Genomic DNA, 144,179 nt, shown 5'->3' with positions numbered 1-144,179 from the left:
ATATGTTTCATTGATAGTTAAAATATTTTAATAAGAAAAAAAAATTTTTTTTTTCAATAAAATATTTACAAATTTTGTTGTTTGATTTTGTGATTTTTGTGATAGGTCCCATTTCAATAAAATATTCAATTGACTTTATGAATTTTGTAATTGGATTTGAATTTTTGTTTTTTCTGTGCAATGATATGGTGATAAGTTTACAGTTCTTGTGAAACTTATTTGGGCAGAATTTAAAATACCTACTCAGAAAAAAATAAATTTCGTAGTGAATCACAAAATGTATAAAATTAAATATATTTTAAACTAAAATAGGATTTATCATAAAAATTGTTAAATCAAACATTGAAGACGCAAATTTTTTATTGAGATAAAAAATATATATTTTTTTATTGAAATTTCAAACTATGTTATAAATAGAAACAGTCAAAAAATAGCTGGGTTTCAAAAGAAATTTAAACAATTTATTATTTGAGTCAATTCAAAGGTTATATTCGGCTGTGCCGAATCTTGTATTCCCACCAGAAATATGTGACAATCAAATAGTTTTCAGATATAGAAGTTTTATATATGAATAGAGTCAATTATGGACCGATCCTCACAAAAGTTGGTAAAAAGATTTAGCTTTATATATATGTCCAATTTCATCCCGATATTAATTACACTGTCCAACAAATTGAGACTTTTTGATTGGAACAGAATATCGACCCTGTAATACTGAAAAGGCATGTTATGTAGAACATTTTTGTAGAATAAAGTTATAGTCCAGCTGGTCTGAATTTTTTTTTTACAGTGGTTCAAAGTTTTAATTTTTTTTTCGAAAGGAGCATTATACTGATTGACAAACATTTTTTAAGTTAATGTCTGAGAGACTTCTTATTGTCAGAGTTATATTATGGAATTTTATGGGGGGTTACCAAAGATACCAAAGTGGTAAATAAAACTCTTTACATTTCTTCACATTTTTTAAAATCATCACCAAAAATACAAGTACACGCAGAGAAGAAATATAGTTGTCCATGGTTACTGTAACCATTTAAATAGTGTTTTAAGTTTTTTAACAATATTATAGTCACAGTAACTATTTACATGGTTGTGGTAACCATAATATGGTTAATTTGCAATTCACATGATTGTGTCAACCATATATATGGTTACAGTAAACAAGTATATGTTTGTGACAACCACACTGAGGGAAAAATTACGTTGCAAAATCGACAACTGTTGGTTTCATTTTGACACCATACGGTGTCACTTTTTTTTGACACCGTACGTTTACAATTTGTAAACAAACGGGTACGAATCGACAACGCAATGTTGTTAAATTATTCGCCGACGCATCTCAACATGAGTTGCCGACAAGTCATTGTCAAATTGCGGCGAAACTCTTTGCTCTCCTTTGTTTTTATAAGTGAGTTTTAATTTTATTTACATTAAAAAAATGAAAATATTTAAAAACGAAAATATAAAAGAAAGTATAATTTTGTTTAATAGTGAATTTGTGTTGATGCAGATAAAGATCCAGGCAGTGTAAGAAATGAGAAGATCACGGAATCCTGTGACGGCATACAACTCCAAAAATTCCTGGAAACAATAAACATGCCTTCAGATTTTGTACATATAAAAGGAAAGTTGAGCTATGTATATATGTAATTATCAGCAATGTAGAATACAATACATAAGTATTTGTTTTATTTTTTAATATTTATATGTATTTTATATTTAAGTATTTATTCGTATTGTATTTAAAAATAAATGTAAAACATAAAGGAATTATTATTTATTTCAATTGCCAAATCGTACACGAACGGTATCAAATCGACAACATATGGTTTCAAATTGACAACGGTGCGGTATCAAATTGACAACGGTCTGGTGTAAAATCGTACACGAACGGTGACAAATTGTCAACGGTCTGTTAAAAAATCGTACACGAACGGTGTCAAATCGACAACGGATGGTGTCAATTCGGCAACGGAATGGTGAAATATTTTCGTTGTCAAATTGACACCGTTCGTGTACAATTTGTGCACATATAGGGTTGATACACTATTGACACCGAATGGTGTCAATTCGTACACGGATGTGTTAATTTTTTCTCTGGGTGCATTTATATGATGAATAATTTTATCATAATATGTTGTTCTCAGATTATGAGCCAAGAGCAACATAATATGATAAGTCCTTCATCATATGAATGGTTGTCACAACCATATACTTGTTTACTGTAACCATATATATGGTTGACACAATCATGTGAATTGCAAATTAACCATATTATGGTTACCACAACCGTGTAAATAGTTACTGTGACTATAATATTGTTAAAAAACTTAAAACACTATTTAAATGGTTACAGTAACCATGGACAACTATATTTTTTCTCTGCGTGTATGTTGATCTACTCAACAGCCCTTTCAGAATTATAGTGTCGCTATTCTGTTCCACAAATGTTGTTGGACAGTGTTATTATAAGGCAATGTATTGGGACTATATGAAAATATTGCCCGATTTTCTCTATACTTTACAAAATTTTATCAGGATTTCCGCATAATCAATATATTTATAACTGCGCAAACAGTATTCCAGGAGTACACTTGTTTGGGGCTAGGTGAAATCATAGACCGATATTGCTCATTTTCAATATAAAACAAACCTTATCAACGCAGAGTATTTGTGGAAAATTTCAGCCAGATTTCTTTTGAGCCCTATCGTGTTTTCAACAGACGGACGGCATAGCTAGATCGTCTTAGAATTTCATAAAAACCCATAATATATATTTATCTGCGATAAATAATCCAATGTGTTACAAACGGTATTACAAAATCAATATACCCCTATCTTTCTTTTATGGTGGGTATAAAAACATAGTTGTAGAAAATACATTTCCTTGAGTGATTACCTGAGTTCATTTAATGATAGTTGATAGCTTTGAAATCTGGCAGTTGCAAATTTTATTTCTGCCTCTTTAGGTGTTTTTTTTAGGAACGGATCTACGTTTTTGATATAAATAGATGATAATTAATGATTATTTTCAAAATTATCCAACTTTTCCTTCCTAGATAAAATTAAAAGAATAAACTTATAATAAAAAAAATAATAAAACAAGTTTGGCGCTGTTATGTGTAGTTATACTCATTTCCATTCATTTTCTTAATTGCAATTTTGTCAACAAAAAAGCAACTAAGCAACATTGTCATTATTCTTAAGAATTTTGTTTTGCGAGATAGTGAACCGATTACATTAAATTTTGATAGGATTCGTCTTTATTGAAAAATAATGACAAGTAAACAAGTTTTTTTTAAATTAGCTTTGAATATACAATTACAAGATTTACATGTACAGCCAGTCCGATGAGCAGACAATTGGATTGTTGACAATTAGTTTTGTGCATTACAAAAATCAGCACAGACATACATATAAACCCCCTCACTATAGGCTATAGACTTTATTTTTTCATAAATTAAAATTTTAGTTGGGTGTAAAATATCTATTTAATCACAATTCTAACAACCTCTTAGAATGGTCCGCCTTTCAGCTGTGAGCTAAATTTTACTGGACTGTCTTATAATATCATTACTAATCATAACTTACAAAAAAGTTATAAAAATTTTATAATAGAGAGGATAAAACACTAACCCCTAGTAACACAAAGTCTGGTTATGTATTAACTAATAGTTATACTGACAGTTTTCATACAAACATAATTTTAACCGACAGTTTAACTGTTAGTTAACGCATAACCAGGTTTCGTGTTAATGGGGGTAAGTTGATTAGAATTTTAATTTGCCAGCCAGTTTTGACAGACATCTTCAAATGTTTTAAATTTATTGTATTTTTTAATTAAATATTTTTTTAGAAATTTAAAACTTCACAATTAACCAGAAGTGTACTACATTAAATATTTTGACCAAGCAGTATTCATGATGAAATAATAAAGCAAAACAATCAAACATAAATTGATTATATTCCCAGGAATTCTATAATCTGCAAAAAATCATTTCATTTTATTTATTCTTCCAGTTCGCAATACCAACACAAATATTTATTACCAGCATAAAATGAAACAAAAACAATAATAGTAGATATTTTCTGTTATACATTTATGAAATACTGCAATTTACTCGAACTGTTTGGAACCGGAGTCGTTGTTTCTATAAACGAAGACAACGTTACAATTGTGTTCTGAAATAATTGAATAAAAAAGAAATAAAACAAATAGAAATAAAATAAAAAAGGGATAAATGAACCAAAAAATCATTGTAGCGAAATCTTACAAAAACGAAAATTGGCACGAACATTAACACAGTCATTTGTACCACTTCTTTTACAAAAAGCAAACAAAAAATCAACTAAAAATAAGACGAACTTATTCTTTGATACACATACATACATACACTCCAACTTACACAAATAAAGAAAAAAAAAAAACAATTTACAATTCCCGAAATGAAATTCCCATTGAATTGGTTGTGAATATTTTTTACAACTTGAAACATTAACAACTGAATTCATTTTAAATTACATTTTCACATTTTTTCGACAACAAAGACGCAGTATACAGTAATAACCAAATAATGACACAAATAACAACTGGAAAGGAAATCAAATAAATTTCGAAAATTGTCTCAGATCAAATTAAAGGAAAGAGATGTTGTAATGTGTGTGAATTTCTCAATGGAACAGCTAAGTCCGTTTTTATTAAATTTACAGAAGGGGCTTAAAGTATATAAGAACTTTTGTTTACTATATTTTAAATATGAGTCAGAGTGTTATATTCAGCTGTGCTGAATATTATATACGGGTACGGATTTTTGTGCATTTTTTATAAAAACAAGATTTTGTTACTAAAAAAATTATCAGTGGTATCGGGATCAAGTAAGTCCGAACAAAGTTTTCATATATTTTTAATCAAATCCCTTTAGCGCATCACTTTTCCGAATCAGATGTTTTAAAACAAAACTTTTTTGTCTTAGTATACAATTTGAAGAGAAAATAAATTTGTGTATACCCAGGAAAAAGGTATTAGTTCCGAAACTAATTCTAGAATGCGTTTATATACATACAGTCAGAGTCAAAATTTAGTATACAGCAAGCATTTTTATCTATGAAGCTAAATATTTTAATTATAGCAAGAAATATATAAGTTTGATTAAACTTAAAATTAAATCTTGAGTTTAATCTTTTATTATTTTAAAAAACTTTGTAAATAAAAATTGATTTCGTGGAAAATTTATGAGAAAAAGAGGAAATAGCTAATAACAACATTCAAAATTTAGTATACAGTTGATGGGTGGCTCTCTATTTTTCCAATATTCCGGTATACAATTTCCGACAGGAACTCTATTGAGTTAAGGCCTGGAGATTGCGCAGGTGAATATAACTGTTTAGGCACTTTAGCAATTATTGCAGTGCGCTTTGGATCATTGTTTTTCCGAACGACCCATGGTGTTACAGGATCTTATTTTTCAGCACTTACTTTCAGATTGTCCTTCAAAATTTGTAAGTAGTCTCAGCTGTTCATTGTAATTGCAATTACTGACATACAGCCCACACCACTCCCACATCATCAAAGACCCACTGTCATGTTTTGCGGTAGTACTAAAATTTTATAAATGTAAAGACTTTCCGTAAACCTACTTATATTCTCCACAGTATTTCTGGAATAAAGTATTGTAATATTTAGTGATGAGCGTATATTTGAGATTTTTGGGTCAAAATCGAGAGGTAAACATGACGGTGGGTCTTTGATGGTGTGGGTGTGGTGTGGTGTGGGCTGTATGTCAGCTGCAGGACCTGGCAAACTTGTATTCATTGCAATTCTATCTTTTTATAGCAGGGCTTTTTGTAAAAAGTTCATCAATATTTAATGAACTGATTTTAAAGTTAAATTTAAAAATAAATAACTAGTTCCAGAAGTCACGTATATAGCTATTACACGGGTCAACAGCAAAATAAGGCTTGAATAATCACTATATAGATTTGATGCATAATGGTTATCTAAATACAAAATAGATACAATTTTTCAAAATTATAAATTTTGTTACACGATAACTCAAAAATGGTTAATCCGATGTTATTAAAATAAACTTCCCCTATATATAATTTGTAGTTTGTGTGTTGAAGGTACCTCGGACACTATTGCTAGTTTGCCCATTTTTGGCCTAAATAAGTAATTCATACAAAGTTTCAATGCTTTACATATCACAATTATACAGATATATATGAACTTTAGTATTTAGTTTGTATGGGAGGTGCCACGCCCACTATTGATAGTATGCTCATTCTTGTCCTAAATATTAATATTGATGGTACTAAATGTTAGAATCCACACATCAATATTAATATTCTTATAGTATCCCATACATTTGAAGTTTTTAATTATCATCATGTGGGAGGTGCCACGCCCTCTGTGGCTACTACTCCCATTTTTGCCTCAAATATTTTTACAAATGGTGGAATTGCTCATGTAAAATTTGAGGACTATTATGGAAGGTAACACGCACACTTGAAATTTCGAAACAAATAGTGTCATTTTGTTCCTTCCAGATGTGGAGAAACATGCAGTAATAATTTCAAGAGGATCGGTCCAGTGGTTTAGGCTCATATAAGTCACAGACATACAAACAAATAAACAGACGTACATACATTCATTTTTATATATATACATTAGAGTTCACCAGTCGATTCTGCACCAAAAATTAATACAATTGATGTTTTTCGAATCCTTAAAAATAGTTCCAAAAACCAAAAACAAGTGCGCAAATCTCATAAAATTTTTTTTTCTGTGTATATAAGTATATATGAAATGTGCCATATCAATGCATTGTTTTTCTTTTATTGTGCAAACAAATTCTCAGATTTAAAAGTTAAGCACTTACATACATATGTACATACAGATAAATTCGAATCCACTATAATATTTAAACAATTGTATCGACAGATAAATTATAGTACTGACACATTAAAGTACATAATGTGACAGTTACTAGTAAGTATGTATGGATTTGAAATGTATGTAAGTATATAAATACTTTAAAACTTATGTAACTGTCTAAATTTAATTTACAAGGGACTAAACCTTTTGTAGTCTAGTACATAGTACATGTTGCTTGTGCGAGCACAAAGCGTACTGGGAAAACTTAAAAAAGCAAATCATTTTAAATAAATAACAAAAACAGTAATTTAAAGGTCATATAGAATGAACAAGAATATTTATTTCTTTTGAATGGCAGGTTAAGAACACATTTCCGTTTCCTATTATTAGAAACATACAAACACAAAAGCAGAAAGAATACGAATACCTTACTTAATCATGGCCCTTCTATTACATCTCACTTAAATACTTTATACACACAAACAGACAACCTGTATCCGATCACACACAAACCCCCAAAAACTCCAAATAATGAAGGTAAAGCATGCTAAACTTTAAGAATAAAAACCAACAACTACTACTAAATAATAGAGGTAGGTACAAACAACAACATTCAACTGCAAAGATACTGAAATGAAATAAAATTAAATGAAATGAAATGTAAGGCAATGGGATGAAGATGTAGAGAAACAGGAAATCCATTGAACATAACGCACTTTTATCGCATGTGATTTCAAACGTAAAAGAAAAACAAAACACACACAAACATTCACTAGCAAGTTCTATTTGTTTAGGAAAATCTCATGAGTATAAAATAGATAATTTCCGTTCCATTGAATTAAAATGTATAAAAACTAAGAAAAACCCAAAGAAGATGAATAGAGAGTGTACCAGAAATAAAACATTGTGTTTTATAAAATTCTATTTGTACGTACTACTTAATAGTTATAAACTAAATAGATAAATATGTATGTGCACTATATGGTTCATTTATACTATAAATATGTACAATACATTAGGGGATCCCGAGAAATTGCTTTATGAAGGATCCATCGATATCTTATATGATTATTTTTTTTTCGTCTTGCACTTATTAAAGAAAAATAGATACATTTTTTAAAATTATAGAGTCCATAGCTTATACTCGACTATATGATGGTTTGTTTTAAATTATTATTAATATTTTATGTTAAATATTTGCTAATTAAAAAATGAAACATTTGGCAATACTTTGCTCAACATGAAATTATTTGATTTATACTGTTGATGATTTAAAAAAAAATCGGAATATTATTATTCATACTGGTTAGGTTAGGTTCCATGGGTAGCCACTCGTCAAGCAGCTCAATTAGGTCCATTCAAAACTGATCCCATTGTGATATCCAAGGAGTAAACAACAGCGTATTTATAGTACTTCCCTTGTTTGCGAGTTAAACCAACCAGATTCCCCGATGAAGGAGTTGGTTTACGTGGTAGTTCATTACGTGCGAACAATCAAGTAGTGTCGAAGGGACCCCGTTTTGATGAGACCACATCACTCGTCAGATGTATTGTCGTTTACATCGCAATGTAACTAAAAAAAGTGCTAGCTAGACCCAACCTGTAGCTGTGAGATATCTTAGTAGGTCATTGAGTTTAGACCCGGCTACCTCAAAAAGGTTGGTCAATGTATAGTTGCCCATGAATTTATGTCTCTTGACACTCAGAGCTGGGCATTCGCAGAGAAGGTGGAAAGTCGTTTCCTCCTTTTCCCTATCCTTACAACTGCGGCAATGGTCGTTAAAGGGGAGTCCCAGGCGATTTGCGTGCTTGCTAACGCCCAGTGTCCCGTTAATACTGCCATCAACCTAGATATATCCCTTCTATTCCGGGTTATCAGTTGCATAGTGCGTTTTTCGTTAAAAGATGGCCACATCAACTTGGCTACCCTACATGTGTCTAAATTACGCCATCTATTCTCAGCCTTTGTAAGAAAATGTCTGAAGATGATACCTTTAATAGTCCCCAGTGGAATTGCTACTGAGACCGCATTGGAGATATCTAAGGCAGATCCTATTCTGGCTAGTTCGTCTGCCTGTTCATTACCGTAGTGGTCCCTGTGCGCAGGTACCCAAACCAAAGTAATATCAGATAGACGACCTAGCCTTGACAGAGAGTTCTTACATTGCCTAACTAGTGAAGATGAATTTGTGTAGGCATTCAGCGAGAGAAGTGCCGCCTGACTGTCGACAAAAATACCTATATTGCCGCGGGTGTTATGATCATGTAGTGTATTGCAAGCTGCCATGATTGCAAAAATTTCCGCCTGGAAAACACTACACTCATTCGGAAGACGATACGAAATACCTATCTCGGGTTCGTCACAGAAGACGCCAGAACCAACACCACAGCTCATTTTCGAGCCGTCTGTATATATCCTAGTGTCATATTTGTACACGAGATTACCCATACCCCACTCACTCCTGGAGGGGATTAAGACCTATTAAAATCTGTATATGGAGTAATATAGTCAGATGGTTGGAGAACGATCGAAGGCAACTGGCTCAAAATCCCCGCGTGCCCATATGTTCTCGATCTCCAACAGCCAGATGCTCGAAGCCTCGCTGCGCTACAGGCAGAGGTGGCCATTATGTGAAGGACTAGTTCTTAGTGCGCCGGTTATACCAATGCATGCTGATCTCTGGACTTTGTATAGTTGGTCTACGACATACTTCCTTTTAGTTGCAGTCCACCATACAAGAGATCCGTAAGTAAGAATTGGACGTACTATAGCCGTATACATCCATTTAACTATGCTGGGACTAAGTCCCCATTTTCTACCAAACATCTTACGACAGGTATAATAGGCCACCGTAGCCTTTTTTACCCTATGTTGAGTATTTAGCTTCCATGACAATTTAGAGTCCAGTATAATACCTAGATATTTTGCATTATTTGAAAGGGGGATTTCGCAGTTTTTCAACCGTGGAAGTTTGAAGCTTGGAATCTTGGTCTTTGTTGTGAAAAGTACGTGTTCCGTTTTGCTTGGATTCACCCCAAGACCACTTGCCGTGGCCCAGTTGTCGAGCAACCCTAAAGCAGTGGACATAATATCACTGATCACGTCCGGAAACAGACCTGATACGAGTATCACCACATCGTCCGCATAAGCGACAACTTTTATCCCTTTTCTGTCTAGATCAATGAGAATCGAGTTAATAACGATAAGCCTCAGTAGTGGAGAGATCACCCCACCCTGTGGTGTGCCTCTGCCAACTTGCTTAGACTTGACTATTCTTGATTTCAGCATGTTTACTAACCAGTTATTGATATATTCTTCAACGTCTAGGTCAGTAAGAGCTTGCTGAATTGCAAGAGTGGTAACATTATTGAAAGCACCCTCTATATCCAGAAAGGCTGCCATTGTATATTGTTTAAATTCGAGAGATCTCTCTACAACTCTTACGACCTCGTGCAGAGCTGTCTCTGTAGAGCGGCCCTTAAGGTAGGCATGCTGACTATTAGAGAGCCGTGTCGTACCCTCTAGGCGATGCCTAATGTGAGCGTCAATGAGTCTTTCCAACGTTTTAAGCTGGAAAGATGAAAGACTAATTGGACGAAAGTCCATCGCCTTCTCATGACTTCTTTTTCCAATTTTGGGAATAAAAACGAAGGAGTAGATTCGTCTAAGATTCATCATTGATAGCTAATCCAAGCATGATAGTAATGGGGTTCCTAGGATGCGTTCTCTCAGATTTGTCAGAATCTCGCAATGTCTCTGCTGTACAGCCATCTTGCATTTAACGGGGTCGATCGCCTCCTCATTCATCATACCAGAATGAAGATATTCAAAGAGCTTTTAGCCAATATTCAAATCTAATTTACCTGCGGCTTTAGCATAGTAGAGCTTATATCCCTTCAAATATAGCCCACAAATCCGATCCTGATGGATCCACGATGCCTTGAGCATGACTAGCTCCTCCCCTTTCTGAGCAACTCGGAGGAGTAGTGCAGCGGATGCTGCTTTAGAGTGGTGAAGGTTAATTTTTGTCACCCTCACCATGCTCCACTTAAACAACGGTGACGTCGGCGTTCCTATGAGCGTCAAAACTAGAAGTATTTTTTGAGCAGCCTTTATTTTATTATAACAAGTTGGTTTTACGAATGAGGCTAGTTCGGCGAGTAGTTCTAATTGTTGCCAGAAAGCCAACATAGCATCGCCTAGTAACCTTGTTCTACATGATCATAACAAAGTCCATTTTTGGCTTCCCAGTGTCGAAACAATAGAAACAGGATTTTTCCTAGCAACCTATTAGATATACCGAATATAGCTTCTGGTCCAAGGATACCCGTTAGATCCCTGAATGATAGTTTGTATTATGATGTGCCTCCCAAGTTTTTCAGCGATCTAATACAGTCCTTGACAATTCCCGACTTTATTTCATAGGTGATAAGCTATGTTCGAGATTGGAACTACTGTACTATGGTATAAATACCAACCAGGAGATTTGAAGGTTATAAATTTAGAGAGCACCCATAAAAACAATCTTCACCGAATATCCTGCCGGTCAGGATCTTGATCTCTTTAGGTCATCAAAGGTAACCATTAAGAGAATGGAACTGCATATATTATAATGATATTTGATCATATGCAAATTGCATATATTCCTGAACCAGTCTAATATATATGTGCATATGTATTGTATATAAAATAATAATAATAATACACACATGTATGAATACTTACACTAACAAGTGTGAAAGAAAAAAGAAACTAAAAGAAGTAGAAAGTTTAACAAATAAAATGGCAACAGCAGCAATCACCATAAACATTCACAAAGTTTTTTTTTGTTGTTGGTTATAAAGCGTTTGATTACTAAAACCAGATAAATTGTATATTGGTCTAGTGAGACTCATCATCACCCCTCATTCTACGATGTACATTTTACAAACACTACAAATGCCTCAACAGTTGCATGCAAAGAGCAAGAGGGAAGAGAGTGAAGTATAAATTTATACATAAAATAACTATAATATTGATGTATAAAATTTCTTTGTTACAAAAATAAAAATAACAAAATAATAATGATAAAAAAGAAACCAAGTGGCACATAAAATGCAATATATAAAATCCTTCATAAAACTATATGTTAGTATGTTTATATGTAATGTATGTATGTAGTTTTTAGTCGTAGTTATGTGTGTGTAAATAAATTGTGCAGAGATAAATTACGATTTTCACAACTGATGTATCTATCGTGTTGTTAGATTCATTTAGAAAACCCTACAGACCTGCACCATTATTCAAAGTCAATACCTTTTCCTTTTTTCAACGTTCATTAATTACATACATATACTCGTATGTAAGTAAAAGAGTATTTTTTTGTAGAAAATTCCACAAAACTAGGTAATGTTTTGTTACTCAATGTAATAAATTTTATATTCTTTAAGATATTTAAACATTTCTCTAGCTACATTAAACATTTTTGAGAATCGTTGAAACTGAAATCAAATGGTTTGTGTTTATTTTGGGATTCGAAATGATATTTACAATTATTTTTTCATTAATTTGATATCTGTACTCACAGTTTCTCACTTACAGATTAAATCCAACACAAATTAGATTCACTAGACCTTGGATATTTGTATAGCCTATAAAAAATTACCGATTATTAAAATGTTTCAGTTTTTCAATAGGTCGTGTGCGCACATTAGCCAAGCATAATTTTGACAATATATTAAAAGATATCTTTGAACTTGGCTATTATATTGCGTAAAATTAATCCATATAAATATATAAATGTCTTTGTAAGTTTGTTGGTTTGTTTGAGCATCACGCCTAAACGGCTGAACCGATTTTATGAAATTTGGAACGTACATGGAAGCGTCAATAGGCTAACTCATTTTTAATTACTTGGATCGGAAAGGAATAAACAAGGGGAAGACCGGTAAAATTTGTACCTTTAGTTCATATACATTAAACTAAATGGCTGAACTGATTTTATTGAAAATTCGAACATAGGATATACCTTTTTCACAACTTGGACCATAAGGGATAAAAAATGATAAAAACGATAGTTTTTAAACATTGAATATTTGTTTAAAAGGTAAACATTTTTAATTTAGCTCACTATAGACGAAAAAATATGTATTTAGAAAGTACCTTGTTGGTAGCCTAATAACTTAAGCCCCTCTCCTTTACTATTACTTTACTCAGAAGCATATTAGAAAAAGAGTATTGTTATCCCTGTTCCCTCTTGAACATCCATCAAGTTTAAAACTTCCAAGTTCTATGTCATATTGTAGGTGACATCATAATATTAACATTAATTTATAAATGTTTTAAAAAAAGATCATTGAACATTTTAGTAAAAGTTTAACAATTTTATTTAATTACTTAATAACCGTTTGCTATTTTTTTCTGTGTAATAGCTCTCAAATTAATTTTAGTATTATAAAATATCAATTTACATAATTTTTTTTCAATTCATAGTAAAGCTCATGTTCAAAGTTTCCTTTGAAGGGATTTTCTCATAGCAGTAGTTATTATAAAAAAGGCAAACGTTTATTTTTGAATAGTTTCATATTTTATGTTTCATATTTGTATGTGAAACCCATTGTCAATGCAAAAAGTTTATTTATTTTTTTTATTGATGTGTTGTCTACAAATGCTGATGAATACGTTCATCATAAATAAATGCTGTTCAACTGAAAGTGTCATTTAAAACCATTATTACCCTCAACAATTGTTTCGAGTGCGCATTTGTTAGTCTCGTTGTATTTTATTTCATTTTATTCTCCAGCATTCTTATAACAATTGAAAAATCATAAAATTTAATCGCACTTGAGCAGATATACATACATTCGTTATATATCCATATGTTCAGAAGTGTATGAGAGGTAGGTATATAACAAACATACATATGTATAAAACTATAAAAAATCACACAAAATGGGTAACAGCAAATATGACTTACTACATTTGTACTCGTATACATAAATATGTTGGTTGTATTTTGAATACGAGCAAATAAAAATCTACATATTAATTCAAGTACTGTTAAGTATACAAAAAAGGTTCGAAAGAATTGATTCATAATTCAATTTTGAACTATTAACCACAAATAGCATTCATTTCGAATTGAATTATGAACACGAACAAATACAAATCTACATATTAATACAAATACTTGTAAGAACAAAACAAATGTTCGAATGAACTGATTCTTAATTCGAACTCTCTACCACAAATACCATACATTACGAATAAATTTAAATACATTCATACATAACCCTTAGTACTTTAAACTTTCTTAATTCATTGCTTTAAAAATGCATTCTTAATAGAATACATTCCAGAATTTAAATCGTTTACTTATAGGCTGAATTCAGATTGGATAAGATTTGAATTAGCAACAAAAACTAATAATTCAAATATTGAATTAATTAATTTAAAGCTCTGATATATACACATTTACATTCATCATCACACATCTACAATCATACATTTACAGCATATAGTTAGAACATATCACACATTTTCCACCATATTGTATGAGAATGAAAGAGGACATCTATGATAACTGTTTGCGTGCAGTGCCCATTTCCGGTCTACAATAAAAAGGCACAAACAATGCAAAATAATACTTGTGGTCTCGTTATATGGGTTTACTCACTATGATTTTTTCTCATATTTCGATATTTACTTGTTTTTTGGTTTCTCATATTTTATATGAAATTTAAATATGTGCATTAGGATGGACCCGTTGTATGAAGCTAAAAATGTCATTAACAAAAATGAAAGGTAGTATTAGTATTTTGTGATAGTATATGCGAAAAGTTGGTCTTTTGATTTTGTAAAAAATTTAACTTTTTATGTTTACCGCCATTACATGGATAAAATTGTATGGTGGATAGATATGTGCGAATTCACACAATAGGGTTCGTCCATGTATAACAGGAATAACGTGTGCAAAATTTCGTGTCATTATTTGAAATGTATAAAATTTTTTTTTGAGAATTTGACTAAAGGACGAAAGCTGTTAAAACTGGTAAAAATAGATCCATTAATTCACCTAGCCCCCATACAAATATCCTCCCGAAACAAATAAATCACATCTAAAAATTTTGTGCGGATCGGCCCATTTCCGATGTAATATAGCAATGCTTGACATTACGAAACATATGACACTGAACTAACCGGCAGTATATATCAAAGTTCATTACCTCAACATTTCTTCCATTGATATTTTATGTTGTGACCGCAAATATAGTGTATCATCTAATTGTTTTAATGTTAGTGCTTTTGCTTAGACAATTTTGTCTTGACAACAAATGTCATTTATTGTTATGATGAATATTTGTCAAGTATAAACTGGGGGTAAAGAAAACCCAAGCAAATCTTGACAAAAAATAATTTTTTTTTAACGAACATTTTAATAAAAAAACAAACAATAGGTCTGTTCATTTACCTTCCCACTAAATACTTGCAACGAGAGAATAAAATCAAAATTTACAAATTTACTCACTTAAATTCTCAAAAATAGTAAAAAGTAAATGAACGCTTTTCCAGTAACAATTATTTTATAGTATAAAATTTATACACACAATTTTCTTATTTTATTCCATTTAAAATGCATAAATACTCACATTTTCTTCAATGTTATTGAAAATTCTTTCTTTTGACATTATTTCACCACAACAATAAAATTGTAAATAAATAAACAATAACACAAAAGATATGAAATATAAGCTGCTAACTATTATGAGTTCAAAATAGAACTTGTAATAGTTTGCAACGAGAGAACACTCTCTAAAATGTATCTCTTGATTTTTTATCTACTTGCAAGTTTTTTGAGTTAATGAACGGTTTTTTGGTAACAACTTTTAGTTATTGAACAGAGCTAATAAAATAAATAAAGTGATTTTAAAAGAGTTTTCGAAATCTCTTCCTTAAAACATAATAGAAAATTATATTTACCTGATCATTATACGACCTAATATTAAGTTTAATTGCCACGGCTTTTTGATGTGTCATTTCAAAAGTTTAAATTCTACTAACAGTGTAATTGAAATACACTGAAAAGATTACACATACTATTAGAGCAAGGTATATTTGTTAGCCCAGTTGATCAACTGTTTACTGTCAAAATTTCTGTTTTTGTAAAATAACATTGGAAAGTGACAAAATTAAAAATGTGTAAAAGTGATTAAAAAGTAAAAAATAATGCAAAATTTTAAACATACGTTAACAAATTTGACGAAATACACATTTTGTACGAGTATTTGTTATTTTTGAATTCTTTTGTCAAAATTTTTTGACAGTGTATTTGATGTAGGGACAAGTACACCTTATATGAATACGCCTTGTATTAGATGTAATTTGCAAAACTTTGCACATAAAATTAAATTAAAATTAAAAAAAGATCAGTATAGAATATAATAAACAATCATTCAAAATAATAATAATAATTGTCCTTATTTTCATTTTTGTTCAATATTATTTTTACTCAGGAGGCGGTATTCAATAATTTCAAATTCGAAATATGATAATAAAATTATAAGTACATGAAATATTTTAACTACCGCAGTTCTATATGGAAGCTTACATTTGACATCAAGTGATATGTTTCCAAATAAATTATGAAAAAAGAGAAATCTTCTTTTTTCATTATCACAACAATTTTTTACGTGACTCGATTCTAAGGTGTTATTTACAAAGAAATTGTGGCAATATAATAGACAAGTTTGAAAAAATATGAATGCTAATCGAAAAAAACGTATATCTTAGAAAGAATATTCGCGTTTTCATTCTTGTGCCTGAAATCAACGTATTTATACAATACAAGTTTTCAGAAATAAAATGCTTTTGAATTCAGTTCGAAAATTTTTGAATTTTCTCATATACTACTTTGATGGGTCTAAGACGAATATTTCCAGCGCTGCTTCTAATTATTTATTTTACAATTTATTCATACAGAAACATGATTATAGTAAAATTAAAATACTTCAGCACGAGGATGTAATTGTAATTTTTAAGTGCATATACATATGTAAATGTGCTGATTTGAGGTCAACAAATAAAATTACTTTTCAGAATTAAATAGGTAGGTTAATATCGTATTTTATTTACGTAACATTAAAGCTACTAATATTTATATACTACTTACGTGGACATTTAGAGTTATCATTAAAATGTATTTTTGATGAAGCCTTGACACAGACAGCTATAATATCGAAACGAATGGAAAATTGTAATGAAATTTGATTTTTAATTATATTGAAAACGATAGGCCGCATTAGTTGAACAAAAACATAAACAAGTAAAATGCAGTGTTTAAAAAGCTACGATAACTAACAACTACTAACTACTGCTTCAAAAAAGTGCATGTAGCGGTTGCAGTAGCATTTGTCTTTTTTCGTTTTCTTGTTTTTTTAAAACTACTGCTACCTTCAAAATATAAAACTCTTAACAGAGCAGTAGTAATAAAACATGAATTGTAAATGGAGTAGTAGCATAAAAATACAAATCATTGCTACTGCTCTATATCGAGTTTTAATTTTTAAGGTAGCAGTAAAGTAGCAGTTGATGCAGCAGTTAAGGTAGCAATAAAAGTAGTCAAAAAAGAAAATCTTCAGTCATAACACCAAAATTGACAGAATTAAACACTGTGTGTTGTTTTTGTTTTGAGAGAGTTTGAAAGAATTATTCGTTTTTATTCGTCTCAGATGTTAGTGTTGCTAACAGAAAGATCGTGTTTTATGTGTGTATAACAAAACTTTTGTTTACAACACGACCAACTTACACAAATATAATTTTTATTTTTGACTTATTTTATTGCTACCTCAACTGTTACTTAGCTGCTACTTCATCTGCTACTTAACTGCTACTTCTTCTACTAAATCAACTGCTACTTATATTACTACTAAATTTTAAAAGTAGCAGAATTAGTAAAAAACTAATGACTGCTACATCAAAACTTTTTCTTTTTTAAGGTAGCAATAGAAAATAAATTACTCTGCTACTTTTAATTTTTGCTTTTATTAGTACTACTACAACTACTACTACCAAAATGTGAAGGTAGCAGTAGTAGTAGTAATTATTGACTCCGAGTTTTTATTATTTTTTTAAGTAGTCTACTTGTGTTTTTTCGTTGCTACTGCTACTTGTAGTCTAGTTTTTTAAACACTGGTAAAATGTATAATGAACCAAAAATTATACAAAAATTATTTAACAATTATCTGTTCACTATTATTATAAAATAAAATAAATTAAGAGCCGTTTTATACAATCACATTTTAGGACTCATGTTTTAGAGAGAACAAAAAAAATTCGATAATATAGTTTTTGGATTTGTATTATACAATAGATGCACTTTATTTCTCTGCTATATTCTGATCAGCTTTTTCTTGTGATTTTTATTTATTTTCTAAGATTATTATAAATTTCGTGTTGTTTACAGGCACATATGAGGTATTTCAAATAAGTGCTAAGATAGCGATATAGAAAACCAAGAAAAAATATTACATTGCTACTATTCCATTTCCATAGCCGCTATTGGTAACATGCAAACAAATATTTAGAACAAATTAATTTATTTATTGTGGTTTATAACATTCCTAAAAAGCAGTATCTCTACTATTATGTTCTCAATTAATGGTTAGGTGTTGTTTCTAAATTTTTGCCATAAATACCACTTTCGCACCTGAAATATGAGAAAGTTGTTAATGTAACTAAAACTAATAAATAACAATTAAATATAGTTTAGTTTCAATACTAAATATTTATAAATTTAGGTGTGTATGTATGGATATGCATAAAAAGGTGTAGAGTATGGCAAATTATGAAAATGCTGTTAGCAAAAACATTTAAAACAACATTAAATCTAACAATTTAATGGTTTCTGTACATTTTATTTTTGTGAAACAAAAACTAAAAAGTCAATACTTTAGTGTTGACTGCTCGTAACTGGAACCATTAAGTTGTTTTTTTTATTTTATTTTTGAAACTTCATAAAATTTCAGCTAAAATCATATTTAACCTCCCCCAGAATTTTGTTTTATGATAAATGACATTTGTAAAAAATTTTACCTGAAAACTTTTTATTTTCGTTTGTTTCGTTTATTTATTTATTCATTTATTTTTTTTTCTTTCAGTTTTTACTGTTTTATCATGACATGCTACTTTTAGCTGGAAAAACATTGAAATAAAGCATTTGTTTTCGTATTTATTTATTAATGTGAAATAAAAACTTTAGTAGTTCAACTCTTTAACTCAATTTCAAAATTGGCTTATTATCATGCAAAATAAATATACAAAATTTACGAAATGTGAAATAAACTTTTTGTACATACCAGTTTTGTATGTCGAATGCGTGTGTGCTATTATTTGTAATGAAACAATAAATTGTATTTCTAGAATCACCTAGAGTTTTCCACATCATGTCAAAATATTACTACCAAGCTCTGCAGAGTTGGGTAATTTGTATGCAATTACGCTTTTGATGTCCAAAGAATATAGAAAAAAAATGTCCTATGATTTTTTTTGCTATTCGATAGCATTTTGGTAGCTCTATGTTTAGTGCAAAATATGGATTTCATCGACTTTAAGTTTTCATAATGATAGTTATAAACATGTGGTAACGAACGTAAGCAAAATAGAAGTCAACTTTGGCTGACTGTAGTGAATTGTAATAATCTGCGAAAAGGAGCGGAATATTTAAAAGCGATTAATTTATTTTAAAAGTGTATTAATGTTGGTCCAGATCCAGTATTTATACAATAAAATATCTCTATTGGATCTTGTTTAATTGGCTTAAGTACCGGTCGCGAACGTACGATTTTTCCATATGTTTTTTTATTATTATCACCATGCATTTTCCCATAAATATCTTCAAATTTCCTTAATAAACCAGTAAGAAAGTATGGTCGGTCAAGTCCTATATTTTTCTTTTAAAATTTCAATGAGTGATTTTCGGAAGTTATCAATTATTGACCGATCACCATGAAATTAGGTCGTGTGATTTATGTCTTTATGAATGTTATTTATATTGAATTTTATGTGTGTACCAATGTTTTTAGGAGATTTATGCACGTAAAAGTGCAACGGGTCTTATATGGGACCGATCATAATAAAATTTGGTGACATGAATTCGGTGTACATAAAACTTATTTGGAACGATATTTGTGTATAGACCTATATAAGTTAAACATTTATGACGGATAAAGTCCAATTTCGTACGGACATTTGTATGGAGGCTATGTGAAATAATGGACTGATTTCAGCCACTTTCAATAGGCTTCGTTCTTGGGTCGAAAAAATTATATGTACCAAATGTTATCGAAATATCTTCAAAACTGCGACCTGTACTTTGCGGACAAGGCTTGCATGGACAGCCAGCCAGCCAGACGGACATCGTTTCAGATCGACTCAGAAAGTTATTCTGAGTCACAGAAAATCATAGAAGATCGAATGCATCACTCTGATATTTGTTAAGAAAATAAATGCATTCTTTATGAAAAAAATTTACTTATGGTCGCGAACGTACGAAATTTTGCAAATAAAAAAAACTTTATTTAATTGTAACCCAGAGGTTTTTTTTATTTACAAATTAGTGACAACGAACTTAATTAAAATGTGTTCTGTATGGCTCCAGTTGACGTTTCATGCAAAGCAATTACAATAAAATTATGTTTTCGGTCGCGAACGTACGATTAAAACATTGATAAGAAACAAAGTAAAAATTAACCGTTAATCGAACTTTTTTTTGTTCTCCTTACACTTTTCTCTTCTTAATTGATTGTAATAGAGTGACTTTGACTAGCTTAAAAAGATAATATAAAATTTTCCAGTTTCCAGCCCAAACTTCTCAATTAAAACAGCAATATATTTTATGAAACCATTCTATTATAAAAACATAGACTGTTTTTTATAATTATAAAAAATTAAACACGATGATTATCAACATTTTATTTTTCGATCCTGGTAGACCATTCAGGGGAAATGCCCATATATAGTTAGTTTAGCTGTAAGTATTCAACTGGAGTTTTTAGGAAATTCAGTATTCTTTAATTTAAGACCGTAACCACCACTATACGCCATAAATTAATTACATATACATTGCTTATGGTGCCTTAATATGATTTTTATTTTTAAGGGGCTGTATATTTATCCGCTTTATAGGGAAATTTATACACAGTCACATGTATGAGTATATGTGTAGATATAGGGGGATTCATTTAGAATATTTTTTTTTTTAATTTTTTTAAAGAACAATTCCTGACTTTTATTTTCAAAGATAGTTTTATTAAAATAATGGTCGTTACTACGCTGTTGATGGTCCGTCCGGAAAGTTAATTTTTTTTAATTAATCTGATCAGCATTGCTACCACTATCTCGAGAATTACTACTCATTCCGGGAATACTACTGGTAGCTCGGGAATAATGACTTCTGACTTATCATATATCCAAAAAAAAATCCAGAGGTGTAATATTAAACGATCTAGGAGGCCACGATAAAGTATAGCTCAGGAAATTGATTTCACAGCAAAGCCATTGTTGTTCGAAGTGCAAAAAAAAAACATTTCTCACAGAACGCTGATTTTCAGATGAATGTTTTGGAGCCACCATTGCGGTATGATTCCTTCCTTGATGAATTGTCCAAAAATACTGAATAAGATGACAGTCACGCTAGATCTGTGAATAAAAGTAAAACAAAGAAAAAATCTCCAAGTGAATCACCCTATATTTTAGTTGTAGAGTAAGTGGTTGGTGCTTTTATTATTACACTTTATTATTGTTATTATAAACTTGGCCTTCGGCAATAAAATGCCACTTAAATATATATACATACCAAGAACAACAAAAATCTGAAAAATAATTAATATGATGTGCAATAATAAAAATTGTTTTTCCCTTTTTAACATAGTATATTTTTCGATGTAGTTTGCAAATGGTTTAGAAAGAAAAAATATACATACTGATTACAGTGAGCCTCAAAAGTGAGTAAACACCAACAAATATTTGATTTTTTAAGATAATGAAAATCCAAAAGTCTATCCACGATTAAAATTTAAAAGTTTCGGTTTGATGGAGATTGAGTTCAATAATAGATTCGGTTCTGAAAAAAGAAGATTTAAGTCGAAATATAATGATTTTTATGATCTTAAACAAATTTAAAAATTCACTGGTGTATACTCATTTCTGAGGCTGTGTGTACATATATCAGTATATTACATATATGGTTAAATCCCAGAAAATGTTCACATCAATGAAACTGACTTATATTAGCAAATAATTTCAAAACTAGGGAATCTTAAGAAATTATATTTAAATTTTTACAAATATTTGGCCAGGAAACTGACATCCAAATTACATTTTCATAATCATAACTGAATTACATAACTGAAAAACATTGATAGATAAGACGTGAATGCTTTAAAAATACCACTTTTTAGCAGGGCATATTCATAATATTGTAGTTACCGATCTATAATATCGAGTGATCGTAATATTTTTACAAATTTTAAAATAAAATCGGTGCCAAATATTAATTCTTATTTTTGATATTTTTTAATATTTCACGATTTAAGGAATGCAAATCAAAATAGTCTTCTATAAATATTTTTAGTGACTCCTGTTATGATTTCCATTTCAAATATTGGTTCTTTAGTTACTCATATGCCTATATCGCCGAATTATTTGTTCCAAAAACATGAATTGTATAAACCGTGTTTCAAATGGTTCTTGGAATCCATATTTAGTCCGGTAAGGCAGAATAATCACTTTATGTAATATTAAAAATAACACAGAAAAAGATTCACTGTTCATACAAATTACATTAAATTTTGTTATGAAATGTACACTTTGAACTAAATTAACTTATAAACTGTTTAAGATTATAAAAATATTAAGCAATTTATTTTTTAAAATTTGTTTTAATAAACTTTGAAGTGCTTCTGTGAATGACTTTCACGAGAACGATTTCCATATGGTTGAGAGTATATCCTTGTGACTATGAACGGACAACGATGTGCCATTAACAAAATGAGAAATATTTAAAAATTCTGGGACTTAACCATATGTATATACAAAAATAAATCTGGGTATTGAAGTTTAATGATTATAAATGTATACACTATGTATATGTATTGAACATTGTAAATATATATATATCAGCTGGACAAAAGATAAAAAAAATATTTTTTATGGTTGTTATCATTTTTTTCATAATTATCGCAAAAGGAAACATATAAAATATTAATATGATGTGATGTGAAAGGTATTTGAAAGGAGACATAACTGAATTCTGGTCCAAATCTAAAAAATGCAAGTTTTTAAAATTTTGAAATGGAATTATTTAAAGTGGTTAGTTTGTATTACTACTTTGTTTCGTGTTTCAAAATACCATATAGTTCAAATTCTATTTGAACTTTTCGAACCCAATTTTCTTCCCAAATAGCTACTTGTTCAATACGATCACAATATGAACATAAAAATAAGAGTAATTTCTTAAGCTTTCCATTGGTATATAATAATTTGTAATATCCAACATTTTACTTTAACTAAAACACTGTCTCAGAAAGAGTGCACTTTTTAAATTTAGTGTATTTTTTTTGTGCAAGTGGCAGCTGTCACATTTGTTTATTTCGATTATTAAAAATGGATCGCTTTATGAAAGAACAAAAAAATTGGAAAGTTATGCTCATAGAGAATATAGAGCGGAAACTCGAAAAAAAACTCAAACAAAAAAATTACTCAAAAAGTTACACATACGAGTGCTGTTTTTGTTTTCACGTAGTTTTTTTACTAATACATTCTCACCACCTAGGTTTTTGACAACTGAGTTAGGTCTTTGACAGGAGAGTGTGTTTTCTCTATGGTTATGCTCACAAATTTCGAAAAATTATAAAAATTTAATGTGTCAACCATTCGAAGAAGAGTCTTTCAAAAATTTTATGAAACTGGGTTGGTTGTGGACAGTAAGACTTCTGTGCATTTATATACCATTGGTGATGTAAACGAGAGTGTCGCCGAAAACCCGAAAACATAAATTTGGCATTGTTCTCAACAATTTAAAATTTTACGAAGCTTTATGTAGCGAATTTTGACAAAAGACCTAAACCTTCATACGTACAAAATCTATCTTACTCAGAAGCTCAAACCAGCTGACCAAGGAAAGCGCCGGGAATTCGTTCAAAGGGTAATGGACCAAAGTCAATTGCAATTTTTCGAAAAAAGTAATCTTCTCCGATGAAGCTCATTTCCATCCCAATGACTTCGTGAATACACAAAATTGTCGTATTTGGGGCTCAGAAAAACCTCATGCCAACCATGAGAATCAAATGCACCCACAGCGAGCAACTGTCTGGTGCGGATTTTGGTCAGGCCTTACATTTTTGAAGATGAGGCCGAAATTGAAGTGACTGCGAATGGCATTCGTTACAAGAGCATCATAACGGAGTTATTGTAGCCTCAACTGGATGGCATGTATCTGGATGACATGTGGTTTCAGCAAGACGGCGCCACCTGCCACATCGCGCATGCAACAATCGATATATTGCAGCAACGATTTCCAGAACAAATTATTTCAAGATTTTCTAATGTAAACAAATACTGCACGCAGAGAAAAAATATAGTTGTACATGTTTACCATTTCAACATTTTTAAATGTTTTTTTTACCATATTAACTATTTACAGTAACCATTTACATGATTGTGGTAATTATAATATGGTTGTCACAAACATATACATGTTTGCTGTAACTATATATAGGATTGATACAATCATGTGAAATAGTTACTTTTTTTTTTTCTCTGCGTGTGAACATAGAAGAAATATTTTGAGAAATGGCATCATAGAATGAATTAAACTTTCATTTTAGATTTGGCCACCCTAATGTATATAATTATATAATATGCGTAGTATATGCGTTTTCGAAAGGAGTACGTCCAAATGCGTAGAAGTGTGTATTTGGTGGAGTAAATGGGGTTTGTTTAGATTAAATGTTTTCAGCTGGTTAAATGTTTTTCGGTTGATTGTTTGTTTAGTTTATTTAACAGATTATTGTGCCTCGCAGGTAGAATAAATTATTATTTATTACCGTCATTAGCTTTAATGGATTCGATGATGTCGGTAATGGTGATTTCCGGTCACACAGTTTTATCGAACTGTTTACTTTAGCTTGTTATAATTCTTCGATTACATAAGCACACAAATCCAAACAAACACATACATACTGATGTATGTATGTGTGTTTGTATGAATCTATGTTAATGTACATATTTATTAAAATTTTATTAAATTGAGTGACGTTAGAAACAACAACAAGTTTGCCCTATTTAGTTTAGTTATTTGAAAGTCAATGAAGTAACAAATTAATTTCAATACCCTTGGCTGACTACTACCTCCCCAAACCTCAACACAACCATTGACAATGTCGTTTATTATTCAGCAGAAATTTAAATGTTACAAACCTAAAAGTTATAATTAAATACAAATTTAACTTTATATTATCCAGTAAAATGTACATATTTAATAATTTCAAGTGATTATATTTTTGTATTTTTTTTTGTCACAAAAATGCTGACCCATACATTTGCAAATATTTAAGACTAGAGATAGAGAGATATTAAAAGAAATGTTAAAATGTGTGTAAAAAAAACCAATCCAATATGGGAAAAATTGCACACAAAGCCATCATAATTTTACATTTTGGCAAAGTACTATCAGTTTTATTTTTTGTACAACATAGTACATCTGAAGTTAACATTTTTTTTTAAATTTTTTACACATCTAAATATGTATATTTATTAGGGTGGGTCAATTTTTTCTCGAAAAATTGTATAGCAGAAATGAATTCTACGGAAAATTGTAAGAAATTTTCCCCAAGAAACCATAGGTCTAAAATCAAATCCTATCTTGCGCATTTAGTCCATACAAATCGACCCAGTCTAATATTTATACGTACAATCTAACATATGAATATGTATATTAGTGTGGCCCTTACACTAGACGTTTTTCTATTTCATTGCTCCCAAGGTCTAATTATCATTATCCGTTATCTAACAAACAAATGCTTAACGTTTTAATCAGATTATCGTTTTGTCCAATTAAATTTATAACATGTTATCGTATCATAAAGAAATAATTATAAAATTTTAAAATAAAATATAAAAATTGGTATTAAAGATATGGTTAACGAGTCCACACATTTTTTATATTTAAATTAAATGGGTCAGAACATTTTTATATAGTTGAATACCTCTGGACAAAGGAAATATAAAAACTATTTTTCCGATCCTTCCAATTTCTGATTAAACTTCATACCGTGATATGAAATTGATTCAGATAAAGTTTGAAGACATTCACAATTATAGTACTCCAGATATTCGAAAATAACTTTTTACCTTGTATGATAGGTACCACATCCACTAATATAATACCGCACATTTTCAACCAAACTATGTAGAATAATAAAAGTTATATTCGGGCAAACTTTGCATACTACCACAATTATAGTTCTCCAGATATTCGAAAATAACTATTTACTTTGTATGGGTGGTGCAACGCCCATTTATCCAGTCATGTCAAGCCAATCATGTCAACGCAATGATACCGAAGTAAATCCCTCAAAGTTTTGCGGCTCTCGCAATTATAGTTCACCAGATATTCCATAATAACTAACAGACATGCATTCATTTTTACATATATAGAAAATGACGAATGTTTTCCATATTTTCAGATATTTTCTGTTACGTAACTTTATAAAAAATGGTTCATTGGGTTCTTTACAAATAAATAAATCCATATTTAGGTAGTCGTTAGCTCTAAAAATGTATGTATGTATTTCCATTAGGCCACAAACGCATTAAACCAAATCTATGAAATACTTTATCTTATTTTATGTGCAAGGATGTATGTACTCGTCTGTTTGTGTATTGTTAAATGTATTTGTATTAAACCCACATATTCACAATCTATGTAGGTAAATAGTACGAATACATATGGGCAAAACACTATTCTTTCAAAATCTATGAAAACGACATTGCTTGATCATTAATTCTTAAGTGTTTATGATTATAATAATATTCTGAATCCAAGATCTATATCTTTATTAGTTAGTATTTTACCGCCCGGCTTTGCCCGGTTGCATTTACTAATGTTAGACCCCTTTCACACTAGGCAATTTAGCTGCGCAAGTCTCTTGTGTTTGTTGATACCAGAGGTAATGTCGGGTTGAGGAGAAGAAAATTTTGCATGCTGTTTTGTTGTTGGGCAAGAGACTTGCGCAACTAAATTGCCTAGTGTGAAAGGGGTCTTAGTTCTTCAAGTTTCTTATGTATTTGCAAATAAAATATCTAAATTTGTACTGTATACTTTAGGGAGCTTTTTTATTACAGTTGACTGAATTTTTGAATTTTTCTTTACATTTTTTAATTTTTCGAATCGAATAAAAAAAAATCAGCCAAATCGCTCCAGCCGTTCTCACGTGATGCCATTACATACATGGACCATTTAATTTTTATATATGTATATAGATTTCATTTTCAACGAAATTAGAATCAAAGGCCACTGTTAATAACTGAAATAATTATTCTTCGTTTAGTACATTTATACATAACTGATGTGACCAGTTTTTCACGAGGCACATCCACAAAATAGACTGGTTTATTGCGATAATTGAGTGGCCCATGGAAATTTTGAAAATTTTACAAGATTTTCATATTTTGTTTCACCAATTTTCATTAACTTAATTGGTTTAAAATAAACTCAAAATACTGTGGAAAAGTTGTGACAACTTACTAAAGTGATAAAGTTAAAAAATTATTTAGGCCCTAATTTTGTAAATCACGTTCAAAGTGATATTTATATGGAAAGCAAAAACAAAATTTCAAAAACTTTAAAAATTCGTTTTTGTTTTATATACAAACAGAACAAACGCACCAGAATTCAAGCGTTGATTTGCCTTTCAAATTTCAAAATTTTGTATATAAAACAAAAACAAATATTTAAAATTTTTTAAATTTTGTTTTTGCTTTCTATATAAATATCACTTTGGTGACGTGATTTACAAAATTAAGGTCTTAAATAAAGTTTTATAGGCGGAAAACGATATACTTCTATCCGACTTATTTTACTGAGGCACATCCAAGATTCTTCTTAAAATTATTAAAAACTGAATGCAAAATAGTAAGCTTTTAACAAAATTTATCCTAAAATCTGTTAAAACACATTAAGGTCTTCTAAAACTTATGTAAGTATATTGAAAACTAGATACATACATATTTTGATTTTAATTCTTATTGTAATATAATTGAGAAATATTATTTTACGACGATAAGGTTAATTAATAACATAAATTATCCTAAAATATTAAATTAAAAACTATTTTAAACCGCTATAATTTTTTGAGACCCCTCATCAAATTTGTGTTTTTGCCCATATACACACATTCATATATGTTCATATAACCTTCTCATAAACATACGTATTTATGTAATAGACAAATCCTAAACGCAACCACAGTATAGATAAGCAACCCACCAGTTCTGGTGAATGTCGCTGCATACGTAAATTCACCTGTCACTTAATAACCAATGATTACCGATTTAATTATTTCATATAAATGGCATATAATAATGAGGAAGTCAATTAACCCTATAGAGATATCAAGGACACTAAGTGGTAATTGACTCTGCAATAGATTACTTCTGGTGAGTAAAATAACTACTTCTTAAGGTAAAATGTAAAAAAAATATATATTTAAACAGACTACACTATAAATTACTTAGGATCACTAAAGTGATAATTTAATACAAGTATTCATTGTATTAAATAAATATAAATTAGTGAAACATACTGTCACTTTAAAAACTGCAGGAATGTAATAGATACTGACTATGTGTAATAGATACTGACACTTTCAGAAGTGTAAACCAGTATGCATTTGTAACTAACTGTCAATGTAAAAAATGCTTCTGGCAGCATTTTCTTATTTTTACGTGCACATACAATTTCTAAAGTAATATTCAACCTTTGGATGGGTTTCCACATAATTTTCTTACAAATATGGATATCGAAATAAAATGTTGGTAAAATAGGTTCTTGCGAATCCTTGAAATTTTCTTCACAGTTCCCATATTAGACTATCTATCTACCGAAAACAACAAATTTGTTCATCAAGTTTTATAATTCTCCCTAGATTGCCTTAAGTGCTTAGGTTTTAATTTGCTATTGTAGAGTATCACATGCTACTTTATTACATGATTTTTGTCTGTTTTTAATTCTACTATTAAAAATCACTATTGAATGAAATCAATATCACCAGTTGCTAAATAATACCCACCACATACACTTTCAAAACTGACTCTCGCACAAACAGAAACTTTGAAACAAACTCATTTTAATCTCGAACGTTACATTTATTGAAATCAATGTACTAGTAGACACATTAAGCGATGTAAAAAAAACAAAAAAAATACAATGCTACCAGCCAGCAGCATGAAAGATTCTGCTTGCGGGTTCGGAGCAGAGCGGCATCTAACTTTTATGAAAGCAGGTCATCAAAATTGTTTTTGTGCATTCAGGCTTAAAACATTTTACATTGGTATCCAATTTTTATGTGGTCCTTTTTGAATTTAACATACACTCACTCATCCGCACTCGCATTGAGATGTATTTGTTTGTGTTTTTACTTTTTTGTATGCTTTATTTTTTTCTTTGTTGTTTCATGTACCAGCAGCTTCCGAACAATAGCCAGTGATGCAAAATAAAAGAACTACAAAAAGGCACTAAATAAAATGACAATTTACTCATGATCGCGCATTGCCTGTTCGCCAAAGTTACAAACTAAGTATAAGGACTGTGACGGTTAAAACTATTGGACAATTTATTTGTTATTAATTTCAAATGACAATGCAAAACAACTTATCTGAGCGTAGCCAAGGGGTTACTTCGCAATTCGATTCGAAATTAAATCGTTTCGAATTACAATGTATTAGCACACAATTTCGAACATTTCCGTTTTCGGATTGAGTTACGCAGTAACCGCCCAGTTTTTGATACTCCCCAGTGCAAAAAATGTTTGTTGAGCGAAGAATAATTCCACTTTTGTAGTTCTTTATTTAATTGGTAATTAGATTACATAAATAAATTCCTTCGGATTGGGAATTATTTTATTTCTATTGGGATTTATTTCATTGGAAGTTATTTTGTTTTTTTGGGACTAATATTTTTAAAATTATGATACCGCCGATTATTGGGAGTAATTTCATTTCACCCTTTGGTAGTTATTTCATTTTTCAAGTTTGGGTATTATTTCATTTTTGATATAAGTTTTTTCATTTGGAGTTATTTCACGGTACCATTCCAAATTGAACAGAGGAAAACATATGCACATATGTATATTAGGTATATAACTAATTTTGGCGAAATTTTTGGCATACCACCACGTGATGGCCAATGTTGTATTAGTAATGAAAATAATTTTTTTTAGGTCATTTGGAATCAAAAACATCACGCACCAACACCTTTTTCTAAAATAAACCAAATTTTTTTTCTCTGAAAAATTATATAAATAATTTCATATTTTTTTTTTGCAAGTGTGAGGGATACTTTCCTTATTTAAAAATTATCTTTTGAAGTATGTCCGCAGTTATTATTAAAATAAAATATATTGTTTTTCAAAATAATTGAAAAAATTTAATGAAAAACTTTATTGCGTTTGGTGCGTGAACTTTTTTAACAACCGCGAAAAGATAATACCGCGGTTTTTCATATTTTTTAATGCTCTATTCGACTATGCTATGCCAATTTGCATATTTGCAAAAAATGTCAATAGTTATCTCCCTAATGTATATGTGAAGTCGTATTACCCTGGGGACAAGTGTACTCATGTCACCAGTTTTGTCGACTAATTTAATGAATTTTTGGAGACATTGTCAACGAAGCGTCTACATTTATATATTTGTGATTGAAAAACATGAATTTGAAGACGACTCTTCCAACTGTTATGAATTCGAACCTTTTTGTTTTTTATTTAATATAACGTCAAATCTACTTCAGCGTGTAGACTAGAATTACTGGTTCGAATGTCTACATATGGTCCCAAGTGAAGTATCTTGTCAATTGTACTATCGTCAGTAGTAGACTTTCAACGACACGCACATATTAAATGTCTATAGTAAATTTAGCATTGTCTGGGGTATAATAAGTCACTAGTACTGGTTACTGTATCAGCAGTAAGTCAGAACAGTTTCACTATTGACAGTTCCTGCAGGGTAACTATAGGATATATTTTATGGATTTATGGTAATACAAATATTGTTTGATCACCAGAATTTTTGTAATTGAAATTCTTAATGTGTCTTTGAGAAGTACGCATATAGTCTGAATGGCCTATCTATTAATATGACGTAGAACATAATATGAAGGAACTATTTGGATCACGTCCAAAACCAGATTTCATCAGGATAGTTTTTTGTTTGTGAATATAGTGTGTAGTGTAGTTGAAACAAGTGAAGCTAGTTTTTAATGCGAACATTTGTATGAATGTTGTGTATGTACAATGTTTTACCAACGAAAATGTTGTCAACCGCAGGACATTGGAATTGAAAATTGATTTTGCCCTCTGACTGGCCATTGCTTATTCTTCAATTCATTCAATGAATGAATGAATGCACCCAAAACAATTTTGAATATTTATTTTCACATAAATATGAAAGTATGCTGCATATGTACATATTTGGGTATGTGGGTGTATGTATGTAGAAAGCATTTAATGTCTGAATGACATTTTATGTATGACTCGTACAAGAGAAACAACAACAATGAATAAAAGAAAGAAACAAACAAAAAAAAAGCACAAAACACATTCATATTAATCGATAAAAATACACAAACAAACAAACAACACCCGACATCATACACAATACATTTTGTGTTGTAACAACAAAAGTGCCAACTCAATAATGGTCGAATGGTTTTCGATAAAAATCTCTTAATAACACCACTAGACTGAATGACTGACTGACTATTTAATATTATGGGACAACATTTACTTTTTTCATCCTTTTTTACTTTTTTTTTTGCTTATTTGTGGATGATAAATATGTATGTGTTATTGTTGTCGATGCTGCTGTTGTTTTCGTCATTGTTGTTTGTTTTGTTGTTGACAATAGAATTGAAATTGGAATTTACATACAATTACATACACACCAACGTATACATGCATACAAATCATAAAGACCCGCATACTTGTGGCACAGTCGAATTAGTGGTCAGTATAATTCATCGTCATTTTATTGTTCCCAATTTGTTTTCATCGCCATTGTTCTAATTGCAATGACTAAATTGAAATTTTCAATATAAAGTTTCAAATTGTGTTTAAGAAGTTTATTTTAAAAAATTCAACAGTAACAACTCATTCTGATGCATAAGCGAAACTTGATCCATAAACACAAGTAACCATTTTCATTATTATTTATTTTCCGTTTAAATTTACAACACATAATAACTTCATCGTTTTAATTAATCTTTATTAAATTTGGTAGGCCATACACAGCCACATTAGACACTACAGTTGTGTCGTTGTTGAAAGAAATAGTTTATTTTAACGATTAAGACAAGGTGGTATTGATATAGAAGCTATATTGGCTTCAAAAAAAGGCCAGAAAAAGCTAAACCGCTTTAGAAAAAAATCCAAAAAAAAGCTAAAATATTATAAATTAAGAATTTTGGTTTATATTTATTTTTAAATAAAAAATTAGAAAATATGTTCATAAAATTCATCAGCTTTACTTAAAGGAAGTACTAAAAAGTTAAATACTAGATTAACCATGTCAGAAAATGGACATTGTTGGTTCTATATTTGTCCATTTGTAGTTTAATATATTCTGCCCCTGAGCCTTAAGCTTCGTAATTTTATTAGCACTTTAATTTTTCACTATCAATATGACATAATATATTTTTTTTGGTTTTTTGGAAAAAAATTGATTTTGCGTAGAGTTTTCATATGGTAATCTTTGTCGCAATTGCTCATTTAGTTTAATTTGTCGTATTATTTTTGTCATAATCTTCACTAATTAAAACGTTCTTTATTTTATCTCTCATTCATCAAACTAGTATGAAAAATGTGTCAAAAACATTAAACAATTTTCAATTGGCGACGATAATGGATCAAATTCCTTGAATTTTAAATCAGAAAACAGCAAATGATTTATTTACTTTTCGTACTTTGTGCAATACTGGTTTTAAAAAAAGATGGTACGCCAAATTATAATCAGTGTATTAATTACTTAAAAGTTTGGCTTTTTAGAATTGCTGGTTTGACGAAATTAAAACAAAATGGGTTTTAACTCGAAGCATAGATCCACAAGACGTTTAACGGCTATTGATCGCCATCGAGTATCACAAGCCTTCAAGAGTTTGTGGGGCTCTTGTCCATTATATAATGATGAATATAATGTGTAATAACAATTTTGTCTTGAAAGAGAATTTGCTAGACATTTAAGCTTTCAGATATAAAATACTCTATTTCATTTTGAACCACTTGATATTGGCAATTCTTATTTGTTCTTTTAATACTGCACAATTCTTGAGTATGTTGAAAAGCTAAATGAAAATCAGTAATGAATTAAAATGAAAATGGTTCACAAATATAAATTTAGCCTTTTTATTTACTCTTTAGTCTCGAAATTTTTAGCCTTTTTTAATTTCAAAAAAGGCTATTTTGAAATTAAGAAAAAGCTAGAAAAAAGCCACGAAGCTAAAACCAAAATTTCGAGGCTAAAGAGTAAATAAAAAGGCTAAATTTAGCCTCAAAAAGGCTAAACTGGCAACACTGCTTGTCATAATGCCCACCGATAAAAACTTAAAAGTTTCGGTTTTTTAGATATTTGGCTGAATAATAAATTCTGTTCTGAAACATTTGTCAAACAAATTTTTACAATTGAAATAATTTCGCCAAAACAATTACTATTAAATTTCCTACTCCGAGGGACTAATATACGTTCCTGAAATTATCTCATTTGTTATCAATAGTATGAACGATTCACTCCGCAGGAAATAATAAATAACATTTATTTAAAATCGTATATAAAATTTATATAAAAAAGTTCAGGAGAAGTGTAAATTTGACTACGAAGTATTGACACCGTATAGGTGTCTACTTGAGGTTTTTAATTTGGAATCGCATAACGGATTTTAATTTTTAATCTACACTAATGGTTATTGAGATTGAGTTATCTTTATCCCTAAAATGACCTTTCAGCTGAACTTCCGTTCCCACAAAACTAATGTTATCGAAATAACTGCAAATACCATTACCGATATAATCGCAAATACTGTTACCATTAAATACAGTTAATTTTTATACCCTTCAGCTTCGTGAGAAGGGTATATATAAGTTTGTCATTCCGTTTGTAATTTCTACATTTTTCATTTCCGACCCTATAAAGTATATATATTCTGGATCCTTATAGATAGCGGAGTCGATTAAGCCATGTCCGTCTGTCTGTCTGTCTGTCCGTCGGTCTGTCTGTCTGTTGAAATCAATTTTCTGAAGGCCCCAGATATCTCCGGGATCCAAATCTTCAACAATTCTGTCAGACATACTTTCGAGAATTTTGCTATTTAAAATCAGCAAAATCCGTCCATAAATAACGGAGATATGAGCAAAAATCCGAGATAACCTCTGAAAATTTCATCAAAAAACACAATGTATTGCATGCTTTGACAAAAAAACAACAAAACGTATGCTTGGATGTGCAAGCTTTGTGTATTTTGTTTCTTTTGGCGTTGTTGTTGTTTTTTATACAACTAAAGTTTAGTTTGGTTGTGTGTTGGTTTTTTTGACAAAAAAACAACAAATCGTATGTTTGGATGTGCATGCTTTGCGTATTTTGTTTTTTTTGTGTTTTGTTTCTTTTGGCGTTGTTGTTGTTTTTTATACAACTAAACTTTTGTTTGGTTGTGTGTTGGTTTTGTTGACAAAAAATCAACAAATCGTATATTTGAATGTGCATGCTTTGCGTATTTTGTTTTTGTTTTTTCTTTTGGTGTTTTGTTTCGTTTGGCGTTGTTGTTGTTTTTTGTGTTCTTGATAAATTTAGGATGCTTTACGCTGAATGTGGGCAATGTACATACATATATACTAATTATAAAAAATAATAATGCATCCACAACAAAGGTGAAGGGTATATAAGATTCGGCATAGCCGAATATAGCACTCTTACTTGTTATAAATAGAATACCAACATTGTCAACTTATCTTAAATTGTTGAAAATTTTATTAATAATTTTAATCATTGCCGTTACCTAAATAACAGGAAATACCGTTACCACTAAAATATCCTTAATTCATCGAAATTAGCATCAGCGTTAACTTTTTACCATTTTAAACAAATCTATTCTATATATATAACAAGTAAGAAAGTATAGTCGGTCAAGCCTGACCATATGATGCCCTACACCAATCGCTATAAAATTAGGTGACATGGATTCAGTATATACAATAAAACCTATTTGTGTTGAATTTTATTTGAATACCAACATTTTTAAGAAATCTATACTCATTAAAATGATTTTCGGAAGTGGGCATTACATGGGAGCTATGACTAATTATGGACCGATCGTTATAAAATTTAGTGACATGACTTTTGTATATATATAAATTTTATTTGAATACCATAATTTTTAAGAGATTTATGTTAAAGTAATTTTCGGAAATGGTCGTATATGGCAGCTATGACTAATTGTGGATCAATCAACATAAAATTTGGTGAGGCGAGTTCGACTTATTTACAACTTATTTCTGCTGAATTTGGTTTGGATATCTATATAAATTGGAGATTTATGATATCTTAACTATTTTCAGATAGGGCAATCGTATGGGGGCTAGGAGAAATAATGGACCGATTCTCTTCGTACCTGGGGCAAGAGAAGAGCTTGTACGGAATTTTGTTCAATTATCTTTGAAATTGCGATCTGTAGTTTGATTACAATGTTTACATCGACTCAGAAAGTGATCCTGAGCAGATTACTTTAAGGTCGGTATTGGGACAATATTTTTGCACGTTACAAACATCAGCACTAACCCAATATACTCTCACCACTATGGTGGTGTCGGGTATAAAAATGAAATGTCCATGTATGTAATCACATCACATGAGAACGGCTGGAGCAATAATTGATACTTTGATAATTTATTTTTCGATTCGAGAGATGGTTTCTAAAGAAAAAAAAATCAAAAATGATTTTAAAAATCGAAAATTTTAAGTTTTTAATATATTGTACCTATTTCATTTTTAATTTTTCTTAAAAAGAGATTTTTTTGGGAAATTTGAAGAACGCTTCACTTTCTAAGTATGAGAAAATTTTAGGAAAACTCAAAGAACTAAATTTTACTGCCTCATTTTCACTTCTCATTTTTCTTAATAAGATAAATTTTTTAGAGAAACTTGAAGAGCTAATAACAGTGCCTCAATAGAAGAACAAAAACATTGCATTAAAATGATTTTTTTGTTTGCGTTTTAATTAATAACACTCTGCTACAAAATAACACTTTTTGACAGAACTTGAAAAATGAACTAATGGGGGTTGTAGACCTAGGTGAGATCATACTAAAACCGTTTTCAAAGATTTTGAAACACCCTCAAATTTTTTAGTTATTTTAAAAAAAACTGTTTTAGGGTAGTACGACCTACTTTAGTATCTCTAACTCACACATTTTTATACATTTCAAACTTTTAAACTATTATAGATAGGCAAAGAATTAAGCTTTCATAAAATGTATATTCCTTAAAATTGTGTAAGTTTTTATAAAAAGTTTCGATTTATTATTTATTTTTATACCCAACACCACCATGGTGGGGAGGGTATAATGCGTTTGTGCAGATATTTGTAACGCCCAAAAATATTAGTCTAACACCTACCTTAAAGTATACCGATCGACTTAGAATTTCTGATTCGATTAAACGATGCCAGTCCGTTCGTCTGGCTGTCTGGCTTGTGCGCAAAGTACAGGTCGCAATTTTTAAGATATTTCGATCCAATTTGGTACACATAATTTTTTCGGCCCAAGATCCAAGTCTATTGAAACTGGCTGAAATATGTCTATTATTTCACATAGCCCCCATACAAATGTCCTCCCGAAATTGGACTTTATCGGTCATAAATGTTTAATTTATATATGTATCGCCACAAATTTCGCTCCAAATAAGTTTTATATATACGAAATTCATGTCACCAAATTTTGTTACGATCGTTCCATAATTAGTCATAGCATATAAGACCCGCTTCTAAAAATCACTTTAATGTACATCTCTTAAAAAATTTGGTATGCACATAAAATTCCACATAAATAACTATCATATAGACATAAATCACACGTAAATCACACGTAAATAGCTACCGAGCGAAGCCGGGCGGTCAGCTAGTTTATAATAATTTTAATCCATTAGCGAATGAGTAGAAAAATTCTTGCAAGAAAAAACCTTTTGGTCTCAATTCCGTAGTTTCTAGTCCGATCGATTTCGTTTAAGGTTCTTCAGATTCCGTGTAATTTAATAATTCAAGAAATATTTAGTAATTCTGTATTTCTGATTTTAATTTGACAACATTATTAATATTAAAACAAAATTAATATTTTTGGTACAGAAATTGATTAAAATTTTTAGAAAAACAAATAAATACAAATATGAAAACTAAAAGTGTTTTCATTTGGAAAGAAATATTTGTTTTGCTTTTTCTGAAGAAGCAAAATGCGGGATTAATTCCACTTTCGATCGGAATGGAATTCTGTGACTGGCCTGATAGACTCATTTCTGAACAAAAATTACTGTTTTGAAATCAATCCCTTATAGACCCAGATGCCCTTTATTTATAAAAATATGATAATGTGAACTTTAATGACGTGGGTATTTAAATCAGTGATGCGCGTTCATATTATTCAGATTACGAAGATTTTCGTCAATTTACACGTACACAACCCGAATGTAAACAATAGAGCGTAAAAATACAAATATTTCATTCAGTTGCATGATGTTGTTGCAGATATTTTATTTTTTACACAAACATGCACACAAATTAAGTGCCTCTATTTGCTTACTACTGATTTCAATATCCACTTTGTCGTTTGAGTGTTTCAAATTATATGAAACTTAATATTAGTTCTTTTCTTTTTTTTGGAGAATTTTGGGAAATATCAACCATATTTGTAATAAATTAACCGGAATTCGCTAACAAAGACAATATAAAATAGGTGGACATTTTGCAGTTTTTGTATTAAAAAAGTTTTCAAATTATTTTCTTGTTTAAAATAATTTTACATAAAACAACACAAAGTGTTAAACATTTAAAACACCAACAAAAAAATTAATGTATAAAAAGAAACTGAGTCGTTTTTTAACGTACGAATCACTTTGTATTCTGTTGTTTTTTAACTCGTATCCTTTTGACTCTCAAAAGGACTTAAAAGCTGCAAAGTACTAAAGTATTGTCTCATGACACACCGTGGCTAAAAGTGTTACACTTTGTAGTTGGACAAAAATAAATTAAATTAAAATTTATAATGAATGCGTGCAGAGATAACATCAGAGGAAAGTGAAATGGAAACAGAAATGCTGACTTAATATAAACTTAAAAAATTAAAAAAAAAATATATATTTAAATAATTTAGAGTATTAGAAAATAAAAATTTTTAACATTTACTAGCTTGAAATAAAATTATATCAAGATTAGTAACTTAAGTCATCTAAATGACCTCATTTGGAGAGAAGACCATAGTTCAGAGGGTATATTGCGTTAGTGTTGTCGTTTTTGATGTTCAAAAATCTAGTCAGAAAGTGATTCTTTTAACGATGTACTTGTACACTTTGCATGCCTAATACAACTATACTATGTTCTTTTTAACAATATATTGTCGTACACACATAATTGTTATTTTAATTTAATTTCAATATTTTAAATATTTGTATGTTCATCTTAATTAAAACATTTTGTATTCCCAAAATAAAAATAACTTTTAATGAAAATATGATTTCATTAGATGATTATGACAACAAATTCGGTTGCTACTATGAATCTGTTTTCTCGGTATACATATTAAACATGTAAAATCAAAATTTTTGCTAGTTTAGTTCGTGGGCTAACATCTTAAAATATTTTTAGGAGCAGTGAAGCCACATTCTACAGCCACTTCTACAGACACCATAATGAGAAAAATAAAATGTATGCTTGACGATATTGAAAACCCATTCTGGCCAATCGTTCATAATCATGCTATGATATGCCTAATGAATGTCTCAGGTTTAGTTTCATGTTAAGATAGTCAATAGAGGTAATTATCTAACTATGTATATTGTATCCTTGAAATATAAAATCCTTGAAATATAAAAATTATAATTATTTTAATTTAAAAAATTATAAAATTTATTTCAAATGGTCCTAGCAGTATCACCGAATTATTTGGGGTATTCAAACGGTCTCCTATTAAGTCATAATGTCCTAATATATTTTTTTAGTTTAAACAAATTTTTATTATGTTTCAATTTGTTTAAACTAAAAAAATATATTAAGACATTATGACATAATAGGAAACCGTTTGAATACCCCAATTATTTTAATATAATTGCATATACCATACATTCCGTATTTCCAAATGAATTCAATCGACAGTACATGCAACCAACAAAATTCGATTGGCGTCAAATTCGGTTACGACAACGAATATATTTTCTATGTGTTGGAAATAATAAAAAAACTTTTCATTGTTTTATTTTGCCTTTAAACTTTTATCTTTTTTATGAGGTATATATTAGTAATCTTGAAAAAAGATTTTTGTTGAATGATTTCCTACGTTTAAATTGCATATTGATGGCATATTTTGTCTCGTTAAGGTTTTTTGAATAATTCATAATCTTCATGGTAAAAAAATGAGATACAAAAGAATACTTATGATTGGAAACATCCCAAGTTGATGAAGACATCATTGAAGAAACCACTAAATTTTGATAATTGACAAAAAATGTAAAAAACTCTCTGAAATTAAATTTTTTCCACCAACCAAAATATAATATATTGAAGATAAATAGTCATTTGATTAAAGTCTGCTAAAAGAATTGGAATTATACAAAAAGTATTTGGAACCACAACAACATGCAAATTATTATTATTATATTTTCTCTTACTTTGCAACAATGTTTTTTGTGCTTTGTTCTCGTAATATTATACTTACTAATTTTGTAATATTTTTCTTCATAATCATCAGAGTTTGTTATATTTTCTTTTTTGTTTTTCTTTTTCAGTTTTATTTTTTAAATTTTTTTCATTGCATATAAACCGGCGCTAAGAAGGATATTCGCACTTGGTTTAATGACCTCTGTGCTTTGTTTCAACTATTACGAATGGTTGGTTATTAAACAACTCTAGAGTATAAAACAGTCTGCAAACTACACTTTTTCTAACTTTATCAAACCCTCTACACACAGTCATTCACTCAAACACACAATCGCACAGATATTAACATTTATATAACGAAAGCAGATCTCACTACGGATGAATTCTTTGGATTGATAATGTACATCGTTATAGCGAAAATCATAACACAACATAACACCGAAACCTCGATTTCAAAATATTGAAAACCGATCGGTTTAAATATTAAGCAGTTGATAATACAAAAAATGCTATGAAATAGACACAGTAAAAACTCTATTATATTTATCATTCGATGCAACTTTTATAAATTTTTATTAAATAAAATAAATGTAGCCTACGAAAGGCTAGCATGCCGCCTTCATCATCTCAAGTAATTATTGTAATACAATTTAAAAAATATTTAGAAATCCAATGAATTGTTTTGCATCGTTTTGATTTTAGTGAATTTGGTTGAATCATCAGGATTGTTGGGTATGCTTTTTACATACAAGTAAGTGTAATGTTTTAAGAAATTAACTTACAATACAGTAAAAAATAAAAATTTGTTATGACGATATACTATGAATGGGGAGGTTTTTTTTTATTATATTGTAAAGTTTGTACAATAAATTTAATTCAATGATTTTAAAGTTACAAGATTCTAGAACATCTCCAAAAAGTTTTTTATATATTATTATTTTAACAAAAAATTAATAATAATTCAAAGTTTGTCAATTTGCTGGCGGTGTTAAGCAATATTTACAAGATCAAATTACACTTTATGTTATTCAAAAGTTTTGCACTATACATAAGAGTTCGAACAACGAAAATAAATTGTATTGGGACCTAGGCGGCTGTATTCAATACCTTCAAAATCGAAATATAATGTGAAATATTTAAGAATATTTTTTGAGGTTATATTAGGTCTGTTCATTTACTTTCCCAGTAAATACTTGCAACGAGAGAATAAAATCAAAATTTACAAAATTACTCTCTTAAATTCTCAAAAATAGTAAAAAGTAAATGAACGCTTTTCCAGTAACAATTGTTTTATACACACAATTTCCTTATTTTATTCCTTTTAAAATGTATAAATACTCACATTTTCTTCAATTTTATTGAAAATTCTTTTTTTTATATTTTTTCACGACAAAAATAAAATTGTAAATAAATAAACAAAACATATGAAATATAAGCTGCTAACTATTACGAGTTCAAAATAGAACTTGTAATAGTTTGCAACGAGAGAAAACTCTCTAAAATTTATACGCTCTTGATTTTTTCTCTACTTGCAAGTTTTTGAGTTAATGAACGCTTTTCAAGTAACAATTGTTACTAACTAGTAACTACTTTTAGTTATTGAACATAACTATTGTAAGAGTATATTTTGGTTGATAAAATTGTTAGTTCTTAAATTATTATTTTGATATCAAGCTAAATGAAAGCTGTCATTTGATACTAATTTTAATTTTATTCACACATCGCTGTACTTGTTGGAAAGCATAATGTGTTTGAAGATAAATGCTGCTGTACTATATCTAATCTATTACGACGATCTTTTACAAGTATTCTACGATGTTATCATATGATGAGCTTTATTAATAAAGTGGGGAAAATTTTTTTAAAATTTCGCCAAAATTTTGAAAAGTGAATTTTTTAATGCCCATCCGACTCGAAAGTGTTCTTTATAAATATATTATGTTTCCTCGATATGATAGTCAAGTTCAAAGATATCTACGAATGGCACTAGCGAAACACATACGTTTTCTAAAAATTTATGGAAATTTTTAATCAAGTATCAAATTAATGAAAAAACTCTTGTAAGTTTCAAAGAATATTTCTTAATTTTAAACATTTAAATGAACATAACTTTAAGAGATGAAAGATAAGTAACCTAAGATTTCGAATTCACAAGTTTGAAACCCAGAAGAAATACAAGCCATCTAAATTATGTTTCAGCTATTCTTCGAAATATTTGATTTCCCTCATATAAAGAAAATTGTTTAAAGTATATGATTAAAATATGATATTGTCCAAAAAACATGTTTGTTTGCAACCTGGTGTGATTACGCCCCACGATACATCGCGATGGTATGAATTGATTTAGGCTAAAGTTTCCATTTCATTTTTAAATTTGAAACAATTGCCAAACAATACGTTATTAAACATCAGTCGAAACTACTTACCGGATTTCTGACATGATATCATTCACACACCACGATTCGAACAAATTTTCTTTTTTTTTAAATTTTCAAAAAATTAGAAAACAAAACATAAAAAGCAAACGATTCAGTTCGTTTCCTTGGAATTCAATAATTGATTTTTTAGATTGTGATTGAAAACATATTTTATTTAAAATGAATTAATTCATTTAAGTTTTATTGACATCTTAGCTAAATATACTTGCTTATTATGTGAATGGAGTTTGGCAAGTCATCGTATTTTCCTTGTTGTAAGTTATAGTTTATTTTTCATACCACTCACTTGGTGTTTTGATGCTTGTTTAGCTTCTGAGCCCTACATCATGCCTTTGAGAAAATTGTTCGTTAGACCTAAAGCTTAAAATGTTGCACTATGTATATACTGGGCCTAATTACATACTTGTATGAACTCAATATTAATTACTAAACTTATTTATAGACCATTCCATCTTCCGGGAAAGTATGTAATTTGATGTATGTATTAACTTAAAATAAATTTTAAATTAGTAATTTAAAAATTTCGGGAAAATCAACTAGAAATGAAATATAAAAGGAGAAATAGAAACCGGAAATTACGAAATATATATATAAAACATGTGTATACTTTGATACAAAACATTATAGCCAGTATTAATCAAACACTTCGGGTTCAATATAAATCTGTGGAAAATTGTCTTAATGAGGGTCACACATGACAAATATTTGACGAAGAATGCCAACTAAAATATACATATTTGAATTATTTTATTTATTTCAAAAACTTTGGATTCGAAACAAATATTTGGATTTATTTAATTTAATGCTGTTGGATCTGTATTTGCAAGTGTGAACCTACCTCTGGTTTTATTGATAGTAAATCTTTCCGAATTTAATCTAATTGGATAACATAACAATATATATTTACATAAAACAGATTTGCAAACACTCGTAGGGTATTAAATGTTCGAATTAGATTTGATATTTTTTAGTTTGATGAGATCGCTATTTGTTCTGTTTCTTGCTTACTTGCTGCCTGTATTACCTTAGAGATTTTGAAAATTTTTTCTGCTGGTTTTAATGAGCTTTTGCCTCATGAATAATTAAGTTTTTGCTTAGTTTAGATAAACAGTTTTTCTTTGTTTTTCTCATTTTATATTGTTCTGTGTCTTTTATTGAAGTATTTGTTGAATATTTATTTGGAACAAAGAGTTATTTAAAAAAGTTAGTGAAAATTCTTTACTTCAGTTATACCTATAACCGATTGTAAAGTTCTTGTAGTACTTGGATTCAATGAAGAACAATGTAATTTAAATTAATCAAGAATAACTTGTAGTAATGTTCTTGCTTACAAACTACTAGTCATTCTGAAACGCAGTGAAGATAAACAATGTCGGTACAAACACACAAAAATTTCTTCTATACTATTTCTATAACAAATGTGTATGTTACACACAGAAAAATATCTATTGGAAATAGTTCCCCATTACTAATTTTGAATTAGATTAAATGACATTTAATAGTTTTTATTAATATACTATAAACTTGCCAGATTTTCAATACGTATTTGTAATTTTTCTAAGTGTTTCTTAACCTCAGTTTTTACAATATGCAAATTCTTTGTGTAAATTCAAATTTGTATACCCTTCACCATGAGTGGCAAGGATATACATATGGGCAATTCCATATCATCGTACGTGACATTTGTACGCCTATAGAGTGGAATAGTTTTTGCAAAACTAAAAGTATCTGAAAAATAATTTGGTCTTTATGTTCCTACTATATTTTAAAAAAAGAATTTCGAATCATTGTTGTCCGAAATATCGAGCGAAATAAGGGTATATCGTACGTGACATAAAACGGAACTTATTTTGAGGTACATGTAGAAATATGTGAAAATTTTCGAATTGTGAGAGGCGTTATGTTTGTTCCTTTACTATCCGTCATATTTAAATAAAAACAATATTTGGATGATTTTATAATAAATAAAATTTAATATCGTACGTGACAGATTTTTCTCTTATAATAGAACAATATATATTCTGTAAATATATAGATTTTTGGCCTATTTTTGATCTATATCTGCTTTACTAAGTCATTAGCAGGGAAAACAAAATATGCAAATGCATATTTTTTCTGGTGAGTCTAATGAGCACATGGATAAGATATTTACACGTTTCAGAACTATTTAAGAATTTTGGCATCGATTTGTTAGTGCATATTTTTGCATATTGTACCCTTAAATGCATTTTTGCATATATTTGTTTTAAGAGCATGTTTATGTCATATTTTGCGTTTTTAGGTTTTAATAGCATATTTTGACTTTATAAAAAACAAATTTTGTCTTACTTATTTTTCGCTGTTGCGTTACAGGTTTTTACTTCCTTTGTTTAAAATTCAAAATTGAAAAATAGATTGCTTTTTTTAATATAAAATAAGCACTTTTTTAATAATAGCGCCATCTAAATATAAAATTTTAGTTCTAATTCAAACTTAACAGTTCTAAGTGTTAATGAAATATTGTCTTTTAAATTTGCTCCTATAACATCAGTTGATGTCGAAAGAACATTTTCTATGTATACAAATGTTTTCAGATCCAATAGACAACGAGTTTTATTTGAAAATTTAAGTCAATATTTTGTAATTTATTGCAATAATAACCTTAATTGAAATATCATCAAAAAACACCTCTCGAGGCCTTTTCATAGCTTATTGTTTTTATGTTGTATTTATTCTTTGTTATACTTGTATTAGTTTATGTTATTTTTGTTTATTTTATGTTAATTTAGTATTTACTATTTAGAAATGAATTGTATTTTTTTTTGTTTTAATAAAAGTATATTTTTTGGTTAAAAATTATGTAAAAGTTTGTTTTTTTAAGAGCATATTTTTTAAATTTTAAGAGCATATTTTAAAGTTTTTACTGCATATTTAAAGCGCTTAAAACGATTTTTTTAGAGCATATTTCCGGTTTCCCTGGTCATTAGTATAGACAATATGGATACCTAATTATAGATATTTCAAATTCCTTCCGATGTATATAAGGCTATAGTAATTTGGACCTACAATGGGTCAAAAGCGGAAAAAATATTTTTTAACCCGAATTTTTTATATGAAAAAAAAAATTTTTTAAAAAATTGGAAAACACTTTTTTAAAAAAATTTTAAAAATAATTTTGAAAAAAAATTTTGAAAAAGAAAAAAAATTGAATTTTGTTTACACAAAAATATTTAAAAAAAAATATTTTTAAGTATAATTTGGTGAAAGGTATATAAGATTCGGCACAGTCGAATATAGCTCTCTTATTTGTTTTAACTAAAATAGAAGTAAGAAAATTAATATAACAAGCGATAAAACATATTAAAGAAAACTGACAAAAACGGTTAAAATTTTCAGAAAAAAATTTTATCAAGCTATAACTTAGGCATCTATTCGAATAACAACAATATAGAAGATGTACGGCAGTTTTGATGAATTTGCGGTTATGCAATAAAATATTAGTATGTGTTATATAATACAATATGTTTTTTATCCTTTTTACTCCTTGCTAAATTTTTTAATAATAATTTTTACTTTCTTTGTAATTGGAAAAAATGTATTAACATGAATTTTGTTTAATATGTTTTGACAGATACTGCACATATTCAATTAGAAAATACCACTTATCTGGATCGTAGTATTTTAAAATACATAAGCTGATTGTTATAAAAGTATAAGATAAGCGCAATGAAGAAGACCGCATATGTTCCATATCACAATTCGATTGAAAACTTTTATTCAAATATTAAAAAGTGAGTTTGCGAACATAAAAAGCTGAGAGAGTTAAAATTTTAACATATAAATTCCTAAAGTTGTTAAATTCTGTAATAAATTTTTCCTATAAAGAGAATACAGACAAATATTTATTTTAATTCTACCATATTAAGTAATAATAGTAAAAGTAAATATAATATTAAGTTCATAAATGTTTGTTTAAAATTTATATTTGTTTAAAACACAAACATTATTAAAAAAATCGAATAAGTGGTTAACTTTAACAAAAAAATTTAGTTTTAGAAACTTTTTTTTATTGCCTTTTATTCAACAATACAATATAAAATACTGCATACTAATCTAATATTAAGAATTTAATTTAAAAATATTTAAACAATTGCCAAATAAATATTTTTATAATTAAATTCTTCTTGATTAATATTTAATAATTTCATAAAGAATAATTTTTAATTTAAATCGCATTTTTACACATTTTTTTTCGCTTATTTCTTATTACATAGTTTTTATGCCGAATATTAAGGTTAAAAATTTCAACAATTTAATTTCAATAATTTTAAATGTTTCATTTTATTAAAATATTTTATGTACACAATGACTAACCACAAAAAAGCAATAATATTTTAGTAAATAATATAAAATGAAATTAATTTATGACCCACTTGAGTGCAATTTATTTAAATTGATAAAATTTTTTTACTTTGCAACAACAATGAAAAAAACTTCGTTACAATAGAGTTAAAAACACAAAAATAGAAACAAAAAGTAGTTCGCCCCTTAAAATTATAAGTAAACTACCAGATTCCGCCCACCGGAGCACCATTCACATCACATCCCAGCAGTTAAGCAAGTACCCAATGTATCCCTTATAGATAGTAATTGTCACTAATGTCTGATTACTTGGCTAATTCCAATTGATATATTTTGAATTATTTGACACATATGTGCTCTTTGTAGTGCAGAGATAAATCAATTGCTTACTTTATAAATCCCAGATAATCTAGCGTGAAGTCAATTATCATTTAAGTGTCTCTAAGTAATGTTGAATGTAAATATTTTAAACGTTGTGAAGTCACTTTTTTGTGATTTATTCGAATATAATTCTCATTTAGTTTATTTTATTTTTGCTGAAGTACACTGACATCCCATATAACCTAGCGTGAATTCAATTGTCTCTTTACCGTATTTAAGTAATAAGTATATTAAACATTTATTTTGTACTGCACTTAAGAAAGTAGTTATTTATTGCACTGTGTAGGAGATATCTTTTTAACTAAATATGTGAATGCAATGCGTTGAATATTTTAGACCAGTTAACAGACATTCTCATTGTAATCGAAAAGGTCAATTGACCCTATGCTTATGACATGTAAATGATAGGTAAAATCACTTGTTTGGAACAGTCTCCTAGAACTGCTGGGATGTTACAACTCACTTACACAGATGCAAACGAACACAAACACGAACATATATACATACGTACGTACATGACCGTCAACAAAAAAATAGAATGAATGGATTTCTATGGAAAGATTGAGGTACGAGAGGAAATGAAAATGAAATTTCTATGCACAACAATTCTAATATGCAGACACGTACGTTTCAACATTATTATTATCTTGACACAATAGTAACTGGGAAATAAATGCAAGAGGACCATAAAACTACAAATAACAAACAATATGGATTCCGAATATGTATTTGTGAGAAGAAACAAACGAAAAAAAGCTTAACTGCAAATGCAAAAATGTTGCATGTTTTGTATTTATGTACAAGAGTCTGTTTTATTGTATTTGTGCAATAATACTTTATGTGTCCTTTAGCAAATGGATGTCAAACAAGTAAGTAATGCATTAAACACATTGAAGACAGCAGGCTACACGACTACATGACAACAAACAGCTGTAGTCGTGTGGCAACTACTGAATTATTTTAAAAACGACAGGTACCAAGTTAGCAGTTTATTTATAATTCAGTGGTGCCACTTTAATTTGTATACCCTACACCACCATAGTGGGGAGGGTATAATGCGTTTGTGCAGATGTTTGTAACGCCCAAAAATATTAGTCTAACACCCACATTAAAGTATACCAATCGACTTAGAATCACTTTCTGAGTCGATTAAACGATGTCCGTCCGTCTGGCTGGCTGGTCGGCTGGCTGTCCATGTAAACCTTGTGCGCAGAGTACAGGTCGTAAAGATATTTCGATCAAATTTGGTATATATTATTTTTTCGGCCCAAGGACGAAGCCTATTGAAACTGGCTGAAATCGGTCCATTATTTCACCTAGCCCCCATACAAATGTCCTTCCGTAATTGGTTTTAATCGGTCATAAATGTTTAACTTATATATGTATCTATTTAAATGGTTGTCAGAAACTTCTCTCAATTAAGTAAAAAAATATATATTTTAAGTACTAATTTGATTTAATTTTTTTATTACATTAGCAACAATATTTTTTTTAGCTGACAAAAATAGAAATTAACCTAAATCGGCTAATGCGGCAAGAGTAGTCGTGTGACCGTGTAGCTGGGCTGTTGTAAAAATAAAAGTCTGTATTTTATTTTTGACAAATTGTAGTCGGTAGCCTACTGTCCTCAATGTGTTTAATGATTAAGAGAGACGGATAGAGTGAGAACGAGTAGGAGATTATATGGGTTGAATACAAAAACTGTACAAGTGCAAGTAAATACCAGTACAGACCTACATACATACAGTAGCGGTATTCACTGTTAAGTGCGAATGGTATTGCATCATTGCAAATGCAAAATTCTAAAGGTTTTTGTGTGTATTTTTTTATTGGATTACGGTAAAATTTTGCATTTGTAATGATGCTAGACCATGCGCACAGTGAATACCGCTAGTATATCTATCATAAAAATAATTTACCTTTACATTTTATGAAAAATAGCTTTTTCAATTAAATTAAATTTAATTTTGTTATATACAAATATTTAAAATCTGAAATTTAAATTTTAATTTCCATTTATGAAAACTAAAATCACTTTATTACTTTAATGGATTTGGAATTTTGTAGGTCACAAATATTTATTGCTATCTTAAACGTTTCCAACAATTTTTTCAAATAGTCAAAATTGTTCACAAGCTACGCTTCTCAATCGTTATATTCTATGTTTCTTATAGGTTTTGATTTATGTAGCCTTTGATGATGATTGATGTTCCTGGCTTATATTAATAATTTTCAATTGGATTAATAGATCTGTATAGAATTTCCTACACAGAGAAAACAGATTCGTAGCTGAAACCGAATATGTCCCCAATCGAATTCTGTCGGTTGCAAGTACTATCACATGAAATGAACCTAAAAGCTTTTTATTTTGCCAAAAATTGCAAAAAATATTGTGTATTTTATTTTAAAAAAGCTTTTATTAAAATAATACATGAAAACAATTAAAATAAGGAGTGAGATCGAAAAATTCTTAACATACATATATGTTTATAAAAAAGAAACCACTAAACTTACAGCTTTAATTTTTTTTTTATTTGATTGAAATTATTATTACAATTTACAAAAAAAATTATTTTTATAGTTTTAATCACTAGTGATGAAATTTTGAACCTTTTTCGGAAACCCTTCCATTAACGTTTTTATAGTGCTTTCTGTCACTTTGCTCGAACATGTAGTCCATCTCCGTTTAAAATCTACCACACTTTTGGACACCTTTTTTGTACTCTTCAATTCTCTTTTAACAAGAGCCCAATATCTCTCCACTGGCCTTAGCTCCGGGCAGTTTGGAGGATTTGCCTCTCTTGGTACAAATACCACATTATTGTTCTTGTACCACTCAAGGGCTTGTTTGCCATAGTGACAGGATGCCAAGTCAGGCCAAAAATAAGTGGACACATTATGAAGTCTTATGAATGGAAGCAGCCTTTTTTGTAAACATTCCTTGATGTAAATTTCGGTATTTATAGAGCCCGTTGTAACAAATGAGTGGCTTCTTTTGCCGCAACTGCATATTGCTTGCCATACCAAGAACTTTCTGGGAAATTTTGTCTGCTTTTGGGTCCTAAACTTTTCTTCAACATTCCCTCGAGCATCAGCAACATAAAATTTTTGACCTGGAAGTTGCGAAAAATCTGCCAGAACATACGTTTCGTCATCCATTATGCAGCAAGAATATTTTTTTATAAAACTTGACTTCAATTTCCGTGCTCTGTTTTTGGCCTCTAAATTTTTAGTAGCGTTCCTGTCAGGAACTTTTTGAGCCTTGTATGTTTTTAAACCTGCATTAGCTTTAACTTTTCGTACCAAATAGTCCGAGCACTGAGCTAACCGGGCTGCTTTCCTACCGGATGTGTTGGGAGCTCTTTTGAAAATGCGTTCTATTTTTTTGGCTTTAGAAACATCATGTGGACCATTCCTTCTACCTGAACCAGGTTTTCTATCAACTGACAAGTTCTCCCGGTACTGTTTAATAACATTGGAAACAGTTTGACGGCAGACCTTTGTATGCTTTGCCAACTTTTTGTAAGACCAAGTTGGGTTTTGTTGAAAATATTTAATAATTTCAGTACGCACTTTTTTCTGGTCACTCATTTTAATCAGATTAACAAAAAAATTAATATAATTGACATTACACATAATAACTGACATGTTTTTCAAAGGTAACTTGATCAAAAAAAAATTCAAATAATACTTGGGTTAAAAAATGTAATGAAAAACGTGTGTTAAGAATTTTTCGATCTCACTCCTTAATACATAAAAACAATCTTTTATTATCAATATCGAATCCAGGGGAAACTTGAAATAGCCTACTTCCTTTGGTGGTACCGCCGACTTTCCTGATTTTGAAGATGGACACTGGACATTTTTGTTCCTGTCCCAAAGCCTTTACAATAAGCACATTTTTAAGTATTCAACATGATGTTGCAGTAAACATTCTTTATAAAAATATATAACTATTAAAGGGTGGGGAAAAATTAAATGTTTAAAAACTCTACATGTTCGTGATCTTGTATATCACAGTTTGCATTACAATAAAGGCCTTTATCCTAGGATTGAAATTTAAATGAAACGGCTAAGAATTTTGTTTACACAAAATTTTTCTCTTCTCGAGAAAATTGTTCTCAACTCTGAAAATAAAATATTTAGAGTGCAGCACTTTCTTTATAACAAAATTGGAAATTAAGTGAAGAGATCATATAGACAAAAATTTATGTTGGTATTTCGGCAGATATTGTTGTACTCCCATGTAAATAAATAATATATAAATGTATGTTTGAATAAATAAAGTTGCAAAACCATAGAGCTGATGTCAGAGAGTTACATGAGGATTTAGTTGTAATTGTAATTCGTTGTTTGGATGTACTTAAGTAGTTTTTTTTTCTTTTGTGAAACGTCAACTGGGTCCTGCAACAGAAATGTGTGCATTTTATAAATTCAGGAACGTTAAAATATGTAATTTACTCTGCTCAGTCAAGTGTAAAATTATGTTACATAATTATGTAAGTATGTGTAGAAGCAGTTACATAGATTCTCGTTTGCATCTATTGAGCATGGAACATTATAGATAATGAGGGAAAATTTAGAATTGTAAATTGTAAACTTGAACTTAAATGTAAATAAGTGGGTCAAAATTAAATTTTATATAATACATGATAAAATTTACTTCCGGGAAGTCAATAAAATATGAATAACTGCATTGTAATCATTATTAGAGGTGTTTTTGGAATGGGAAAAAACGAAGAGGATATAACTTAAATTGAATTAAAGCAATCTAAAAATAATCCTCTCACTTTGCATCATTTATAAGAATTATCAGTATGACATTTAATTTAAGATTTAAAAATCAAAAATTAAAAAAAACTTCATGTATGTATATGAAATGATAATTAAATATGTAAGATTGTGTTTATTTTTATTCTAAAGTAAAGTACTTATTTAATTGTATATGTGTTCTGTTTTTTACTCTAAAATACAACTTTAATTATTTTAATGCACAATTTGATTTCATTTAATTTTAAAACTAAAGAGAAAGCAAGTAATAACTTTAAATATTTTATACACATGGAATTCTTTTACGAATATTTTAGTTTTTGTTTATTAAATGTTTAAATATTAAACTAATATTTGAAAAACACTCATACATACATACACTTGTTTACAATGTCTATAATAAAACCAAAATTTTTATTGTTACAAATTGCTTTTTAATCCAAGTTAAAATATTGCATTTTAATTCAATTTGAAAATTACATTAACAAACTAAAACAAACAAACACACATACATACATACTTATAAATTCATATGCTTTTTCTTACCCAGCAAACAAACAAAGAAAAGATTAACACCAAAATTATATTGATTGATAGACAATATTTTCTAAATTAATTAAAGGAAGTATGAATCTACTGTACACACATCTTCTTATAAATTTGTATATATTTAGTATATTTCCAACAATCCTCTAGTTTTATTAGTGAACATAAAAATACAAAAATCATGTATGAAAGTATAGTCGGTCAATCACGTCTATATAATACCATACACTGAGTAATTGAGCACAAACATTATTTATTTTATTTTTATGGTATATACGGCAGTCATACCATATAGAACTTATTTGGATCGAAATTTGTAAAATTGTAAACTTCAATGACCGATAAAGTCCTATTTCGAAAGGACATTTGTCTGTCTGTTAAAAGTATATAGGGCTTAAAATTATCCAACAAATATTTTTTTTAGAAACAAAATTATTTTAACACAACTTTATTGTTTAGGATTTATTTTCTTGAATAACACATTACTATGCTTTGGAGGAATGAAAAGTGATATCAACAATCTAAATAATATTCAAAAATTACTTTTGCAACCTCAGAATACTAATATTGAAACTTTTAATTATGTTCATATAAGATGAAGGCCTTAGCAGCCAGTGCAATTAGAGTTTTTTAAAAATTTATTGAAAAAATTGGTTTTTTAAGTCGTCCAATATAGAGGACAGTGGGGTCACAACAACAAAACTAAAACGCAATAATGAAACATTCATGCATATAACAATCAAGCTACTCTTCATAAATATAAATTCCCAAGAAATATTGTATTTATTCACTTGTAAATGTACAAAATTTTACTTTCCGTACAAATTATGAAAATATCACAAATACTAGCAAAAAATAATGCGATCACACAATCTCCCATGAGGTATTGGTGAGTACTAAGTATGTGAACAAAAAAAATGGTATTTTGATAAACGTGACGTATCCTGTAAACAAGAACTACATGTAGTACAGTCGGTATATCTGGGTTAAGTCAAGTTTCATAGAAGATATTCTATAAAAAATACTGTTATACTGAATATATTCTTTATAAAATATTGTTAGAATGAAGATTTTAATAAAAAGAGTTTTGACCATATGATATTCTGTAGAAAATGCTATTATTAGTATTTTCTATGGAAAATAATTTAGCTACAGCAGAAATTTATTCAGATTATTTGTTAATTAGTTATTTTCCCAAAAATATTTTAACATTCTTTGAAAGTATCAAATTAGACGGTACTTTAAGTGTGAAAAGTTTGAAAAAATTTAAAGCAATAAAAGTGCAATAAAATAAAATGAAACTAATGCATATTTATTTTGGAGATTTGGTTATAAGATATGAAATATACCTATATTGTTAGTTCATTGAATAATGACGATACAATTATAAAGAGAGTTATATTCGGCTGTGCCGAATCTTATAAACCCTTCACCAAATTATACTTAAAAATATTTGTTTTTAAATATTTTTATTTAAACAAAATTAAAAATTGTATTTAAAAAATTTTTTCCTTTTTTTAAATATTTTTTTTTAATTTAAAAAATAAATGTTTTTGGAAAAAGAATTTTTAACAAAAAAAAATTGTTTGATGAAAAAAATCGGATTAAAAAATATTTTTCCCGATTTTGACCCATTGTGGGTCCAACGTACTATAGCCTTACATTCATCGTTACAATGGCCTTTAAAATATCTATCATTAGATATCCATATTGTCTATATGAATGACTTAGTAATCCAGATATAGTTAAAAAATAGGCCAAAAATCGAGGTTCTCCCGGTTTTTTCCTTATATGTCAGCCATTTGTGGGCCGATTTTGAGTAGTAATCGAGCCGGATTCCCGATATATTGATGTATGAGAATCATCTATGCAAGTTATTTGGGGGCTACGAAAAGTTGATTTCAACATACAGGCGCACAAACGGACATCGACTTCGCTATTTATAACAATCCAGAATATATTTTGTGGGCTCGCAAATGAAAAATGTAGAAATTACAAACGGTATGACAAACTTATATATACCCTTGGAACTCATGGTGAAGGGTAAAAACATACAGAGAGTCTCAAGAGTAAACACCAGTGAATTTTTGCATTTTTTTAAGATCAAGAAAATCATTATAGTTCGAATAAAATCAATTTTTTTCAGAACCGAATCTATTATTCAGCCAAATCTGCAAGTAACCGAAACTTTTAAATTTTAATCGATGGATAGATTTTACGATTTTCATTATATTAGAAAACTGTAATCATTTGTGGTGTTTATAAAGATATATTCATCATCAAAATTTTTTTTTGTTGAGTACATATACTTGATATAATTAACACATATTAATCATACGCACATATGGTCAATACGGAAAATACCAAATTATTTAAGAAACAGTAGTCCGATTTTCAAGATCTTTGGATATCTCTAGAAAGCTCTGGAAAAATGACAAATTTAAATGAATGTACTTACGCTTATATTTTCGCGTGAGTGTGGATGAAGCAATGGTAAAAATTCCTAGAAATCTTATTGTCTCGAATACACAAAATATCACTAAATATATATGTAATTAAATCGGCTTACCAATTCATATGTTTTACAACCCATTAACGCCGAAGTGGATATATATGTATATATCAATGCTATGAAATCTTACATGTAGACCAGATAAACAAATACACTTTTTTTGGAGAACATCTGAAGCTATAGGGTCTAAATAGGATTTCTGGACTTCCATCACAAACTTTTCCAGAGCCATTTATGTTTAGATTTTTTGAATTTCTCTACTAAGACAGGATCCTAAAGGATAAACAATATTCCTTTATATCTCCATGAAAACATATACGAGATCTCTTTAGAAGTTTTCTGAAATAGCTCTATTTTTTTGGTATTTTTCTACCGTTTATACTTATACTTATGCGGGTCAACGACCAATATTTCTGTGTATTACAAAGATATGTATTACAAAAGATATACATAAGTAATTAATATATAAAATAAATAATTATATAAAACAGAACATTGTTCTAAGAAATGAGACATAAAACTTTGAAATAAATAATTTTCTAATGATGATAGTGGGTGATAAATAATATTGAAGTGCATTAAACTAAACTAGTGCTTAAAAATCAATTCAATTCATATAAGGAAATCACTGTCAAATCACCCGTTATGTTTTTAGTGTCCACTTCAAGGAAATCTCAGCACTGCCATTATCAAGCTTGTAATATTGTCTTTATAGCAATACATACCTGTCACTAGATATGGTCATTGGTCTTGAAGTTTTCCTGTACATTGCATCTTCTATGTAGTTAGGAATCTGTATTCATGTAATGACAGAAACAAGAACATTAAATTTAATGTTAAAGAGTAAAACAAAGAATTGCAAAAAGATAATAACAAGACAAACTAAAATAATGAAAATCTGTGTTGTGGAGACAGTAAAGTTAAAACAATTAATAGTAAGTTTTTGTCTTTTTCTCCCTTCAGTGCATTTTTCCATTAAGTATTATTATTTCTTAAGTTTCTTATTTCCTTTTGATTTTTACTCAAGCTTTTCCTTATTCGTATATTTTATTCTTTTTCATCTTCATCTTCCTCTTAAATTAAACCCAAACGATAAAAGAAAAAAGCACTAATGCGAAGAACAACAACAAAGCTTCATTAGAATAGAAAAAAAATTGCTAAAACTATGGAGTAATTAAAAATTAATTAAGTCGGCAAAAAGCCAATATTATATTACAAAAATGCATAGAAAAAAATCATAAAAATCACAAGACAAACAATTTTCACAGCTTTGTAAGTGAAACAAGAGTAAGAAGGCTCTTGGCTATTTAATGTTTTACTTGAACAAAGTTAAGTTGAGCTCAGCCACGAGTTATGAAATGTTTTAACTGCACACCAGTGATTCCCATAAAATATGAAAACTACTTGTATAAATTTATTTAAGTTTTTATATCGAATGTTCCAAAAGGTATGTAAGTGACGGCAAAAGGAGAGCAAATTTAATTAACGTAATTTATACGTACATCCTGTTCGAATGCCAATGTTTCTGTATAAATAATTAAGCAAATAAGAAAATTTATACAAATTCAATGCATAACAAATGATTATCGTGTGTACAGTTGGAATCCAATGAATAGTTTTTTTTTTTTGTTTTTTGTAATGCAATTCTACAAATCTTTTTATGCTGCACAAAGCAATTTCATTTAAACTTGTATTGAATTCAATTTGCATACACAATATGTCTGTACTGTACTTTACATTACGCAGTTCACAAACATTCACTTGAGTCAGTTTAGATTTCTTAGAAAAATAAATCAATAAAATAGCACAAAACAAAGCACATTGTGGCATATTCCATAACACACAAACATAGTTGACAAATAAAAGAGATTCAGTGGAAAATTGTTAAGAAACTAATAAAAAAAAACAATGACTAGTATAAAATGTCTGTGCATATTTAAAACTTTAAAGTGCCCATAAAATTATAACTGGAAGGATTTTAAGCAATTTTGTCCTTGGTCTAACATTCAGAGTGCAGCGCATTCAGAAGGTAAAAGAGCTACCAACATTTTGCAGAGAACGATAATAACGTAAGAAAACATTACTGAGAATTTTAAGGAATTCTTTTATGAATTAAATTGTTAAAAGAGGGATGAAATTTTGCGTAAATATTCCCTGTGAATCAGAAATGTTTGATATTGAAAATAGAAAAAAAATTACTTGACCGTGGAAATTACGATAATTGAGAAAATTCAAAATGCATAGCGTATTAACAATAACCTAGGAAGACAAAATTATATTGCATATCGTCACCTTAATTGCAAACGGACGTAACTACACTTTTGTTTTTATAGGAGAAGCAAATAATATATTCTCAGCCATTTTTTGCATTGGAATTTCTTTAATAAAGTTGCGATTTTTGATCGCAGGGGTTTAAAAATTTCAACCAAAAACTCGATTTTGAATTTTTGTGTAGTTACGTTACTTTGCATTTAAGGTGGCGATATACAAAAAAATGACTGCGAATTTTGGTAAGGATTTTAGTTAATACTAATATATTTAAGAGATGTATGCACGTTAAAAAGATTTTCATAAAGTTGCGTACTATGGTCAATTATGGTAAAAATGTCTGATTCGATACCAATATATTCAAAGTATTTTTATACTCGTTAAAGCTATGTCGGAGGGGGCTTTATTTAGCAGCTATAGTACTCGTAATTTATGAACCGGTCGCTAACAAATTTTAGACTGTGAGTTCTGCTTATATAAAAATTCTTTATGTTTTGCGTATACCTAATATATTCAAGATATTTGCTAGAGCTGTTGTGTGGGGTCTAGAATAAATAATTGAGCGATTCTTACCAAATTCATTACCAATTCCATGAAGAAGTGTGTGCCAAATTCCATTATCTTTTTCGACTCGGAAAGTGATTAAAAAAATAAGTGAAATATGGCGGGATTTTTAAAACTTCCGCAAGATCAAAAATGTATGCCATTAACATAATATCGAGCCGTAACCTCGAAAATATCTTAACCAACAATAAATTCGATTTTATACAGTATACATATATAAGCGTTAAAGTGCGCTTTTATTTTTATAGGGAGTATATCGTCACATGAAATACAAAAGGGCGTAACAACCAAACAATTCAAAATTAGTTTTTAATGGATATTGGTACAGCGCATCAAGGCAAGACACGAAAATCATATTTGTAACCACAACACTTTAAATTTTATTGTGTTTTTTGTCTCTCCTGTAAAAATAAAAAAAAGTATTTATAGGCCCTTTTGCATTTTAGGTGACGGTATGAAATAATAAACCGATAATAACCATAGATTCCTTGTACCAAAATAATTATATTGTTAGTAATGTTAGTTCTTCAAGTTTCTCCAAAAAAATTCTGTTATTAAGAAAATTGTGAAGTGAAAAGGAGGCCAAATCGCTCCAGCCGTTCGCACGTGATGACATTACATACATGGACCATTTCATTTTTAAATACATATATATATTCATTCGAATAATGATCGTTCGATTAATCAAATAATTTCTTACGAGTAATTATTCGAACAGCTTAAAAATTAACATTTTCGAATAACGAATAATTCGAACAATTTTATTTAGATAATCGAATAAAACGAATAAATGTATATAAAAATTTAAATTCATTAAGTTGCTTAAAATTTGTCATAATTACAAATTTAATTAAATAATAGAGCAACTTCGGGTATACTACCGTTTTGTTTTTTCTAAATTTTGGCCACAATATATATGGATATTAAAAAAGTTGTGAAGCAATATTCTCTAATTGTTTTGCAGTTGAAAATTTTTTCCTTCAAAGGATAAAAAATGTATGTGAAAATATTGTAAGGAACCCAAAAACCAGCATTAAAAATATTGGAGGGTAATATGGACCAGTAGTACATAATCAAGTAATTTGAGTGGTCCACATTACACGAACTTAGGTTACAGCGGTAAAAAATTAGTTTTACCTAATAATCTAAATGTGCTTAAATTCTTACCAAATATATGCAAAACTATGTGTCCACTTTAACTATATAAAACAACCAAACATTAAATTCTACCAAGTAACTGTACCAAATTTTGTTTCTTACTTGAGCCGAAAAAATGTTGAGCACGCGCATTAATTTCAATACAAGAATAAAAAGCTAATATATTAATTACTCATGAAAGCAAATGTGCAATTGTCGTTTCAAACAAATTGTAAAATGTACGACAAATCAGTTTTATCATACCTTCAATACTTTCTGAAAAAAGACACTGGTCCACATTAGACGCATAGTCCACAATACCCGAAGATACTCTAATGACTTACAAAAATTGCATTGTTTCTGAAATTCGATAAATAACTAAAGATAGGCGACACAAAATAACTCCCAATTAAATAACACCCAATTAAGAAAATGAAATTACTCCCAACGAAATAACATCCAATAAATATGAAATAACTTACAAATAAAAAAATTAAAAATCACCCAATTTTAAGGAAATAACTGCCAATTAAATATACAATGTAGTTTTAAAAAATTGGGCTTTATTTAATTATGAAATAACTCCCAAAAAATATGGAAATTAAGCCCAATGAAATATTTCCCAAAAAAAATTAAATAAGACCCTAATATTTTAAATTTTAATGAAATATGTTTATTAGTTTTCATATATCAATGTAGCTAAATTTTTGTGTTTCGATGATATTTGTCGACGCCATACTTGACAGCAATGGAACCAGCATCCAAATATTCTGGTACCTGATAATACGGTTGTTATTGCCTTACGGAGACCTTGCTCATAGTCAGATTTTTATGTGGCTGCATTGAAATTTAACACCAAAGTATAACAAGTAGTCCAACTCTTTGACAGCAGTACCTAACTATAAGCATGTATTAGTTAAAAAGTACCTAACTCTATACATGTGTTAGTAACAAAATTACACATGTGTTGGTAACTTTTAAATTTTCTCCAGGCAACAGAGTTCTATAAAAATGTTTTAAATTTTAATTTGTATGAATTTTCAATACCAAAAATTGGAACTCTGTCCTATAATTTAAATTCTACAATAACAAAAAATTACATGTCAGAAATTCCAAAAATATTTTTTCTTGATTTGTGCAAAATAGAAACGTTTTAGCAATGAAAGTGTGCAAAAAGTGTTTTAAAAAAATAAAGTATAATATGTGTTAGTGTAATAATGTGTAAAAAACGTTATTTTTATCAAAATTTAAAAGTTAAAATTTCAAGACATTTCATTGGTTAACATTTCTCTGAACTCACACGGTACCCGTATATGTGAGAGATTAATTTTAAAAAATTGAGAGTTGGACTACTTGGTATACTTTGTTTAACACGTTTGAATTAAAATAAAATTTAACACGTTTGAAATAAAAGAATTGCGCTGATGGCGAAAAATAGTTTGTAAGAAAAATCGCGGGGTTTTTTGAGACCAATCCTAAGGTTATTTAATGTAATAGAGATAGAGATGGAAAAAATAAGAGCGCCGCTGGCGAAAAATCGTTGGTAACAAAAATCGCGGCGATTTTTGTTACAAACTGTTTTTCGCTCTACTTTTTTCCACTACATAACTCTTCTTTTTTCAATTACAAAACTTGTCTCTGTTAAAGTAGAACACTGTATTTTTGTACACTGATTTTTTTAAGTATAATTGTTTCTATTTCTACGGCGACCACTCATAATTTCGTATTCTATTAATAAAAATTAGTTTGATGTCACGAGTTCAAAAGTTTTAAAAATAATAATAATTGTAGTACAATTCTAATGCTATGAAGTTGCATCAAGAATATTTTAAGTCAATCCTAACGGTTTTTAGTTGTAACAAAAGTTTTAAAACTCTTAAAAATTTGTCAACAAATAATTTTTATGAAAATGAAATAAGACCCAAATAAAATCAAATAAAGCCCAAAAATATTTTTTACGAAATAAATCCCAATTTTTCTGTTTTGGGAGTTATTTCGTGTCGCCCTAAAGATATAGGAAGTATTTGGATCACTGGTCCCATAGCTCCTTCTATAAATATATAGAACTACATGAAGTTACAATTCTAAAACAAGTCTTTCAAAATGTTTAATTTAGGATTTGAACCAATGAATAAAATATATGTTATTTAGTAAGAAAAGGCTGAATGATTTTGAAATTGATTTCGAAACAGAAATTTTAGGATTTAAAAATTATGGTGCGGCCGTGGTGGGAACATATGCTGGCGTAATATTAACAGAATAATCAAAAAATTAACATAGATTAAAATGGTGTTGAAAGTGATGGCGAATGTGATTTTGAAACGGTCGTCGAAAGTGATATTGAGGATGATATTTATAATGAATACTTTGAACGAAGTTAAAACATTTTTTAATACGTTTATATTGTACTTGAATTCAAGATCATGTCGAACTAGCTCACATTTTTTAAAGCATAGCTCCACAACGGAAACTAAAGATTGCTAGTCAATTGATTGTTAGGGAGGGAATTTGATCAGAATATTTCTGATGAAAATTCATTGATGGACTTTGTTTTCGAATGTTTTTTAAACAATCAATACTTGAATTTTTAACTTTAACGTTATTTTTTTGTTTTTCTTTCCATTCTTTACATTCTTAAAAAAAATTCAATTATTCGAATAATTCGATTAATTTTAAACGTGAGATCGAATTATAGGAACAAGTTAAAATCTCTTATTCGAATTATTTGTTTTATTCGAACAAGAGAAAAATCGTTTAATTTGAATACCCTAATATATACAGTGGTGGCCACCAATTTAAGACAAATACTTGAATTTTTTTCATCAACTGAATTTTAAGTGCGATAGAGCCAAAATAAAAGGACTTCTAAGGGTATGAAATTTATTATTAATGTTTCTAGTTTCTGAAAAATGTTTGGAAAAATTGTTAAAACATATATGGACAAAGATATGTGGAAATACGTTGACCCACCTCAGCGAACATCCGCTGTTAATAACATGATATGACCGAAACTAATGGAACTAAAAATACGAAATTTGGTCCGAATATTTTATAATAATAAAATTATAATGATATAAATGTGAGAAAATATGTTTATTTAAAAAAAAAAATTTTTTGGTCAAGTTGTAGAAAAATTGTATGTGTTCGTAGTGAATATGTATGAATTGACACAGTCGAATAAAACACACTTTTGTGTTAAAACAGTCCTCATGCATACATATTTGTGGAAATATTTGAAAAAATAATTGACAATTACATGGAATTTAGCAAACAATTTTTGTCTTAAATTCCTGGCCACCACTGTAGATAATAAGGGTACTCATTTAAAAGCTTATGTTTGCAATTTGTTCAATTGTGCAAATTTGCGCGACGTGTTTTAAATTTCTCTCTATTTGATATAAATGTCAATTAAAAATAAATTCAACAAAAGCCTTAACAAATTTTTCAAATTGTATAAATTTTAATTTTAAAAATGTTGAATGAAAGTTAAATCTTTGGAACAAACGGTGATATACAGAGTTTGCAAGATTTTGTTTATATTCTAGCTGTTGGTTAATGTTTTCATACACAATGCCATTTAATACAATCATTCTGTTCCAAAGTTACACAATTTTCACATGCACAACATTTTTATATTTTATTTGATTTTTATTTCTTATTAATAAAAGTAAACAAAAGCAGCTGATTCATCAAATGCACAATAAATTCAAGTTTGCGAGTCTAAATTGTCGCGCAAACTTATCGGGGTTGTGCAAACGAATTTCCATACATTTTTTGACAGTTCATTTGCGAGAGTGTAAAAATGCACAGATTGCACAGTTTGCGAGGCATTTAAGCGTTTACATGAGGACCCTTAATGTATTTTCAAAGTTACTACTTGTGTTAATTTTTTCAATGAACGAAAAAAATATGCAGGGGTTCTCATGTAGCAATAATTTTTTTTTGTAGTCCACAGAGTAAGTATAACTTCGTTTTGGCGTAATAACGACATTATTCAAGTTACAAAATATCCTTAATATGTAATGAATTAAGGCGGGACATACAGCGTAAATATTAATATTTGGCAATTGACATAAAATTCACCACAAAATATGGTTTATGTTAGTGTTAATAATTTTACTAATTACTCTATGTAATCCTTACAGTATTTAGTATGATAAATAATCTTAATATAAACCATGTTTAATACTAACACACCTGCTTATAATTGATCTTATAATAAAGTTTCCTTTATGTTTTGACACATCATTAATATACCACGAAGACGAAGAGGGAAAGATCAATATTTATAATTATTTTACGTGCATTGATTACGTTTGCATTTTTCATTGCATAAATAAAGCACTGTAATGTATAACCCGATTTTAAATTGATCAAAAACTAAAATAACATATAGTGCATCACCATTAAATTATTTTGGCATATTATTACATTAGTTGTTGGTTTAAGTATGAATTCACTCGTATTTAGTTAGTTTCCATGTGGGTAATTTTTATTTTGTGCAACAAATATTCAGTAATATTACTTTATAATCAAACCATAATTGTGCAGGTAACACATGAACGAGATTGGTTATACTTTCACAGTTGGTTTATTTAGAGCAAAAGTAATTTAGGTAATTAACATAATCATCAAAAAAAGGTTTTACTTTCTCTCGGTCAAAAATCAATCACATTGATAAAATACTCATGTATTAAAGGTTTACATGCAACACATTTTTCAACCAAAACAAATTCGAAGAGTAAATTCGCATTTTAGCATAACAACGGAATTTACATTGATTTTTGCTTAACCCTATCATTTACAATTATATTTCATAAATTAAACGAAACTGTTGTGTAGATACTATACAATTAAAATTTGAATTTTTAATAATTCGTTATTTCGTAACGAAATTTTAAAGGGATTTGAAGGTGTTTTCAAAGTGATTTGAATTGGTCAAAGAATCCAATTTGCAAATGAGCTCAAATTAGTCTGTGAGAAGATCTACAAAAAATATGCTGACAAGATAACGTTAGCTCAATTCATTCAAAAAACATTTATGTTAATTTTGCTCGATCTTTTCTTTTTGTTTTTTTTTAAGATATGGCGTTGAATGTTTCTTTTTAAATATTTAAATATTTGCGATAAAATCTGACACATCAATTAACGTTACAGTGGGCACTTATCTAAAAAACTAAGTTTTTAGAACACATTTTCCAAGTTTTAAGAATTTCGATATTTGAAACCAAACAGGTATAATGTGATTAATTTAAAAACGTTTAGATCTATAATATAAGCTTTTTATATACGTTTGATATTTGATGTGATTTGATATTTTTGAAAGCATTAGGACTTAGAGATTGACATTTTAGTAATCTCCAATAGTTCCCGAGATACCGAATTATTTCCAAAAAAAGATTTCTAAACAACTTTGCACCGTTAAGCAACCAAGAAAATATAAACCATTTCATATTTTCGGCAAAAAAATAAATTTCTTATTAATTTGGACTGAATTTTAAAATATGATTATTTTAATCGATAATGTTGTTTTTCGAATTATTTATTTTTTATAGTCGAGGAAAATATGTTAGAGTAATGGTAAAATTAAAATTGAAGCAGAAAACATATTTTTGATAATTAACACTTTAAAAAAAGTTATCGCATATCAAGTACAAAATTGGTCTGGACACATTGCTTTTGCAAGGGTTAATGGGCAGAGAAACCATTAAACAAATTCTATATGTAAATGAAAAATTGTGATGACAGCATTCTGATTTTTACATTAAATATTTGAAAAATAGTTTACCTACATACATACAAACAGACATCTCTATTTTCGTACAGAAATATACGATTATTTGCATCAAAACGTCATTTATTAACAAATTGTTATTGTGCCTTGTGTTGCACTTGTGGTTTCATAATTTCGATTTGTTATGAAAAATATAATTCTGTAGTTAATGCTCGTACTGCATGCACTAACCATTTTTATTTCCTCTTATTGCAATATAAAATTTAATATTCCATGAACTAAGTATAAAATCAATTATATATGCAAATTGAAAATAATATTAAAAAAAAAACAGATATTCAGATATACATGCATATATATGTAGTATATATTTTCACAATTTTGCAAAAATATTATGATAAAATAACATTTTTACGTTTGATACAATAAAGCGGAAATCAAACTTTTTCTATTTTTGCACAGTTTCTTTTATTGCAAAAAATTAAAATTGCAAATGAAACGATTTAATTTTTTTTAACTCAAGATTGAATGAAATAAAAACTAAATGATTTTTTTTCTCACGATTTCTATTTGCAGTTCAAATTTAGTAAAAAGACGTTAGAATGAAATACAACTTTACAAATGCAACGGAAGGAAAGCAACCGAAGAATGAACAACTACTGAACAAGTGAAAAGAGGAAGGAAACCAAAACACTAGCAAATAATACGATAAATAATAAAATACCAAGAAATAAAAAATAAACGTTACCAAAAGTAACTGATAATACAAACTATTGAGCAAAAAACCTGCAATAATATCAAATTAAATTAAATGCATAATACAATGTTTTTAAGCTCGTATTTCAAAATTTGCAAATCATTGTATATGATGTATCCCTAAATTCAGCATTTCAACTTTCTAGAACAACATTTAAATTGAAAAATACAATGGAGTCCAGGTCCACAATGGAATAAACTTAAAACAAAATTCTATTATAAAATTCACCATAAAATACCATTGACTCATTCATCACTTGGCAGAACAAAGGCCATCACAGTTTTCTAAGAAACAGAAAAAAAACTACAAATCTAGGAAACTAAAAAAAAGTGTAAAGATCACAAATAAAGACGATGAAAAATGATTCAGCGTAATATGATTATGGCAAACGACCATATTCCCATCATAGAAAAACATTACTTGGACCAATAGCAATAAGTTTCATTCATTCAAAACACAAAAAAACAATATCATAGAAAAAGTAACAATACAGCAACATTAGAAGGGGAGGAAAATGTAAAAAAATAAGCAACATAATAAAATTAATTTTATTGTCATTGTGAAACAACACTACAACAATACAAATTTTTCTGCTTTCACCCTGAGAACCAACAGTGGCAGCAGCGCAGCAAGTACAACACTTAAGGCTGACATCTTCCAAGTCTCATTTATCATTTGTGCAACAATTCAACAAAAAACTAAAACAAATAAAATAAAAAATAAAACACTATTGTTACATCAGTGTTTTATTTATGTACAATTGTAGTTTTTAGTTTTCATTTTTCCGTCTTTTCTTTTTTATATATTTAAATAAACATTAACCTTAATCAAAACAAAAAAAAAAAATAAAAATATAACAACAATAACTACAGTAACTATACAACAGCAACAAATATAGCAGAACAAACAACAATAACAACAACGTTCATTGCCACACATCAGCTGGTCGAATGTTGAGTGTGTGACAACGAGCGGCATCACCACCTCCATCTCCTACTTCCAAACTACACCAACAACATTGGTTTTGTAGCAGGAAGTACAATTGGTGGATCTACTACAAATGTTCCCAATACTAATGCCAATGCACATGCTAGAAATACGTATCATTCTACTTTGCCTGCCATCAATTTTACTGGCGACAACACTGGAACCAGGTAAGTTACTTTTATTTTTTTAAAGTTAAATTCACTTTACTTCCATCTTTCAATAACATTTGTGAGTTTCATGGAGGACTCGCTTATCTCAAGAAAAAAAACCTCTGCTCAGACTGTGTTAAGATATCTTCAATGATTTACGAACTCCTGACAAAATCAAAATATTTTGGAAATAATTCTTTCACTTCTAACAAATTGATGTGAAATTCGACATAAGTGTAGCATTTCGTGTCAGTTTGTTAGAAATAGCTGATTTGTTTCCACTGCACAGTAGGTATTTTGACTTACTTTTTAGGCCATAATTAATTTCAGCCAAAGTTTTGGACCGATATGACTAAAATTTGAAATTTAGGAGTTTTTCATGAGCGCAGTTTTTTTCATATATAAAAAAAGTAAAAAAAAAATATGAAAAAAGTAAAAAAACTGAAAATCTCGAAAACTAACTGAATTTTTTTTTTTGAAATTCATCACGATGAAAATGGCGTATAACCATTTAGACAAAATCTTTCTAGAAAATGTCGTTAATTTTCCGTGAGACTTGTGCCACCTTAACGATAATTTTTTACAAAAAGTTTGAGGGTGCTGTGGCTTAATTGGTTAGCGCGTTTGATCATTAAGCATGATATGGTATTTGTGGCCTGGGTTCGATTCCCAGCCGCTGCCAATCAACAACATCAGTTTATAATAATTATTAGTTTACTAATAACTAATATTTATCACAGCGCCCTCCTTCGGTGGTATAACACTAAAACGCCACCGAAGTAAAATAATTAAATAAAGGTTGTTGGCTTGACTAAGGCGCCATCTCACCACCTGAGGCGCAGCAACCTGCACTAATAACAAACATAACGCGCAATTGCAGAGTTGTCAATTAAAAGCTTTTCTCCTCCTTTCACCACCCTTTCCTCTACACCCTATATAGGCATATTAATTGCATGAGTGTTACTTCTCTTCTTAAAAAAAAAATATTAAAAAGTTCGCTATATTTTAAGCTGAGGCTGTCTGAAAGAAAATTATATTAATCAAAATCCGAAAAAAACCGAAACGAAAAATAACAAAAATAAATTCAGAATTCTTTTATTAACACTTTTCATCAATGAAAAAGCTTATGCGAAGTTTATATTTACGGAAAAAGTCATTAATTTGAGGTTATGTTAGAATTACGTTTTGTTAACAAAAGCAATAACGTCCACCAAAATATTTTGTTCTTTTTTAATTACTTACTATTTCCCCTCTTTTTACCGCATTATGCACGATTTCCTTCTATTTGTTTAATAACTGATAAAAGAACGTTTTAATTCATATCAAAATTACACTTTTTGTGATGCATTTTGAACGGTGCTTGCAAATGTCTATTTCGACTGCCCATAAATCAGCTGATATTTGTTTTTTACAAAAACCAAATATGCAGTTATTTGCTTTGATTTATGCTTAATCAAACGTAATAACGTTTATAATTGTTAGTGCAAAAAAATATTTTTGGCCAATATATTGTGTCAAATTACCTAATGTGCACTGTGCTGCAGAAATGCAACACAAATAAGTCGGGTACGTATGAATAATATTTAATACATGCTTCATTATTCATCACATATATCACTGAAATAACTGATCCACATATTCAAGTGATAAATTATAATAGCTAATAACCTAGAGTTTCCAAAAAACAGAAGAATTTCAAACCCGCGGATTCGGTTTTAAAAAAATTGAAAACCGATCGGTTTCGCTTTTGAGATAATTTGTTAAATATTCAGAGTTATTGAAACAAAATCACTTGATAATATGGAAATGCTATACAAATTTAAAATTCAAACTTTACGGGAGTTCAAGAGGATAAAGGGAACATTTATTTTGATGGTACTCTAAATTAGTTAGCGTGTATACATTTAAGTTGGCTAATATGCTTTTCAGTAAAGAAATAATCAAGAATAGGGGACTCAATGGTATTATGATACAAAAAAAGAACTAAACCAAACTAAGGAGTACTTTTCCGTTCTTGAAAATGGTACACTTGATTCTAAATGAGTTAGAATTCATAAAAGAAGACTTAATGGTACTTTTCTTTTGCATTTTCTATAACAATGGACCCAGAATCATGATGCTGATTAGGAATACAAAATGTGGGTTTTTATAATACTTTTTTATTCTAATAATACGTTTTGAATGAGCTAGAATCCACATTAGAATGAATCAATAAGTAGGAAACTAGAGACATATTATCCTGAAATAGTATTAATTCACTAAGTAGGTAATAGTACTATTTCCAATTTGGGTGGCGAAGCGCACCGAGTCAGCTAGTACTCCACACTTTTTTCAGATATTTGAAAATAACTAAATCTTTGTTACATAAATGTTGCCTTATTTTTTTTAAATTAAATAAATAAACAGTAATTTGGTTTAGTTATCAGGAAATACTTGTAGATCAATATTTTTAAATGAGCTTGTGTCATTCTTTATTAACAGGATTGTTTTTAGGGATATTGAATGAAAAAATGCGGAATTACCTTTTTTTAGCTTATTCAATAAACTAAACTGTTTTTGAGTTACGCGAATACATGTTGTGCAACCTCCTCCATTTTCGAAATAACGGTACATCTCGAAAATACGAGCTAACCTAAAAAATGAATTCAGTGTACCCGAATTAGTTTAAGCCGCTGAGTGCCCCTCTTGACAGAAAAAAAAGTGTCAATTTCGTGAATAGTGTTATATTTTACAATAAAAATATGTTATATTTTAAATTTTATATTTTTTTAGAATTTTGTTAGAATGAGGATTTTTACGAAAATTTGTTCGGATGAGAAAAACGTGACAGGAATATAGCAGATTTGGAATCTACACAGAATTCTAAGAAAATGGATCTAAAACCTAGCTCCCACCAAGATTTAAAATTAGTTTTTAAAAATTTCTTAAATTTGTATATTGAAGTCTCTCAGCGGGAGCTAGGTTTTGATCTTAGGCCTTAATTTTCTTAGAATTTTGTGTATATTCCGATTTTCTACTAATTAATTTGTATTTAAAAAATACTCCAATCTAACGCTTTTCAAGTACAAAACTGATTTACTGACCTTATAATTTTTAGGCACTTTGAAATGTGACTTTTTGATATTTCGGTTTTGGAATAGAACTAACAGTCATCAAGTGGCAAAAAAGGATTGACAAATATAATAATAATACTTAATATATGAATTACTTGGTTAGAGCCAATTCTAAATAAAAATTAATTACTTAGTTATTAACAGCCAAAGTTTTGCCATAAAAATTGATTATCAAAATTTTCTAAACACATTTCAGTGACAAATGTTTCTTCGTTACAAAGGGTGTTTTAAATGGTGAAAAGGTTTTGAGCCCAAAAATGTATAATTTAAATCCCTAAGCAACAGCTCTCGTTACAAAAGTTCGAAACATAAATAACTTTGAAACATTACATAACGATTAATTGTCTTGCTACATTTTAAACTGGTTTAAGAATTACAGCGAGTAAAAATATTTCCATTAGATACAACATTTTTAGAATAATAAGCAGCAGGCGATGTGTAAGGGGTATTTAAAAGATACGGTAATTGATTTATTTAATATTATTTAAGAGTTTTCTGTTAACTCTTATCTACAGAGTTTATCAGATTAAGCGACTGTAATAACTTTCAATTTCACAATTTCACAATTCCATATTTTCTTCTGCTTACTCATATATACACTTTCAGTTTTGTTTCAAGACAATTTGTGTATTTATGATAGAAATTAGCTCCTTTGTAAGCGAGTTGTGTTCGTCCATTTGTTTATTTTTCTTGTTACTAATATTTAATTTAATCCGAAACCCCACAACAATTGCAAACAAGAACAAAGTGTCAGTTACGGCAGCACAAAAAATAGTAAGTATGTAGGTGTTTTGGGTCAAAATTCAAAAATAATATTTTAAGATTTTGGATTAGGAAAAATACAAGACAAGAAAAATATTAAACAACAACTAATAGCAAATCCCAATGCTCGTACAAACAACCATAAGAAGTGTTTATATTTATGCAACCACCGAAGGACAGACAGACAAAGTGACTGACAATGTGACTGGCATGCGATAACACCTACCGACAAGCAGTCAAACTGTTTGAATAAGAGTTACTACAGTTCACAATAGCTGTGCTTTTTTTTTCTTCTAATGTATTGCTTTGGCCATGGGCAAGTCACACTCAAATACACTACGCAGTTATGGACTTTAAACGTCTAATGGCAGTAGCAGCAGAAGAAAAATGGAGAAAAATTGGAAGCAGATAAGGCGGAGGATATGGAGTTTAACATGTTTTACGTGTTAAGTAATTTTACTTGTTTACCTAGGTATCTGCTAATCTCTCCCCTGTGTATTTTTATTATACCTACTTATTATTACGCAAATAATCTCCCATGGCATAACAAATTCACTACGAGTATGTCCGCGTATATACCTACACAATAAATAAAGGATGTGTGTCTGTGTGTATATAACTATGTGTTCGTATGTATTAACGGAGGTTAAAGGCAGAGTCCTTAAACTGTATAACAAAAGTCGCGACTGAAAATTTAACATTATAAAATATTTTTATTTTTCTAAACTTCCAAGGTTTGATACGAGTATTTAGTAAAAACGAAGTGAAATATTTTCTTACAAACAGATTAACTTGAAAAATGTCTGGTTACTAACTGCATTAAATCGTGTCAATTAAGGTAATTAATTACAATATCTCAAAAGTGTGCGTTTTTGTTAATTGAAATGAAATAAATAGATATTTGAACAAGATATTATTTTTGAAGGACTTGTTGCAGAAAACCTATAAGCCACCGAATTCGAAAACTGATATTAGTTGTTAACTTCATTACAATATGCCATGACTTAAAAATGTAAAGCGTTTTTATAGAATGCATATAAGTATTTCTACAATTTTATAATAATTTGAGTTCGTTTTTTTTTCAATATTTTAATTTTGTATTATTTTTAAGCTTATAGTAATTTATGCCTGCATGTTAGTAATTGATCGTTGTTTGATATTTTAGTCGTTGTAGGGAGAAAACTGAAACAAACACAAGTGATCGGTTCTAAAGCTAACTAAAACTACTTCATTGAATGGATTATAAACAATGTTGCATTCTACCGAAATATTTGGGGAAACGAACCTTTTTCCAAATTTAATCTTTAACACTTCGCCGAACAAAAAGGGGTTAATTTTACAAAATTCATTTTTTTATTATAATTTATTTGTATAATTGAATATTAAAATTTTACACAATTGGATTTTTACCCTGCCAAGGGCGTCATCAACAATCTTCATTGTGAAGGTCTATTGTAAATATCATGTATTTAACTTGCTATTATTAGGAATTAGAATATGGGAAGCCAAATTCAAATTTATATTATTTGTAAATTAGACGAAATTTAAAATTTTTTTGTTATGTATGTGTATTCTTATTATTACAAATTTATTATTTTATTAGTGTGCTTGTTGATGTAGTCAACTTTTGGTTGTCAATTCAGCTATGTATGTTTTTGTGTTTTTCTTTCTTAATCCTTGGTGTTGATTCGTTGAATCAAACTGGAGATTGGAAACTGATTTTATTCTTTACTGTACCATGTGTATTTTATTTATAGATTTTTGGTACACATGTTAATGATTTATGGATTTTGGAGTATTGAAACAGTGGCAGTATTTTGCTTTTGACTTTTATATTGTCTTATAAATTTACAAGTGAGTTAAATAGGGAAATTATTATCGTCCAATATATTCTAAATTATATCTACATTCTTTCTCTGTAATACACGGTGAATTATTGTAAAAATTGTATCAATAAATTATTAGCCGTATTAATAGTAATTTTTCCAGGGTACACTGAATAGTAATTAATGATTCTGACTGAAGATGTAGGCTTTGGGTAAAGAATATATGAAACAAAACTTTTCCTAGCATTTTTTTGGCGATTCGATAGCATTTTAGTAGCTCTATGTTTAGTGCAAAATATGGATTTCATCGAGTTTAAGTTTCATAACAGAAGTCAACTTTGGCTGATAGTGGTGAAATGTAAACATGTGCGAAATGCAATATTTTATTTATTTTAAAAGTGTATTAATGTTGGTCTCTATCCGGTATTTATACAATAAAATATCTCTATTGGTTTTTGTTTAATTGGCTTAAGTACCAGTCGCGAACGTACGGGTCGCGAACGTACGATTTTTCTATATGTTTTTTTTTATTATCACCATACAGTTTCCCATTAATATCTTCAAATTTCCTTAACAAACATTTAAGTAAATATGATCGGTCAAGCTCGACCATTAATACCCTACACTTAGTAAAGAAGTGGCCACTTAAAATCGGTACGGATTAAAGCGAGCATAACTTTTGAATGATACGACGTATATTAACATTTTATACATGGAATTAAAGTTAATTTATTAGGCTTTAAAAAAATATAACTGTAGGTTTAAGTGTCTTTATTTCGAATAAATTTTCTGGCTTTTCTTTTAATGCCTCCCATTAATAGCTGCACAACTTTTCTCCCCACTTCTACCATTATTCCAGCATATTTATTCCACTTTGTTCTCATCAAAATCCGGTTATTTACTGTACCTGCACTCTTTTTCAATTTACGTTTAACAACTGCCCAACATATCTCGATTGGACGAAGATTTGGGCAATTTGTTTAAAGGATGTGTTGTGGTATAACATCATTATACCACTTCATAGTTGTGAGTGTGTAATGACAACTTGGCTAAAACTTTGTGTCAGATGTGTGATGTCTTATAAATGACAGCAATCGCTTTTCCAAACTCTCTTTTTATATATAATTCTGATGTAATTTGTTAAAAATTTCTGAAAGGCCTCCAGCTGCCGAGACGTACATATAATTTTTGATTTGATATTTGCTGAAAATCAGATTTTGTGTATATTTTAACCCGACAAAGTCGCATTTTCTAGTTATTTGTGCACAACCTTATCTCTAGCGTTTTTTCCATTGTGTCTACACTTTTTAAAACTAAACATAATGACTTGCAATTCATTGTACAATAACAGTAGATTTGTTGTTAACAACATATGTTAATGTTTTTCCATTTTTATAACTGGGGGCGTTCTTATGATTACTGAAGTGCATACCGATTTTAAGTGGCCACTTCTTTAATTGAGAAAAAACATTTTTCTTTTAAAAATTCAATAATTTATATTCCTGAGTGATTTTCGAACTTAGCCTTATATGGGAAATATGACCAATTATTCACCGATCTCCATGAAATTGTATGTGTATACCAAAATTTTTATGATATTTATGAACGTTAAAGTGATTTACGAAAGAGGGACCGATCATACTAAAATTTGGTGACATTTGGAGCAAAACCTGTGTAGATACCTACATAAATTAAACATTTATGACCGATAAAGTCCAATTTCGGGAGGACATATGGGGGTTAAAAAAGACTTAAAATTTTAAAATTTGTGTTCAGCAGGAGAAAATTATATAAAAATTATATTTTGCCTTTAAACTTTTAAGAAAAGAATTGCTAACTGCGAAATAGAACATGAAATTATTTTAGGGTGCACGGAGAGCAGCCAAATCACTGTATGAAAAGGATCTGAAACTTCAACATGATTTTGGCCCAGGAGGAAGTAATTTTTGGCACATGAGGAATAACAAGAATTTGCAAGTTATGAAATGAAACAAACCAACTTGTTCCATTTTCACTGCTTTACTGGCCAAAAATTGGTTATTAATTATTGATAATTTAGTTTTGGGTAAGATTCATTGGACAAATATCAGCTTTTTGCAGCAATTGGGCAGTGATATTTCCACGTTCGCTTTTGTCTACACCACAGTTAATTACATTACAAAACCATTTCCATGTCTGCAACTTTACACTAATAACTTTTGTACATAAAAATTACCTTACAAAGTAAGTAAAGTAATTATAATTTTTCCCCTAAATTTAAAACATAAAATATTAAATATTTATTAAAATCCAAGTACGAAATATATTGCAAACATATTTTTGCAATAAATTTTAAAAATTAAACAGTCTGTTTGTTTCGGTTCCAAAACCATTTATTTAAATTGAAAATAAATCACACCTTTGTTTTAGAATCAACAATATAAAGCGTTTTTATGTTTTAGTACCAATTTACTCCGCCCGAATAATTAAAATTATGGGTGTGTATGGCTGTACGTACGGAAACTTGGGGCGCAGGTGGCATACAACAGTATTAAACACTAAATACGAATAACTTGAACAAAAACCAAGACTAAACAAACACCACCAGTACACTTTGCTTACTTTGTGCAGAAGATAATTTAACGCCCCATAAGAATAAAACTTTGGCCATGAAATCGCATGTAATAAATCTGAAGTATATGTTAAAGAACCAAACAAAAAAGAAACAGAATCTTCTTAGTAAAAATGACTCGGTTTCTTTTTTTTCTTTTGTTATTTTTTAGAAGAAACATTTAAAATGAAATGTCATTTAATAAATACCTTTTGGACTTTCTATGGCCGTTTATTATCTTTCTGCCTTAATAAATTAAAGAATACATAAACATTTTTAAATCTTAAAGTACTTTCTTAAACCAATATGATGTTGGATTAGAAAAAAATGTTATGAAACGGAGAACGAATATTTAGGAAGAACCAATATTTAGTTGTTAAATGAGCAATAAAAAGTACTTTAAAACAACTAATTTCTATAGAAAACATATAACTTAAAAATAAAGTACATATAACTTCGGATTATCCAGTTTATTAAGGGTGATCCCCGTCCCGTCCAATGTATCTATTCTGTTATTAGGTAAATATATAGAAGAGCGCTTGAAGTAAAGACAACTAATGGTATTAAACATAAAGACTTACAATTACAAGGACTTTTTAGGTAATACATACAATGGTAGTTCATCAAAACAAAAGTTCAAAAATTATTAAATTCTTAATTGTAATAAATATTGCCATTAGGATTATAAATGTAAACATTTGAATAAACAAATAGTATTATTAGTGAACAAAAAACGGGAAAAGGGAGACTTCATGGCAATTTTACATTCCTTTGAAGATACTTTTTAAATGTTCTATCTTATTGAACCTAAAAACTTTGAACTGAATAATGTTAATAATCATAACACAAATGTTGGTACTTTATGAATTTTCAATATTTATTATTTTGAAATATAAAATAAGGCCCAATTGATCTTGACTGAATTAACTTAGGATTGTCAGTCGTATGAAAATTATCTTCAACGTAAAATTTCAAAAAATTTGTTTATTAAATAAAATATGACAAGCATGACCAAGTAATTTTTTCCGTGAATGAGACTTACTGCTGCGGTCAAAATAATAGCACCACAACATTGATATTGTTATATAACAATATTACGTAGGAACTGTTAAATTGATTTTTGTTGTTCTTGTATAATTTTATACTTAATTCAATAAATTTTCAAACATTAAAAATAATTTTGAAAATTAGATGCAAATTTTAAAGAAAGACTACATAATGATATAAATACCTAAGAAATTCATCAGTCAAAAAAATAGCAACAAGATAGAAATCGATAAAAAAAAATTTACTAGTAAAAAGTTTAATTTAATAACAATTATTATGGTTTGTAACGTTCTTAACACGTTATTGGTCATCTATTTGTGATAAAATTCTGTTTGACGATATCGCATTCATTGCCACGACTTTGAACTTTTAGCTTGGAAACCAAATTTATATCAATTTATCATTCCAAAGTTCACTCCTAATGTCATCATGATTTTATAAAGCATTTGATAATAAAATATTGAATTATTTAGTCCACATATTCAATATATTCTTCGAATGTTATAGTAGGAAAACCACGATCAAACTATTATTTTAAAATCAGTGTTTTTTTACATAATATTCAATATATGAAAATTGGATTCAGAGGACATTCTATAGAAATCTGATATCAAACAATATAATTTGTTTCATTATTTGACCAAAAAGTGTTTTGGTACTTGAATGTTGAAGAATGGTAGAGCGACCTTGGAAATTCTACCTTTAATAGAGGATGTTATATTGTTATTGGTGAAACTTTTCTAGGATTTAAATTATTTAAATGTTGTCCTCGTAATGCTCAGCAAATAACTTCAGCACTAAAACTTTACGTTGCGAAACCGCTTTGCAACCTAAACTTTATATTTTTATTTGAACGCAATGTTTTTCAATACCATTTCTAAATATCTCAATTTGAATTCAGCTAGCTTTTATGTTCAGAAATCATAATTTTGTAAACTAGAGCTATGTGAGCACTATCTAAAAAATTTGAAAATATTTTTTTTTTAATTTTATATTTCATATTAATTTTAAAATAGAGATTAATTAACGATTTAATATTATATTTAATTAAAACTACTATGAAAATAAATATATTTTAAGTTCTGTGGTGCTATTTTGACCGGCACTGTATATGAGAACTATGACTCTCATATGTCTATATGTGGAATATTATGTACCGACATTTTGAGGACATTTATTCACGTTAAAGTGATTTTCGCAAGCGGGTCTTTTATGGGAGCTATAACTAATTATGGACCGATCATAATAATATTTGGTGACATGAATTCCGAATATTTAAAACTTATTTGAAGCAAAATCTGTGGAGACATCAATATAAATTAAACATTTATGAACCATAAAGGCCAATTTCGGGAGGACATTTATATGGGGGCTATGATAGACCGATTTCAGTTTCAATAGGCTTTGCTCTTGAGCAGAAAAATATAAAAAGGTTTACATGGACAGACAGACAATCGAATCAGAAAGTGATTCTGAGTCGATCGGTATACTTTAAGTGTTAAACTGATATTTTTGGACGTTACAAACATCAGCACAAACGCAATAATAAATTTTAAGTTGAAGTTTACACATTACAACCTGTTCACCTACAGTTGCTATAGAACTTAAAAATATCTCTATAAATTTTAATATAAATAAAATCTAAAATTATTAAAACCCTCTCATTTTGTAAAAATATATTTTCCTTGCACTAGGATTGTTTAAATTTTATTATTAAAATTTGTTATGCGGAACAAACATTTTTGACTTGTGGGTGAACAGCATGTGCCGAATACAGTTTTAGTTGTTAGAAATTTATTTTGACCTCCGGTTTTATAATGAACGTAAAGAGTGAACGTTGTTAAATTTTCTGACATATGTATAAATATACGTACATAAATACTTATACATACATACGTGTATATTATAGTAATGTTTATGTGATAAGTTAGCGGATAACAAAATATATGAAATTTTTACTTTTAAATCCGTTGGGGGCTTAAGGTATCTTCTTGTTTACTTAGATGTTGTTAATATTGTTGTTTGGTTCATTCATTTAAACTACAAGGTCAACGAAAAGTAAACAATTCACAATTCCAAACAAATTCTTTCCGTTTAGTTTTACTCGTAGTCCTCTTTTCATGTTTTGGGGTAAAAAAAAATAAAGCATACAAATATATTTCTACAGTCATGTATTCAATTTACTTTAAGAACAAAACATCCAACTCGTTCATTCATACTCGCACATATATGTATACATATGAACATTGTACATACATTTTACATGAATACATGTTTGAATATTATTTATTATACATATTGTCTGTTCAAGTTCACATCTACATATGTTCAGGGATTCCAACTATTTGTTATAATAGTCTGTGATAACAACCAGAGAAAAAATATAGTTGTACCTTTTTACCATAAACATTTCAACATTTTAACAAGTTGTTTAACAATATTATGATCACTGTAATTATTTTTTATGATTATGGTAACCATAACACGTTTAAGTTTACCATTCACATGTGGCTTTCATATATATGATTGTTGTAAAGAAATAAGTATATGTTTATAGAAATCCTATTCTGGATGATAACATAATGTTGTTCTCAGAGTATGATAACAATAGTCCGAAAACAGCACAATATGGTGAAGATTACATCATCAAAATGGTTGCCACAAACATATACTTAATTACTACAATCAAATATATTATCAAATATTATGTGAGTGGTAACTTAAATACATTTTGGTTACTGCAATCATATACATAAATACAGTAACCATAATATTGTTAAAAGACCTGTAAACATTTTGAAATGGTATGGTAAACATGTATAACTATGTTTTTTCTGTGCGTGTAGTTGTTACCCTTTTATGACTACTGTTCGAGAGTTTTTGGCTCAGAAACGACATCTGCTAAGAACCGCTGATTTGATATTTTTATGTAGATTACTTTTTTGAAATGTGAATGTTTTGCAAACATTTATCTTTTTTATACATTCACGTGTGACCTTCACGTCAGCAAGTATAGGTGTACAGCTCATTGTGCCCATTAAACTCATCTCAAAAAAATAGACATTTAAGTTCTTGTTTTACTTGAGTAAGTAGTTAGAGCTTTTTCAATGATTTTAATGAATTGTGTAAAAATAAAAAATACCCACATCAATTCTAAGATTTAAATATTTAATTTAATTCGTCAAATATACAAATTCTGACCCTCTTACATACAGTTTCGGTCGAAACATGCATATGCTTCTATAGTATTTCTAAAGGGAGTGATACGAAAAACTTCAATACTGATTTAAATCAAAAACACAAAATGATAAATATTTTTGTACTTAAAAATAAGAAAGAAAGCGACAAAACATATTGGACATGTGAAAAAAAAACATTACAATACGGCAATTTTTTCAATAACAATTTCAATTGAAAATCATTCTTATTTTCACGTTAAACTAATATCAACAAGTACGAGAGCTATATTCGGCTGTGCCGAATCTTATATACCAAATTATACTTTAAAATAAAAATTTTAAATATTTTTAGGTAAACAAAATTTAAATTTTTTTTCGAAATTGTTTTTTAAATTTTTTTTTTAATTTTAGATTTGAAAAAAAAAAATTAGTTTTTAAATTTTTTTTTTTAATATTTAGTGAAAAAAACTTTTCGGTGAAAATAAAATTCGAGTCCAATATACGTCGTTGAAAAGGTCTTTGAAATATCTATCATAAGATATCCATATTGTCTATATTAATGACTTAGTAATCCAGATATAGGTTAAAAATAAGTTAAAAATCGAGGTTGTCTGGTTTTTTCCTTATATCTCAGCCATTTGTGGACCGATTTTAAATAGCAACCGAGCCAGAAGAATTTCGGAGATATTGATGTATGAATCGTGTATGTAAGTTATTTGGGGGCTTCAAAAGTAGATTTCAACATACAGACGGACATACGGACATGGCTATATCGTCTTCGCTATCTATAACGATCCAGAATATATATACTTTGTGGGGCCGCAAATGAAAAATGTGGAAATTACAAATGGAATGACAAACTTATACATATATACCCTTGCCACTCATGGTGAAGTATAAAAACAAAGGCAGTTATTGTAAATTGTATGTAGTGTTAAATAATTTGCAATTTTGTACTAAAATAAATTAATTTTACACCGATATAATTAAAATGGCTGAAACAAAATCTTAAAGAGAAATGAGCCAAAAAGATATATGCGAAATATTTGGTATTACAAATTCTACGGTCAGCTACATAATAAATAAGTATGAAGAAGTATAGTCTATAGTCGATCAACAGTGGCCATATGATACCCTACACCGAGGAGCTATGGCTAATTGTGGACCGATCGTTACAAAATTTGGCGATAATGCTTTTGTATACATATATGTATATAACTTATTGGTATTGAATTTTATTGGAATACCAGAGAGATTTATGCTAGGTAAAGTGATTTTCGGAAGTGGGCTTTATATGGAAGGTATGACTAATTACACTATGCAACAAATGAAGACTTTTAGAAAAACACAAGATCATGACAGTATAGGTTCGACTCTACTACCAAAGGGTAGTAAAACCCTATACTCAGTTTGTCCATTTTGGTGACCGATTTTTTTTTTATGGGCCCCCAAAGTTTCTGAAAATCAGTGGGGCCTCTAAAAAAGGTGTCATCAGTTTTTGGTTAACAGCCAATTCAGACTTTTTGATACGGCTTAACTTTATATGGCAATAATATAGCTAAGAGTCCGCCATATAAATTTTGTTAAAATTGTTTTCCGTGCACTTTTGTTGAAAAAATATAGGAAGAAATTTTTTTAGAATAACTTCCAGGGACTTCTGATTTTTCACTAACAATATTCAGCAAAGTTGTAGCTACGGTAAATCTGAATAACTCTTATGAACATATCAATGCAATCTGAACATATCAAGGTACTCTAAATAACTGTCAATAATCACTATGTAGCTTAAAAATTTTAGTTTTTTTTACTATTTTTTGACTCAAAAACAAAAATAGTTTGTTAAAAATGTATGTTCGAGTGTATACTTCTCTATTGTCCTGGAATAACGAAGAATGCGAAAATCATTATCGGTATGATCCGGGTGCATCACTTTATCCAATCTTGATCACGCAAGACCGGCTTGATGCAAAATATGAAAAAACTTTAAAATTTTTGAAAGTGGGCAAGGTTTGTGGAGCTTCTGAAAAGTAAATATAAACTTTTTACATAAGTCTTTGATATCGGTGGAAACCTTATGGCTTGGAGAATAACATTTTAGTGAAATGAATAAATTTTTTTTGGACGTCATTTACCTTAAAAACTAACAATATTTCAAAATGGTGATTTTCCATCAAGAAAAATAAAAACTTTGAATTAATGTATAATTTATTCACAATAAAATTTGGAAGTAATATAGATCTAAATGTTCTTAAGTAAATGGCATCACTAATGTTGCCATTATTTGTTTTCAAACACCGAAATTCCTAAAACGGGGAAAATGTGTTCCAAAAACTGAGTTTTTTTTTAGAAAATAGCCCACTTTGACGTTATTTACAGTACAATAGTAAAAACGTTCTGTATGTATAATATACATACATATATACATACATTGTATATAAACAACATATAGGGCTATACAAATATGACAATATGGATTGGTGCTTTGCGTTTTTAGATTTTTTTACTCAAACCTAAAATTTTGTTTCAAAATTGGCCAAATTTGGATAGGGCTGTCAGCTTAAGTTAGTCAAATTTTACATTATACGTTTTTGCCTTAAATTCTCTAGATCATAAAAAAATTTATATAGTCCCGAAGAAAATTAGTTTTTTATAAAAGGAAAAATATGGGGACTTTTTTGGGAAACAACGTAGAAAACACACGTATACAAAGTTGAAATATATAAAAATATGCTTCAAATTTGAATGCGTGTAACTTTTTATAGGGACGAAATAATTGTTATCAAGTTCATTTTATTTTCATTAAAATTTTATCGCAAATATTCGTCATATATAAAAAACAAATTTCGACCTTCATATATAAAATAAGAAAAAAAGATCGAGCAAAAAAAAATCTAAATATCTCTTGAACTAAAAGAGATAACCTACAGATAAATGCATATTTATTATAGACCTTCTCAAGGACTATCTATATTTTAAATTTCAGTAAATTCCGATCATAAATGGATTTTTGGCGATTTTTTTTTAAATGTGTGACATTGAGGGTCCACCCACTGATCCCTATTCCGAACACCTCATCCGAGTAAATAATACAGCACAACGTAGAAGTGTGGACTTGATCATACTATTTTAACAAAAAATCTTTGTTTTAGAGTCAAAAATAGTAAAAACGATAATTGTTAAGGTACAAAGTGATCTTTATGTGATATTTAGAGTGACTAGACACGTTCAGAATGCATTGATATGTTCTCAAGAGTTATTCAACTTTACCGTAGCTACAAATTTTCTAAACATTGTTAGTGAAAAATTAGGAGACCATGGAAGTTATTCTAAAAAAAGTAAAAAAATAAATTTTTCTTCCTATATTTTTTCAACAAAAGTGTACGACTCCTAGCTATATTATTGCCATATAAAGTTAAGCCGTATCACAAAGTCTGAATTAGCTGTTAACCAAAAACTGATGACACCATTTTTAAAAAAAAAATCGGTCACCAAAATGGACAAACTGAGTATAGGGTTTTACTACCTTTTAGTAGTAGAGTCGAACCTATACAGTCATGATCGTGTGTTGTTTTCACTGTTGCACTGTGTTATGAACCGATCGTCACAAAATTTGGTGATGCGAGTTCGGCTTATATAAAACATATTTGTGCTGAATTTGGTTTGGATCTATGTAACTAAGATATTTATAAGAGCTTAATTATTTTTAGATAGGGCAACCGTATGGGGGCTAGGAGAAATAATGGACCGATTCTAACCAAATTCAATAGACTTTGTCCTTGTGGCAGCAAAGCTTTTACCAAAAAAATATTTTTAAAATTGCGAAGTTTGATTACAAGTTTCAGATGGACGGACGGACATCACCAAATTGACTCAAAAACTGACCCTGAGCAGATTGGTGATTTTATGTTTTTGTGTTATATAAGCCAACATGTTTTGTAATATGATTTTTAAATTCCACTGTCAATAATACCGATGATGTATATTTATTTAAGAGTGCATTTTTTGTTTCTAAAATCTTCACTTTCTTTGGAATGGAAAAATAATTGAATTTTGTTGAATAAGTTTTTTCCGATACTGTATGAATGTATGCATGTTGTTGAGAAATTATCAAGTTCCGAACATCTTTATATATAAAAAGAAAAGTTTTAACCATGAATTACACATAAAAAGTTTACATTCATATTTTCGGGATACGAGTACACCTTTTAGCTTAATGTAGTATAATCCTAAGTCAGAATTAAACATTTTTAAAGAATTAACTTTTAGTTTTATTTTAACACAATTCATTATATATTGGATATTTTCATAACGAAATTATACTCAATGTTAAAATTATTTCAATTTAATAAATCTATTTGTTCAACAATATTTATTAAGAATTTATAATTTCGAATGAAATTAATTGAAAGTATTGAAGGGTAAAACTAATTTATCACAATTTTTCTTTGTGTACATGTGTACATCCAGAAACTAGTTTTAAAAGAAATTATACAGAGATGCCTTTTTATACTACGAAGTTTTTGTTCTTCCATTCAATCGGAAAATTTCAAATTCGTTGAAGGGCTTCCTCGATTTTAAGAAAAAGTTTATCATAAAATAGCATTAAAATGTTCCATTTTTTTTTTTGTTGGTAAGAATTTGTGGAACAAACTATGAACAGTTTGTGAAAATTTCAAAATTAATGTCGGTTTCATAGATATGAAAAGAAACGTGTTTTTGAATTAATTTATTTAATAAAATTGGTTAATTTTTGTTGTACCTTTTCTAATAATTTTTACTTTCCTACATTAAACATTTTTGTATCTCTGCCAGTTTCAAAATATTAAACAATTACTTTAAATTGTAAAGTAAAGAAATGTAAGCAACGAAATGGATAAAAAAAGAAAGTCTTCGAAGAGCAAAAAGTTTAGATATATGCAGTTAACTAAATGTAAAATCGAACTTCGATTTCAACCATTAAGGAAACAATTTTGCTAATATTAAATTTTTTAGAGCACATCTATAATTAACTAAATATACTCCATTAGATATTATTTTCCATGCTCCCAACTTCTCTGCAATTGACATCCCATTTTAATTGCAATCCCAAATTTAAGAAAAAATATTTTCGATTCCAATTATCAATTAATGAGCATAAAAATGGAATTTTTAATCGTTTTGTACCTACTATGGCTCAGCATGGGCGAAGATTTGAAAGTAAAGATTTTGAGGAAATTTTGTTTATGATCACAAATTTGTTAAAATTATTCATTGGTAATCATTTTATGTCTTGAATCAACCTTGTCTAATACATCAATGTGCGCACATAAAAATATCAAGTAAGTAGCAGTAATTTATAATTTTTAGTCCGTCAAAATATTGGAGTAATCGTAGTGGTTTGCTTATATTTATGAGCTGATTTTTCCAATTTTAAATAACAACTTATATAGGGTAATTCCATAATTTTTCGACCCAAAAATAGAGTTTAATATTCCTCTCTGGCTTGATTTTGTTAAAATTTAAATTATGCATTTCTACCCTTAAATAAACCAATTCATATCAATTAGATTACGATTACTAACATTTATCAAATTACATTAATAATAACAACCTGTAACTTCATTACAAAATTTACATTAACGGACATTATAATATAGAGAGTCATTCTGGGACGAAAGGAATTATAAAATGTTATAACATGACAAATGGGCAAATATCCGTTGCTGTCTTATCTAGCAGAAATAAACACTTAAAAAAGTATGCAAATTTGTGATTGTTTAGTTATGGGACCTGGTCGATTGATTACTGCTGATGAGTTTGTGCTTATCTTAAACGATTCTTAATACCTTCCTTTTTCTGTAGTTGTTTTTAGCTAATTTTCTCATACTTTTCGATGCGATGGCAAATCAATCAGTTTCTAAACTACAAACAAGTAACGTAAACGATTTAGATAAATTTTAAAAATTAATGTAAAGAAATGTTATTCACAACATAACGATTCTACTAGTGAGTATTTATTTATTGAAACATATTTTTAAAAATTATAAAATTTAATAAACTGATCAAATGAGCTTCAATATGTTCTTCTAAAGACTTTCTAATATACCCTAGTATATATCGTAGTTTTTCTTTTTTGTGTTATATTGACAACATATTGTGTAAATAAATATATGCATGTATGTACTTAAGCGACAATAGAAAAAGTTTTCCATAAACTTCCACACAAATCTATTATTAATGACTTAAGGTTTTTTAAACAATACCCTTTCTAATTTTTTGCTTAAAATTTTCAATAAAATAAACAAGTAACTTTTAAATAATGAAAAACTAGTGACTGTATGACCATTATCATTAACATAAGATTGATTTTTAAGTTAACTTTAAAAACATCATCGAAATTAAAAAAAATAATATTAGCAATAATATGAATATAATAAATATTCGAATAAATATTTTTACATTTTGCGCCAAAACTAACAATAATTTACGGAAAATTTAATGCATCAAGAAAAAGAAAAAACAAACAATAAAAAAACCAAACCAAAAAAGTTCAAAACACGCCATTAATTCTAATACGAACAGCTCTTAGAGGCGACCAAACCAAACCAATAAAGGACAACGTTACGTATGAGTAACGATGTTAATTTCATAGTTGAAATGGTTAATAAAAGTTCTAACAATTTGTTACAATTTAAGTTTATTTTATGTCAGTTTATTTCCTTAATTTTTATAAATGTGGTTCTCCATCATAATTTTTAACAACCTTTTTAACCTTTTGTAAATGTTGTGTCATTTATTTATTTGTTCCTAACTGTATATTCCTTCAGTGTTTCCTCTGCCTTTTATTTTCATTATGAAAAAACAAACATACACATTCATATGTATGTACATTAGACCTGCCCTTAAAAATTATATTTGGTTTGAATGGGTCTTCTTTTGTTATTTAGTAGCGAAAACTACAAATTTGGTTTTGGCCAATCGGATAACTAAAAGTTAAGAAATCTGGTAAACAATGGTACCTTTATTAACTTCATAAAAAATTTAGCTATTTTAATAATATGTTCTTAATATTAGCATTAAATATTAGTTTCTAGATCTATCTTTCTACCAGGGTGTAAAACATGAATATAACTAAAGAAAATGTGTATAATTTTGCAATTTTTCAAAAATGAAAATAAAAAGATAACTTTTTTGAGAAGTTAGGCTTAAAGGTTTTAAAAATATTAATTAATTACAATTTCACAACTTTGAATCGATTTCCGGCTCGGTGCTAAAGAACAAAATAATAACCATCCAAATCAAATTTATTTTTTAAAGGCAGCTCTAATGTACAATACATATCGTCTGTACATACATATCGTCTGTACAATGCAAAATAACTTAATATCACTTTTCATAAGTTTACAGGGGAAGCAAAAAACGGTATAAAATGAAAACTACTTGCGATATTGGAACAAAATTTTCAAATCTGAATTACATTGAAACTAGAATTATAATTTATACAAAAAAAAAATAGTTTTATCAAAGTACACTTTATGTGGCTTACGTTTTTTTGAATTGTTGTTTTCTGAAACAAAAAAACGTATCATCAATATAAATTTTTATGAAAAAATAAAAACTTAAATAAAAATATTTTTTTATTTGAAATGAAAGCAGTTGTTTATATATACATTTTTAAATTTTTTATGTTTTTTATTTTAATTACTAACAACTACTTTTTTAAACTAAAAAAGATACTTCATTAAATTTTCATAAAGACTGCAAAAAATTAAAAAAACAGAACAAATTTATTTAAAAAAAAATTAGGATACTACCTAAAATAAGGTAAAAACCATTTATTAATTAATTACTCAAAGCGTATACGTTTTTTTTTTAAGAAAATCATGTACTTGATGATAATTTAGTTTCAAAAACTCTGTCAATTTTGGTAATAACTTGGTTATTTTTGATAGTATCAAAAATAATAAAATCAATTTCGAATTTTTTGATGATACGTTGTTTTGCATTTTAGGTGACGATATATATGAGTATGTATGTTCATATGTGTCTAAACAAAGGAATGTTTATGAGCGGTTATACTGTGTGTTTGTTCATGTTGTTAGTTGAACTTAAGAATAACAAATAATATTAGAGAAAAACACAAAAAAAAATAAATAAATAAACAAACAACCAAATGAATAGTAGGTAAGAACAAAAACAAAACGTTGATAATATTATTATTACAGTTGAATGGTTTTTATGCTTGAATTATTTGTTAAGAGAATTATGCAAATTGTCTAACCTCAAATATTAAATTTCCCGGCTGAAAGTCAGACAGATAAAGAAAATGCTAAACAGATTTTAATTTGCTACCAAGTAGCGGGTCATTGTTCTAGTGGGTATAAAATTTTGGTAATTTGCACAAAAACATTTCAAATACATAACTAATAGCGTATTAAAATTATTCGATTTATCTCATGTTCGAATAAAACGAATAATACGAATAAGAGATTTTAACTTTTTCGAATTATTCGATCACACGTTTAAAATTAATCGAATTTTTCAAATAATTTTTTTTTTAAGTAAAGAAGTATTGATATAGGGTTTTTTATAATTCGTTGTTAAAGAAAAACAAAAAATAATGTTAAAGTTAGCAATTCAAGTATTGATAATATTTAAAAAACATTCGAAAACAATGTCCATCATTAAATTCTCATCAGAAATATTCTGATCAGGTTACCTCCCGAACAATCTCTTAAAGCATAGTTTCCATTTTCCAAAGATGTTCAAAATCATGTATAAGACGAACTCCGTGCTTTTCTTGCAGCAAAACGTTAGTTTGCAATATTTGTCTTTATCATTCGATTTATTAAATATTTTGCAACACTTATGTACGCGGTTAATATCATCATTTAAATATATTTTAAGATCATGGCCTTTGACTATTTCAACGTTATCATTATAAATGTCATCCTCAATATCACTTTCAAAATCACATTCTGCATCACAATGAACTCCACTTTAATCTAAGTTAATATTTTGATTTTTAATTGCGATTCTTCTAATATTTCGCCATCAAAATAACAAATATTTTATTCCGTAATTTTTATTTTCGTTGGTTCAAGTCCTAAGGTAAAAATTTTTGAAGATTTGTTTTTAGATTGCAGTAATATTTATATATTTATAAAAGGAGCTATCGCACCACTCAACTACAGTGCTCGAAAGACTCCCATTATCTTTAGTTAGTTGTCGAATTTCATAAACAATAAAATTTGTGTAAGTCATTACTTACTTATTTAAATTTGAAATTATGAAATTGCTCATATTATTCGTTATTCGAAAATTATAATTTTTAAATTATTCGAATAATTATTCGTAAGAAATTATTCGATTAATATCCTAATAACTAATTACAGTTTATAGCAAAGCAAACAAAATTATTAAAAGTATTTCAATAACTTTAATGTTATGTTAACATTATGTTCTTACTTAAGCCGTGTTTACATTGTCCTACAAGTAATATGATCTTTGTAGTGAAATCATTTGATATTGAGAGAAAATACGGTTGTAAATTTGACAGTCGTATAGCTCTCTCTCTATCTTTATTTTTGAAGTATTAAAAAACCATCAGGCTACATTTGCATATAAACATAGCAATTACTAACAGCTGTTATCATCTTATGTGTTAAATTCTCTGTCAAACAACTTTCATAACATTTTTTTTTGGCATACTGATGAATTTTCATTTTATTTTCTCTTCGTAAGGTCGTACGTAAAGACTTATCGTCTAAAGACACCTTAAATGAAGCAAAGGCGATTATATATAACTATTGACTATCAGTCCACAGTAAGCTTGAATCAAAATATTTAGAATATAAAGCTACCATCTCTAATTGGCTGTTCTGATTGATTGATTTTGTCATGACGTTTGTGACTATCGAGATATTGTTGTAGACCCACAAAAGCAAATACATACATATGTATATCCTTATAAAATTTATAAGGGATTTAGCCGTACATCTATTTGCCAGTTTTATATTGGTGGTGGGTATATAAGAATCGGTACAGCCGAATAAATCTAACAAATTATATGACATTTGTATCATTAGTTCGTTTTTATACTTCTATTCTTTTTATTGTCGCTTTTATTAAGGTTAAGGAGAATTTAAAAAAATGTTCTTAAAATTAATTTTATCTACCATGTTTATTTTTATGTGAAACTTAATAGATTATAATTTTTGCTGATGACAACCAACGAATTTGTATTTAAACATTTTGTGTAAATATTCTTTAATATGTAAATGTACTTAGAGCAAGAATGACTCCCTATAACAATAACTCTTAAAGCTTCATACAAAACACACGGACTCTTTGTAAGTGTCCAACCTTGTTTCCTTACGAAGCATACATTTCCAACATATTTCCAGAATATTTACTCGTACACTAAACACCCACTTACACACCCTACGCAAAAATCCTTAAATTCGTACGTATGTACGTACTGACAAGCAAATTCAAATAAAATTTGTATTCATGACCAGCATTACTTGGAATCATAAGTAGAAAGAAAGTCCCTACTAACATCCATGTAAGAAATGGAGTAAAATAAAATAAAAGCAAACCAAGAAATTAATAACATCACGCGTTTTTTTACTTATTCACTTTATGTGAATTCTCCTCTCCAACTACCAGCCAGAAACCCTCATTGTTATTTTCCTATTTATTTCTTTGTGTAACTTGAGGTCAAGCGGAAATGGTTTTTCTTACTTCACTGTACTTCAGAGATGCACACGCATACAAACACATACAATTTATTCATTCATATTTTCGAGGAGAGAGCAGAGCAACGCAAATACCATGGACTGTGCGGTATTAAGTATGTGTGCGTATGTATGTCTGTTTATATTCTAATACACGCACAACTAATAAAATTTCATATTTTATTGTTCTTCTGTCAAAAGTTCAAATGAGGAAAAAAACACACACATAAACTCACTCTCCTCCTACATATTCATTTATTTAAATTCAGATAAAAACATTAAATAAAATTAAATAATATAAAACAAAATATGCAAAAAAGTAAACTTTTAATTAATACTCGTAAAATGTTTTTGTTGAATGTAGAATGTTGAAGAAATAGTTAGAACACAAAAACAGAATTATTAATTACAAAACCAGATACTTAAACAATTCCTCATTATTCCAATGAAAAATAAATAAATAAAAAATAACTGTAATTCAAAATAAACAGTATAAAATTCATTAGAATATGTTTATATGTGCGTAATAGGGTGATCTATTATTAAACTTTTTTTATTTCTGTTGAATCCTTTTAGATTTTAAATGATTTGTATTTAAGAATGTATACAGAAAGTCATTCTGTTGATTTTTGGGATTTCTATATTTTTAAATTTAAAACTTTTGTATATTTTTATTAAAAAAATAAAATTTTCTTAAATATTGCACATTATATTTCGAATTTGAAAGTATTGATACCGCCTCCTGCATAAAACTGACATTTAACCCAAATACAAATTTCAAAATCGGAGAAACATTATTATTTTTAAAATTTATATTGCGTGTATTTTATTTAATCATGAATAGTAATAAGCATAACGATTGTAACTTTTTAACCAACTGTTGTATTATTAACTGAATTTATTTTCAAACTTGCACTATTGACGAATCGTGCAAAAAATAAAATATTTTGTTTTAAGTATATTTCAATAACACTATACAACAAAATCAAATTGTTTCCAAAATTACAAGGTCCGACCAATAAATTGTAATAGAGGAGACAAAAAAAGACACGTGTATGGTGTTTTGATAGTTTACATCTGAATTTCATTTGAGGGGGTGTTAAAGTTTCCCAACTCTATCACATTCTTATTGTAAATCGGTATAAGATGTGATCCTTACATTTTAGGTATAAACGGTGTTCAGCAACATATTACTGAGAACATTTTTGTAGAATATGTTAACCCTCTAAATCCTCAAGGCATGGGTCTTTTTTGTCCTTCTTTTTAAAAAGATCGCTGAAATATGCTGGACATTGTATGATAATGAAGTGGAATTGCCTAGAGCTAAACAAATGTAATTAATGAATACTTCCTATTCAAATTTGCTATCGAAGGTAAAATAATAGAGACATTATTTATTTAATTTAATGTGGTAATTTAACATAAAATTCTTAATAAATGCGAAATTAACCATATGCTCTCTTTTGTTATGTCTTATTTCTGACTTTCTGTTTGAATTTTCCGTTTTGGTGTATTCGGTGTATAGTAAAATTTCGCGGACAATATTTTTGCGGAACATTTTAACCCCTTAAATCCATGACTGAATGGTGTTTTTTGCTCTTTTTTAAAAGAAGGACAAAAAATATCCTACAAAAATGTGCTCCGTAATATTTACATAAATTTGATGAGCAGAGTTTATACCTCAAATGAAAGGATCACATGGTTTCTTATGCCGTTTAATAATAAGAATTTGCCAGAGTTGGGAAACTTTAACCCCCCTCAAATAAAATTCTGATGTAAACTGTTTTTTGTCTCCTCTATCAAAATTTATTGGTCGGACCTTGTAATTTTTTTTGTGTTGTACAGTGTAATTAATAATTTCAAAATTTCATACAAAAACTCGATTTCCGATTTTTTAAATTTTCCGACTTTTCCGGAGGGATTTTCCAAAATTTTCTTTAGTAAAAAACATTTTTATATATAAATTTTACACAATTTTTCCATAGTTATGTAATCATATTTTAAGACGATAGAAATATAATTAACCCATTAAAAACCAAGACCATTTTAAATGAAAAATTTTTAAATTCATTTATTTATTTAAACTAAGGATCATAAAAAACTTAAAAAATTAAAAAAAAAATTATGAAAAGTGTTTTTGGGGCTGGGGTACAATGGCGTAAAGTGTAAGTTATTTTTATAGTATGTGAACATTTTTAAAGCATTAGTTTTCTACACATAACGCAATTTCGCATTATTCAGACAACCATATTATTTGTTATGACATCCACTGCATCGTAGGGGATTTTTTATCCTTTTTGGATATTGGTTTTCAGGAGTAGTTGCGACACCAGAAGCCAGTGTAGTTTTGCCATTTTGTCAGTAGCATCTAAATTAGTATTATTAGCCAAATTAATAAAACGTTTTATTTCTTTGAATCTGTTCCCTGACATGATTTCGGAAACAATTGGAGTGTGAGTATCGTCTCAGAGCTGCCAATACATATCCTCTCTTGTTATAGAGCGATATCCACAGTAAAGCAAAATACACAAGAATATTTTTAAATCTTCTGCGTTGAAGGATAAATTGTGCTTATTAGCTTGCGATGAATAAATGCAAGTCTGTTAAATGGTTAAACTAACACCCTCTTCCCATTCAAGTCTGAAATAATATTGAGCTCATTGTCCAAAACAAATAGTTTGACACATTTGAACATTGCATGGTCTTATTGTCGAAATATAATTTTTTTTGCTTGATCTTAAGGGCATTACTTTCTGTCAGAACAGCTCAAGTGGAACATCATCGTCGCTATCACTGTCACAAAATACTTCTATTTCTCCTGGTACATGCGATCTCTAACAATATCCTCAGCAACACCTTTATCTTCATCCATATTACAATCCGGATCTGATAAAATAATAGCTATCAAAATTGTGGTGCTCATACTTTTCCAAAAAATCAAGTTTTTAATTAAAATTTGCATTAAAATTTTCAAGTTTTGATGGTCAGAAATTCCATTTTAGCATAAGAAAAATCCTTAAAAAAAATAATACATATCAAGCCATTGTACACACTTGGGTACACCGATTTTCCTACTCCCATAACTTTGTCCAAAAAAAATATTCTTCTTATACATTTTTTATAAAATGTACACACAATCACTCTACTTCGCAAAATTATAAAAAACTCTTGCTTTCATAAAACTGGGTTTGCTCTACGCAGCTCAATTGATACTAACCTTGCTAATATTCAAAAATATGATAAAGCATAATAAAAACAGGACAAAATATACCTTAACGGTGTTATTAAAGGTATTATTATTAAAGTAAATTGATAAATATAAAAAATACAAACAAATGTCGATTTCACTTACATAGGAAACCCAAACGATTATATTACGAAAAATGTTTCGTTTTACTTTTTGAAAAATACGGAATTAATTAATTCCACTTTCGATCGGAATGAAAAGCTGTGACAAATGGTGAATATTTTTATAAAATCATTTATATTCAAAAAAAAATATTTGTTGCACTATTCTTTAAAACTCATGTATATCCGATCATCATGATATTTTGTAGATCGTATTTATACATGCTAAGAAATAAATCCTGTAGCGGGAAATGCTATCAGTAGATTTAAGTTATTTATACATAAAAGCTTACAGGACCATTAATAAAACAATAGTGTATAATTTTTTTGCCATTTCGAAATAATTGAGTTTAAAATGTTTGTGTTAGTAGACATCTAGAACAAAAGTAATATTTCAATTGATCTTTTGACCCACTTCGTTAAAGTAGAATTTTACTAAATTCTAACCACATACAGAATGAGTTATGTAGATTCTTATTATGCAACAAAATAATGGTGTATCTGCTTATACACTATTGTTTTATTGAGGGGACGATATATTAATTTTCATTTTAGCTAGACACTTAATTTTCTGTAAATAAATGGAGGCAAATAAACAAACCAAACGAAATTGAAAACAAGTAAAATAAATTAATAACTTAACATGGATTTCATTCTTCAATCTCCTCTTTCATTAATGTGCTCGTGGTCTTTGTATTGAATTGTGTACCTGAAATAAATTCAATTCAAGTTGAGTTTTTAGTTGCAATATCTACAACGGTATTTATTTGATGTTCGCTCACTCCTTCAATGAATAGTTTGTATGTGCACTTGACTTTTCTCTATTCACAGAAACTATTTACAAACAAATGCAAGTACATACAAAAAATATTCCAATACACTTGGAAAAAATCAAGGCGAATATTTATTTGTAAGTTTTCAAGAGCTATTTGGAAATGTAGGTCAAATCATGTTGTTTGTATTTAAAAAAGAAAGTGTTTTGATTTTGATAAAAAAAAATGTTTAATTTCATTTCAAACCTTTTAGAAGGAGTCTGTGTGAGAGTACGGTTTACTTAATTTTCAACAGAATCGAGTTATTTCATAAACAAAATCAATACTTTATGACAGTGTTGCAAATAAATAGTATTTTTGCAGAGTAAATATTTCAACTGTTGCTTTTTATTACAAGTGTATTCAAAGAGTAAATATAAAAGTACATACTTTCACATTGCTCAACTGTTTCACAAAATAAGCGTGAGTACAAAAAATTAAATGAACTTCACGCTACTTTCATCAGATATTAATTTAATTAAAAAATACTTAATTTTTGATATAACAGAGTAGAAAAATCATTATTATATTATTAATTCAAATAGTGTTACAATATATGTATTTCCTCAAATATTTGAACAATGTGAATTTACCTCAGCTATTTTTGTATGTGTTTCGTATTCTGTTGAATTTTATTATTTATTTTCTGTTCTAATTAATCAACAACAACGTTGTACTAATGCACTGAACTGAGTTGAGCTAATGAACTTCAATCCACTTTTGTTTTGTATCGTTTAATTGAACAAATCACAAAACAACATCCAATAAAATCTTAATTGAACGCGAAAAAGAAAACAAATTTAAAAAGATAAACACAAGGGCGGATGTATATGGTTTAATGAAATGTGAAGTTTCTTGTAAATTTAGCTAGAAAAAATAAAATAATACAACTACCAAATTCTCAATACTTTCACATGTAAAATTTTATATCTATTTAACAGAGTGAATCGTGCAAAATATTTGCACTTTATAATTTATTAATGTTAAATGTTTGAGAAATTAGTTTCGAATGAAAATTTTACATTTATTATATGACAAACAAATAACACTAGTTTACAAATCAAACATTTTTGTTTGCTCATGGAATGAAACTTATATTTTTTATACATCAAAATTTTGAGATATATGGGTTTTTATTTTTCTCCTGCCCTGAGTACTACTAATGCAACTGTAGTGTACCGAATTGTAGTAATTAAGTATTTACTTCGTTTTTTGGTACTCAATACTCTCGCGAAGCTACTAGATACTTTCAGAGTTGTATTTTTTTTGACAAATTCCAAAAAAAAAATTAACGGGTAAAAAATAAATACTGTTTAAAAGTACATCTTTCCCGTAGATAATAAATCGCTATTAATTGCCAAACTCTAAAGTAAAAACTATTTGAAAATGTCTTCTAGAAACTGTAAAATAAACCCAGACCATTTTTGTTTTATTTGCGGAAAACTTATTCAGTTAAATCGAGGTTTTCCTATAACACAAACACTGCAAAATGCTTATTTACATTAAAAAATTTCTTAAAAGCTTTAGATAAGACAAAACCAGCATTTCAATATTTATGCAGCGTGTCCACGAGTCTTTCTGAGGCTAAACTAAAAGAAGGGATATTTGTGGGTCATCAAATAAGAAAATTTTTGGTTGATACCAAATTTGAGTGTCTATTGACCGATGTTGAAAATGCAGCAAGGAATTCTTTTAAACTTGTTGTTGAAGAATTTTTGGGGAATAAGAAAAGTCAAAATTACAGAGATATTGCTGCGAATTTATTACATAATTTTGAACTGCTTTGTGTAAATATATAGTGGCATGTCACAGTGTCCATTGACATAATGTCCATGGAAAGCCCCTAAAAGCGGCCGCAGGCCGCCAATAAGAAATACCCTTTTCTGCGATACCGAATAGTTGCTCGCCATGCTACTGAGTGCAAAAAACTTGTCTTTGTAAATAAATTCATATTTATATTTTACATTACCCATTTTAACACTTTTACTTTTTTAAACTTTAAATTTGTGACGTCTGAACTCCACAAAATTAACTAAAAATCGCAGCTATCGTCTTATTACTACTTTAAATTTACAACGGTAAATTCGATAGAAGTTAAATTAAAACATAAATACCTACTTATTATTTTTTAAATATCATGGACATTATGTCACTCCAAAAGTGTCATTATGTCCATGGACTTTACGACACTTTACACATGGACATTATGACACTACCAAAATGACATAATGTCCATGGACATTATGTCAATGGACACTGTGACATGCCACCTAAATATATCTCTCAAAATTCTCTTTACATTCTCATGTGGATTTTTTCCCGGAAAACCTCGGGCACATGAGTGACGAACATGGAGAGCGTTTCCATTTTTATATGTTTCGTTTTTAATAAATATCTCAAAAGTTTGACGTCCAGGATTTTTTAAAATATTTTTTCCGAAGTTAGAAGACCTAAATACTAGGGTATTCATTCGACTAATGATCGTTCGATTAATCGAATAACTTCTTACGAATAATTATTCGAACAATTTAAAAATGGCCATTTTCGAATAACGAATAATTCGAACAATTTTATTTAGAATAATCGAATAAAACGAATAAATGTTCATATATATTTAAATTTATTAAATTACTTAAAATTTTTCATAATTTTAAATTTAAATAAGTAGTAATGACTCACAAAAATTGTATTGTTTCTGAAATTCGACAACTGACTAAAGACAAAGGGACTTTCGATCACTGTAGATGAGTGTTCCGATAGCTCCTTCTATAAATATATACATATATATTACTACAAGAAGTTACAATTCTAAAAACAAATCTTTCAAAATTGTTAACTTATTACTTGAACCAATGAAAATAAAAGGTACGAAATAAAATATTTGTAATTTAGCTGGCGAAATAGAATAGAATTGAAATTAATAATCAAAATTATAACTTAGATTAAAGAGGAGTTGAATGTGATTTTGAAACGGTCGTCGAAAGTGATATTGAGGATGACATTTATAATGATTTCATTGAAATAGATGAAAGCCATGATCTTAAAATATATGTATATAAGTGATGTTATTAACCGCGAACGTAAGTGTTGCAAAATATTTAATAAATCGAAAGATAAACACAAATATTGCAAACTAATGTTTTGTTGCAAGAAAAACATGGAGTTCGTCTTACACATAATTTTGAACATCGTTGAACAGCTTTGTCTAATATGGTAATAAACTTTTTGCGTATTTATAAATGCGTCAATCATACACTCTCTGACTTCAAATTAGTGATGTTCACTGACAATGATATCAAACTTTGGACAGATTTCCTTTATTGTGTAATTCCCCAAGACCACTTTATTAAGCAAAGATTCGGTAACGTTGACAGAGCTTGAGGGTATAATACAAATTGTTAATAATTTAGAAATAGTGAATAATTAATTTACTAAAGAATTAGTTACTCAATTTAAAACCCGAATTAATGAACGACAAAAAAAAAGTTCTTAATACGTTTATATTGTATTTGAATTCAGGATCATGTCCAATTAGGTCAAATTTTTTAAAGCATAGCTCCAAAACGGAAACTAAAAGGTTTGCTAGTCAATTATTTTTTAGATTGTTCGGTAGTTAATCTGATCAGAATATTTCTGTTGAAAATTTAATGATGGACTCTGTTTTAGAATGTTTTTTATCATTATCAATACTTGAATTGATAACTTTTACGTTATTTTTTGTTTTTCTTTAACAATAAAATATTAAAAAACCGAGATCAAAACTTCATTCTTTACTTTATTAAAAAAATGTAAATTATTCGAATAATTCGATTAATTTTAAACTTGTGATCGAATTATTCGAACAAGTTAATATCTCTTATTCGAATTATTCGTTTTATTCGAACAAGAGAAAAATCGAATAATTCGAATACCCTACTAAATACACAAATCGCCATATGTTTCAATTCATGAGCAAAAACCTTGTAGACTAGTGTAATTAACAAAATTCATTATCTCAGTGAATAATAAATTAAATGAAACAAAGTTTATAATAATAATAAAAAATATATATAAAGATCTACTACAGTCCTAATATTTGCAATCCTATTAAAATTTTAATACAAATTTTAGTTTTAGAAACTAATGTAATGTAATATGTAATAAAATCGTTATTTATTAAAAAAACTAAATGAAATTTTCAATTTTTAAATTTGTCATTCTAAATAACAATGTGTAAAAAAACTTGCCGAAGTATGCTTTCCAAAAATAAAAAAATCTTTGAAATCGGATGGGAAACAAAAAAATAGCACGTTTTTAAAAATTGTACATGTCGAAGGTACCCTACTTTGAGCCCGAATAGCGCCGCCCCTGGAGTATTTGTAGGTCCTATTTGAATAACGTCAAAATTTTATTCCGATCGGACCAGCCGTTTAGAAATGCCAGATTTATTTCCAAAAAATTTCGATTCTGCCCCACTGTGCAGTAATAGGAAGCTGGAAATCTCAAACTAAACTTTTGTGTTTTTTTTCTATTTTTTTATATTTTAAACCATATGTTATAAGTAGGATTGTCATGCATTTATTATTGGAAAATATGCTTCAAAAAAATCAAAATATGATCTAAAAATTTAAAAAATATGCACTAACATTTTTGTATATATATTTTGCGTCATTTGACACTTAAGTGTCTCTAAGTAACTTATAGTGAGTAACTTTAAATGTGAATTGTGTAGTGTATTTGTCTGTAAGTGATCCAAAAGGGTCAATTGACCCTCTGCTTATTACATGTTAGTTACGTAACTAGTTGTCACACTGAATGATAGGTAAAATAACTTGTTCAGTTAATTTTTTTATAAAAAACATTATAAAAAAACATACTTTTCAAATTTAACATAAGTGGCAAGGTACCTCAATGATACAGGCATCAAAGAGGTAATGAGATAGTCAAGGGTAGTCATATGAGAGTCAAGAAAAATTAAAAAAGTCAAAGCTAATATCGCCATATACCCAAGTATTGATTTGTATCTTGTGTAGAGCAGAGACAATAAACAAAATGTCCAGATTGCACTCAACTTATATCTAAAAATCAATGAAAATCTAGATATTTTTTAACTTTATATGCATATTATACAAAAAAAAAGAAAAAAAAAATTCTGTAAAGTTAATATTTGCAGTATCTTATTTTCATTTAATTTTGAAAACAGTTTTTCAGTATATAAAGTATATAAACATTAAAAAATAAATGAAACATTCTTTTGTTTCAAATGAAATGTAAGCTGTTCGTTTTTTTAATAAATCAACAGTTAAAGGTTAAAAAAACCGCGTTCTTATATTTGTATTGCATTTTTAAATAACTTCAAAAAAGTGTAAAAATTTCAGAAATGGGTTGTTACGTACTATATAATGCTTTTTGTATATATATGTATATAAATCCATAGAAACACTTAATTATTTTCGATTGTCACAATTTAATAAATCCATCATATTTTTAAGGAGCGCAATCATCTGAAGTTAACGTGCTTGTCGGCAAAAATTAAAATGAAATCAATTTTATCCCCGTACTTAAACGTGATTTTCATTGATTGTCACTGATAAGAATAAAAAAAAAACCTTTAATACTTGTACATACAACAGAAGCTTAAAAAGGATAAGAAAAAACATAGAAAACTACTACAACACAGAATACACGGATAGATGGATGGTTGAATTTATACTTGATTATTTTCAATTTTCGAATTTTTCTTTTCTGTTAAACGTCCTTGTTATTGTCGTTACACTTAGCTCCTCATTATCTCCAAAGCAGATTTGTAGAACTACGTCATATTTTAAGTGCTACTGCCATACACATTTATAAAGAATTTAAAATTTATATTTTATATCATTTTCACACCATTTCGTTTATTTTGTGTTTTATTCGTTACAGATCAAAAGTCAATACTTACCGATAGCGATTGGAAAAAACTATGGATGCGAGGAGGTATAAATCCCGATTCAAAATTGGATAGCAACAATATTGATTCCAGTGACAGTCCAATGTTCGAAGATAGTGAAGTAAGTATTAAATGGCAAAATAATTTCAATTAAATATGTATATGAAATCATGTATACAAGTAAATCTAGGACAAATGTTTGACTGCCGGCATTGAATTACTCGCTTCAAAATTTTAAGAATTATTTTGAATTTTTTGAAAAATTATTGAAATTCGTTTCAATTCGAAAATCAATAATTTTCATTAATTAATTTCAGAAAGTATGCGAAAGTATTAAAACGAAATGAAAACCATACCATTTAAGTCTTAATTTCCCGGACTTTCTTCAATCCCGAGAAATAATAAAAAAGCTGTTCATTCCAGTAAAAATTCAATAATGTATGTAGTTTTATCAACAAATTTAACAGATTAAATGTGTGAAAAAATTCATAATTCCCTTCGAAAAAGAACTTTTTCAAATCAGATTATATCTAAATGAATTTAAATAAAAATACCTTACAAGTTTTATATTAAGCATGTTTTGGAATCACTAAAAACTCAATTTCGAAAAAAATGCGAGTTAAGGCCTTTCTACATAAGACCAACGATACATACATTAGAGGTGTCAATGTGTTCGGGTGAGAAAAAACGTGACAAAACGATGGCAATTGTTAAAAAATAACCAAAAGACATAAAGATTTTAGTTTAAGGTATATAAGAATCTGCATGCATTAGCAACTACTACGTAACAGAAATGTGAATTTTATGAGTCTCGGCGGGAGCTATGTTTTGATTTTAGACCCATTGATTCTTGGAAATTTTCTTAGAGTTTGTTGTAGATTACGTTTTTGCTCTAAGCTTGTTGACCAACAAAATTCACCCACCCTAAGTACAGTTTGTTGTATACGGAATTTTTATCATAGTAAGACAAAAAATCTGAGATTTAGAGAAAATGAAAAGTGTATTACATTGAAAATTAACTTTTATATCTTTTTAGGAATATAATTCTAAAGATTACGATTCCCTTAAACATATTACTAAACTTCATACACTCTCGTGGTTTCAACTGATATACAAAATTATTATAAGAAAATAATATAAAGAGATAAACTGTCTCGATTTCTGATTTTGGTTATATACATTAGGGTGGCCCTTAATAAACGAAAGTTGGATTTTGGCCATTCTCACCCCCCAGTTTGGTGAACATTAGTAAAAAAAACATCCTGAAAAAATTTTAGGTAAATCGGTTGGGGTTAAGACGTGCCGCAAGCCTTCTGAAGTTTTGAGATGCATTTACAAGGGGAAAAAATGCATTTTTTCAGTTTTTGTAAAAATTTTGCCATTAAAAAATTACTTTTCCAATTTAATTTAAAAGAATAGAAATTTGTACGCAATTGTCGTTTAGTGAGACATAAAAAACAGAAATTGGTCAAAAAATGTAGGAACAAAATTAACATATTTTGAGAAATATTAAAATAAAAGCTCATTTTTATCTAAAATATGTCCATATTTACTTGTGTATGAGTTTTTGTCTTCGTAGGATACCGTTAACCTATTCTTAGGTATGAACAAAAAAATAAAATTTTTTTAACGGCAGTTTCAAAACTCCATTTTCAAATTTTTAAAAATGTTGTTAAACAAAATTCAGAATTCTTTCATCATCTCATTGCGATTTATTAAGAATATAATAGTGAATATCTCTTATAGTTTTTCCGTACCTGCGATTTAAATTTTGAAATTTTCGAGAAAAACCAATTATTTGGCAATTTTTTGGCGAATGAGCTCTATTTCCTTACTCTTATGCATTTTAAGCAAAACTTAGTCAGAATATTATAGTCTAAATAATTCTAAATACACTCTGAAACTTTTACCAAAATCGGAAAGTTAACCCTTAAATCGTGAAGGTCAAAGGTCAAATTTTTCAATATTTGGAATTTTTCATGGAGAGATAGCGAAATATTATATACTATTGGGCCGATTTTGATGAAACTTAAGAAAAATATAAAATAAACTCTAGGGTTTATAATAACAGCACAAGAATGGAAATTAACACTTAATGGCACTTGGGGTTAAAATTACCTCAAACTTTTAAAATCATAATTTTTTTTATGGTTTTAGAAGTTAGGGGTTGTTAATTTTCATCAAAATCGGCCCAAAAATATACAACATTTCGAACATTTCGAAATCTTTCCAAGAGAAATTCCAAATATTGAAAAATTTGACATTTGACCTTCACGATTTAAGGGTTAACGTTTTCCGATTTTAGTAAACTTTAGAGTAACTTCGACTATAATATTCTGAATAAGTTTTGCTTAAAATTCATAAGAGTAATGAAATAGAGCTCATTCGCCAAAAAATTGCCAATAATAAGTTTTTCTCGAAAAATTTCAAAATTTAAATCGCAGGTACGGAAAAACTATAAGAGACATTTTCATAATTTTTTCACGTTTTTATTCCATATTATATTCTTAATAAATCCCAATGAGATGATCCGCCGTTAAAAAAAATATTTTTTTTTGGTCATACCTGCGAATAGGTTATGGGTATCCTATGAAGACAAAAACTCAAGTAAATATGTATATATTTTAAGTAAAAATAAGCTCTTATTTTAATATTTCTCAAAATATGTTAATTTTGTTCCTACCTTTCTTGTTCTAGTTGCCTGAGACACGTTAATGGCCTGGCGAATTTTTAATAACTTTAACATTTTTTGACCAATTTCTGTTTTTTATGTCGCATTAGAACGACAATTACGTACACATTTCGATTCTTTTAAATTAAATTACAAAAGTAATTTTTTAATGGCAAAATTTTTACAAAAACTGAAAACAAATGCATTTTTTCCCCTTGAAAGTGCATCTCAAAACTTCAGAAGGCTTGCACGTCTTATCCCCAACCGATTTACCTGAAATTTTTTCAGGATGATTTTTTTACTAATATTCACCAAACTGGAGGGTGAGAATGGCCAAAATCCAACTTTCGTTTATTAAGGGCCACCCTATTATACAAACCTGTCGGCATTTGCCATTTGTATCAGAATGGCTACAATTTATACAAAAAATAATTTATTATTTTAAATTTTGAACTGGCAATATTTTGCTTATTAAATCAAAAATTAAGTAAAGATAGTAATCAAGACTTGAAGAAAACCCTATAATATTAAACAAAATTCAATTCCACGGGCAGTTGGTTTTATTCCAAAATGTTTCGTTTTCGCTTCGTGAAAAAGCAAAATACTAAAATAATTCCACTTTCGATCGGAATACAATTCTGTGACTGCCCTGGGCATTCACGAGTTTTTGGAATAATTTGAATAACAAACTTCTTATTAGTCTATTTGGGTTAAATTTTTTTTGGTGTAAGAAATTTCTGCATTAGTTTTGGAGCTTTAATCATCTTTTAGAGAAAGTCACGTTCAAAAAACATAACATAAAAGTAAGGAAAATAATTCCGGGGAATTTTCGCACAATTTCCCGGATTGAAAATTATGTAGAATTCCCGGGATTTCCAGTCCAGGGAATTCCCGTGAAAACTCTAATTATAAGGCAAAATCTATAATTTGTTATACTCTGAACAATTCACTTCATGCAACATACAACGGACTTAAATAACACAAAAATAAATGTACGGCATAAGTAATTGCTAGCCAAAGGACACAAACAATTTCCTATTTTATCAGGAATGTTTTCACAAAGAAAATGATAGGAAAGAAACGGAAAATCGTAACATTCTTCCATATAGACAATTCATTTCAACATTTTTATTGTTTAAAAGAGAATAATAGTGAAAATGTGCGAAATAAATATAAACAAATTCATTTTACTTTTTGTATTCGTATTTTTCTCGTTTTGTTTCAGATGATGGCGCATAATACGACCGTCCAGTTGGGTGGCACAGCGTTCCTGGTGTGCAAAGTTTCCGGCGTGGATAGAGTGGGTGTAAATTGGGTTTGTTTGTTTGTTTTTTTATGTTTGTAAATGTGTTTATTTATTTATTATTTCTGTTGTTCCCTCTTTAATATTTTTTTGATTTTTTTTTGTTTTCATTATTTGAGTGATTGCAGAATTTGATTTATTTTATTTGTTTATTTATGTTTTGGTAAATCGTAAAAAAATTCTTTTGTTATTTTAGGAAATGCATGATTTAGTGTTTTCGGAGAGAAATAAACACAAATAACATCTAATAAAACATTGATAGTTTTAACTGTTGCATAAATAATTTTAGTTTTGTTCAATAGCATTTATTAAATACAGCCAAATATTAGTTTGTGGATTTTGAGAAAGGAAAAAATGTACAATTTGCAACGATTTAAATCGATTTTATTTTAATAAGTTTTTGTTATCCAACAACATGCTTTCTTCCCAGTTTTAAATATTATTGAATAAATTCGCTGAAGTATATAGTAGCGCGCTATATCGGGGTGATAAGCTAGTTCCTATTTTGAGTTAGTATTTATTAAAATCTAAAATTAAGTTTTTTTTTAAAAAAAAATATGAAAAATAAAAAACTAGTGTATATATTTATATATTACTAGTTGACACGCCCGGCTTCGCCCGGTAGCATTTACTAATGTTAGTTCTTCTAGTTTCTGCAACCCACTGTTCTTATTTATTTGCAAATAAAATATCTAAATTTGTACTGCATACTTTAAGGAGCATACTTAAGGAGAGTTTTACCCATAATTTTTTATTTTTTTTTTCTTTACAAACATCTCCGGAATATTTCGAATCGAATAAAAAAAAATCAGCCAAATCGCTCCAGCCGTTCTCACGTGATGACATTACATACATGGACCATTTCATTTTTATATATATAGATATTTTATATATATAGACATTGGTAGGCGTTCATATTGTTGAGATTACGAACATTTTCGTGATTACACGTACACAACCCGAAAGTAAACAAAACACACAGCAAGAGCGTAAACAATACAAATAACTCATTTAGTTGCAAACAATAGAGCGTAAAAATACAAATATTTCATTCTGTTGCTTGATGTTGTTGCGAATTTTTTATTTTTAACCCATACATGCACACAAACTACAATTTCTCTTTTTGCGCTTCCCTGTATATAGATAATAAAATCTTTGTAAAATCGGTTCGGCTGTTTCACTTACTTCGAGGGAATTCGTGGGTCGAAATCATCACGAAATCTATATCCACAAAATACCGGGATTCGTTAAAACAATATTTTGAAAATTTTCTAAAGCACCTTTAAAGCTAAAATTCGGCATACTTATCATCAATCAGGAACCACCACGTGGCTAAGGCAGTGATTTATAATATACTAGATGTATAGTTTATTACTAATTTCAAGTTGAAAAGAATGTTTTTCGCCAGCTCCATACATTGGATAATATGAGTACAAACAGTAGTATAACTGTGCCAATTGAACTAAATCCGATGCATAAATATTGATTTTATTCACGTCATTTAAATGAGTAATTTAATGAGTCATTTTAATCAGTAATTTCGGTAATCTGCCACCACCAAAATTACAAGGTGAGACCAATATATTTTGATAAATGATACAAAATAAAGACACGTGTATCCGCGTTTTGAAAGTTTACTTCTGAATTTCATTTGAGGGGTGTTATAGTTTCCCAGCTCTGGCACATTCTTATTGTTAATCGACATAAGAAACCATGTGATCCTTTTTTGTAAAATGCTACGGAGAACATTTTAGTAACATATGTTAACCCTCTAAATCCTCAAGGCATAGATGATTGTTGTCCTTCTTTTAAAAAAGAGCAAAAAACCCCCTAAAACATGTATTTAAGGGGTTAAAATGTTCCGCAAATATATTATCCGTGAAATTTTACTATAAGTCCCTGAATACACTAAAATGGAAAATTCAACCAGAAAGTCAGAAATAAGACACAACAAAAGAGAGCCTATGGTTAATTTTGCATTTATTAAGAATTTTATTTTAAAGTACCCCAAAACTGTATCATGAAAAGAAAAATAGTTCAAATTTAACTAAAAATCACTAATATCTCTTTTATTTTACCTTCGATAGCAAATTTGAATAGGAAGTATTCATTAATTAAATTTTTTTAGCTCTAGGGAATTGCACTTCATTTTCATACAATGTCCAGCATATTTCAGCTACTTTAAAATTTAGTGATAATACATTTATAATAAATCTACAAAGTTAATAATAAATACAAAGTTTTGTCTCATTTTACAAATTTATCATTACAATGTCATATCATACACAATTTAAACTAGGATTTTTCAATTAATTGCATATCAGTTTATTATTTAGGCCAATGAATTATTTCATGAAATAATCCTCAAGTATTATAAAATTCCAGTTATTTAGTTTAATGAAAATAAAATGTAAACGGACAAAAAAAATTCATATCTGGAATGTATTTCTACATCAACTGTATGAATTGAACATGTAAATTTATTCCCAAAACTTTTTAATTTAGAATATGAATTTGTACATACATCCATACAAGGTGGCGCAAAAGTAAACTTCTGATTTTTTTTGGCTGTAATTAAAAAAAAAAATTAAAAACTTTGATTTTCTTGTGGATTATTTTTATTTGGTCTTTTAATTTTTTTTACATCAAGTCGAGAATATGATGTCATGTAAATGACCGCCGCCACAGTTGATTGTCATTTGAGCCCTTTTTATGTCATTTTCCATCACTTTGGCCAAAACTTCCGGCAATAGTCCTCACATTCTTGACGGATATTGTCTTTAAGAGCTGCAAGAGTCTGAGGCTTGTTGACATAAACCCGCGACTTCAAAAAGCCCCACAAAAAGAAGCGATCTTGCTGGCCAGTGCAAATAGCCAAAACGGGAGATTAGGCGTCCGGGAAATGCATCCTTCAGCATTTCGGTTGTGGCACGTGCAGTGTGTGCCGTTGCACCGTCCTGTTGGAAGCACATGTTTTCAAATCCCAATTCATCAAGTTGCGACAAAAAGAACTCGTTGATCATTGCTCTGTAGCGCTCACCATTCACAGTAACCGTTTGGCCCGCGACGTCTTCGAAGAAAAAAGGTCCGATGACTCCTCCAGCAAAAACAGCACAGCATACAGTGACTTTGAGCGGGTGCAATGGCTCGTCGTGGGTTACACGCTTATTTTCAATGCCCCAGAAGCGTAAATTTTGCTTTTTTACGTACCCACCAAGATGGAAATGGGCCTCATCACTCATGATTATTTTTGATGAAAAATCATCTTTAATTATTGATCAAACAAATAGTCAGCAATATTCCGCGTTCTGGAGCAGTGTAGCGTAACATTGTTTATTAACGTGTATTTCGCATGTGTTTACTACACAAATGTCAAAACAGAACTGACATTAGGGGCCAATCGCAAAATTTATAGAATTTTCTGATAGGAGGACTACTTTTGCGCCACCTTGTACTTATTAAAAAATTTAACATGAAGTAGTTTTTGTTTTGTTATTGATTTTTTGTCCTAAAATTTGCATAAATGGGAAATCAATAACAAATTATAATGCAAATGTTTTCACAAAACATACAAAATTAAATTTGTTCCATGAAAATTTCATTTATTTTTCAGGAACACCAAAATATAAATGAAAATTCTAATAGTTTCCAAACTGAATTCTAGATATTTCCAAATTGAAAAACTATGAACAAATTAAAAAAACGCATACAGTGCACTCGCGATAATATGAACACCCCAACTGGTCTGGTTTTAATTAGTTCATATTATTGGGAGTACACTGTATATTTATTAATGCTTATTATAAATTGAAACCAATGAAAGGCTGTTCATTTCATTTATAAACACATTTTTTTCTGTGTATATAAAGTATTTCACCTAGAATTATGTTCATAATATTTCATAACCTTGATCCATTAATTACCTTAATTACTCATGTTACTTGTACAGAAATTGTCAGAAAACCATACTATATACTTACATAAATGACTATTTTAAAAAAGTTGCAACTTTTTTGTTGGTTTAAAATAAACCGCATTTAATAATAATTAATTTAAAAACAGAAACACATTAACGAAAATAATTAGAATTATTTATGAGATACAGACAGACACAAACACCCTATGAACGCATTACACATGTTTTTATTTCCTATCAAAATTTCATTAAAATTAACCTTTTTTGTTTAATAATCAACGCCCTTGTTTCACTATCAAACGTGGGTTATCAACACCTAGTTTTGTGTTGTTGTTGAAGTTTTCCCTTTCAATTTTATTTTTGTTTATTTACAAGTCATATTTATATATTTACTAAAGTATATTTTCACTACACTGATAAAAATCTATGACTAGTATATTGTTACTTTTTTACCTTTTCAAAACGGTGGTTTATTAAGTAAACCGGGTTCTATTAAATTACAAACAAAAATTTATACAACAACAGTTTAATAATGCAGTCTGTGTTTTTGCACAATATATAATTAAAATAATTTGATATAAAAAAAGTATTAGTAGAAGTAAAAGTACCAATATTCCACACTTGAACCCCCGTTAACCCTCCGTTAGTCCCAACTGATCTGGATGATACAGGCAAACGTTTTTTATTGTACATTTTTTTAAACACCCTAAGTTTTAAGCTATTTTTTGATAAAAATATATTTTTACTGCAATTTTGTTTTTATTATTCTTTGAATTTAATTAATATTGTTTTTATGTTTTCGAAATAAAAAGTGAAGAGATTATTTTCAAACTCGCCTTTCTTTTATTGATATCAATTTGATACATTGCGACTAGTCTCGATTGAAAATGATTGCGACTAACGGAGGGTTAAGTTTGAAATTTCAAAGTAATTTCTTGATTCTAGGTTCAATATTATATAAAATTCAAAAAGTACCATTTGAAGAACGAAGAAGTACTCCTTAGTTTGGTTTAATTGTCCTAGTCCTGATTATTTCTTTACTGAGAAACATATTTATAGTTTAGTAAAATTCCGAGACCAAGAAAATTTTCAACAGATTCAACTGGCAGGAATATAATTACCTCTTGAAAAGCGCATAAGCTTACATTTTTTAAAATTAAATTCCATTAAGTTTTGTCTGCACCACTAAAAGAAATTGTTGAGATCGGATTAGAGATATAACTGATCATCATATTTAGAGAAGATCAAACAGATTTTGATAACTTCCGCATACATTAGAATATTGCAAAAAATTAAAATATCCGGATAAGGGCATATTCCATTTTAGTCAAAATTCATTTAGAAATTCTGAAAAGTTTTGACTCCAATTATTCATTGAATTTTAACATAGGGATGATGAGAATGAGTTATATCATACGTGTCTATATGGGAAATATCTCGATAAGGTATGTAATATTCATAATTTTATTGTATCGTGTTAAATTATCTAAATGGCTTCAGTCTTCAGATGGATATTTATAAGTGCTTAGTTTACAACCTGAGATTTGTTAATTTTACCACGAGAACTTACGGCCATAGAGTATGTAAAAGTTCTGTAAGTTGAATCAAAGAAAATATACAAACTATGAATACTATTGTCACTTTTAATTTTTAAAAAAATGTCCTATAAATTATTTTCAGTGTATATGTACATTAGACCTGCTGTTAAAAATTAGATTTGTTTGGTCTTATTTTGTTATATTTTGTAGCGAAAAGTTTTCGCCAAAAACTATCTTCTACAAAACTTGAGGCCAATTGGATAACTAGAACCCATGCCGCAAATCGATTTTTCTAATAAATTTCGCTATTTAATTAATTTGTATTTAATATATTAAAACATTAGTTTCGAATAAAAATAGCTAAATTTTATGCGATTTCCCTGCCAATATATTAGCTACTGAAGAACAAAATAAGACCCATCCAAAGCAAATCTATTTTTGAAGGACAAGTCTAATGTACATGCATATCGATACTTTTTTGTGTTAAAATATATTTGGATATGAATACATACACACATACGGGCCCAGCGGGAATAATGGTCTAGGTCTCCCATTTGTAGACCTTCTAAAAGACCTGATTCCACATACAAAAATATGTGATATTCATTCTAGTCTGCCTTCTCGCAGAAGATATTCTGGACGGGATATGCTCATGTCTTTTCACTTGACGTTTTATGAGTAATTCGTACAAACTGGCTTTATACAATTTGTGTTGATATAATTCTCATACAGTTTATTTTTATTCTTGCACATGTATACTGATATCCCATTTAGAGACGCCAAATGGGGAATCCCGTTTCCAAAAATCCCAGGGTTTTCGGGATGTTTTAAATCCCGAAGCCCGGGATTTTATACTTTTAATTCCCGGGATTTTTGGGATTTTCCATATCCCAGTTTTTCATAAATAAATAGGGGCAATTGTAATTTTTACATGCCTTTTTCATGTAATTTGACATTCTACATGACCGAATATCGCAAAGCGATGTTCAGCAAAGTTGTTAAGCTCAACGCCTGCGACAACATAGTTAATAAAGGAAAGCAGTATTTTTGGTTTTCCTTGAGTGGGGCTCTGGAAAATCAATTTTTACCTTTTTTGTAAGTTATCTAACAAAACTCAATTGAAAACCTCTTCAAACGAAATTGATTTTATCTCGGATGAAAATATTGCGATTGCTCAAAAACTAAAAGGTATTAGTAATAAATGTATAAAGACCCAAATAAATATAACGAAACCAAATTATAATGTAGATTTGCAACTTGCAAAAGAAATAGATCATTTTATTTCTGAAGGGACAAGAGGAAAATAATAATAATAAGAATGACAATGAAAGCATAGATGCAATATTATTCTTAAGAATAATTCTAATTCTATATTCTATAACAAATCCCGAACCCCGGGATTTCCAAAAATCAGTCCCGATTAGCATCTCTAATCCCATGTAACATAGAGTGAAGTTAATAGTTACTTAAGTGTCACTTTGAAACCTATAGTGAAGTCACTTTAAACGTTTCTTTTGTACTTCACTTTAGAAAGTATTTATTTTACCCTCCAGAAGCAATCTATTGGAGAGCTGTAGGAGGAAGGTTTGTTTACAAGCAATCCTTTATTGGACTGCATTTTTAGATGACTATTTGTGGTCAATTAGCCAATGTTAAAATGACTAGTTATATAGCTGATCAAGTAACCAGTTAGGTAGGTAGTAAAGTAACTGAGTAAAGTAACTGACTGAACCAGCTATCATTGTATTAAAAAAATATCAATTGACCCCATGCTTTGGACATGCACGTGTTAAAATAAATAGTCACGTAGCTGTGGAACTAGTTACTTCAATAACTAGTTCCCACCCTAAATGATGGGTAAAATCACGGGACTATATCCCACAACTGCTGGGTAGTGATATACTCATACATATGCACATACACTTAGTTACACGCACACATGCGTAAGTGTTTATTTTAATTAAAGCCCATATTTAATGAGAATATAATGCGTGTAAATTAATATAAACCTACTTAACTAAATAAATGGGTAAATGTACATACATACAAACATTCATTCTATGTATTTACTCACACATTGTACACACAAATGTACTATTTATTACATGTACAATGTACATGGAAATGTACTAGTATGTATTGATACACATAATTCACAGATAAACAGTACAGTGGTTAGCCATGTTAGTATGGTAATTAAATTACTGGGTTTATAGAAAATCTAAGTAAATCTATTTCTGTCACAATTTAAAGCGATTTATATTATTTCATATTCATATTGTTTGAATGTTTTAGTTTAATTTTAATAATTTGTTATACATATTAATAGTTGTATATTAAAAACAAGTGCAAGAACATATTTGGATAAAACCGACCATATGAAACCCTATACCTGTTACAAGTACTTACATATATTGTAATAAAAATTGTTATTTCCGGATGTGGCCTTTATATGTTATCACACAAAATGGTTAAATGATTTAAGATCATATTGTTATAAAATTGTACTTGAATTCAAAAATAACGATTTTAAGGGCTGATTTAAAAGTAGCATAATGCTTTCAAATAACAGTGCTGTAATAGCAAACTGTAACATATCTGTGGGCATTATTAAATAAAAGCTTTCAGTTGACCATTGATCGTAAGTTGGCAACGCTGTTTGAATTCAAATATTCAGTTAAAGAACATTGTAGAAAGTACACCACAGATGGCGTATGATCTAGAATATTCGAACGTTGACAGTTAAAGAACAATCTAGAGTGCAGATGGCAGTGTTATAAATAGTGGCAGAGATTGCTGTGGTTAGTGAGTTCATCAGAGACGCTATTTGAATAAACATCAACTGAGTGCCTTAAAGTGTGCTGTATTTTTCAAGTGAATTCGTATACAATATAAAGTGTCTGTATTTCTGAGAATTTATAAACGTGTATAAAAAACATTGAGTGACTATTTAATTCTGTTGTTGTACATTTTAAATAAATAAAGAGTTGTTACAATTTTCAAACTACTAAACGGCTTTTATTTGCAATCAAAAGTATCCGGTTTATTTAAAGGAAATAAACCAGCGTTTTGAAAAGGTTAAAACGTAACAATATGTAAGAACAATAATAGTAAATTATGTACCGAATTTAACAAAATTTAATAACTTAATATCAGGGGCCTATTTCACTAAGCTACAAGTTCACAATTACAAGTGTTTTTGCCTGTAAAATTGTGAACTTGTGAATAATTGTGTTTAATCAAAATACAATTACAACTTTGTAGCTACAAGTGAATTTTACAAGTCACAAGTCTACAAGTCATACTTCTACAAGTGGTTTTGTTTAACTAAACTAAATTTGTACTTGTAAACTTGTAGAATTGTAGAAAAAAAGCATAGGGTTGACGGAGACCCTCAGAAAAAAAGTTACAAGTGAATGATAAATTGAAATAAAAATAAATTTTTAACTATTTTTTAATAAAAATTAGTTAAAATAAACACAAAATCCAAAAAGTTTAATATTAATTAGCATTAGGTTACCTTAATATAGAAAGGCCCTAAATCGTGTTTTTATAAGTCGAGATTTTTTGGCAAAATAAGATATATTAGTGGACCATTTATCGAATTAATCGAAAATCTGGGCTTATAAAAAACACGATTGATTTATTTTGTTTATTTTTTTTGAAAAAGGCTTCATATATACAGAAGTCATGCCACCTAATTTTAAGGCGATTGGTGCAGGATATCATATGGTCGAGCTTGACCGACTATACTTTCTTACTTGTCTTTTTATACCCTACACCACCATAGTGGGGAGGGTATTATGCGTTTGTGCAGATGTTTGTAACGCCCAAAAATATTAGTCTAACACCTTAAAGTATACAGATCGACTTAGAATCACTTTCTGAGACGATTAAGCGATGTCCGTCCGTCCGTCTGGTCGGCTGGCTGGCTGGCTGGCTGTCCATGTAAACCTTGTGCGCAGAGTACAGGTCGAAATTTTGAAGATATTTCGATCAAATTTGGTACATATTATTTTTTCGGCTCAAGGACCAAGCCTATTGAAACTGGCTGAAATCGGTTCACTATTTCACCTAGCCCCCATACAAATGTCCTCCCGAAATTGGACTTTATCGGTCATAAATGTTTAATTTATATATGTATCTCCACAAATTCCGCTCCAAATAAGTTTTATATACACAAAATTCATGTCACCAAATTTTGTTACGATCGGTCCATAATTAGGCATAGCTCCCATATAGACCCGCTTCCGAAAATCACTTTAACCTTCGCTTTACCAATACCCACCCGGGTGACCACATCGATTTTATTGGTTTAATATTTTTTTTAATTTTGTTTCGATTTAAATGAAATTTGTACTCACTGAACAAATTCTAGAGTTCTATAATACCCTACACTAAGTAATATAATACCCTACACTAAGTAAAAGAGCAAAAAAAAATGTTTTTAATTTATACGGAAGTGGGGTTATATGGGGGCTATGACCAATTATGGACCGATCACCATGAAATTAGGTCGTGTGATTTATGTCTATATTAAAGTTGAGCTATGACTAATTATGGACCGATCATAATAAAATTCAATATCTACAACTTTGCTTCAGCCACAAAAGAGATATTCCGTACGGTATACGAGATATAACCGTGCTAAAATATAGAAAAAGTGATAAAAATCCACCTTGAGGAAAAAAAATTCGTATGGCCATTAAATTAATACGGCAGCCAACTTGACAAAACTAATGATGCAGAAGTTCTTATTTTTGGGGCTACTTTCACGTGCAATTGTCAGAATTGAGTCCCAAAATCATGTGTTGTACTGTGTAGTTTACAAAAAACGTATGAAGCACATTTTATACGAATATCACACAGACGAACGTCACACAGAGGCTTAGAATTTTAATGTGATTTTTTTTACTTAAATAACAATATAAGAATATTTTAATTACACTGTCCAACATCATTTTTGGAACAGAATAGCGACCCTATAATTTTGAAAGGGCGTGTTGAGTAGATAATTTGTGTAGCATAAAGTTATAGTCCAGCTGGTCTGATTTTTTTTTACAGTTTTAATTTTTTGATCGAAGTTAGCATTATATTCACTGAAAAAAAGTTGTAAGATAATATCTTAGAGAATTCTTATTGTCAGAGTTATATTGTGGAATTTTATGGGGATCATTTTTGTGGAAGATCTTAACTTTTTATCTCTTCTCTTTAGGGTCCTTTCAAAAAGGACATTTAAGGATTAAAATATTCTACGAAATTGTTTGCCGTAAAATTTCAGTGGGGGTCACCAAAGATACAAAAGTTGCGGGTCTCGCATTTTTTCAAAATATCTCCAAAAATCCAAATATGATGCGAATGAGTTGAAATTTAAAATATAAATAGTCCTTAAGGTGATCTACAAAATATATGCATACATATGTATGTTATCTCTTTTAGTTCAAAAGATATTTAGGTTTATTTATTTTTTTTAATTCTGCTCGACCTTTTTTTGGTTTTTTAGATATGGCGGGCCTACGGAGGTTCGATTTTTTTTTTAAATATCATCTATATTTGCAATGAAATTTCGAATACAATAAATATAACATGCTAACAGTTATCTCATTCCCATAAAAAGTTACAAACAAATTATCTGGCATCAGTTTGTTCATTACACACAAGTACATGGATAATTGTTTTATATCTTGAAAAAATATTTATATCAACACCTGTTATTTCACATGCTCTTTTGGGATCTGAAAGAATATCCTTGTTCCCATCATTCGTATTGTCCGGGTTTAAGTGGCTTGATATGGTTTGACATATAATGCAGATGGATGTCGCCTTTGTGTCAGTCAAAGCCTTTCCTACTTTTCCATCTATCATCGTTAGCACCAATTTGTAGCTTAAGGTAGGGTCACACATGACAAATATTTGACGAAAAAAACGTAACCACTAAATAAAATACATTTGAATTCCTTTATTTATTTCAAAAACTTATTTTACTTAGGATGTATCAAAACAAAAAAATTAGTTTTATTTTATTTGATGCTGTTTGATCTTACAAAACACTTGTAAGAGTAAACACGTCAAACAAATTTTTGCTAAAAAAAGTGGTTACCATTTTTTCAGAAAATATTTGCCATGTGTGACCTTACCTTTACTTCAATTGTCTGGCCGTCAATATCTAATTCGAATGACTGTGGTGTTGTAATTTGGGCTCTAATATAACTGACTTCTTTTTTAATAATATCATGAGTTTTCTTTTTAAATTCAAATTTAATTGGTCTGCTGTACTTTGTAGAAGATGGTGTTTGATTTTTCCAAATATCATTTGTTTGCATCCTACTGGTCGAAGGCTCCTAGTTTTCCAAATTACTTATCATTGCGATTGATAAGGAATATGGAAAACTCGGTAAAAATTACACCATAGACATATCTGCGTCTGAAATATCTTTCACACATATTGCTTGTATTGCTTTGTTCAGAAGAACCATCACATCCCCATTGGCAAAATATAGTTAACTTGCAGTTTCTACATTTCTCCAAAACATTTTATTTAAATGATAGTAGTAAGCGTTGAGCTATATGATTAAGGAGATATTTAAGTTGTACCTCTGCCGAAATCAATGTGATAATAATAGTGTCCCTTGGTGACAAACAGTCCGTCTTAGCAACAGTTATATGATGGATAGAGATTTGAGCCTTTTTCAAATGCATACAATCTGAGTTGAATATAATTATGTTTTGTTAAATTCAAATCCAAAAATGAATGCTAATGCCTCATCATTTGAGATCCACTTTTCATCGCTTGGCGTTCAATGATACACTTAACTTTCTGCCTTTTAGAAATATATTTTTACTGCAATTTTATCTTCATTAATATTTTAAATACTTTGAACTTTATATTGATTAGATTTAGATTGATTTCAAATACGGCTTTTTCATGATTATTCTTTATTAATATCAATTTTATACATTGCAACTAGTCTCAATTGAAAAAGATTGGGACTAACGGAGGATTAAAGACTATTATCCTATCAACATAAACAAAATTATCAATAATAGTTTGCGATTGATACTTTTCTTCTGATCAAATTTACAAAAATCACAGTTTTTATAAAATATTTGTATTCAACAGCATGCCACGCCCACAATTACCAATGGCCACATTTGTTGCAATATATTTACTATTGAATGGAATTAACATTTCGGAAATCGGTTTTAACCAAATTTGGACTTTTGGCCAATGAAATTAAATTCTGAGCCACCGTGCTTCGTTAAATCGACTCAGAAGGTGATTCTTAGTCGAGGTTGTTAGATTAATATTACAAACATCAGCACTACAGTGTTGTAGGATAAAAATAATTATAAAAAATTTTAAAAGAAATACTAATATCGAAAATTCCGGTATTTTTCAAGATGAATACAAATGTAATTTTGAATTTATCAGAAATACGAATGCAATTTTGCATTTATCTGAACATTTTTTTTTAAACTTGAACTTGTTGGAGTAAAAAGTTCCGCGACTGCATTAGTTATAGTATATAATGGAACGTTTAAGATAACTAAGTGTGCCACTGTCAGATGATGTAGAAATTTCAGAACAGACTGGGATTAAAAATGGAAAATTGTGCAGTAAAGTTGCCAAAATTCAACAAATGCAAATGTATTATCATCTGTAGATGAAAAGTTACGAAAAAAAATATTTTGAAAGTGGCAAACAAAAAATTTAATTTTACAAAGGAAATGAAATCAAACTCTATGGGACAAATTATTTTATTTTTTTTTTTCGTATTGGATATTTAAAATGATGTTTTCCTAATTTGAAAAAAAAAATCTGTACTCAATTAAATATATAAGGCTGTTAAATTTTCTTCCTTATGCAAATTATAGTAAATATTTATATTGTGTGTTTTATTTGAACAAGTTTTATAATTCACAAATAAATTAATGTAAAATAACAACTGTCAGTAAGATAGATCTTTAAGATAAGAAATGATTTCATTAAATACCCCGAAACTACAATAACAAAATTTAACTTTTGTTTATTTTATTATTGTAAAGAAAAACAAACAATTAAATATTTATTCAAATTCATACATATCGTCGCTTAAAATGCAAAAAATATAAAACTAAAATGATAAAATAATAAAACAAAATAAATCTTTGTGTAGAAATTCGTTTCTCAATCTGTTTAAAGATCAAATAAGAGAAATCAATTTTGATACTTGATAATTAAACCTTTTTCATTTGGGAATGTTTTTATTCCCATCACTAAAAATTATTGAAATGATGTTACGTTGTTTTGTATTTTTTGTGACGATATCAGGAATGCCTCATATAAACTATTTGTATTTTAATTTCTCAATGTAAATTTTATAAAAGTTATTGTACGGGCGAGTTTTTATGCGAATTTTTTTATGAAAATTTTGAATTTTTTGTTAAAAAGGTCCTCTTCCGAAAATCATTCACGAAAATAAATTACTGAAATTTAAAGAAAAATTATTAGTGTAGGTATGGACAAGGCCGACCATATTTTCTTACTTGTTGTAAATTATATCTAAAATATCCACTAATTGCAAAACATGAAAATATTAATTTCGAAAATGTCTATCTATAAAAATTAAAGATGATTAATAAAGAGAATAACATAGAAAAATAGTTTTTATGTTAAAAATTCACTAGAGTTAAATTTTTATAGAAAATATAATTAAAGATTTTTAAGGAACTTTTCATGGTATCAATTTATATTTTTGAAAAATTTATCCGTGTATTTTAAAAAGTCATTGCTTAAAAGTTATTTTTCAAATACATTATAAGAAAATTGAAGTCCCTACATTTTATATAAAATTAAAGAATATAACTAATTATACAAATATGACTAAAAGTACACTAAAAATAGACTATTCTTCGAAATTATAGCAAAATTTTTACTAAATTTTTAATATTTTGAGATCCTGTCATGGTGCCACTCCGAATTTTGTTTTGGCTTACAATTGCGGAAAATCTATAGAAAAAGGAAGACGCTTTCTTTAGAAATCTTTTGTTCAAAAGAAAAGAATTTTTAGATAATCAAGCTATGGTCCATATCTATAACTAGAGACCAATAATGTAAAAAATTGATGAGAGGTTAAGCTGAGCAATTTTACTCCATTATTATATACAATTTGAACTTTGAACCTCGATAAAAGACAAACCAATTTTTTATATATTATATTAAGAATCTATGTATCAAGTTTTAACAAAATTGTCAAACATTTTTGTTTCCTCGCTAATAGTTTTTTGTGACGTCTTTCTTTCCTAGAACATAACTTTTCATATTTTTATCTTGTACATTAAGTAATCTTTACAAATCCTGTTGGATTCCAAACATGTATTATTTGATTTTATTTGTTTCAGTTTTTCTTTATATTCATGCATGATATTTCCTTATTGCTTGTTTGATTGTATGTGAAAAATAGTTTTACATAAAATATGTATGGATGTATTTCAAAATGAAGTTCTCGGTATACATAAGTACAGGTAATAACATGTTTGTGTTTTTCTTTTTTTTTATATTTTATTTCATATCTTCACATGTGCACATGTACATAACGCAACAACTGTTCAGAATCAAATATCTTGGATACGTCGCCGAGATTGGCACATACTGTCGTCAGGTGCTCAACTTTATACAAATGATGAACGTTTTGCCATATTGCATACACCTGGTTCAAATATGTGGACATTGCAGATAAAGTTTGTGCAACGACGAGATCACGGCATGTATGAGTGTCAGGTGAGTTAAAATGTATTCAGTTTTATGTTTTTCTTTTCACTTTTCTTTGTCATTTTTCCCGTGTAAGTTGTAAAAATTATTTTCAGTTTTCGCCTCGGGGGAAATCAGTTTATTTTTATGTACTATGTGTACGGAATTTTATTTAGTTTTATGTATATACTTTGCATCTATGTAAATATTACATGTGCAGATATTTTGCTTAATATATACTGCCATAGTTTTTATTTATTTCGATTGTAAAATGTTCACATAGTTTTGAACAAAATCGAAGAACAAATATTAGAAAACAAAACAAAATAAACCTATAATATAGTACTTACATTGTACTAATAAACGATTTATAACATTCTTAATAGTATTGTACAAATTTAAGCACCTATGTAATAAATGTTGAACTTTCTTGAGATTTGAGATTTTACACAAGACTTAATCAAAATACGTACATTTTTTAAGCTCAGCCGCTCTTGTCCAGCTAAGTAGTTGAATACTTGCTTACGGACACCTAAGTCTAACCCGCCGACTCTTCTGTAACTAGCGCTACCCCACTGTGTTGGTCGAAAATAAATAGTGGTAATAAATCTGAACATTTTAAACTACTGGTCCTATAGTAAAATGATGTATGGACATAGGCTTTACGAAAATGAAATATTGACCAGCCTGTTCTATGTTAGATACAGTGTGCCACCTCAGACTGTCACAAAGTGTACTTTTATATTTTAAAAATATTATAGTATACATTTTGAATTTTCTGCTTACATTGAGTTTATTAAGTTTCTGTAGTCGAGGTAGCTCTCGAAACTCCAAGCGAAGGGGTACATCTGCTCTAAAATGGGGTACAGCTCAATTGTTTCGTCTGGTGTGTTCATTAGCTCATTTTACTGAGATGTTCCCTAAATTTAAGCCAATTTGTTCTTGTAGCACCAGTCGGAGATACAATTTCTTGGATAAGGTACTGGCTGAGTGATCTGATGATAATTCCAATGTAGATTCAACTTGAATCATTTCTCCAGCGATATTTTTTATCACGCTAAAACCAAAAATTCTGTGTCAGTAGTCTAGTAAGTAGGATGTGTAGGCTCGAAATCATATTCAAACCCATTTTTGAAATTGCATCTAGTAAAATACGTCCTTTCGGGGTAATCAGTCGTGATCGCTAGACTTGGAGTTTCGTATTCGGTTTTAACAAAAATCGCTCAAAATCGACAATTATTCTTCTGCTATCTGCTTTTTCTTTTTAAACTATTTTCATCAGAAAAAATCAAATTAAACTGGAAAAAGCAGACCCAGGAGTTTATAACACGATTTTAGAACCGGAAATTCAATAATCATCTGTTTGTCACATTTAAGAAACAAACCCAAAATCAAAAATAAACGAAATTTTGTATGTTGTCGTACTTTAGCATTATAATCGCCAGCTGCTGAACTGCTGAAAAAAAAACGTAAATAAGATGTGACTAACCTTTTTTGTTTAATATCCAATTCCACTCGAAAAAGTGGTAGGGGGATACTTTCGCAGTTTCTAATGTTCATTATAGCTCTGTTCAATAACTAAAAGTTGTTACTAGTTAGCATAGTTGGGGGTAGTGCACTAGATGTTGATTGAAATCAGCATTGCACTATCACTCACTAAAATTGCAAAAAATTTAGTTTGCACTATTTTTTATTAGCTTTAGTGATAATGCTTATTTCTTAACTAGCACTAAAAAAAATAGTGGTAGTGATAATTTTTTAACTATCACTAAACGAAGATTTAGTGCAAAAATCTGCACTACAATTAATTAGTGCAAAATTTTAACCTGCAATCAAAAAAAGGCTGCATTAAACATACTATCACTAAATTTTCAAAAATGAGTAGTCATGAAATTGTTGAATCCAAATTCGAAAAATAAAAATTTTAAATATTTTTTGTTATTTTTAATGAAATATTAGTCTTAAGTTTTAAATTAGTGTACAGAAATAAACTTAAACCATTTTGAACTTAAAAATTTAGTGCACAATTTGAAGTTGCACTCAAATTAGTGCATACAAAAAAGTTGCAATAAACTGATGATTGCATTTTTTTAAATCAACTAATTTAATTTTGAGTGCAAAATTTTTTAACTCACTATCACTAATGTTTAGTGAGGCTGCTAATTTTTAACTCATCACTAAATATGAACAAAATTATTGCACTAATTTTGCACTATCACTAAGTATTAGTGCAAACTGCAAAATTAGTGCACTACCCCCATCTATGCTAGTTAGTAACAATTGTTACTGGAAAAGCGTTCATTAACTCAAAAAACTTGCAAGTAGAGAAAAAATCAAGAGCGTATAAATTTTAGAGAGTGTTCTCTCGTTGCAAACTATAAGAAGTTCTATTTGGAACTCGTAATAGTTAGCAGCTTATATTTCAAATGTTTTGTACTATTGTTTATTTATTTACAATTTTATTTTTGTGGTGAAAAAATTACAAAAAAAAGAATTATCAATAAAATTGAAGAAAATGTGAGTATTTATACTTTTTTAAAGGAATAAAATAAGAAAATTGTGTGTATAAAACAATTGTTACTGGAAAAGCGTTCATTTACTTTCTACTATTATTGAGAATTTAAGAGTGTAATTTTGTAAATTTTGATTTTATTCTCTCGTTGCAAGTATTTACTGGGAAAGTAAATGAACAGACCTTATATATTTTTCCTTAATCCCTATAATTTCCCTCAAATGAGACTATGAAAAACGACCATTCCTCGATTAACAAAATCAAGTTTTGCATAAATTCCCTGAGATTTTGGTCTCTTAAGTAAATTTGCGGCGTTCTATATAACATTGTTGGAATTAGGATATCGGCTACTTCATTTAGCATAACGAATTTTAGTATTAATTTCCCCATCTTTAGCTAATTTGAAGAGTTTAACCCTCGTCCGCATTTTAAACCTTAAATGCATGGTTTTTACTTTTATTTTTCTATTAAGTATCAAATATATAGTTGATTTTTATTTATTATATTTCATTTAGCTTTAGTTTGATTTAGAATTTCGTTAGCTGAAACTTTTCGTACTCTATTTTCTGAATTAGAATCTGAATTAGTATCAAGCTTATATTCGTCTAAAATGAAGTGGAACTGGAATGTAGACAATTGGCAACAATATGCATTAAAGGGTTAAAACATTAATATTGGGATTTTTTTGCTTCCATATCTGCTGAGCTGTTAATTAATACAACTCGAAATCCAAACGTTTAACCGTTCGTTTCGTCAAAGTCATAAACACTCAAAAAACAACAAATAGAGCCGTTTTTATAGATATGAAAGAAAGAGTTTTGTCCATATACATGTATACATACTTGGTTTCAATACTTCCCAGATTTTCAGGTTTTACAGTAAATTTTCAAAATATTTAATAATATATAGAGTTTTTTGCAATGACTAGTTATTTTTTAACCTAAAGTTATTTTGCAAACAAATATTAATTTAACAGACGTCGAGAAAATTGGTCTAAATCTTATACTGGAAGAGACCAGGTTTTTATTATCTATTTATATAAGAAAATAATCTATAGCCAGTCATCTAGCTTGATAAGCTCAGAATAGCCACTGACTTACATAAATGGAATGTTTTTACCCATGACATGTACTTTCGAACATTTATGCAATTTTTAAGCGAATGACATATATAAGACTGCTATAGTAAATAAACAAACTGTCTGTTTGTCTGTCAACTACGTAAAATAGACTGGCAGAGAGATAAGCTGGACATTGACAAAATAACAAAAACATAAAAAGATTTTTAAACAGATACGTGTACAATGCTACTACTCCCTACCAAGTATTTTAAATATTAAGGCATCGCTTAAAAATACATATCGAACATTATAGCTCAAAAACATAGTGTCGCATAAAATGGCCTTGAATATAAATTATGAACCGAAAAATAACAAATGGAAGTTCTTCTATTCCTAAGCATAATGGATTATTTCGAAGAACAGTGCTGCAATAATCCGTCAACATTCAAATATTCAAGTTGCTCTGACATCGTTTTTTTTATTACAAACGGAACGTGCATTAATTAAGCGTCGCCCTAATGTTGAAATTGTGTTAGAATATTATAAATATATTTATAAAATACAACAAGAACAAACTAAATACATACACAGGAACATATCTAAAAATGTATTTACTTGTATCTACTATCTACTATACTATATCCAAGTGTTTTTGCGGTTTACCAGAATATGTTTACTTAGCAAATATTTTGTTGTACTTATACGTATTGAGCTCTCAATGCACTTGGTTGTTGTACTTGCAATTTCATTCAAACAAATTGAATGACACAACAACATTCCTGGTGATATTATCTCAAGTTTTCTTATTTGCTTGCAAGTCCCACTCCCCTTCCTCCTTACCTTTATATAAGAAGTCCTAACAAAGTCTTTTTTATTATTAAGTAAGTAAGTAAGAGGAATGTGTACTTTCAGGTATTTTTCTACGAAAAGGTCAACAACACTGCCCATGTTCATTTACTAAATTGAAAAAATATAAAGAATTTGCATTAAGAGTTGTGCAGGTGGTCAAGTATTTTACAAAAATGTATATTTACACACAAATTTGTATACATTTAATGTTTCTCTTTAAGATACTGAGGAATATTTAGTAAAACATTTTCATGTTTTTAAAAGCAAAAATTATAAACATAATTTAAAATGTTTATATTTTTTTCTTTTTAACATACAACAAATATATAAATCATATAAGTTGTGGCTTTATAATTGTATTACATATAATAATCTGTAATGATGTCTATTATGATAGTGTCACCAAGTCCATAATTATCATAATTAGACAAACTATATATATTAGTCATATACTGAATACTTTTTGAAATGAAACCAAAACCCAAATTCACAAAAGAGTTAGAAACAGTAATATTAGGCCTTAGACTTACATTTCTGGAATTCCATAGCTGTAAATTGTGAATATTTTTATTCAAAATATTTCCAAAAACTCAATTATTTTTGAATTTTAGTTATATTTGAAAAAATAAATTTGTATTGAAATCATTCTATATTATTCAAAATAGGATACTAATTAATATATATCTATTTATAATATAAAGCAATAAATATTATTTGATTTAAATAGAATACGATATTAAATAAATTATACTTAAACGTTTTGAATAAACATTCATAAAATTATACTAATATTATTTGTATTTTAGTAACAATAAGTTGTATTTTATTCAATATATAATGAATAGATTTTAAAATATTTTAATCAATATGAAAATATGTAATTATTTTCAATTTATATTTTTATAGTCAAAATTAAATATTAATTTAGTTTATTCAAATAGTTATAAATGAAATGTTATTTTACTTATTCGAAAATTTGTTGATGGATTTTATTCAAAGCAATTTTCTTTGAATAATTTTATTTCTCCAAAAAAAAGAAAAATATTTAAATATTCAACAAAAAAATTTAGAATACTTTTATTCATAGAAATTTTCTTTGAATAATTTTATTTGTGAAAATAAAGTCAAATATTTTAACAACAAATTTTTGAACAATTTTATAAAAAAATATTTTTGTGTGTGAAAATGAGCTCGGACGATGAAGATTTTTCATCCGATGATTATGAAAAACATCCTTCGTTTGCTATGTAAAAATAAAAACAATGCTCAAAAATAATTCAACGATAAATAGCCCTAGGAGAAATGCCATGTCAGACGATCATTTTGAACAACTAGTTACTTTAAAAACAGTTTTCAAAAATAATTCAAGAATTTTGTTCTTCACAATTTAAATTAATAATAAACCTCCAATTGAAACCATAAATCAGTGTTCATATTCTAGTGATAATCAATGATTAAGTAGTAGCTTTTGAAAATAGAATATTAGATATCAGAGAATTAGGGTCTGAAAAAAAATTTGTAATTCGTTTTTCAACTCAGAATGCAATCAGAAGACATTTTACATCAGTATTATTGTGAAATAAAAATATTCTTTAACATTTATTAGAATTATTTCTATTCAGTAATTTTTGGAAAAATAAATTTATTTGTTTCAAATTTGTGAGAAATAAAAATATTTCTAAAGTTTTATTAGAATTATTTCTATTCAATCATTTTTTGTTTGAATAATTTTAGTTTTTTGTGTTTTGTTTGAATAAATATTCCAAAGAAATTAGTTGATTTTTTTTGTATCTAAATAAAATAAATTTAAATTTTATTCAACTTTGTTTTATTTGAATATATAAACTTTTACTATTTTCTAAAAAAATATCAATATAATTTAATTAAACTAATATAAAATGATTATATTTATAATTTATTTGGTTTTAAAAGATATAAATATGGATAAATTTAACTGTAAATATTATTAATAAATTAGACAAATACTTTATTTAACTAATAAATAATTTGGAATATAAATATTTATAATTGGAAACAAAAACTAAAATAATATAAAAAATATTTATATTTTGTATTTTATTCACAAGTTACAGCTATGTGGAATTCTAATAGAATATTTTAATATTCTATAATAATCTTAATTAAGAGTGACATATTGTTAATAAACTCTACAGACAGTCATATAGTCCATATAAATATTTGTTCTGATTTTACAACAGTTCTCTAAATATGCAAAATTTTGTACAACACATACAAGATTTATACTGCAGGGACAGAAATGTTGACGCAACAATTTAAGTTTTAATACATACAACTCGTATTATAGGTTGTAAATTAAAAAATTATGTTTAAGAAATTTTGTATTAAGTATTTATTTAGCATATGGATACATAAGTATTTAAATTGTTCTTTATTATTTTTTTTTTTTTGCAAAATCCAAGGCATTTTATTAATTTCAATGTTATTTGCTTTTTTTGTTTTATAGGTCTCTACACCCACAGGCATTATTTCACATTTCGTTAATCTTCAAGTGGTTGTACCAGAAGCATTTATATTAGGTTCTGGTGAATTGCATGTTGACATGGGTTCAACCATTAACCTAGTCTGCATCATTGAAAAGGTAAGATTTTAAACACATTTTTATTCATTACAGTTGCTCTATTTAAATCAAAATCTCCCATGTTTTTGATTTAAATACAGAAACCTAAGTATGCATTTGAAATTCAATTTAAAGCTGACTGAATGACAAAATAATCCGAATTTGTCAAGGTTGGCTTTGCCATAATTTTTGGATATATATTAGAATACATTTCTACTAGATTACACAGTGCAATATATGGCCAGCTTCCAACAACATATGAGTTATTAAAGTTGTGCATTTTTATTTATGTGAACACTTCAAAAAACATATTGTTGAACATAACGTAATTTGGGCGCCTCTAAAATTACTATTTTTGGTATGTCGTGGTGGAAATTTTTTCCTCATACCAAAAGCTATCGAAAAATCGATGTCACGATATCGGTTGCTAAATCGACACACCCTAATAATCACATAGAGGTAAGGTAAGGTTTCTAGGCAGCCGCGAAGTGAAGAAAAGAAGAGCAGCTCACGTGGGTCCAAAGCTATAGGTCCCTTTGTGGTACATGAAAGTAGAAAATCAGAAAAAAGAGGAACAGATAGAAATAAAAAAGAAAGAAGGGGAAGATTGAAAAAGTTAAAAGGAAGATGTCTGAAGAAAGAGAGAGAGGGGAGATTTTTTAAATTGCGTACCAATGTGTTGGCGGTTATTAGGTCAATCTAAAGAGATCCCCATGTCTGGTCTTTTTAACCAATTAATGCTCCTTATAAAGACATTAATGACCTCTAGCCTCACATTCGACAGCTCTAAAAGACTATTTAGGGAACGATGTCCCAGAAACCTTAAGCGTAGATCTCCTAATGCCGGACAGTGACAAAGAAGATGAAATATCTCATCCCCCTCCTCGTTTTGACAACATCTGCAGAATTCGTTGTAGGGCAGGCCAAGTTTCCTCGCATGGTTGCCAAAAGTGCAGTGTCCGGTTATGACCGCCACTACACCACTCAATTGTGAGCGTGTCAAGCCAAGAAGATATGTTGTTCGCCCACGATTCAGTCGGGGCCATATCATTCTGGTAATAGTGCATGTGGGTTCACAACCCCATCTTATCTGGGCGAGCTCATAGTAGAAGTTACTAACTTGTAGCTTACATTTGGATAACGGAATCCCACATAGGAAATCTATGTCTCCGCCAGGTAGCATGGCGCATTTTTCCACCAGATAGAAACTCCATAGAATAGTGTCGGCTTAATTACCGTATCACATATCCAATTGACGAACTGGGGTCTAATGCCCCACTGCGTACATATTGCCTTCTTACATACGTACATTGCGGTCAATGCTTTTGACGTCCTTGAAAGGATATTGGGTTTCCAGTATAGTTTGCTATCCAGAATAACTCCTAAGTGCTTCGCATTGTCCGATAGTGTTAGTTCAACACCATTTAATCGGTGTAGCGAGAATGAGGAATCTTGTAATAATCACATAAGTTTTTCTTGATATTAGTCTACTTTGAGGTTAAAAACGATGTTCAATTTAAATTTGATAGCCACAGTTTATTTGATTAAGAATTGTAATGAAATTTCGAGATAAAAATAAAAATTATTAGAAATAATACTAAAAGAAATTTAGTGTATTTTCACTAACTATTTTAAATTGTTCGCCATTATAAAAAAATTCAATAGTAGCAACCGAATTTGTTGCAAATCGGAAGATTCGGTTGCACACTTAGAATATTTCGGTTATATAAACAGAAAGACAGTTGATAAAGAAGAATTTCGTTTGAAGCAACCACATTTTTGTTACCCCATCTAAAACGTTGTAGTTACAAATATAAAATTCTGTGTCTAAGGTGTCCAGAATCATTCGATTGGCCAAAAATTCGGTTGTCATAAACTGGGTGTTTCTGTCAGTGTTATTGAAAAGATCACCTATCACTTTCATTTCTGAAGGAACCAATAAAGAAACCAGTACTGTGTCGTTTCCCTTTCCCCTAGTTCGTTGCCTTTTTCGCATTGTTGGAGGATAAGTAATTTCCAATATGCATTTCGCTTATTAGTAAAATTTTATACATCTTAACGAGAATTCTTAACTTTTTCCATAAAATATTAAAGTTTTGACGAAACACTAAATTTTTATTATCTTCAGGAAATCGGTACTGTTCGTAGAATCAGCACCTGCTTTAGTTTTCCGTTGCGCAGAAAAATTTGTGTCTAAAATGTTCATATTTACAACTAGTTGTAGGGATGAGCTTTTATATGAAAAACTGATATGGATCTAAATCTCCAAATAATTTATAAGAGCTCGTATGTATATAAAGACTTGATATTTTTTAATATAAAATTGCTATATAAAATTAGCGGATTTTACTTCTGTCAGACACCATGGGCTGTTTCATTGTAATGACTTTTTGATCTTCGTTACCGCAAACTAATAATACTCCCTCTATTATTGTGCTGTAGGTTATAGTGAATATGAATAAGCGAGAAGGGAAATGGAGTTTACATTCCCAATATTTCTATCTATATTGTTAGTTTTAAGAATTAATTAGAATGTAAAGAATGAGCGTTAATTAACATATTTGTATTTTAATAACACACAATGGCCCAAAGCAAAATTCGTACCACAAAAAAGTAATACTTCCATTTTATAAATACTTCGTATTAGAATAACATAATACATAAAGTTTAATTTCAATTCGTTATAGTATTCTATTAATAAATGTGATGTAAATGATGAAAATCGAGTTATATTGTTGTTGAATCTGTATTTAGTACTTTTCAAGTGTATATTTTATTAATAACAAAATCATCAAATAAAACATCCTGGTTGGTATTGTCTTTTATTAGGAAACATGTTTGTAAATATATTGAATTTTTTGTAGAACTTGAGGTTCGGATACTTTTGGGAAATGTTTAGAAATATGTATATAATAAGAAATATGTTTGACTAAAAGTTCTAAAACTTGTCAAATCTCTTAAGTTTTCATTTGTATTATTTAATAATGTGGTGCGTTGCCGTAACACTCATTTTGAAAATATAAAACAGTTAATTAACTTAATCAAATTCACATTTTTATTACAAATTGACACGCACAACGGACCTTTTTACAATTGATATTTAAAATAAAACCGGAACTTTAACTGGTTAAGTAATAAAATAACAAACATTTTAATGATAATAAGAAGACATCGAAAAGAAAAAAATATTAAGTTTTGAAATAATCTTGTTCTTAAGATTATAATTGTTCATTAGAACAAAGCTGGCAGAAGAAAAAAACACAAACACTTTCAACCTAGACTACTTTTCATTAATAACTTCAAGTAATTTTGAACCGTCCAGTAATTTTATACTAGGCAAAGCTGTTGACTCATTGAAGGTAGAAAGCAAAGTGATTTTGTTCATGGAACTGGCGCTGCCATTTTCTAATGAAAATAGAAATCTGATGAAATTGTTCACCATGCCCATCAGATTATGTTGACAACTGTTTCTCAAAGTAATCCATATGGGAATTTAAAAAATACATTTTTGTTGAATTTTGGCAAAAAATTTCATCAGACACGCGCACCCATTGAAGAACGCCTTAAATTCAAAAGCATTCATTCGCTTATCGCTGAAATATGCTGGACATTGCATGGTAACGAAGTCGAATTCCCTACAGCTAAAATTTAATTAATGAATACTTCCTATCCAAATTTGTTATCGAAGGTAAAATAATAGAGATATTAGTAATTTTTAGTTAAATTTGAACTATTGTTTTTTCATAATTCATTTTTGGGGTACTTTAAAATAAAATTATTAATAAATACGAAATTAACCCTAGGCTCTCTTTTGTTTGGGAGCGTTAATAAAGTGTATGTCCGAAATAAAATTTTGAAAGATATCTTGCAACCGCCAGGTGCAATATTGTATCCCCTGAATTATCAAAAAACTTCTTCGATCAGTAAAGGTTTTTTGAAGAAGCTTTCTTCTATAGGTTTATTTTTACTAATTCTTGTATTGCAAATATGTTTTAAAACGCTTCATATAACCCTTTTCGCCAACAATGCTGGTACTAAGCGAAGCAGATTTTTGATATATCCCAAAGGAGAAAATTTTGTACCGGTCCGATGGCCGGCAATACAAAAAATTTTTACTGATCTAAGCAGGTTTTTGATACATGCTAGAGAAAAAATCCTTTGCGCCCGGCTAAAGACAGGCATTGCAAGATGTCATTACTGAATGAAGCCTCAGAGGAAATAACTCCCAATATAGATGAAATAACTCCTAATTTAAAACATAAAAATCATTGGGAGTGATGACTCCTATATCAGCGGGGATCAACATACAAGTTTTACACGCTTTTAACCCTTTCAGACATTTGGATTTTTCCTGTTAAAGTAATGTAGCGTTGACGCAATTGGATAGATTTTTACAGTTAATAGCGTTGTCAGTGTTTACTAGATTGTATATATATGTGATTTAAATATTTAATTTTTCATTGGTTTTGGTTAAATTAAGTTATTTTCATAAGTACATAGTAATATAAGAACATAGTAATATTCGGAGCTTTTATAAAATGATAATTACATTATTTTAAGCTCTAAAAAAAGCGTGTGAGTATTAATTGAGTATTAGATATTTGTGCATTAATTGCAATTAATTACATTAATTTTTTAAATTTTATTTATGAGATACAAGTCATTTAAGAAAATTCGCCCAATATATTTGACTTCATCTGGCAGGCACGTGTGACGATTTACCTGTAATTTATAATAATATAATAATCTCAACTAATTCTATTTAATGTCTGAAAGGGTTAAAGTTTAGTTACAAGAATACTTACTAAATTGTTTTCCTTTTCTCAGTCAAGTTTATGATTCTTTAAGATATATGTTATTTAATTAAATTAATAAATACGTGTAATTATGCATACAGAAGGAAGCTATTATTATTTACCATGTGCACATTATTTAATGTACAAGACTAATATTTTCTTTTCATTTATGGCGAATTATTTAAAACCTTTTACCATTCATACATACAGCTATATACAAGAATTGTTGAATAATTAAAAAAAACAATCGTTTTACCTTCCCTGCTATGTTTTATTGTTTTTCTTTCTTTTTTTATTATGAGCAATATTTTCAAGTACCTATTGTGTATCAAGAGCTGGAAGAACAAAAAAATATAAATAAATGAATAAAATTAACAAAGGAAATTTTATGCAAATTGATTGTCCTCTTTTTTATGCAGAAAAGAAAATATTTATTTTCACTCACTCCTTAAACTACACACCCTTTTTTTACCAATCATACAATATATAGTATGTACAACTATAGTTAATTACATACAAAATTAATGAATACATATTGTACATACTTATTTAAAATTTAATCATGTTAATGTGTATAAATTCCCGTACGTATACGTAACATCAAACTATTGTACAAGCATCTCATTACGTATACGTACGACATCTTGTTATTTACAAAAACTCTTGCATTCAGTAAATAAATTGTCTCCATCAGTGCGATGCAGTGCGCTGAAAAGGAATTAACAAAATGAAACAATCAATATTATCGCGCTGAAATTATTTCTTAACACCAATAAGTAGTTTAAGATATCACTCGCCATCATTTTTTAGCGTAGTAATCACAGTAATTTTTTTGTTAAAATAATTTACGGCATAAAAAGTCAAATGTTTGCATCTTGACTTTTATGCAATGTTCACTCGGAAGATAAACATAAATATGTAAAAATTAAATTAAGTACTACTTCCATATATGGATGCATATATTTTTATACGTTTCTACTTAAATGAAAAGGGAGGCGATGTGTGGTGTTTCCATTGTTCATATCAGCGCATTTGTATATTTGCAGTTAAACTTATGTTGCAACAAAGGGGTTTGAAGAATTAAAGAAATAAGGAATGGACGTTAATTAATATATGCATTTTCATTTAAAAAATACACAATAACCGCAAGCAAAATTCGTACAGATAAATAGTATGAGTTTTAAAATACCTCATAATAATAAAATGCATTGCGGGTCAAATTCAACCATATAGCATTTTATAATTATATAATTTGTATTATTTTAAATAATTACTTTGTGGGTAACTACAATATCTAGCAAGTTATTTCAACCAGAAATAAACTAGATGGACGATAACAACTCGGTGATATTAACAAACAAATTTCTAAAGAATTTGCATTTTCTATACATTATTTTCCCTACCACCAGTTTTGCCAATTCTTAGTGAACAAAAATGTCTAAATTCTTTGTAAAACATGGTTAAATTTTTTAATTTAAAAACACAAATTATACAAAATTCAAATTAAAATTAAAATGCTAACCAGCAAAAATTAGTGAAAGTCATACTTTACAAACGACATCTTAATTATATCCAAAAATGCTAATACAAATTTGTAGTTTTGTAAAATAAAAACATACATATCCGATCTACTCTTTTCACTGGATTTTAAAAATTGCGTTCAAAATATTTTATTTTATTTTACTTTTTAAATTATAATAACACTGTTCAGCTAATTGAGACTTTTTGATTGGAACAGAATAGCGACCCTATATTTCTGAAAGGGGATGTTGAGTAGATAATTTTTGTAGAATATACTTATAGTCCATCAGGTCTACATTTTTTTTACAGTGGGTCAAAGTTTTAAATTTTTGATTGAAGGTAACATTATACTAACTGAATAAAATGTTGCAAGTTCATATCTGAGAGAATTCTTATTGTCAGAGTTATATTGTGGAATTTTATGTGGATCACTTTTGTGCAAGGTCTTAACCCTTCATCTCCTCTCTTTAGGGTTCAATTCGAGAAAATCAAAAAAAGTCTTTTCAATTTTTCGAGAAAATTTCAGCGGGGGTCACCAAAGAAACAAAAGTTGTAAATATAGCACTTTAATCTTAATAAGCAAAATTACATGCCATCTCGGGTCCCACACTTTTTAAAAAAATCGTCAAAAATCCAAGAATGATTCGAATGAGCTGCAATTTAAAATATAAATAGTCCTTAAGGAGAGCTACAAAAAAAATGCACAGATATAAAATTTACCTGATTCAAGAGATATTTAGGTTTATTTATTTTTTTAATTATGCTCGATCTTTTTTTGGATTTTTAGATATGGCGGGCGTACAGAGGTTCGAATATTTTTTTTAAATATCATCTATATTTGCGATAAAATTTCGAATCCAATAAAAACAACATGAACAAAATGGCCGTATTTTTAACGTTTTTTTCTTGTAAGAGATGGCTCGTAATTTTGCAAATTAAGCGTAAAAGTTTTTATTTACAACTTTTGTATCTTTAGTGACCCCTACTGAAATTTTCCAGAAAAAATTTTCGTAGAATATTTTATTCCTTTAATGTCCTTTTTGCAAGGACTTTTTTTGATTTTCTCGAAAAAAGGGTCAAATCGACCCCTAAGGAGTGGAACTAGAGGGTTAAGATCTTCCACAAAAATGATCCCCATAAAATTCCACAATATAACTCTTACAATAAGAATTCTCTTAGACATTAACTTACAACATTTTTTTCAGTTAATATACTGCTCCCTTCGATCAAAAAATAAAAACTTTGACTCACTGTAAAAAAAATCAGACCAAGTGGACCAGTTTATTCCCAAAAAATGATCTACTCAACATGCCCTTTCAGAATTATAGGGTCGCAATTCTGTTCCAAAAATGCTGTTGGACAGTGCTATTATTTAATTACGATTTAATAAATAAAATGATCCGAATTCGTTAAACCATTTTTAAATACACAACAGGTTATCAACCCTTTCTTTGCACTTTTATTCCCTTCACATTATGCATTTGCGACCCCATATAATATTAGACTTCTTCTGACATTTCCATTTTTATTTCATTTAATTTCGGAAAACTCTAGATTTTTTTTCGCCATTTTAATTTTTGAAAAATCTGCAATAAATATATATTATGAATAGTACAAAAATTGTAATAAAGAAGCAAAAAAAGGCCAACCTTTTTTCTAGCAAATAAAATTGCATATAGATGGTATTAATTGTAAGCTTTAGATATATTTGTTTGAGAAATATACAATTATATTTATAAATTATTCATATTATTAAATTATACAAAACTATTTTCTATTTACAGAGTCCTACGCCACCACAATATGTGTACTGGCAAAAGAATGATCGTTTAATCAATTACTACGATTCTAGACGAGACATTTCAATAGAAACAACGCCGGGTCCACGAACGCAAAGTCGTTTAATAATACGAGAACCACAAATTTCGGATTCAGGAAATTATACATGTTCAGCAAGTAACACAGAACCAGCGAGTATATACGTATTTGTATCGAAAGGTTTGTTTCTTTATTTAAATAAATAAATATCATTAATTTTCTTAGTTTAATCTTTGAAATACTACGTTATACTAAAGCTACGTTGTCAGATTGTCAAAAAAATGCTCAGAAAATGGTTAACACAACCATGGAAACTTATGTTGAAAGATATGGTTTTTAACCATTTATTGAACATTTTCTGATAACTTTGTGAGAATATGACAACCGTGTATTAGAGGCCTAAGTTAATTCACGTCACCGTTTTTGATTCTTGCAAAAATTCGAACTTTTACAGAATCACAACAACAACATGCACATATGGTTGTTGTCGTAAACCTAATATACATATGTACAGCTTTAAGCATTTCTCAATTAATTATTTTTGACAATAAATCTCCCATTCCGACATGATCGAACATTTCAATTTCAGTAAAACAATAAATTTATCTGAAAGAAAGGGATATGCTAAAATGACAAAGAAACTTATTTCGAACTAAATATCATTTTTTTTTTCTTTTAAATAAAGGTTTGCGTAAGCGAATTGTAAAAATTGTGTAAATAAATCTGACATTTATTTCACAGGGTTATAAACTAATGCGGTTTATGAACTTTACAAGTCATTTATATAATAATATGAATTACAGTTTATCATGATAACACAAGTTTACAAAGTTATTGTTCATAGAATGAAACATATACTTGATTATATATTTCACAAATATATACATACGTCACAATTTTAAGAAAAATAATATATTATATTCATCTACCCTCATGCATACATACATACATATTTATTTTTTGTAATTTAAATGTATGTACGTTTAAATTGTCATAATTATTATGAATTTAAAACAATTTGTTGTGCTTTAATGAATAATGAAGAAAAGACAACTACTACAAATAGTTTGGTGGTTATTGGATATAAAATAATGTTTTAAGAAAAATCATTAAACAACTATCTATTAGAAAAGTTATGTATGTATGCACATTAGAGTTCGTTTGTGAGCATGTCACTTCATTTTTTTCGGGTATCATAATTTTTCTGAAGGTTTTTGCGTAAATACAAATAATGGCGTCCTTTTTTTTGGAAAATTTTCACTCCTTGTTCAACGCACCTAAAGTCGCGGATTTTGAGCACATTTTTCTGTAGAGCAAAAACGGTTGAATATGATTTCACCAATGGATTCTGCATCAAAAAATAATTCAATTGAAGTTTTTTGAATCCTTAAAAATAGTTCCATTAACCCACAACAGGGGGCGCAAATCTCACAAAAAAAAATTAAAAAAGGATTTTTGATTTTTTAAACATGTATGATGAAAAGACATTTTAAGCTTATCAAAACGGTACCAATATTTCCTTTCTATGACAACCCGTTAAAAAGTAATGTATTTGCTAAGGCAAACTAATAAAAAAATTTCAACAAATTTTTTTTTCTTGTTAAATAAACAATTTTGAAGGCTCATAACTTTTTAATGATTAGTGATAGAAAGGAAATATTGGTTTTGATAAGCTTAAAATGCCCTTTCATCGTGTATATTTAAAAAATCAAAAATCTTTTTTTTTTATTTTTTAATGAGATTTACGCCCCCTGTTGTGAGTTAGTGGAACTACTTTTAAGGATTAAAAAAAAACTATTTTTGATGCAGAATCCATTGGTGAAATCAGATTTGCAATATATTCAACCGTTTTTGCTCTACAGAAAAATGGGCTCAAAATCCACGACTTTAGGTGCGATGAACCACCACAAGGAGTGAAAATTTTCCAAAAAAAAGGACGCCATTATTTTTATTTACGAAAAAACCTTCAGAAAAATTATGATACCCACAAATCAAATTTTTGATATTAACTCTAATGTACATATACCCTTGAATATGTCTATTAGACCGTCTTAGTTTTTACACTTTTTTTCGAAATTCCTTGGATGAACGGGAAGTGTTCTCTCAAATCGTTTTTGTCGTTTTTTAGGCAAAATGCATTTTTTTCAAAAAATTAAAAAATCTTGCTTTAGTAATTTGCCTCTAACTCAAGCAGTTCTTAACGGAACTGAACCTAATTAAATGCATTAGAAATTTAATTAAATTTCCTAAATGTTTCTTAAAGCAATGTTGCCAATTCGTTCGATGGTTTTTTATTCAGAGCATTACAAATTCAGTTTTTCATATACGAACTTATCAGTTTTATTAATTTTAGCTTATCTTGTCTATGTTTTTAACACAAATCATTTAAAGGTTAATTAATTTTTTTTGCTTGAGTTTTAAAACATCACAAAAAACAAACACATATGTATTGTAAATTCCCTTGATGCAATAAGTAATTATCGTATTATAAATAATATTTTTCTCACTTTATTTTTTAGGTGATAATATGGCGGCAATATCAAGAAGAAAAACTTCATCCGCTGACCGTATTGCTGCCATATTTATGTATGTTGTGGCACCCTGTGCATTAGTAAATACATTAGTAATACGGTGAGTAAATTTGCACTTAATTAACTTTATTTGTTTATACTGCTGGTCATATGATTTGGGGATAATATAAGCAATAAATTTCTAGGAATATCTGTAGCTATATTTAACGTAGTTGAAATTCTACACATTAACTAAAGATTATTTTTGAATAATTAAAGTGTATAGTTTTAGAAGTTCACTTAAAGTACTTAAGTTGAATTCGAGATATGTACATTGAGATGACGATCTAGAGATTTGCTGTAGTCGCTTTTCAATGCTTACTTTAGAACAAATTATATAGAACAAATTTCAAATAAATAAATTTATAATAATTTAACACAATATTGGTAAAAGAGTTAAAATGTATATTTTTAATCCTCAGTTAGTATTTATTATAATTCCGAAGGAAATCTTTAATTTTTGTTAAATTTCATTTAAAAAAAATTAAAATGAAAAAGTGTTATATTCCAGTTTAAGTTTTGAACTAAGACCTTATAGAATATCCATACGCAGCTCAGATATCCTCTCGTATATGCTAAGTATATTTAAAGAGCTCTCAATTTTCTGTTTTTAATTCTGTCTGAAAGATTGTACTAAATATTGTATCCAATAGTAAAGGTCTACATAAACCAGTGTTATGTTCTATAGTTTACTATATATTTGCATTCCAAAATTATAATTTACTATTTCTGATTTAATAGTGGATCCAAATCTTTCTGAAATAATTCAACAACGAATTTATAATTAATTTCGTTTTTAGTTATACGAGAAATTTTAAGAAAGACAAAGTCCGATATACATTAAAGTTTTATAGTTGAATTTTTTGGATTTTTAAAAAATCGATTTTTCGAATTTTCAACATTTTAACTTTTGCTATCTAGACGTTTCATCCCATTTTAATATAAAACATATATGGCTGTTAGATTTATTCAAGAAATCAATGCATTTCAGAAAATTTTCTACAAATATTACAAATAAAAAATTTATTTTTCTCGACTATACGATATTTTTTATTAAGTTGGCTTTTTTGTGATAAAGTAATCGATTACTTGAATATCTTCCGACCAAAAAGAAGAATAATCAAAACACTTAAAATATATTTGTAATTAGTTGTCCGATTTTGATAAACTTAGTTCTACATAATTGGGACATTAATTTTCTGGGTATATCATAAAAAATCTTTTGCTTTCGGAAAATCAATAACAAATTTAAATTAAATCCTTTATGTAAGAATGTTTTAAAATGCATAACCCTAAATTTTGTTCATTCTTATTTAAATTTTTAGTCTATAATGTAAAGATAATCGAGCCATCTTTAACAATTTTCGTTTTTTGATAAACATCGATAGTTCCCGATCATCTCACAAAATACCAGAACAAAAGAAAATAATTAGAACAAAAGAAAACAATTTAAGCATTAAGTAGTTTTTTTTAATAAAATCGTAAGGGCGTAACTGTCATAAAATAATAGTTAGCCATCTTGACAGCTGAAAAGTAAGTGATATAAATACCCGTTATCTTTGAAATAAAATAAATGCAATATATAGTTAAGAAGTAACTGTGCATATATACTCAATTTCACGGTAATACTTAGACTTCAACCAAGGATATTTAAGAAAAACCTACCCCTGTAAATTTTGGTTTTTGTCGCTTACGTCTTTTTGGCAGTTATGATAAAAGTTTCATTGAAAATATTGTATTAATAAGTATGTATATTAGGGTGGGTCAATTTCTTCAGTATGGCTCTAAAATCAAAACCTAGCTCCCGCTGAGAGACTTCAAAATACACGTTTAAAAAATTTCACTGTCCAACAAATTGAGACTTTTTGATTGGAACAGAATAGCGACCCTATAATTCTGGAAGGGCATGTTGAGGAGATTATTTTTGTAGAATGAACTTATATTACAGCTGGTCTGATTTTTTTTACAGTGAGTTAAAGTTTTAATTTTTTGATTGAAGGGAGTAGTATACTAACTGAAAAAATTGTTGTAAGTTAATGTCTGAGAGAATTCTTATTGTCAAAGTTGTATTGTGGAATTTTATGGGGATCATTTTTGTGGAAAATTTTAACCCTCTATCTCTACTCTTTAGGAGTCAATTAGACACTTCTTTTGAGAAAAGGATTAAAATGTTTGCCGGGAAATATATCAAAGTTGTAAATAAAGCTCTTGACCAAAAAAATTTACCCACCCTAATGTATATAGATTTTTACTTATATAATAAAATAAAGAACAGTATCCTTCTTAAGTGAAGATGTATTAGAAAATATGTTATTTACATAGTTTGGAAAAGTAATATTTATCTCATGACATAACAACTCACAAAAATATTCTAAAATTTCGTGATATCCTTCTCCAAAGGTCCTTAATCATATTAATTATAATCTTTCTGCTAAAAATGTTTTATTGAGTAATACTTACATGAGAACAAAATTGCTCAAGGATTAATATAAGACAAAGTTTATAAAAATTGGAAAGTTATTTAAAAATATATCCCTAAGTTTCAATTATTTCGATAACGCCCCATGGTCCCATTCTGCATTTTATATATGTTTTTAATCGTGCAATGTTTCATAATTAAGTAAAATTTTTGAAAAAGAGGACTTTTTTGAGATATCTTTTAAACAAAGCATGATTTTATAGTACTATCCTGTGTTGATGAGAAACGGATTTTTAGAAAGAAACTTAAAAATCTACGAATAGATATCAAAAATTATAAAATCTGATTAACAGTTAAAAAGTGTGTATGCCACAATATTCTGAATTTTTTGGCAATAGGAATTTTTCACGAAAGTTGCAGTTATAAAGTTTCCATGTGATTGAAGGTAAAAGGTTTTCGTTATGAATTTGCAGTTTTTGTTTCAATTGCCTTTGGTATTGTAGTGTACAACAATCCTAGCCCTAATCTAATGACTGGCAGTGTAATATTATTATTAATACATGTACGTGTGGAGAATATATGTATTCATGCCTTGGGAAAAGTATTAATTAAAAATTTAACAACTAAATATTTATTTTTATTCACACATTACTAATTGTATATATATTTATCTCTATTTGTTTTTCTTTTTTTCAATTTCCCTTTCAGGCGCATATTTCTAACTTAAGACTTCTTTATCTTTATCGTATAAATATTTATTTAGCAAATGAAAAAAAAGTGTTATAGAACTAAATTAAATCCAATTTAAGTTTCCAATTTACAAACATGTTAAGAGATTAAAGTAATAATAAAATTAATTGTAAATCTACATCTTCTACATGCATATAAATGTATCTATGTATGTACATTGTATATACATATATATAGGTATGTGTATGTATATTATGTACATGTATTTAAGGGTATGTGTAATATTTAGCAAAACTACTGTAATTAATTATTCTTTAATAAGAATGAAAACAACACAAAACAAGCAACTAAACTAAATGCATGATTTTTTTTTTAATTATTATTATAAATGTACTATAAATAAAAACATAAATATAATTATGTATAACTAGTATTATTGTTGTTTACTAATAATACAATAATAATTATAATAATAACAAAATTAATAATTAATACTATAAATTACATACTTAATGATAAGTGTCAAAAAATCACTATAATTCTAATGAATGAATATCTATATAATTAAATAAATAAATTAAAAACTTCAATGCAATACATTCAAACAAACAAATAGATACAGAAATCCATACATACATACCTACACCCACTAATAATTGATTTAATTTGAATTTCATTAAATTTTAATTGTTGATTATTTTGTGTCGTATTTTTATTATAATCATTTTTTTTGTTTATTTCCTCTTGTACAGTCTTAAATACCTGAATAAAACAATTTATTTTAGAATTGTATTTATGTAGGTGTGTGTGTTGGTATATATATGTAGGTATGAGTGAAAGGATACGTTTGTTTGCCTGTATTGTATTTACAAATTGAGATTTTATACATAACAAAAAAAAAATAAAAACAAACAAAAAAAGTAATTAAGCAAATTATAAGAGAATTAAGAGAAAAAACCAAACAATTTGAAAAAAGATTTCTATTATGTAAAATTTTCTATTAAAAATAAATATATTTTATACAGAGTGTTTGTTAAGTTTTTGTCCATTATTTATTTTATTGTAAATTTAGGTTAAAATCTAAACTTATTGTGTGTAAAGAGCAAATGTTCATAATATTTATTATTGTTTTTAGATTTTATATTTTAATTGCAAAAATTCCGAGATAAATAATAACAAAATTAAAAAGAACTTCATACAACAACTAAACCTTGTACTTGTTAGCATTTACGGAGAATAATATAAAAACCAATTAATTTAATTACAATGAATTGTATTGGAAAAAGTTCATCATAATTACCTTAGCAAACATACAGACATACATACATATTTATATAAATACATACAAACATACTCATAATCATTTAAACTTCTCTAGAACATAATAATAGAAATACTTACCTGAACGAACGTGAAAGCAACAAATGACGTAATTTCTAAACTACATCTGCAAAATACTTGAATGGATTTTAATGAATATAATGCACGAAGAATCTATTGAAAAAATTATTGCAAAATAATTGTATGTATACAATTTGTTACAAATTTATGTTAAAATAATTTAAAAAAATTATAATTTTTCACAACTTTGAAGAAGGCTTTATTATTTTTGACAAATATTTGTTTAAAGTGCTGCAGCGTCAAATGAAAACAAAAGGAATACCTGTTGTGATTTGGTATAAGTATTATATTGTATCGCACAAACAGCGTAAAATTACACATGAGATGTGACCACTTTTTGGGTCTATGGATGCAGCGTCAAGTGTCTACACGCAGAGAAAATATATAGTTCTGCATGTTTACAGTATCCATTTAAATAGTGTTACAAGTTTTTTTTTAACAATATTATAGTCACAGTAACTTACATGATTATGCTAACAACAATATGGTTATTTTACGATTCACATGATTGTATCAACCATATATATGTCTACAGTAAACAAGTATGTGTTTGAGACAACCATATTTATGATGAATAAATATGGTAAGTTGTTCATCATATAATTGGTTGTCACAAACATATACCTGTTTACTGTAACCATATACATATATGGTTGATACAATCATGTGAATCGTAAATTATCCATATTATGGTTACCACAATCATGTAAATAACAATATAGAAATGGTTACAGTAAACATGTAAAACTATATTTTTTCTCTGCGTGTAACAGTCTCTCAAATACTAAGCATTTCTTTTACTATCTTTTACTATTTTCTATACCCCCAGGTCTAAAATTTTATAAATATTAGAAAATAAATTTCCACGAAATCCGGCAATTTCGAATCTATCCCCACGCTAAACCATGTTAGCTACAACACTTAATATGTATTTACATTTTTAATAGTCTTTTAACATTTATTAGAATCAAAAAAAAAATTATTTAAAAACAATTTTGGATTAGAGATTTGAAGAGAATTTAATATCAAGTTATAATGAGTTATTGATGTCATAATATTTTCATATTTTATATTTATCTAGAAAATCCGACTTTGTCGGGTTAAAAGATAGCCAAAATCAGTTTTTCGGCAGATATCTGGTCAAAAATTTTACGCCTCGGCAGCTCGAGGTTGAGTGTCCTATAAATATGGATACGTAAAATTGAACAAAAATATTAATTTAGCAGGCAATCCGCAGCTGCGGTTTGAAGAGTCAAGCTTTTCAGACATGTTTTTATAGAATTTTCAGAATTATATATAAAAAGAGAGTTTGGAAAAGTGATTGTCGTCATTTATACTGATACAAAGTTTTAGCCAAGTTGTCAATGACAAGTTGTCATTACTCAAATACAACTATGAAGTGGTATAATGAGGATAATATTGATGTTATACCAAAACACATCAATTAAACAAATTGCCAAAATTTTTGTCCAATCGAGATATTTTGGGCAGTTGTTAAACGTAAATTGAAAAAGAGTGCAGGTACAGTAAATAACAAGATTTTGATGAGAACAAAGTGGAATAAATTTGCTGGAATAACGGTAGAAGTTGGAAGAAAAGTTGTTCAGCTATTAATCGGTGGCATAAAATGAAAAGCCAGACAATTTATTCGCAATAAAGACACATAAACCTACAGTTATATTTTGTTTAAAGCTTAATAACTTACCTTTAATTTCATGTATAAAATGTTAACATACGTTGTTTCATTTAAAATGTATGCTCGCTTTAATCCGTACCAATTTTAAGTGGCCACTTCTTTACAATGAAATGCATGCTTAGTTTTCAAAAAAAAAAATAATTGAAATACATTTAAAGCCGAGGACTTAATAAAATTCAAGCGTTTTACAAATAACAACGGCAAAAGTGGTTATAAAAATTTCGCCGCCGGAAGAAAATAGTCCAGTCGCCGCTGTCGAAAAGATTATGTCGGCTTGTTTCTCTGATTCCTAATTTTAACTAATAATAATAACTAATTGTCAAAAGATATAAGGACTAAATGATCGATCGATGGTCGGCTAAATTTCAGAATCGACGAAAATTTATTTAATAAATTGGAATTTCAAATTACACAAGACCCACTGCAACCAAGCCTCAAAAGCAATGAGTCGGGCAAAGAGAGATCAAAGTGAATTTGGCTAAATTAGCGAATGTTAATTAAACTAATTCTAAAAATTTTCGAAATGGGCGAAATGATGCTCACATGTTTCAGGATATGTATTTGCTATTATTTACTCTTTATCCCCATTTAGGGTAGCTAAGTACTGTGGCTTGTTCGCATAAACGGTCTATTCAATAAATTAAATTTCGATAAACTATGAATGAGACCATTATCTACAAAAGCAAGATTTTAGTTGGAAACACAAAGAACAACATTCTCCTTAAATACTTGAACAGGCATTGAACTTTGTTTCCAATTTCAAATTGTTAACGAAATATTTCAGTCAATATTAAACATAATCTGGATTTTAAGAACTTTCTTGTGTATTTTGAATATTAGTCGTCGCTTTATGATTATATATAGTTGGTGTCTGATTTTTTAAAAACAAAGACTATATCATATGTAACATTTTCGCAATGAAGTTCAGATCTGTAATAGCAAAATTAGCAATATATAGAACTTTAGATTTATTTGTTTGTACATGTAAGTGCTACTGTAAATATTTAATAAATAAGTACTTATATAATACTTAACCAAAACATTCTGTTGCACGTTCTATGGCATTTCTGTGAAAACTTACAAACTTCCTATTTAAAAAGGTATGTTTTATATTTTTAAACACATTTTGATATAACTAGAGGGGCATCTTTTTACAACCATTCAAATATAATTC

General features: G+C 28.6%; 1 protein-coding gene across 2 annotated transcripts; it reads left to right on the top strand.

Annotated features, from left to right (window-relative positions):
• The first annotated feature begins 66,332 nt into the window (after nt 1-66,332).
• Nucleotides 66,333-140,042, top strand: dpr12 (defective proboscis extension response 12). 2 transcript variants are annotated; one of them, XM_065512242.1, is made up of 8 exons: nt 66,333-66,631; nt 99,910-100,037; nt 103,813-103,902; nt 118,937-119,104; nt 125,981-126,115; nt 134,196-134,409; nt 136,749-136,860; nt 139,927-140,042. In XM_065512242.1, exons 1-8 carry the CDS (start codon nt 66,538-66,540, stop codon nt 139,943-139,945), a joined length of 960 nt encoding a protein of 319 aa, XP_065368314.1. In that variant the 5' UTR covers nt 66,333-66,537; the 3' UTR covers nt 139,946-140,042. The 2 variants fall into 2 exon arrangements, with proteins under 2 accessions (XP_065368314.1, XP_065368315.1); XM_065512243.1 differs by lacking the exon at nt 118,937-119,104.
• The last annotated feature ends 4,137 nt before the right edge of the window (nt 140,043-144,179 follow it).

The sequence above is a fragment of the Calliphora vicina genome, chromosome 5 (genome assembly GCF_958450345.1).
Source record: "Calliphora vicina chromosome 5, idCalVici1.1, whole genome shotgun sequence".
Taxonomy (NCBI): domain Eukaryota; kingdom Metazoa; phylum Arthropoda; class Insecta; order Diptera; family Calliphoridae; genus Calliphora; species Calliphora vicina.
This window is presented reverse-complemented; position numbering and strand designations above follow the sequence as displayed.

What these genes read in the sequence shown, in the direction of transcription:
- dpr12 (XM_065512242.1), top strand. Translation starts at nt 66,538, where the DNA reads ATGTTCCCAATACTAATGCCAATGCACATGCTAGAAATACGTATCATT. An exon ending in GGCGACAACACTGGAACCAG is followed by an intron (nt 66,632 to 99,909) that starts GTAAGTTACTTT and finishes TATTCGTTACAG; the next exon opens with ATCAAAAGTCAATACTTACC. An exon ending in ATACGTATTTGTATCGAAAG is followed by an intron (nt 134,410 to 136,748) that starts GTTTGTTTCTTT and finishes TTTATTTTTTAG; the next exon opens with GTGATAATATGGCGGCAATA.